This window comes from Chenopodium quinoa, unplaced genomic scaffold (genome assembly GCF_001683475.1).
Source record: "Chenopodium quinoa cultivar QQ74 unplaced genomic scaffold, ASM168347v1, whole genome shotgun sequence".
NCBI lineage: Eukaryota > Viridiplantae > Streptophyta > Magnoliopsida > Caryophyllales > Amaranthaceae > Chenopodium > Chenopodium quinoa.
The window spans coordinates 1,214,971-1,345,080 of record NW_018744151.1 but is presented as its reverse complement, the minus strand read 5'-3'; the positions used below and the strand labels follow the sequence as shown (position 1 = coordinate 1,345,080).

The following is a 130,110-nucleotide window of genomic DNA, read 5'->3' as shown; positions in this document are numbered from 1 at the left end:
ATAAGCACGATGACTAACAAAAGCTGTCTAAAATTTTACCGAAAACACTAGGCAATTATGCATGCCTCTAGGGAAGCAGGGGAGGCTAGGATTTTAAACAGTGACTGTATTATTCTGTGTTAAATGCAGAAAGGACCATCTTATAAAAACCCTGTCATTGAGATGTGTAACATGTGTTTTTCTAGGATCACAGAGCCTTTGCCTATTATCCCCCCCCCCCCCCCCCACACACACACACAGTCACACAGAGGATTCTAGGTTCTTACTGGCAATACCTCACTTGAATGCTGTATGCATATCTTTAATTAATAAGATTAGTAGTACCCTTTCATACTCTTAAAGTACAGGATGAAAGATGAAATATATTACTGTATTAGAATCTGAAAGGTGATAGTGTGCAATATTTAAGGTGTCAAGACTGTCAACAACATAGTTTATGTGGAGTAGACAACCAAGTCTGATTTTATAGCATGTGGTGACAGTAGACATTAAACAAAAAATATGTATAATCATCTCTCTGTACTCTTGAGCTTTTGTTGTCCAATTTCTCCCAACTTTTGTTGTCACCTTGGTCTGGGAGTAAATAATGGTACTCGTATATGTTAGCTTGAAAATTTGTATTTTGTGAACTTTGGGAAAATATATCTGCATCTAAGACTGACGTCTCATTTGCTGATTGTCCTGTGATAAAGCTCGCTCATAATCATAATTCATAAATTGGCCAATAATTAGTAAATTATAGGTATCCTGCATTAAACACCGATGATTGCAGTAGCCTGTTTTTGATATGTGAATAAATTATTTTACATCGGTATCTTTTTGGAAAGCTTACAAATGAGGCCACAATGTCTTAATTAGTTAAATAAATATTCCTGCTCTAAGATTGAGATGGTTGAATAATTGTATAATGACAGTGATGAGAAGACACTAACCAGTTTTTTGTTAAAAAAAAAAGGTATATGTCATCTAATTGTACCTGTTTTTCAAGTGAGATCTGTTTCACGACTCTCTATTATAAGCTTTCATCAACTGAGATACTCCATTTTCAGCCAGTAATTTTAAGTTACATAATTCTTGTTTGTAAATCTGCCATTTGGCTTTTGTATACAAAAAAATAATATTAGAAGCTCGCAGGTTCAACTGTTTGACGTTCAGAGATTGATCTTCTGTCATCATCACTCTGACCACAATGACCCTCCTATTAATCAATTCCATGTGTCTTAAAGTGCTTACGTGGGCGAATGAGTGGCCTTCAAGTATTCAATTTCGGGAAAGTTCTTCTCAACGGTCAGTAGATTCTCTTGTCCCCTTGCAAGTTTAATTTATTAGCAAGCCTCTATTACTTGTTTAATACAAGTAATAATTATCAGTTCATTGGACTAGATTTCTGACTACATACTAATAAACAATTTGCATGTATTGCTTTACATAGTATGAGCTTGCACAACATCCACAAATCCTTTGGATCTCATACCCTAAAATAGCTCTCAAATCATAATTTAAAACCATTTTAATAATTCATCTTAAGCAAACAATTACCAATCCCAAAAAAATATTCAACATTTGTTGAAGCTGCTGATCCAGCTCATAACAGAACAAAACTTTTAACATCATTTTTAATAGTATATCTAATCTTTATACATCAGCCAGTCAATATAATTAACCTGTTAAGGTGAAATGTACATAAGCAATCTCTAATATAAAGACAAAACTATTGCCGAATCAGGTATGAGAGAGATGTAAGCCTGGTATTATTATTCCCCTTAATCCTGCCGTTATCTTGGGTATAATATTAAACTCTCTGGTGTCTCCCTAATTGCAAGCATAGAAGCATCTCGCTACTCTTGATTATATACATTATTTAGTGTAAGCTGATAAATTTATTGGCGCTAAAAATTTATAATTATTATTTTCATTCCAAACCTTTAAAGGTAACTTTTTACACACACTAAGAGAAAATGAGAGCTTATTGAGAAGTAATTGTATTATGCAAAGCTCAAGAAGCCAAGTAATATGAAATTGTGGGGTTAACCATCATATAATATTAATAACAATAAAAGCCATATACACAAATCTCAGTAGATAATTAAAAAATTATTTGACCGTGGCGGTGTCTTATCTTGGGATAGAAAGTTGGATTGAGACACTTTTGCACATGATATTTGATGCCATGAACACTGTTCACATGTCTTCGCTCAAAACATTATTTACAAAATATTGTATTTTTTGTAGATAATAACAAAATTGTAGTCCATCGAGCCTGTTACTGCTTGTGAATTTATGGTGCTTATTTTTTATAAAAAAAAAATATTATCTACTACTGTGTCCCTGACACCTGTTCAAGCAGATTCAATAATGTTAGTTCTAGGTGACAAATCATTGCTTGTCATTTTACTAAGTTGCTGTTTGATCACCCAAATTCCTCCCTGTGGACTTTTGGGAATTTAAAGGAGTTGAAAGATACATTGTGTTGTAGTTGATTCCCTTTGATGGGAATTGGGAGGTGAATAAAATGGAATTAACAGTGATAAATGCATGCATGTTGTGTTTCTGGGACTTGGATTTTAGTCCTATCAAATTTGGCTATTGAATGAATTTTTTCCATGTTTTTGGCTTTAAATGAGTATTGGTTGTGAAGTAAAGTGTTCAAGTGACAGTTCACAATTGTATGGTATTGAGAATGTTCTAAGACATCAGTTGTTTACATATGTTGAAACCCTTCCTCATTTCATACACCCCCTTTAAATCCTATAGAGGGTCTAAATTTAATTTCTGGATTATGAACAGAGGCTAAAGAACTCGATTTTATTTTTATCTTACATAGTCTGCAGGTCCAGGATAGTTGAGCACCTCTTCCTACAGTTTGATTATAAAATCACTTATCGTCTTTTCTCTTGTGTTACCTTTATTAGTAGAATTATAATCAGAGAACTTAAGCATCTTTGAGGATTTTTTATATTCATATTGGTAAGAATGAACTTTAAATCGTTTACTTAATCTACAGATTATTACTACAGAATACTGACTCCTAAAAATGCATGTACTCCTATTAGCTCTTTTCTTGTCTTTAGTTCCTTAAACCAATTATCCTAAACGCCTTTTGAAATAATTATGGTATTTACATTTACATGTATAGTTGAATCACTTGAATGGATCAGACTTCATGTCTTCATCCATCCATATCTTGTGCTACCTTAAGTTATTCTGCTAACTAAACTCCAATTTGAAATTTATGCAAATTAAGAGCTTCTTTAGGCACTTGAAGTTTAGTTTGTAAAAGATGTTTTGAGTGAAGACATGTGAACAGTGTAGAAGCTGTTCTTTAAATTTAATTTCTATTTTCTTTTTACTTTTTATCCCAAAGTAAAAAAGAACTCTCATTTCCTTGGTTTCTGTTATACTAATCAACAAGATAAGCAAGAACACAAGAATAATAAGTTATAGTAAAACATCCAAAATTACCCTTTACTTTAAAATAAGAATTCACGCCTAAAACTATACACAATGACACCATGTTATACGAGAATTTACCCTTTTATTTTTCAAAAGAAATGAGACTTAATATAAGCCTTATAGGTTATACAAACACTTATGAATTATGTCAGTTCAATAAATTTAATTCTTAAAGATCATGGTTTGTTTTGGAGGTAAGTACTCTTACCTCCTTTGCAAAAGTTATTGGATCTAATAGTAATCTTTCAGATTAACATAATCAATACTAAGTTACAAACTACTGCAGCACTTTCCAGCCTTTGTCTTATTTGAACTATCCTCAGATTTCCAAACATACATGAAAAGTGGCAGAGTAAAAAGTGTCATGTGCACCCTACATAACATAATTTAGTCTGTCACTTGATTGATGCCACGTATACTCATGCAAACTCATTTGTACAAACTAATAAATGAAGGTACAATAATCCATGCTAGTTTTGTTGGGTGTACATGAAAGATTCTTATGCACACTGTTGCATTACTTTGCTTAAGGAGTAATACTAGTCTTACTAGATATCATTTGTTGTTAACTATAAGTTGCAGTAAGAATATTCTGGGAGAGTTTTAAAGGATGCTTGTAACGTGGAAACATATAATTGGACAAAGTGTTATCTTTGCTCCTTAAATAAAGTGTTTAGAGAAGTAAATAATATATAAATTAAACTAGTTCACATTCTAATTGGTTTGGTTTCCAGCAATCATGTCAACTAAAGTTTCTCATTTTGTTGTTTCTTCCTACATCTTATGCGCTGGAGTGGGTGGATGACTTTTTACATTGTTTTTTTCCATCAGGTTAAACAGATAATTTTAGACTGTTTTGTTTATATTAGTGACAGAATTTTACTTCTATTAAATTGGTAGTACTCCTTGTGAAAAGTAACCAATTATTTATTTTTCTGTATTCTTAAATTCTCCATAACAAAAACTAATGTCATAAATACAATAGAAGTGTCTAAATTTTTTTTGGGAAAACGCCAAAAGAAGAGTCTGGAGAATATTTAGGGAAAAAGGGAGTATAAAATTTAAATTACATAAAGTTGAAAAGTTTTTCTATTAGCTAACAATTGAAGAAATTAATAAATTTATCAACTCTTCTTTATGGTGACTATGTGATTAATTGTATAACCAAAATGATTAAGTGGTCCTAATCTTTTTACTTGTCTGTCATTTTGCAGTTAATTATTTGATTTGTTTGCAAAACCAACTTCCCACTAAAGTAGGAAAATTTGGGGGTATGGGGTTGCATTTCAAATTAAAAGATGTTTAGACTTTTGATTTCCTTTTTGGTAAATGAATTCATTAATTGGTGTGTTTATTAGCAACAATTTTCACTAGATCTTTCCCAAAATTGATGTGCCACCTTTAAAACATGATTTCTTATTTGCACTCTACGTGTCCCTATTAAATTACTTGCATTTTTATATTTAGTTCATATTGACTTTTTTGGTAAAGGCAAGGCTTTGAGGGTTAACTGTAGAGGTTAATACATGCCTTCTATCATTGGTTGCTTAATGACTATTCGTCGCATTGGCTTTTATCTGATCTTCTTTGGGACAAAATTTTAGGGCAGGATCATCCAGAAGAAATTTATATGGTTCAATGTTACCTAATTTGCTAGTTTAAGATTTGCATTCGCAATCTATTTTTGTTAAATTGGGCTTACAGTTGTGATTCACTTGCCTTTTATCATCTCAAATGCTACAATGGTTACATGAATTGATGCATAAATAAACATCTTGCAGTAGAAGAGCACCACTGCAGAAATGTTGGTCAGAACTTCTTGACTTAACATTCTTGGATCCTGAAAACAGCTAGATACAGGAGTATAATGTTGTTAATGCTGTTACTAGCTTACTATGCATGAACAATCATGTAATTATGTACAATCTTAAACTGAATTTTGTGTTAGTACTTAGCAGTTACTATGATGAGGGATAGGCCTAGCACGGTTGTGGATCTGTGGTGTTATCATGTCGAACCATTGTAACTTAACACCTCCCACCCCGCGGGAAATCGAATTATAATGCCAGTCCATATACTAGTGAACTAACACTGTTAAAGTAAACTGGAAAGTAGTGTCTTGTTCCTGCTAGTTTTAACCTCTTTTCCTTATGACTTGGTTCATTTTTCTGTACAAGGTTAGTATTTATTTATTATTTACTTGAGTTTCTTGTGCTATATAGGTAAAAACGACCTTGTCAATTGGAAATCTAAACTTTCGGCTAGGAGATTGCTTTATGTTTCATCCAAGTTTTTTTGGATCTCGGAGTTTTTGTCACCATTGCAATCTCAATCATGAGATGATTGAGATCCTTGCTTAAGGTAAGGCGCCAGTTTTGTTTAATATCAACTTTTACTTCATCCATATATTCAATGTGTGCCACCAAGTTACCTATGTTTCAATCATGACTGAAATTGAACATTATAAAAATATTTAAAAATAAGATATGAGGTTGTTTTTTTTTTTTTTTTGATAGAATATAAAAATGAGGTACTTGGTATCTCTTTTATTTGATCTCGTGTTTTGTCCTATACAATATCTTAGACGTCTAGACAAGAATTCACTTTTTAATCCAAGGTCATAACTTGGGTTTGATTCCTAAAAGCCGATGTTCTTAGGGGTAGGATTCCCCTGTCTTTTTCACCTCACTCCCAATGGTTTGGTATGTTAAGACTAAACTGATTCCCAATATCATGATTTACAGGTCAAGTCTAGTTGGATCCTTCGTCGTCCTATATCTAGCTCTATAGTAATTTCTTCCAATGTATAAATTAACCATTAAGGTTGGGGTACTAGGTAGAATGTAGAACTGGTGGTTTCTTACCTACCTTACAAAAGTGGTTAAAAACAAAGTTATATACCGTAAAAAGAAAAGTTATGGAGAGTTACTTCATGACTTCCCTCAAACCAATTAAATGCTTTCAATTCTTTGCATGATAGACCTCTATTATTGATTGCTCAAATAAATTACTGCTATTATATGTACTCCAATACATGTTATATATCATTATAATAAAGAAACCCAATGAAAAGCACACAACAAATCCACTTTAAGCCAATCTTATACTAACTAATGACAATTATTATTAGTTTGTTCTATGGTTTGTGATTGGTAGCGGCATACCTTGGCTCGGCCCAACATTGGCTATTCATTAGGGGCTAAGCATTGAGATTTGAGGTCAAGGATAATTTTTTTTAAGGGGTCAATTTTCTATACAGGTACATGAACTTCTAATTCATCATCATTAATAAATTTTGGGAACCTTTCTTGAAAGGTGAAATTTCAATTCATTGGTCTGTTTCCTTTGGATGGATCTCTTCTCTCATAAAGTTTTAAGTTTTTTAAAAAATTATTTTAGCTGTTTTTTTTGTCACTATTATTTTTTCTATGAAACCAATCACATCAAGGTAGAATGTGGTAGCGTAAAAAGTAAAATTACCTTTGCTTCGTTAATCTAGTCAACTAATGCACAAGATATATAAGGCAGTTTAGTTAAACTTACTCTGTTTTTATTGTTATATATTGACTTTTACATTGATCCTATTGTAATTTAGCCTAATTTCTACTAAAATGTGAAAGCAATTGTTATACATATGTAAACTATTGTTGATTTGGGGCCTGTTCTCATTTACTAAGCTGAACTGCTTATGAGAAAATGAAATTAGGAATTGAACTGAGCTGGATTGAACTGAACTGAACTAAAATTATATTGAACTGAAGAGAACAAACCCTTGTATCACTATATATATTTTCAAAATATCAACATTTAATTTTTTACTTGTAATTATATAGATATAAAAGTCAATGTTGTGCATTAACAAATGTGGAATGATAAACTTTGTTATATTTGCATTTCTTAATTATAAGAAATTATCATATGAAAAATAAGGCCAGAAGAAGGAATTAACCGTGGAGATCAAATAATAACATGAAATTAGACCAAATAATGGCAAGTGACTCAAGTTGGCTGATTAGGATAAATTGAAAAAACCATTGTGATTATGAAACATGGTAGAACTGTACAAAGTAATGAAAAAAGGAATAGGATTATAAATTGAAAAGTTAAAAATAAATAAATAAATAAATAAAATAAATGTAGTTTGAAACAATTAATAAAATTGATGGATTACACAAAGTATTCTGTATGTAATAGGAGTATAATTTATAACTCCGTTGTAACGATTGCTGACTTAATTATAAAAAATTCAACGATTCATATGTAATTAGAATACAGAGTACCTAACTTTTAATTTTAGGAAATGATCCGCAGTTTATTATTTTTACTACGGGTACATAATATTGTTTGGATGAGCATTTACTAACTGCTACTACTAATTACTTGTATAATTAAAATTATTCATTCACCTAAGAATTGCCTTTTGCTTTTCAATTAGAATTTGCAAATATTCTTGTTAACATGCAAAAAAGAAATCTTGAAGTCAAAAGCTCACCCTAATTTTTTTTATTTTTTTTAACTTAAATTATTCGAATCACTCCCAAATCTGAATTTGCATTCAAATCGATTTTTTCTTATAGCCCACTCGGCCACTCCGTAACTCAGTCAAATGTTGAATACAATTTTCAATGTCCTCTTCCCCCTACCATTTTGATGTCCTTGTCAATGCCTTTTTAATTGTGAACATGATACGGAGTACTTCTTTTACTATCCATAGTCCGTATCATATGGTAAAGTGAGAAATAGTGAAATTTTTATAAATTTAAATGTCCTCTTCCCTCTATCTTTTGTGACCTTTACCAAACTTACGAGTCTACTTAATAATGATATACTACTTCGGTTTTATATTATTTGCAACAATTTGACGTAAAATAGAGAGAAAAAATGTCTAATCGTTGTTAATAATATGAAATGGAGATAGTATAATTTTCGAAAATAAAATTACCACTCCTTCCCAATCCCGTAATTAATGCAAGACTGCAAGTACATAGAAATCTATATAAAGTGTTATTGTGATGTTTTTTCAAGCTAATACCGTATTTTGTGATAGTATAATATTACTTCTAAATGTTTTTTTTTGGGGTGTGTGTGGGGGAGGGGGGGTAGAGAGCCGCATGCAACAACAATAAGGTAGGCTAATTTAATTTAACCAACTAACCTAGTTAAACTCAATACTCCTCAATGCCCTCATTTTTTTACTTTGATTGTGGCAGATACATAGTACTCTGTAGTAAACACTATCTCCGTTTTATATTATTTGCAATAAAGAAATATTTTGTATCTTATTAGGAGTACCTTTTACTACATATAATACAAAACAAAGGGATTATGTTCAAAATATCTCTGACCAACGGATAACCTAGATTAAGCCCTTGTAAATAAGATAAGCATAAATCACGTAAGAATAATAAATAGGGAGGGGGAGAGAGAGTAGGGTCTACAGTTGTAGTAAAGCAATAGGAGGAAGATCTTACCCGTCTTGAAAGCCATGTACGAGTAATAATGTAACGCAAAAGGTCTTTAGAAAAGCGTCATTTGACGCTGAGCGGGATAGGGGTTACGTGGCAATTATAGCGTTGATGACAGCTAATATGAATCCTCAAAGCAAGCACAGAGTCTCTGCCGGAAAATGATAGTACTCCTTTTCTTTGTGTATGCATATGATGCGTATCAATTTCATACAACTCAACTCATTATTAATCTTTATTATTATATTATTATTTTTGATGAATCAGAATATTTAAACAAAATACTACCTCCGTTAACAGTTATTTGCAACAAAGGGAGGTAGCACGGACTCCTAGGCAAAACTTTTAGACGATGATTATTAAAAACTAAGGGCACTTGATTAAGTACTAATCCTACCTAAAAAAAAAAAAACAAAAACCTATAACCACATAAACCCAGAACTAGAACAATCAGCGATAACCACCAGACCACCGCCGACAACCATCAGACCCCCGTCGACAACTAGAGACACCAAAACCCAACCACGAACCCAACAAACCACCCACGAACCCATCAAACCACCACGAACACATAAAAACCCATAAAACCTCCACGAAGAAATTTTCGAAAACCACCAGACCACCGCCGACAACCACCAGACCACTGCCGAAAACCATAGTGTGTGGGAAGAGATCGTCAATTTTCGAAGAAATTCCATCGCCATCTTCGAAGCGAATTCGGTTTTCTTCTTCTTCTCCGGTTCGATAACCACCACAACCCAAAAAAACCACCACGAAATCTGATTAAATCGAAACCACCACGAATTGAATTTACTCCCAGTTAAGCCACCAACATGAAACCAGATCTAAAACCAACCACACGAAACTCACGCCACCCCTACAAACCAGATCTGAAACCCATCCCCATGAAACTCACGCCACCCCCACGAACTAGAACTGAAACCCCTAAAAACCACCCCCACGAACCAGACGAACGCAATTCCATGAATTTGAACCCACGACCACACGAACCTAAATCGCAAGAGAAGATGAGATGAATGATTTTGATGAAATTGATTTTGATGAGAAATTAAAGAAGGGTGAGGGAGATGAATGATTTTGATGAGAAATTAAAGAAGGGTGAGGGAGATGAATGATTCTGATGGATATGAACGGTGAGGCAGATAATGATTTTGATGAAGATGAATGATTTTTGGTGAAAATGATTACAATAATCAGATTCATTAGGTAAAGAGTTAAATTAAGTTAGTGATTTAATTAGATGTTTAAGTTGTTTAAGTAAGGGTAATATGTTCATTTAATTGGCAAAAAGTTACTAAAAGTGGAAAGAAAAAAAAAATGTTGCACATAATAGATAGCAACCGAAAATGGCAAATGTTGCAAATAACCGTTAACGAAGGTAGTATAAATCTTATTATCTACTAAGTGATATAATGATTTGTTTTTTCTTACAAATTTTTAGTTTTAGTTTTTGATCTATTCTTCCCTCCGACTTATGTTATGTTATGCTTTTGACTTTGGTGTTTGATGCGAATTATAATTTATAGAATTGTAAGCTACAAGTATGTTGCTTTAACTCTTCATTTCACATCGAGTATAGTGATCGTGTTAGATTATTGGCATTTTGACACTACTAGTGTAAAACTTCATTTTGGACAAAAATTACTAATGTTTCTTTCTAGAATAATGGTTGTTGAGTCAGACTCACAATCGTACTGGACACGAGTACTCGAGTTCGAATAACATAGATAATAGGTCAATATCAAAAATGTATTGAGATGGATAGATGTGCAAATAATTTGAGACACACAAGCAAGTAATTAGTGAATAGAGTCTAAGAATGCGAGGTAATATGAGATGATTGAATTATTATATTATACTCCGTAGTTTTTAATAGTACAAATAAAAAATTGTTACTCATTAGATTTTGGAAGGATAAGGTATTGAAGAAAATGTGACTCATTAGTCTTCAATTTATTAATATCCTATTGATCCCATTTTTGTGGTACGGAATTAGTATTATAATTGTGATTAATTATAGAACTTTGTATGTCATTAGGACAATTATAGTATAATTATGACAAAGAGAGATTATGTGATCTTTGAGGCTTAAATTTCTCCAAAGAGAAGGGACACGTCGCCTATGTTATAAACTGAGGACGGCACCGAATCCTGTTGACTTCCGCTTTATGTCAGCCTCATTTCCTTTATATAACCCCCTTGTACTCCTCATACGGACCCTACAACACTTTTGCTTCATCTTTAACATACATTTTTTTTTCTCTCAAAAACTGAAAAAAAAAACTCCCTACTATTTTCTCTCTCTACAAAAAAGTTCTTAATCTTTAGGACACTTCAAAACTATAATCTTAAATTTTAAAGGACATACTCTTAAATCTTAATCTCTCATCATGGGTAGAGCACCTTGTTGTGATAAAAATGGTTTGAAGAAAGGTCCTTGGACTCCTGAAGAAGACCAAAAACTTATTGATTACATTCAAAAACATGGTTATGGCAATTGGCGAACTCTTCCTAAGAATGCTGGTAAGTTTCATTTGTTCATTTCTTCCATGTATCCATTGTAATTCCACAGAATTAATAAATGAATCATCGCTATCCCGGTTCTTGGGGTTGTTAGCTCCCTTCTTGGGATGCAGACATTGTATAGATGATGTTGAAAACTAAAATATGTGTCAACAAGTTTTTAGGTATGTGTGTTGATGCATATGAACTAAAATGGACTTTTGTTCGTATTGTGTAGGACTTCAAAGATGTGGGAAGAGCTGTCGTCTACGGTGGACAAACTATCTCCGACCAGACATCAAGAGAGGAAGATTTTCCTTTGAAGAAGAGGAGACCATAATTCAGCTCCATAGCATTTTGGGGAACAAGTATGTCTTTTTTTTCTTATCTTACTAAAAAACATAAATGAGTGTACTAAAAGTTTTTACAAAAAAAATGTCCAATATTTCTTCTTTGGACCACTGTAGAGATGTAGATATAAGATTCATGCACGGAAAAATCTATACTAAGGTCACAATCATCACAATGAAACTTTTGATTTTCTTAGCTTGTGTCTAATCTTGCTTCTTTCTTTGACTGTCAACAGATGGTCGGCTATCGCAGCTCGCTTACCAGGACGAACTGATAATGAAATCAAGAATTATTGGAACACCCACATCAGGAAGAGGCTTCTAAGGATGGGAATCGACCCCGTGACCCACAGCCCTCGCCTCGACCTCTTAGACCTCTCTTCATTGTTGAATAACTCATCCTTTTACAACAACACTTCACAATCATCCCAAATGAACATGTCTAGGTTACTTGGAATGCAACCTATGGTGAACCCTGACCTCCTAAAACTAGCTACCTCACTTCTCTCAAATCAACGCCAAAACCTACAAGATTACCAAGGAAACAATGATTTTACTAGCAATGCCCAAATGCAAAATAACTTTAACCCAATGGTACAAACTAGTCAAATTCAAACCCCAATTCAAAATCCTCTCCCAACTTGTACTACTATGACGACTACTGCTGCTACTACTGCTAATACCGCGATTACAACAATAGATGCTACTCGTCCTTGTGTACCATACTTCGACGAAGCTCAATTGATGGAGCCTAATTTTGAACAATATCCTACAAGTATTTCGAACTTTGATGCACAAAACTTTGATCAGTGGCAAAGTAGTGGTTTGCCTATGTCGGATGGCTTGGTTAATATTCAACCTACAAATTTCGGCTATTATGGTTCTGATCAAACTTTCATGGACCCTTCACTGTCTGATAATTCGACTTTTCAATCAAACATAAGTTCACATTCAAACTTCATGAGCTATGCACCATCAGTTATGTCAACTCCATCTTCAAGTCCTACACATTTGAATTCGGGTTCGAATTCAACTACATATGTCAACAGCAGCGGGACAGAAGATGAACCAGAAAGCTATTCCAGTGACATGATTAAGTTTGAAATCCCTGATTTTCTTGATGTAAATCAGTTTTTGTTAGCTCAAACCAACTGATCATGTAATATATTTTTCTTTTAAATAGGATTTTTTTTTAAAAATAGATTTTCTTTCATTTAGTTTAACAAGTTTATTTTAATTGTATACATACTGTATAATTTTATACTTTATGTAATTTTCAGCTGATGAATGCATAAAAATTCAGTATATCCATCATATCTCACTTTGTTTTTGCCTTCATTGGAAGGTTCCCATGATTGGATTTATAGCAATTGATATCGATGGTTTCTTCTCTTAATTTACTTTGTGGCTTTATTTTTCCACAACTCAAGTACCATTTTCTTGAAATTAGATACTGAATTAACATATATGATGTTGATTAATTACTCACAACATGTGAGATGTGTCATCTTTCCCAGTCTTTTTTGTGTCAATAATCCTTAATTAATTAATTAAAACTCCGTATGAATATTTTGTACTAATTATAAACTATAAATGACTATGATGTAGTCGAGATTACTACAATCTCAAGTTCTCAACTAATAATGATATAATCGGGACTTAATACGATCTCATATCTTAGATACTACTCATACTTAAGAAATTACAAACCCATCTGGCATCATAAAATATACAGAGTACGTGTATATTGTTACTCTAGGCATGCATTATTAATACGCAATGTTCCATGCGATTAATTAAGTAATTATTATATTAAACAAAGTTAATGGATTCCGTAAATCAATGTCGTCTTATTCCCAGCTGGCAAACCTAATATGGTATTCTTTAACGGCAAACAACCTATAAAAAGCAAGAACATATCTAAGATTCATATTTTAAATAATCATACACTTCCATAATAGTGTATATGATGTCTTTATAATTATTGGAAACACCGCTGCCAGAATGAAAAAGGGTCACTTTTTTTTCATTTATTTTGTTGAAAATTTTCTTTTTTTTCCTATTTAAATCTGCCTTAATTCAGTGTAGAATAATGAATAATATCCGTGTAATAATTAATTAATCATAGCGAATTATTGTTGTTGTAATCAAGTGTTAAGTCCATATCATTTTTGGTCATCTTTCTTCTTGTATCTATAATCTATATAATAATTGAGGCCTTTAATTTAAATTGTATAAGACTTTTTTCCTTTAATTTTTTTTTTTGGAAAAATCGAGTTCAAACATAATAATAAAAAAAATAATAATAAAATAAAAAAGATATACTTCATGTATGTGTTAGAGGACCAACTCAACCAAAAGCTTAAGCTGATGGTTGAGGCCCAGGAATATGTTATATACTCTATCAGTATGTACCAAATTTTTGAAAAAACAAATTACTCCATGAATATATATTCTACAAAGACTAACAATATAATAGTAAAAAAATAATTCAAATAATGACTATTTAACTTCAAATCAACTTACACTTTAGGCCAATAATGTAGCCAACCCAAAACCACAAGTTCACAACTATAAAGAATCAAGTTCCACAACTCACATTTCTTCATTAATTAAATTAGCTAGTAAAACAAGCTTATGGTTATTTTGTTTTAGCTAGCAAGTATCACAATAACTAATTTTGTCCACATATATTAGCTAAATAAGTAATAGTCTAGAAGAGTCATATTTCAATGCATTTTCTTGCTTCGTTTATTATTTTTTAAGAAAGTAGTGAAATAAACTCTTTTTTTTTTTTTTTTTGAGTGACATAAACAATTCTAGCTAGGGAGTAATATTGAAGAAAAGAATCATTAATAATGACCATTGACTATTTTTACCGTTTGAATTTCTTGACTTGATTGAAATGAATAATAGTGATCGTGTTAGTTAACATTTGCTCCCTTATTTGTTTTTGTTGTTCTCATTATCTTTTCACACAATTCTTAATGTACTTATTTGAATATTACTATCATAAAAGATATTAAAAGAAAATTAAACAAATATGCTCTATTTGTGTTTTGATAAGTGATATAGTTTGACTTTTTTTTACTATTCATATAATTTAATGATTTTGACTTAATTATTTCACTAATTTAAATAAATAAATGTTATTGTATTATATATTGTTGGATTCTTCATAATGTATACTTTCATAATATTATATTTTTTTAAAATAACTTTAATAACATATAATTAGGTTAATTAATAGTCAAAGTTGTGTCTCGACATGCGTGTTTAGTTAAATTGTAACACTTAAAAAAAACATTGAGAGAGTAGAAACAGATCTACAATACAAGATTATGTGCAGACAATATATTTTTTTATACATATATGAAGGATATATATACCAATGAATATTCATGGTAAAAAAATTTCTCTTTTCAAATAAATTTTTTCTTATAGGGCTAAAAATATCTAGGTGGTATAACTTTATTAATTAAAGAATACAAGTATACTACTAGTGAGAACTAGTAAGAAGTCATTGCTCCATATGTATTAAGTCACAAGTCAAAAGTAATTCCTTTGTACACCTTGCTATATAAGTGAATTATAATAGTAATAAAATACGACAGGTTTCACGGACACCGGCAGTGAGTCCCCGGCGACCTCGCCGGAGACAGCACGTGATTAGGACACGTGTCCGACCACCTATGAAATTACTGCCTAATCACGCTTATGCATTAAATTAAAATATAATACTCCTAATTAGTTTATAATATATGGTTTAAAATAATATAATTTTTGTACTACAATAATTTGTCTGTTGTCCCTTTGAAAAAAGATTATCTCAATTGGAGGTGAATTATTTGACTAATGCAATGGCACGTGTATTATGTTAAGAGGTGACAAATTATTATTATTGGACCACTTTTTCTTAATTGTTAAAGGGGCAAAAAAAAAAATTTAAAAAAAAAAGTTTTTGACTTTATTGAGATTTAAAGATGTGGCGTGTGTCTTGTGCTGGAGTTTTAAGGCTCTTTTTTTGCTGTTTTTAATTTATTTATTTATTTATTTTTGTAGAAAACTAGCCATTTAATAATATTCACGGGTTAATTACAGTACTACCGAGTACTTTTAAAATTGTAGGAGTTAATTACAAATTTACAATAGCAAAACATATACCGTACTATTAATTAGTGAATTACAGGAGTAATACGATAACTCACTGTAATTTACTTTATGTATTAATTTTGGATTTAAAATATAATTTGATGAAATGTTATTTTAATAGCTACTATATGTATTTCATTATAATACAAAGTATACCATAAAGTTGTCAAAACTATCCTTAGCTTCATTGTTTACTAGCTACATACTTGCATTACATAAAGTTATCAAAATTACTACGTATATAATTCATCATTTCACTTCTACTATCATTGTTTGATAACATTGTTAAGCGTATTTTAGATTGTATTTTGTTTTTAAAATTGTCACTTAATCAACCATAAATCACTTTTACAATTGAAAGTTCTTTGTATGCATCTGATCAGAATATGCTTTCTTTCTTAAATTTCTACTTAGATACACCACATAGATTTATTATTTGCATGCATTTAATCAATACAAATAATTAAGTACTAGTTAAATTTAAACTACCTTTTAATCTTACAGAAAAATCAAACTTGCGTCCAGCTTACTCTATTCAATGTAATCTCAACTCATTCCACTAAGATTACTTAATAAAACTCTTAGCTTCACAAAAAGATCATACTAAAATCCAAATAAAACAAGAAAAATGATAAACATAGCTCTTAGGGCTATGTATAATAAACTAAAATAGGTTACACCAATCTGCGTGATTTTGTCATGAATTCCCAACTTAATTCCATTTTAGGAAAGATATTTAATGCTTATATATAACCCTAATGGCTACTTATATCATTATCCATAAAACAATTCGAATTATACAAGAGTCAAATATATGCTACGTAAAATTTCACCAAAAATGCCAAATACTAATTAGTCTTTCTAAAATTTACTTATGAGTTATGTCTAAATAATATACTTTGTTTTATTGGTTAAAGACCTTAAAAGTCTACATATAAAAGATTGGACTCTCTTCATTTGTTGTATAGTTGAAATAATAAGCGGAAGATTGTTATTGAATTTTGACTTTGTAATTGTACGGATACAATACGTGGCTGCGCTAATCCAACTTTCTTGGCTTATTGGCTGCAAAGACATACACACTTTCTAATTACTAAATTACCGTAACATAATTTAGTTCTTAGAACAATTTTAAGTTATAATTTTGCTCAATTCGGATCCATAAAAAATCATAGTATGTAGAAAAAAAAGATTTGAACGAATGATAAAATTTACTCAATATCTTTTGGTATATTTCGGCTGGATAAATAAGGAGGCCGAATGAATGTCTTGCTTACATAATTTATTTTTCTAGTGTTACTTGCTTACTTATATAATTGTGATTATTAAATTGCATTATTTATAAATTTGTATAATACAGACTGTATGATCATTTGCACGCATGACACAAAAAATTATCACCATTGAATAATCCCTTGTAATTATGGGGTCATTTTATAAAGAAGGGTATTATACGTTGTCATCGTATACATATATGTTACGGAGTATGCTTAATAGGTTTTTTTTTTTTTTTTTTTTGATGTTTAGAGCTGAGAGTCACAAAAGCACATGATGAGAATTAATTCGAGGATCATCATAATCGGGAGGGATGTTTTAATTATTTGAGCTATCTCTCACTCTCTGTTATGCTTAACAGTTAATAGTATGAGTCCCTTTCTAAGAATGAATAGTCAGTTTGAACTTTAAGTTTATTTTTCTATGTGAGAAGTCATCACTAAGGTGCTACCTAATGATAGGTTATGGCCTAACCTAATTTTATAATTAATGCAACATAATATAGGGTAATTAACTTTCATAATTAAATTGACTCGTACATTATGAAATGATTTATGTAGGAAAATGAGGGGACATTACTATCACACGCATATCATAAATTGTCTTAATCTTAATCTATTACTATTACACGTGCCATTTGTACTTAATTAACTACTGTATTTATATGTACCATACACATTTTCTCTATTGACTCAAAGTATCAAAGAACTTCTAGTAGATCTTTAGATCGATATATATTTGTTGATTTTAAAGTTATAAAGATATGGATAGATATATGTAAATCAAATTTTACTACATACTTCATATCAAAGTGTTACATATTTTACAACACTTTACCAACAAAATTTATATCATTGGATTCCAACTCATAATTTAATTTCATACAGTATAATTTGTTATTTGCGTTGCACAGTTTATATTGAAAGCTGTATTTGACCCACAAACGTGCTACCTCTAAAATAAAGTGGCAACTATTTTACCCATGCTGCCATATACAGTACAAGAAACCATACATAAAATTACCAAATTGACCTTCTTGATTTTGGATTAATCAATCATCTTTGCAATCATGACTCAATAAAAGCATGTGGGCCCATTAATCCTAGTTTGACCTGAAATTTTTGTTACAAAGTTCTAAATTAACAATTAAATTTGTTCAATGTTATTATAAGGGGGCCCAATTGGCCCGCTATGTAAAGCTGTCGACTTCATTTACGTGTTTTGATTGCATATTGGATCACATTGACCCGAATTTTGGCCCTATAGCAATTTCTACATCCATTAAATTTTATTAATAATGATATTATATTGAATATAATATATGAAATTAATAATCATTCATGGACTAATAACAATAAGATTGATACAAAAAGAACATTATTCCATTTCCACTCTTATGCTTTTCTTGGATCATAAATGCGGAAGTGGGAAGTTGATGATGGGTTGAAAATGGATGGTGAAATAATGGAAGAAAATTATTGGTAGTAGTGTGAGACTAGTGACAAAACAAGCAACTCATTAATGCAAGTAGAGTTGACAAATAAATATATTAATTTATAAAAATATCAAAATCAAAGTATAAAAGCTAAGAAACGATTAAAATAATGTGGATGAATTTTAAGGAAAATATAACAATTATATAGATGAGAAGTTTAAATACGATTTTATATATATAACAATTTATAGAAATATGAGGAGTTTAATAAAATTAGATTATTTTCCTTGATTTTTTTCTTTTTTTTTTAATATAGATGAGTTTTAAGAAAAAATATAACAATTATATACTTGTATAATAATAATAATAATTTAATTCAAATATTTATAATTGAAAACGGTTGCTAGGTTTCATTCTATTTGGGTAAAAAGTTATTCAATTTATGTTTGGATTGGGAAAATTAAATATAGTTTAATATAGATTTGTTTAATTTCACTTGATTATATAATGTTCTTTAATTTAAGGGCATGTTCTAATAGATTGAAATCAGCTAAACTGAACTGAACTGAAATGAACTGAGTTGAACTGAACTGAACTAACATTTTATAAGAGAAGAAAATTAGGAACTGAACTGAACTGAAATGAAAATAAACATATGAGAACAGACCCTAGTATACAAAACACATTTTGGGTTAAACTTTATTTCATTCACTTTATATTCACTTATTTAGAGAGAGAAAATAAAATAAAGCCTATAATTTATGTAAATTCAACTAAATTTACCTAAAATCATACACTTAAAATTCAAATTGAATAAATATTATTGCATAGTAATATGGAAATAATGTCCTATGTCTTCCAAGGGCTCCTACCGAGTCCTACGAGTGGTGTTGGAGAAAATGATAATGGATGCTTGATAATAATTGTACGTAAGGCATACGACATACGCACGTCAAGAAAAGACAGCAAAGAAGCTAAAGTTAAATAAAAAGTGGATAAAATTGAAAATCCTTGTGATTTTCTTTTCTTAATAAAATGAGTCACGAACTTCAAACAAATACCTCCGCAAGTCTTTTGACTATTAACCGACCATTCAAGAATAACACAAACACTCTTTCCCCTTTCATTTGAGTTCCTTCACTTTATTGACATCTAAAGTGCTATAGTAGTATTTATTCATTTATATTGGTCCCGCCAAAATTGCATTTATAATGATTAAATAAAAAGGCTACTACTTGGTGTTATTATGTTTCTATTTTTCATGTTTCTAATAGTGCTTCCCTTTTTTATGTTTCTATTTTACTTTCTAGAAAATGTTTCTATAAGGAGAAATAATTGCCAATCTTGATAAGATTTGGTTTTATGTTGTGAACACAATCATAAGTTACAACCCTTTTTTTACTACAACCCTAAATATTATCAATTTGCCTTTTGAATAAATTTTTCTAGAAAGTAGAAATCAATATTAACTCCATTCATATGAAAAAGATAAAATTAAATTTATAATGTGATGATACATCATTTAAAATATTATAAGTAGGGGTGAGCATGGATCGGATATCCGATCCGAAATTGGATTTCGGATCGGATATCCGTATCCGAAAATTCTAGTATTTGATATCCGTATCCGATCCGAAATTGGTCGGATATCCGATATTCGGGTATCCGAAAATTTCAAATCGGATAAGTCGGATATCTAATATCCGAGCATTTTTAATAATAATAATATATATATATATATATTGTTAAATTACTATTATGATAGCAAAATATATTTGTTGTAAAAGGCAAATTGACACGCAAAACTGGAAAATAATTTCAAGAAAAACAAAACTAGGATACATTTCACATTTTTCATGAATGCAAATTCAATTTCATCATTACAACGTTAACAAACCTAGAAAATTGTAACACTTATATACAGAAGTACAAAACAAATCCTTTAAAACTTCAGATCAAATGAGAAAAAAAATCAGAAAATGTGCAGATAGAGCCGCCACTGAGAAGCCATTGTTGGTGTAGCCGTGGAGCATCTGTGAGGAAGCCGCCGCAGTCGAAGGGGACTATTACCAAAACTTAAGTATGGGATTTGATGATTTCTAGAATTATAGAGTGAGATTAGGTTGCAGTTTTGAGTTTGGGCCTGCGAGTGTTTGGGCTTGGGATGATAAAATAAACATTTACGTTAATACGTAGTAATAAAGTACTCCTTAAGTGTTTTTTTTCGGATATCGGATATCCGAAATTCAACTTTTCGATATCCGATATCCGATTTTTTCGGATCGGATATCCGATCCGAAATCAATTTCGGATCAGTTATCCATAATTTTCGGATCGGATGCAGATCGGATTATCAGATTTTCAGATAGTTTTGCTCAGCCCTAATTATAAGACATTGTTTAGATTTAATATGCAAGTTTAATGGAAGATTAACCTCCTAAGTACATACATTATACTGGGTTCGATTTTTATTTTATAGGTATTGTGACAGTCATTTTCTTTTTATAAAATTTTAAATTTCCTAATTAGTATATATGCATGTAGACCGATTTTCTTGATTTTTACTAGTTGTCATGTATTTTGTGTTAATACTAATTAACAGTAAAAAATATACATATAAATAATGTACGAGTAGCAACTTGCTACGCGCCTTACAGTTGAAAAAATACACCCCCGTAATGAAACGAATAGATCGACTTCAAATGTATTCAAGATACTCAACTAGCTAGCTAGTGGTACTAGTTTCAATAGTATGCCCCCAATATGTAGTGTATGTGTGTGTGAGTGTGTCCCTATCTTGAACATCAACAAAGTTTCTCTTTCGACCGCCCAATTTTGAAATGTGACCAAAAAGGTTATTAATGTCGTTGCTCGTTACGCACTAAATTGCTACATTTTACTTCCAAAATTCCCATCTTTTTTTCATGCATACAATATTTTTGTTGGCTTATTACTCACATTTTAATTTATGTGAGCTGGAATATCTTACTTGGCTAAAAAAAGCACCACCAAATAATAATAATTAAAATAAATAAAATAAATAAAGGTCATCAAAGAGTAACTATCTCTCTTTGTTCAGTTTGTTGGCTAGCAGCGTCTCATTTTGACCATATTTTGCAAAGTCGAATATGATCTCTTAGCTTTAGATTAGCTTTGCTTAGCCTCCTTTTCTTGCGTTTATTAGATGTCATTTTCATTAAAAAGAAGGTCAAGGTGTCACTAGGATAGTGTACACAGCTAAGGATTCATTACTCTTTTCTTATCAACTTATCTTATTTACTCAGTATTGTAATTATTAATTAATGTTACATTTCAACCAAGTAACGAAGTACTACATCCGTTAATTATTATGTGCAACTTTGGAATATTTTATATTTCACAAATAATGTTCTAAAGTTGCACATAATAACTAACGGAGGTAGTATAATTTTAGACAATTTAATTGAGATAGTTAGAGTATTAAAAAATTGTAACAGAACGATAGTGTAGTTAATAGTTTATTAAAAAGTACGAGTACTCCGTAATGAATGTGAGAGAAATGAAATAATAATAATAAAAAAAAAAGTAGTAATGAGTTTAGGTGAGGACCATGAGAAGAGAGAGATATAATATTAAAATATTCTTTTACAAAAAAAAAAAAGTGTAACATTTAATATAATACGACCGGATTTGGTAAGCGTAACACTTATTAAAACACGGAGAGAATAATTACTCTAGTATACTCTCGTGTCTGGCATAAAAAACCGTTTTTGTTTTACGTCTTATGATATGGTTTGATCGAACACACTTGCTGAGTTGCTGACATACAACTTGACTAATCCATATTAAATATTACTCCGTAATAGATAAAAATTTATATTGGTAAAATTTCTAAATATTTATATTATCTATTACCTCCGTTTCTTATTATGTGTAACAAAGGGGTATTATTTATGAGACATAAAATATTCCTTTGTTGCACATAATAAGAAACGGAGGTAGTATTTAAATTTATATCATTACTCTATTATCTCAGTTTACTTCCTTAAAAGTAACTAAACACATTTATCAATGAAAGACTTTGGCGTAAAATATCTATCAGAATTAATAATCTAAAACGAAGTACTCGTAGTAAATATTAATTATAATACTAGTATAAGTTATAATTTGCAATTATATACATAAAGTTTATAAATTAAAAAAGATTAAGTTTGAGGTATGAATAATATAAAAGGTCAAAATAAAAAATAAAAAAATAAAAACTATTTTTTATCTGACCTTATAACACTTACTTAAATATGATAGCAAATCATATCATATTAAGATTTTTAACACTTTCCATACACAGATTAAATTGTTCAAATTTACTACTTTGTCTATTTAAGTTTGGCAATTGCTCCCAATGTCTTGTTTTCTCTATCCAAAATTGACCATTGGTAAGTACAATATACTTCATATAATTAAGTGATTTAATCTTTACAGAGTATAATATACTATAAAATAAGTTTCAATGAATATTAAAAACTTATAGGTTAGCTAGCTTAGCTAACCGATTACATCGTCAATGAATGTGTATGTGTATGTGCATGTGTGAACTAATTAATTAATTAAATCAAGAAATAAAATTCCGTAATTTCTAATAATAAAAGTAAAATTTTCATCAAAATACTAGTTCAAATTTTCAACAACTACGTACATACGTAAGGGTCCAAATTTTCTTGTGGAAGCAACTCCTATATTTCAAGCCTAAGTTCATAAATGAAATTTAGGGGTGACTTCGAGGGCAAGTTCCCACCCTTGCTTCATCATCTATTATCTTTTCTGGAAATATAGTCATTGATTAATTTCTTAAAACGCACGCAATCGCAAAACAAATCATAATTTCACAATAATATTATGCTAGCTACTATATGTTCATGTTCTTGGTCATCTAATTTATTAGCTATGGTCCTATATATGTCACAAAAGTTAGTATTAGCCCTATACTCATAGTGATTGGTGCGCGGTTTTGAATTAATTGTAGTGTGAAAGTTAATGTACTCCGTAATAAGTATATTCATAAAGTGGTTAGGTAATTTTATCTAATAAAAGTAACTTTTTGACGTAATAATGTTTGGCCATTTTAGCACAAGTTTTTCTCAATATGTTTAATTAACATAATAACTAGTAGCTAGTACGGAGTACTTGTAGCATGCTCCATACGACCGTACTACATCGATTCTTTTATGTTTCTTGTCAATTCGATATTTGTCTTAAGCAGTCCACGAGTATTTAATTTAGAGGTCAAAATTCATTAAATTCGATTTTAATCGTGTAAGAATTTGTAATTTTGTACTCAAGACTTATTCTACACTAATAATGTCATTACATAGTTTTAATTGCCATAAAATTATGTACGAGTAATAAATTAGTGATCAAACTAAAGTTGATAAATTTTATCATCAATCTCAAATATGATAGTGCAGAGGTTTGAGTAAATTGAGTCAAAGAGAAGTTACACACGTTAAGCAAATTAGAGTCCATAACCTTACCCAATTTCTTCAATTCGTAATAAACCCAAACAGAAAATTGGGAGTGGGCCAATAATGAACTCGGCCCAATGGCTTAACTTACGTCTTTTGGACAAATTGAGGCCTTACAATTTACAAATTCCTAAAAAATATATGAAAAATAAAAAACAACAACAAAAGCTTTTATTCGATAGTTGCCTCCTTTGAACATTGAGCTTATGGTTATGGATGGGTTATGGCTTATGGCTTATGGCTTATGGGTTATGGCTTTTCATTCATTACCTCCGTATCTTATTAGTTGTAACACAATGATTTTTTAATCTCACAAATAATAAAAACTCCTTTGTTATAACTACAGTAATTAATAAGAAAATGAGATAGTATTGATTTAGGTTGTTGGTACTAGGCTACCAGCTAACTTGCGTAGTTAGTAGGCTATGATATACAAAACCCGGGGGTCGAATCTCTTTTGCACCCTACATGTACTGATGTACATAGGGCCTTTGTCCTCATAAAAAAATGCTAAGGTAGCATGACATGGTTAATTGAGTTTCGTATTGCATGCATTTGTCCCCTAACAAACGTTTGGCTCTTATACCATAAGCTACAATTGCATGCTCACCTTAACTCTCACATTACTATGAAATTGTCAGTTTTATTGGACTAACCTGCATAGATTGGTGTTTGTGGGTGAGCTTTGAAACTTCGAGGGTTTGAGATGGCTTGTAGAGTTGTAGTGTACAACTTGTATGCATGGTTGAATCTCATATTATTGTTGTGTAAGATGTCTATACTTATAAATAAATAGGGTTTTCAACTGTAAAATTTAAGTTCGTAGTTACATTTATTCATTATGGCTAACTTGGAAGGGGTTTCCTAACTAATAATAAATTTATGCTAGTTACTTCATTAATAGTTTTATATATTGTTATATTTGGGCATCATGAAAAATTATAACAATTTGTATTGTATTATTGTTACTTCGAAATTATACCTCGAAGAATGAATATAATTTATCATTAATAATAATTCATGACTACTAATATAGTGAAAAACCTAGGCTCTGATACCATGAAAGAATATGAGAGATGAGAGAATATTTGCCGTGCCTTCTCATTACTGTGAAGTGAGTATATATACATCAAGAATACTAGGTTAGGCTAAAGCTAACTAAGGAAAGATATACATAAATATTCACAAGATAATTACAATAGATTATTAACATAATCTATCATATAGTCTATAAATTATAGCCGGTAGTAGAATTTTTAAAATAAAAACCACTATTAAGAACTTGTGTCATCCTCTCTAAACTCTCATCTCCCCTCCCTTTAATCCTTTTTCAAAGATTTTTTTATTTTTTATTTTTTATGAATATATTGTGGTTTTAATTTGTTGTGAAGTTGTGTACAAAAAGTTTGCTTTGTTTTCATCCTACGTACAATTTAAAGTAAGACCGTTAAACATTAACAATTTATCAAAAATGATTAAGCCATTCATATAAGTACTTTAAATTATTTTTGGTACTACCTCTGTTACAGGTTATGCGCAACGACTATTGCAGGTTATGTGCAACAATTAGACATTTTCCCTCTCTGCTTTATGTCAAATCGTTGCACATAACTTGTAATGGAGGTAGTATTTTTATTCAACCATGCGTCGAACAGGCCAATAATCTATACTAAATATTAAAAGATATTTCTTTTAAAGAAACAGTTGAGTTAGATTCGAATCCGTAACTTCTAACACAAAAATGTCATACATCTACCATCTCAACCAATTTTTATTATTATTTTAAATTATACATAATTTTATATATTCCTTTCATTTATTATTAAGTTAATTAGAGGTTAACTAATTTATTTAATTTTCTATAAAAATAATAAAATAAATACATATGAGGTAAAAAAAAAAAGTAACACTCCAGCAACCCACGAAGAACCACACACTAACTATATAATAAGTCGAGCATTATTATTATCAGGTTAAAAAAGTATAAACTAGCAAAGCGGAGCATCCCTAAACCATATACTAGTAAACTAATTATATTTAGTGATCTTATGTGGCCCTTAGTGGTACCTCATACTGCCATTTGGCGTACGTGGAACTTCCACTTATCGCTTATGACTTGATGATGATGCATACATGCATTCATTAAGTGATTATGAGTAAAACGAGTAATTTCCTTTGACGGAAGTTTCATAACAAGTCATAAGTTCTAATTAAGTAATTAGTGTCCAAACCAATGAAAGAATAACAGTATTTATCTTCGAAATCATTGTATTTTTTATATTATTCTTTTCCATTTATCATTATCCTTATGCTAATCTTAGTATTAAGTTATGTACATGTGAATTATGTGACAAAGGAAGTCAATCAATAACCAGCATTAAAGTAGAGGCATAGAGCCAGCTCCAATAATAGATTTTATTTTACATTTCAATTTGGGACTTTTTGACCTAAATTGATATACTTCGTATGTAATATATGTTAGTGGATGAAATGATTACATATTCACAACTTTATGAACTTTATATTTGGTGGAAATAATTTTTTTTAATTTTTTTTTATTTTAGGGCCTATTCACATTTACTAAATTGAACTGAACCGAATTGTTTAAAATAGAAGGAAATTAGGAGCTAAACTGAATTGAAATTAAGCTGAAGTGAATAGGCTCATACTACCTTAAGTTAGCGTGTTAATGTGATATAATATGTACGATGTTTTAACTTTATAATCTTAGTAATTGTATTAGTTGTATATATGTATAATTTTAGCAGAAGTAGAATAACTATGTATATACATGTGTTAATGTGCAGGAGATGTTGATTATGTCACTTATGTGTGTGTATATTGGTAGTTTTTAACTTGTTTTAGATTATTTTGTAATTGATTTGGTAGATTACTAGATTGAATGAGATAATATATAGTATTATAGTGTTATGTGTGAGATACTAGCCTAGCTACGACAAGCAACAGTACAGCATGCTCCGTATATATAGTTAAATTTTAGGGTTATCTAGATCAAAATTAAATAAACCTTATTATATAATAGATGTAAAGTTTAAATTAGAGTTGAATATTTTAGGAAATGGCTCAATTTTTCTGTATCAAAACACATTATTTAAAATATGATTCCACCATCTCTATATGGCATATATTTGTACTATATAATCATCACACCGTATGACCAGTTGACACACATCAACTAATTCTTGACGGAAAAGTAATTTTTGATCGAGTAACTCAGAACCGACCGATTAACCTCTAGCCGACTAAGTAACCCTTGACCAAGTAACCCCTGTTCGACTGAGTAACCCCTGACTGAGTGAGTAACCCATGTTAACTCCTAACCGAGTAACCTCTAATCATAACCCCTGACTGAGTTATATCAATAAAAAAGTGACCTTCATAATGGTTGTTCATACGCATGAAAATTTGTGCTATACAATATCTTTATAATGTTAGATTATCCTTATACATACTCTCCTATGTGTTTCCAATACATAAGAAGTATGTGACTATGTGGCCTGATGCACTCTGATATCCAGACTTCCAAAGTACTTGTACCAAACAAGCACTATAAATATTTTATACGAGTTTATTATTCATAATAATAAGTAATAACGACCTGATGCATATAATTTGCGTTACATCATAAAGACGGCAGGTGCGCACTGTTACTATGATACAGTTTAAAGAGACAGAACATCCTCGGATATCCCACACGTGTCCAACTCAACTTTCAGTAGAACTCAGTTTACTACGTGTCACCCACTTAGCTCCACTGCTACGTGTCACTCATTTGAAGCCACTTAGCAAAGTCCACTCAGCGACATGTATACATATAGTGATATAACATATTATATATACTACTTATATGCTATCACCATGTCTAAAAATATCTGGTAACTTACAATTTTAGGTAAACCAAAAAAAAAAAAAAGAGTTCATAATTTTTAGCTTGAAATGACAACAATGGTTAGACGTACAGTCGATCCTTTGGTTGTAGGAAGAGTAATTGGTGATGTGCTTGATATGTTTGTTCCAATGGTCGATTTTCGAGTTCAATACGGTACAAAACACATTTTCAATGGTTGCGAAATCAAACCTTCACTTGCCTTTGAAAGGCCTCTTGCTCAAATTTCGGGTCACCCTTCAACAGATAATTTTTATACCATAGTACGTATATTTCATCCATATAACTTTTATTTTTGTTGTCCTAAACCTAAGATGAGAATATTCTCTATCAGTGTTTGATTTTATTATTTTTTTTTAAAATGTAGCATATTAAATTGTTGCATGCATGGTTTCGAACTATTGATTTCTTCTCTTATAATATGTATAAAATTGAATATATATATCCGATATACAATAATTATTCGTATATCATATTGGGTCGTACTTTACATTATACCGAGTAATGAACTTTGTGCAATATTAATGTGCACATTTAATATTGATATGAATTTGTTTTCTTGTAGATCATGATTGATCCGGATGCTCCAAGTCCTAGTGAGCCCAAAATGAAAGAATGGCTTCATTGGTTAGACACATAACACATGCATGTTTATTTATGCACTTTTGTAGTGTGTTATTGACGGAGAACTTTGATAAGAGATTGATTTCTTTATTTCTACTAATAATTAATTGATAAAAATAATAAATCGAGGTTGTTTTGACTGATTCATCAGGATTATTGTTGATATTCCTCAAGGAATGGATGCTTCCAAAGGTTAGTCCTCCTTCAATTTCATTTTCGCTATACTACTTTATGCGGAGTATTTCTCATATTTAACTACAGAAGGTATATATTGTATTATTCCATAAAAAAAAAAGTATTATTCCATGAGCTGTACCCAATTGATTCCCCTGATAAACAAATAAATCGTCTTTTTAAGTAACAGTGGAGGGGTACATGCGTCTTTTCATGTACTAGTTGAGAGGTACATGTGTAATTTCCTCACCAAACAGTAAAAGCAAGTTGCAATCAGTGATTGAACAACTTGCCAAAAGTACTGAATAAATAATCACACTTTTTTAATATATTTACAAAAAGTGCCATCAGATTAATTTGTTTAATTTGTTTATCTGACAGATAAACTTGTATTTGCCCTTATTCCACACTCCACACTCATTTTCATAAATAGCATACTCTCTTTTGATCAATTTCTATAATGGAAAAAATTGGCACATAAATTTGTAGACTTTAACATATCAACTTATATTTTAATAATAAAAAAAATGAACAACTTTTTATATAAGTTGTACATATATATAGACTTTACATATGTCATTTGGTGCCATTTTGGGTCAAGTATAGGGACATTATTTTTTCTTCTTTAAGATGAATAATTTCTTGTTCAAGTTTTGAGTTTAGCTTTTACTTTACTAATAAAATATTGGTTTATAACAAATATACCATCCTTCTTGCTTTTTGTATGCAAGAAGTGTCCCACGTTGGTTATTGAAGAAGAGATAGTAGTTAAACACTTTATATGGCTAAGGGGCTACTCCTCCTATTGTCATATGGTTTTGGGATGGAACCTTCTTGGACCTGTGAAGTGGACTCTCTCTCTTAGTTTGTGGGTGCGGCTAAACTCGCGTTTGACATGGTATCAGAGCCAGACCCACGATATGGGACCTTAATGGCTAAAGTTCACTGGCCAAGAGTAGGTCCGTGTGAGGGGGAGTGAAGAAGCACTCTAGCCCGAAAAATCACATGAGACAAAGTTAAAAGCTAAGGGACCTTACATGTGAGGGGGAGTGTTGAAGAATAAAACTCTCAAGAGTCACCACATGTAAGTGTCCCACATTGGTTGAAGAAGAGAGAGTTAAACACTTTATATGGCTAAGGGGCTACTCCTCTTATTGTCATATGATTTTGGATGGAACGTCCTTGGACTTGTGAGTGGACTCTCTCTCTTAGTTTGCGGGTGCGGCCCAGACCCGCGTTTGACACCATCCTAGCTAATATTAATTTAACTAAATAAACTAGTTGTAATCCACTAGTAATAATCGTATGCATACAAACACTATTTCGAAATTAAATTATTTTTTTTCCTTTTAGTTCACCCTTTGGGCTAATTCGAATTCAGGCTTATAAATTCTCAAGCAAAAGTATTTATTGATAATACTACATTCAGAACTTATCTAGAGATGTTGTATTCACCTACGTCATTTTATTCAATCTTTTTGTTCTGATAACTATGACTTGTAGTTGTAAATAATTTTATCAAACTGGAAATTAATAAGACAATACTCATCAATCCGTCTTAGAATCGTAGTATATACAACAAACAACAACAAAGAGTGAAGACAAGAAATTATTTGATACTCCATAACACTTAGCTTCCTCCATTCCAAAAATATAATATTGCATGCAATAAGGATGAAATTACGTATCTCAAAGAATATATTATATGTAAAATATCTATAATTACACATGAGTAAAAATTATTAAAAGTTGATATTGTGAGACGAATCTAACAAAATCCACATAATTATATTTTACTTAATTAACGTAACAATTAAATTATGGTCAGACAAAATTAATAAATAGTACAAAAGTCCATGTCACAATATTAATTATTAAAACGGAGGAAGTAAATAATTTATGGACCAACACATTGAAAAATACAAGGTATGGAATGTGCATGCAGGAAAAGAGCTGGTAGAGTACATGGGACCAAAACCGCCCACCAGAATACACCGATACGTGTTTGTATTGTTTAGACAGAAAGGACCAATCGCGAAGCAGTGGCAACTGCCACAAGCCCGTAGCAACTTCAGCACTCGGAATTTTGCTGCACAAAACGGACTTGGTTTACCGGTTGCTGCCGTCTACTTCAACTCTCAGAAAGAGGCTGCAAATAAAAAACGTTGATTCGAAGTTGGTTATGTTGTACGTGTTGATGGGGCGGGGTTACTACCTAAATGAGATAGGTTATTGTTTCTCATTTACTTGTTTTTCCTATGTGACCCTGTGTGGCTGTGTAGTGTGTCCAAAGCTTAATGCATTATGCTAGTAATAGTGTGGTTTATTATGATGTGTGAATATACATTATATTGTACCACGGAAGTTCTATAGTGTCAGTGATGATACCATGTAATCCTATCCTATAACATAATGTCGTTGGTGATGCATCTTTTATTATCTCATATAATGAAATGTACATCTACTTCTATATGTTTTGTCCTCTAAATTGAACGGGATTGAAAGATAACTAGATAAGTAAATGTTAAACACATTGGCAAAATAAACCAGCAAGGGTAGCCTTACACATGGAACAATGAAACTCTAGAAGAAGATTACAAAGGAAACATGTCTCTGCTACGAAGTTAGAATCAACTCTAGCTATATTCTATTTATATTAATGAATTAACTTAAAAATAAAAAAATTCCTTTTTTTTTTTGAAACCACGTAAAGGGTGCCTTATATTAAGAATTTGTCCATCAAAACATAAGAGAAACTGTACAAGGACAATAGTTTTCCCAAATTTATTCTATACCATATGGCAAAATACGGGCTAAATTATGGACAACAACATTCTTATCCCGAATAAAATAAAAAAAATTCCATAGTAAATTTAGTAAATAAACAAAGACAATGAAGTTACTCAAATTAGGTTATAACAATTTGGGCCCTTTCAATTTAGAGAAACTATGCAATAGGGCTATCTGCACACCTATTAAAGGGCTTGGTATTATAGGTTGGGCCAATTTTATAATAGAAGCCCATTTGATATTGCGTTGGATCTCTAAAGACTAAAATGGCAGGCTTTATCATAAACAAATGTTACAACTTACAAGTACATTACAATGGAAGACAAATCTTATATTAACCAACTATTTTCATAAAATATCCTTTCAGAAAGACATCTGTGATCTGTAAGTAAGTTCAAACAAAGATCTTGAAGTTCTTCATACTTTGTACATGTGTTCTAATGTATACATATATAGTAAAATATAGTAATAATTTTATTAATACTCTTATTTGTGTTTTATTGAGCTCAAATTATCTTAATTATAGCATTACTTTTGAAGTTGAAAAATGGTAAAAATGAAAAGTGGCAAACTTGCTAGCCACAAATCCGAAAGAACCTCAAATAAAAGTTAAAAAAAATGATACAACTCATACAAGGCATTTATCTAGAACATTTCAGAAATCCAAATGTCACCCATTTGATTACTACTATATTCTATAAGACTCTAACGTGTTACCCGTCAAATAAAAATAATCAAAAACCTAAAGTTTTGTAACATACATATATAGTACATATCTAATAACCCCAACATCATACATACCTAGCAATATTTAGTAAAAGACATGGCTGAAGCACCGGAGATCCTAGTAGCCGGAAAAGTGATCGGAGATGTTCTCGAGCCGTTTACTCCGGAAGCTGAGCTAACGGTTCAATACGGGTCCGAAACAGTCTCTAACGGGTGCGAAATCAAGCCTTTAGAAGCCAAAAATAGGCCTCGTCTTCAAGTCACGTCTCATAACCCTCGTCTTGATGATCTTTATACTCTAGTAAGTGTACTTTAATCAACTTGTTAATTATTTAATTTCTTATTATCTTATCAATCTTTTATCATTTTTATTTTATGATTATTGTATGTTTTTTTTTTTTGAAGGAAAAGTATTGTATGTTTAATACAAGTATGATCAATTTAATTTCGCTGATCAATTTTTTTTTTTACTTTTTATTAATTATATCAGATAATGGTTGATCCGGATGCTCCTAATCCTACTCATCCAACCTTAAGGGAATGGCTTCATTGGTGAGTTAACTTTTCTACGATTATTTTTCATATTATTATCTTTTATTTCTTCATATAAATTTATCGATTAGCGTAAAATAATTTGTTAATTAAATTTCTTTCTGAAAGAATATATGCGCCAAATCAAATTAGGATGAGTAAATGATTGCGCCTAGGAAGTTTAATTGTTTTGATGAATAGAAGTTTTTGCAAAACTTAATTTGGAGGCATATGTAAATTTGATCATTAATGTCACTTAAATTTTTTGTAGGATTGTTGTGGATATTCCTCAAGGAATGGATGCTTCTAAAGGTATGTTTTCATCTATTACTACGTATAATATAAATTATTGTTGGTTCTATGATCGACATACATACTGACATACATATGATGTATCGCATATAAAGGATATAAATGTACGTATACAATATATAGTACATAATATATAGAGCATAAAGTGTTCGATATTTTGTGTTGTGTTGATGTGTTTAATTGGTTCGTTTGTAGGAAGAACGTTGGTTGAGTACATGGGCCCGCAACCATCGACAGGGAAGCATCGTTATGTGTTTGCTTTGTACAAACAGAAGGGGCCTCTAGTGAAGCCTAGGCCGCTTCCACCGGAATACGCCCGTGGCAATTTCAACACCCGCCATTTCGCTGCCCATAATGACCTCGGACAGCCGGTTGCCGCCCTCTTTTTTAACTCCCGGAAGGAAGCTAACATAGCTTACGACAATTGATGAGATGATCAAATTACTAGCTAAGTTATAATTAGGCTTTACTAGTTTCTAGTTAAGCTTAGTTGATCCGTGTATAATATCAGTAAAAGACAATGTTATCATTGTTATGGAATAAAGGAAGTTTGTACTTGTAGTTAATGACGTTATTTAATTTGGACTTGTAGTTGAATGTTGGTTATCTTAGACAACTAGTATTATTAGTACTCGTAGTAATGTACTAGTCTTATGTAATTTATGTGATTTTATCTGAGGTTGTCATGTTGATGTATTAGTATTTTGGCCACCAAAATTAATTAGATCAGACTAGTTGATAATGCTAATGTGAGCTGACTAATTGAATGTTTGACTATGTCAAAAATATTGTTTATTTTGTTTGTATATGAAATTGGTAAAAGTATATATTTAAATTTGACATAACACGACTTAATATGACATATTTTGCCTAATTGTATTCATAATAACTTCCTGTCCAAGTATATATTTAAATAATTATTGGTTGGTGCACCCGGGTGCACCATGCGCATAGTGCACCCGATCAAAACGACATACGCTAAAACATAAAACGCAGACCCCTAGCGAAGTTAAAAAGGCGGAAAGAACATTAAGAAGGATTGTAAAGAACATGGGTTAATAAAAGAACATAAAGAGTTGGTTAAAAAGAACGCGAGAAATGGAAAGGTGGGTTACTTTTTTTTCGGAAAATAATTGACACATGGCCCACCTTTTTTGGTATTATTGTGAGTAAAAATCATTTCACAAGTAATCTTTTCTCTCTCTAGATATTTTCTCTCTCTCTCTCTCTCTCTCTAGATCTTTTCTCTCTATCTTTTTTCTATTTTTCAAATTAAAACCGTAAAACCGTCATATTCAAAGTGAAAATCTAGGATTAATTGTTCTAATTTCAACAATTAAACTTTCAAATTTGAACAAATGGTGGATTCTAGTGAAGTGTAAGTAATAATTTTGTACATGCAATCAGTTTTTCGTCAATAATTTGGTGTTTAAAATGTTTAATTTTGTTCATTTTGGGTTTTTTTTTTAAATGATTAAAGCAAAGAAGTACAAGATGTTCCAAAAGAACAATTGGAGGAGAAAGAAGAACAACAATTGGAGGAGAAAGAAGAACAACAAATGGAGGAAAACCAAGAAAGGTTATTTTTTAACTTGTCAATTTTTCGATTTTTATATTGGTTTTGAAATTATTGAATTTTCAGTTGGTTTCATGTTGTTGTTTTGTAATTATTTTACAGTAAATTACAAGAACAAGATGAGGAATCTCTACCTCTTTGTGAATTGTTTAATGTAAAAGGAAATGTTAGTAAAAAGAAACATGATGATATGGAACCAATTGTGGACCCCCAAATCCTAAGATCCATAGAAACTATGGTACAGGATATTCCCAAGTAAGTTAAAGTATCATTATCTAGAATATTCATGTTGTTCTGGTCCTTTTTTGATTATTGAAGAATTCAATGGCATTTAAACTTTATTATAAATTGTAGATCTGGTTGGTAGGGTCACTAAAATTTTATATATTTTGATGTTCTTTTTGGTTAACATAATGTCAATAATGTTCTTTTTAAGATTTGGGTATGTTCTTGTTCTTTTATTATTTAAATTAATACATAATTTGAAAAAATAAATGAAGGGATGAAGAAGAAGAACCAAAAGAAGTCAAGACTGAAGATCCTTCACAACCCCAAGAATTGAAAGGCAAAGGAAAAAAGAAGAAAGATTATCGTTTCAAACAAATTGCTACCAAGAAAAAGTCTTGATGTTCTTTTTCAGTGTGCATGTTCTTTTTATGTTTCATGAATGTTCTTTTGTAGTTTGTATGTTCTTTTATATATTATGAATGATCTTTTTAGTGAAATGTTCTTTTTATGTATTATAAAATGCTCTTTTTCAGTGTGCATGTTCTTTTTATGTTTCATGAATGTTCTTTTTTAGTTTGCATGTTCTTTTACATATCATAGATGATTTTTTTAGTGAAATGTTCTTTTTATGTATCAAGAATGTTCTTTTTCAGTGTGCATGTTCTTTTATATATTATGGATGTTCTTTTTAGTGAAATGTTCTTTTTATGTATTATGGATGTTCTTTTTAGTTGTTGTTCTTTAGATATGTATCATGAATGTTTTTTTCAGTGTGCATGTTATAAATAAACTTTTAAGTGGGATGATCTTTTTAATAGTATTATTAAACTTTTCAGTAAGCATGTTCATTTTGATTGTGGTAAATGTTCTTTATAATTTATATTAAATGTTTTATTTTTTTGTATAAAAAATATCAGGAAGACTGCACCAGCTAAACCAACTAGGAAACCAGCTACTGATAAAGTTGTAGAAGAAGGTATAGTGGAGGAAGGTGGTGGAAGAAAAATTGTATTAAGGAAAAGGAGGGCACCATTGGGAGAGCTTATGTTCCCAGATATGGAGAAACATGAAGTTGGTGTTTCACAATCAATTTCACAATCAAAGGCTGAATCTACAATAGTAAGTGTGCCAAAACCAAAAAACAAGAGAATGAAAACAAAGGATGATAAGGAAGATGAACAAAAAGTGGCTATAGTACAAATAAAGGATTTAGAGTTGAAGCAAAGGCACACTGTTAAGCCTTTACAAAATTTGGTAAAAACTTTGCAGAGCACAAAACAGGAGGACAAGTTGCAAGCCATTGAAAATATGGGGTTTGGCGGTTTCTTGCATCTTGATATGCCAAAGGGCACCCCTAAGTATTCAGCCACACTTGTGGAGAACTTGGAAGTTGATGGTCTCTATTTCTTATGTGATAAAAATAAGAAAATTGATATACAACCCATTGATGCCCACCTGGTATATGGTTTACCAATTGGAGGTGAAGAGATAAAAGATGCTGCCCTTGAGGATGGAGTTTTACTTGAGGTGATGAAAGAAGTGAAAGCATATAGTGATGGGAGTATTCCAAACTTAACAGTTTTAGCTGGAAAGTTAGGTAATCCAGACACTCCCCTTGATGATAATTGGAAGAGGAGTTTCTTACTTATTGTAGTGAATTCCTGCATCAAGTCTGTGTCTAACACACAGCCTTTTTATAGGTAAAAATATAGTGTTCTTTTCTCTAATGTTAGTGTTCTTTTTCTCTAATGTTTATGTTCTTTTTCTATAAAGTTTGTGTTCTTTTTATACAATCATGTTCTTTATCTTATTAGTTGTTGCTTTTTTATGATAGGTTCATGTACACAGCAGCTGACACCAACAAAATATCAAAATTTGACTGGTCTTCCTATACAGTAGAGAGCTTGAAGGAGATGACTATTTACTGGAAGGGAGATAGAAAAAGATTCTTTCCTGGACCATTGCCATTTGTTACGGTAAATATTCTTAATGTACATATGTACTTTTTTGTACTTTCATATGTACTTTTTATTATTTATAATAAGTTTGTAGTTTATCATTTATTTCATTATTTATGTACTAGATGTTCTTTTAATAAATGTTGGATGTTCCTTTTTATATTTTCTTGATGTTCTTTTTAGTTTGATGATCTTTTTAAGTTATATTTTAAATGTTCTTTTTATATATTTTAGATGTTCTTTTTTAGTTTGATGTTCTTTTTAACTATCATTCTGGATGTTCTTTTTATATATTCTGAATGTTCTTTTTATAAATTCTGGATGTTCTTTTTTAGTTTAATGTTCTTTTTAACTCTCGTTATGGATGTTCTTTTTAACTCTCATTATAGATGTTCTCATTATGGATGTTCTTTTTAACTCACATTCTAGATGTTCTTTTTTAGTTTAATGTTCTTTTTAACTTTCATTACGGATGTCCTTTATATATATTTTGGATGATCGTTTTTAGTTTGATGTTCTTTTTAACTCTCATTATGGATGTTCTTTTTTAGATTGATGTTCTATTTAACTTTCATTATGGATGTCTTTTTATATATTTGGATGTTCTTTTTATAAATTGTGGATGTTCTTTTTAATTTGATGTTCTTTTTAATTATTATGAATGTATTTATAGATTATCATTTGTTTCATTCTTTAATTATGTAGATTTGCTACTTTGACCGCCTTAAACGGGGTACATCAAGCTTTCCAAGATAAATTCCTCTTGTCAAAGAGTGGAATGGTGATATGATCAAGGAAAGGGTTAATCTTGAGGTAACAAATGGCTTTGGGATTGACACAGTTTTGGATAGAATCAAAGCCCCAGAAATTAGCCAAGTCTTAGCCATTGAAGATGTTGAAGGACATCAACAACAGCAACAGCAACAGCAACAACAACAACAACAGAAGCAGCAACAACAACAACAGCAGCAGGAACAATAACAACAACAAAAACCACAGCAGCAGCAACAACCACAAGAAGAGCAACAACATGAACAACAACAGCAACAACATGAGCATCAAGAGCAACAACAACATCAACATCAACCTACAAATTTGCAGGTACAATATAAACTTTTCTTTTTCATCGCATGTTCTATACTTTGTTGAATATATTCAATATATTCTTCTGCTAATGTATGCATGATATACTTCTTCATCGTTTAGAAATATACTCTATTGCTTCGTCAGGCAACAGAGAGAATTGTTGAAGGGTTTGTGAACCTCTCAAATGTTTTAAAATTAGGGGAGAGGTTCCATGGTAACACACTTGATGTAGACACCACATTATTAAATGTGAGTACAATGTGGGCAAAATGTTCTGGAATCAAATTGTCCCAAGAAAATCAGAAAAATATACCTACACAGCGAGAAGAAGGGACTTCTATTCTTAGTCAGGACACTGATTTCTTTGCCTCTGACTGGTTTGGTGAAATGGTAGATAATGTTATCAAGATGGCTGGTTTTGAGGAAAACACCAAGGAATTTGGTGACAATATGAGTGTTGAAGATACTGGAGTTCAGGAGGAGATAACTCAATCATCCACACTTGAACCAATTGTATTTAATGTCATTACTCCAACCACCACATTGCCTGAATCATCATGTGACCTAAGGATTACACTTGGGTTAAGCATGTCAAGTACAATCAATATAGGTGATCAGGCTTTTGATGACATTTCTCAATATGATTCACACTTCACCGAGCAACAATTGGAGTCCAATGCAATGGACCAAGTCATGAGTAATCAAACGATGGGGTAACTAATTGACTCAAATACTGACTTTTAATTATGCAATTTGTTTATTCAGAAATGTATTATTTGAATTATTAATGTGTAATATTATTATGATGAACAGGTTTATGTTCTTTATTTGACTTTTGTATGTTCTTTTCACTTGTGAAAGAACATTCATGTTCCTTTATTTATAAGTATGTTCTTTTTGTTTAATAAATATGTTCTTTAGTTTGATATTGTTTGTTCTTTGACTATTTAAAGAATATGTTATTTAGTTTGACTTTATATGTTGTTTTTGTTTAATAAAAATGTTCTTTAGTTTGGTATTGTTTGTTCTTTGACTCTTGAAAGAATATGTTTTTTATTTAACTTTTGTATGTTCTTTTCACTTTTGAAAGAACATTCATGTTCTTTTATTTATATGCATGTTCTTTTTGTTTGGTATTGTTTGTTCTTTGACTCTTGTGAAAGTACATTCATGTTCTTTTATTTATAAGCATGTTCTTTTTTTTTTTTATTAATTATGTTCTTTTATCTATTAAATTATGTTTTTTATTTGAGTATGTATTGTATGTTCTTTTATTTACTTTATATATGTTCTTATATTCTTTTTGAGTGTTATAAGGGTGAATGACAAAAGCATGGAAGAAGGACAAAATGAACAAAGGGAAGAAAAGGCAGAGAAAACAATTGCAAAAGAAAGGGTTGAAACACAAATTCTGGAAAAAGATGAAGAAAAAGAGAAGAAGAAAATTGAGTCAATGGAGATAACTGAGAAGAATTTGAAAAAAGGAAAAGAAACTCTGGTTGAAGATTGGTAAATATTTTTGTTGTATGATGAACTTTTATGTATTATGAAATGTTCTTTTTCAGTGTGCATGTTCTTTTTATGTTTCATGAATGTTCTTCTGTAGTTTGCATATTCTTTTATATATTATAGATGATTTTTTTAGTGAAATGTTCTTTTTATGTATCATGAATGTTCTTTTTCAGTGTGCATGTTCTTTTATATACTATGGATGTTCTTTTTAGTGAAATGTTCTTTTTATGTATTATGAATGTTCTTTTTAGTTGTTGTTCTTTTTCAATGTTATAAATGTTCTTTAGATATGTATCATGAATGTTTTTTTCAGTATGCATGTTATAAATAAACTTTTAAGTGGGATGATCTTTTTAATAGTATTATTAAACTTTTCAGTAAGCATGTTCATTTTGATTGTGGCAAATGTTCTTTATAATTTATATTAAATGTTTTTTTTTTGTATAAAAAATATTAAATGTTCTTTTTTTTTGTTAATATATATGAATGTTCTTTAACTTATGATAGTTTGCAATTTATTTATTTATTTATTTATTTTATAGTGGATCCCCTAAAGCTGCCAAAAGGGTTAGAAAGGAGGCATATATTTACAAGTCACCTTACCTTGTAAAATATTCTCATATGATAGAAGGAACAGAAGAGTTTGAGCATGCTATATTAGAGTATGCATATGCCCCAGAACTTGATGACGAGTAAGTTTGGTACATATTAAAGAGCAGTATATACTATCATTTTCTCTTGTTTATATTTAACTTATACAATTTCATATTGTTTTCCTAGTGAATGGATGTATGATGATGGGCATACAAATTTGACAAGAGAAATGTTCAGAACACTTGGGGGACAATGTGTATTTATACACTGATATTATTGATGCTTGGGCATTAATCCTCAATTCAAGGAATTCTGTTGATGATAAAAAAAAAAGGATTTTCTTTGCAAACAATGCCTTTGTGAGTAACATAATTCCTGATGTTCTTTTAGTGAGATATGTTCTTTTTAGTGAAATATGTTCTTTTTATTCCTTTATTTTAATTATTGTGTTCAAATATTTTTTACATGATTTTTTTTTTAAAGAATCAACTATGCATGAATGAGTCATATGCTGATGATAGTCAATCACCAACACCTGGATATAGGATTGACAAATTTTTTGAGACTATGCATTTTTGGCTCAATGAAAGTAACAAAATAGAATCTGCAGAAGGATATCAATTGGTAAGTTGAAATTTTTTTATTCATATGCTATAGTATGCTATTTTTTTAAGTAACATGTTCTTTATTTACCACTTATGTTCATTTTAGTTTGTTGTAGCTTGTTCTTTTTGTTTATAAATAACATGTTCTTTATTTACTAGTTATGTTCTTTTGTAGTCAATGACATGTTTTTTATTTAATACTTATGTTCTTTTGACTAAAGAACATGTTCTTTTTAATCACATGTTCTTTTATATATTCTGGATGTTCTTTTTATGTATCATGAACGTTCTTTTTCAGTGTGCATGATCTTTTATATATTATGGATGTTCTTTTTAGTGAAATGTTCTTTATTGTACCATGAATGTTCTTTTTCTTCAGATGGATATCAATTGGTAAGTTGAATTTTTTTTCTTCATAAGCTATAGTATGTTATTTCTTTTAGGTAACATGTTCTTTATTTACCACTTATGTTCATTTTAATTTGTTGTAGTTTGTTCTTTTTGTTTATAAATAACATGTTCTTTATTTACTAGTTATGTTCTTTTGTAGACAATAACATGTTCTTTATTTAATACTTATGTTCTTTTTCTTCGATGACATGTTCTTTTTAAATGTTTCAGTTCTTCTTCCCTATGTACGTATCTGTACATTTCTATGTTGTTGTCATCAGCACTAGGACAAAGACAATAGATATACTTGACAACAGACCACTTGCAGATGGAATCCCAATGGAGAATAAATATTTTGACTATCCTGAAAAATTAGTAAGAATTCAGTGTCGTATGTTCTTTTTAGTCAACCGTTATGTTTTTTTTTATGTTCTTTATGATAATAACTTATAATCTTTTTTAACAGAGAGATGCTCTTGGGTTATACTTGCAAAGCAAAGATATTAAAATAGGGGAGAACATGTCCAATTACCCTGTGAAGTTAGTTCAAATGCCATGGAGGACTGAGAAAAACAATATTGATTGTGGTGTGTATGCAATGAGACACATGGAAACATATTTTGGGAAGAAAAAATGGACTTGTGGTCTCAAAGCTAATAATGTAAGATTTGTCTATCTATAAATGAATTTGTGCTTTGTTTTTATTGATTGAGTTGTAATTTATTCATTCACTTTTTACAGTTTGATGCATTGAAGAAGCTAAGATTGAGGTACACATATGAGCTTATCACCACTGATCTCAACATGAAGAAACCAGAAATGTGTGCTCGTGCCAAAAAACATTTCAAAGAATTAGGGAACATTTAAAATTTCAGGTTTATTTGGATGTTGAAACATTAACGTAATAGCAGCAGTTTATTATTTTTTCAATTATTTATATGTATTTATATGACTTGGTTCTTTTTTTTGCAAAAAACATATTCCTATTATATAAGTAATGTTCTTTTACAATTTATGATATGTTCTTTTGACTAAAGAACAAGTTCTTTTTAATCAATGACATGTTCTTTTTAATGAATGACTATTGTTTATTTGATTTGAAATGAATACAAGTGTGCATAATATGCTATATAAGAAATCATATAAGTTCAAAAAACCTTTAATATGCTGAATCTACTACAAAATATATATATAAAAAAAAAGTAAAACTAACATTAAATCTAAATTTTCTTACTAATGACAAGGTTCAAAAGGAAGTACATGAACTCCAAAATACTCATCAGGTTCAAAATACTCTAATGATCCTCCAAACTCATTTGAATGTGCCAATATGTTTCCTTTTGGTACAACCATAAATTCCTATAACACAACAAATGAAAAAAAAAAATAAAAAAAAATAAGTTAAGCAGTATATATATTAATGGAAAAAGAAAGTTAAGATATGTAAAGAACATATATATTAAAAGAACATATATTAATGTGAAATGAAAATATAAACTTTTAATTTTGTAAAAAAGAACATAGAGTAAGGTAAAAAGAACATATATATAAAAAGAACATATATTAATGTGAAATAAACATATAAACTTTTAATTTTGTGAAAAAGAACATAAAGTAAGGTAAAAAGAACATATATTTAAAAAGAACATATATTAATTTGAAATGAACATATAAACTTTTAATTTTGTAAAAAAGAACATAAAGTAAGGTAAAAAGAACATATATTTAAAAAGAACATATATTAATGTGAAATGAACATATAAACTTTTAATTTTGTAAAAAAGAACATAAAGTAAAGTAAAAAGAACATATATATAAAAGAACATAAAATAAAGTAAAAAGAACATATATATAAAAGAACATAAAGTAAAGTAAAAAGAACATATATATAAAAGAACATAAAGTAAAGTAAAAAGAACATGGTATTGTGAGTTCTCAAATCTGTACCTTAATCGTAGTTTGAGCTTTTTGTTTCAATTTTGAAACACCTCTTGTTGTTTTCCTTTTCCATGACTTGATTTTTTGACCCTTTAGCTTGTTGGTTATCTTTTCTTGTGTACTCTTAGGTCTAGTGTTTCTTTGCCCATTCTTTCTTCTCTTGATAGGATCTTTAATTTCTACTTGAACTACAGCTTTTTGTTTACCATTCACATCTTCAGTTTGAGGAACACATTCTTCATTTACTCCTTGTGGTTCCAACAAATTACCATCTCCTTGATCTTGTGTTACAGTTGACCTACAATCAGTATTTGAAGACTCTTGATTTTCACTTTCATCTTTCCTTAGAAGAATATCAATTTTGTTGGTGTACTCATCAATAGCTTCCTCAATGACAGTTCGCGACTTTAAATCAATTTGTGCACGATCAGCAAGCCTTATAAAAGTCCTAATAATATGTAATCTCCACACATTTGAAGGTGTAACTCCCGATTCAGCTACAACATTATCATCAACCCGAGTACACATTGCAGCCTTTGTCCATCTCTTCATAATATACCTCTTTGGGATGTAGGTGATGTTGTTCAAATGAAGAACACGCAATGAATGCTTACATAGTAGTCCAACCTCACTAAAATATTTGCATGTACAATCAACTGAAACCAATGATTCATCAAAAGAAACAGTGTGCATGATCAAATCCCTCTTTGGACGCCCAACATGATACTCATAAAGAGGATGTTGAATTCCTATTATCTTTGCTGTGCAAGGAACACCACTCACAAAATTATCCTCAAATTGTATATACACTTGAATTGTGTAAATGTTTCGAGCATGCTCTAACAAACCAACATCTGCCCACACTAAATGACGATTGCCAGTCATGCTGTCATAATCATTTCTGCTTTCTTTAGTCCTCCATTCATCAACAACCTCAATGAAAGAATTGTAAAACTCACAAAGCCCATGAGTGATATGAAGTCTACGAGAAACAGACCTGTTTGTAGTTTCACTTCTCTGAGAAGATAAAATACCACCACTAAAATAGTCCTTACAGTATGCAGTGATGTTATACAAGTTGTTGATCCAACTATTATTCTTGCAATCATATTTTGTAAGCATGCTGAAATTTGGAAAAACATTAATGAACATAATTCTTACTAAAAAGAACATACTGTAAAGATATAATGAACAACAGTAATTGCCAAAAAAAAACATATTAAACAGTACATTGTACATTACATTATACAAAAAAGAGCATGTGAACATCAATATTTCTGAAAAAGAACATCAGGATCAATTGTGAAAATATAATGAACATCACTATTTCTGAAAAAGAACATTAAAATTATTAAAAAGAACATACTATAAATGCATAATGAACATTACATTATACAAAAAAGAACATGTGAAAATATAAATCATAAAATCAAAATAAAATCATAACATCAAAAGAATATTACCTAGACCAATAGTGCTCAAACTCCTGAATAGTATCTGTGTATTTTAGGACTATGTCAAACAATTCATTAAACCCTTCTTTTGCCCTCAGTCCTTTGATATTTTTCTTTGAATTCTCTTTGATATGCCAAGTACATAATCGATGCCGAGAATTTGGGAAGACAATTCTAATAGCCTTGGCCATAGCTTGGGCCTGATCAGTCATGATTGTAACGGGATGTTTACCACCCATCGATTTCAAAAAGGTAGTGAACAACCACACAAATGACTCCCACTTCTCATTAATCAAAAATCCAATGTCAAACATAACATTTTTATTGTGATGATTCATACCAACAAATGGACCACAAATCATAGCATATTTATTTGTACGATATGTTGTATCATGAACCAATAAATCCCCAAAAGCATCATAATCAACCTTCATCCTATTGTCTCGAAAGAAGAAAGATTGTAAATGACCTTTATCATCAACATCAAAATCATAGTAGAAGTCATACTCATTTGATTTGCGTTCTTTAAAATAACTGAGTAGTTGCTTAGTATCACAACCATCAAACTTTTTCCTCTTCTCTGAAGCTAAAGCATCATAAGCATCGCTGCAAAGAAATCCCAAATTTTTCTCACCACCAGCTTGATTTTTTAAAACTCGAACAGCATCAGCAACACGTATACCATTCTCAGTTAAACTATTAAGCATACCAAACTGTTCTTGACTGATCTATAAATAGTTAAGAAAAAAAGAACATGTTAACATCAATATTTCAGAAAAGAACATCAGTATCAATATAAACATTAATAAACATGATGCAAACTAAAAAGAACAATTATGAAAATAAATTGAACATCACTGTTACTGAAAAAGAACAATAAAATTATTAAAAAGAACACACTGAAAATGCATAAAGAACATTACATTATACGAAAAAGAACATTAATGAACATAATGTTTTCACAAAGAGCATACTTATATATAATAAAGAACATCCTAAAATATTAAAGAACATGTATCATAAAAAGATCATACCTTCCTATGAGACCTAATCAAATGTCTTTTTGAAACTGGAACTCTACTATGATTATGATCCATGAGATGTTTGACAACAACAAACAAACCAGAATCTAATTCAACATCAAATTGAATCATTGCTTTGCATCCTGTGCGAAAGTTTCTCTTCTGATACACTTTTGGTTCATCACCTGGCTTTCTTTCTTTCTTAAAACCAGCATAAGAACAAACACAAAATCGTTGGCGAATAGTAGCCTTATCTTCTCTAAAATTCTTTTTCGCCTTACGTGTACCAAATCCATGTTTAAATGCATAATTATTGTACAACTCATATGCCTCATCATCAGACTTGACTTTTTTGAGATAAAGTTTAGATTTCTTTGCCTCAGTAAAGCCTAAAATAATAAAAAGAACATGAATATTAAAAAAAGAACATAACTCATATAAAAAGAACATCTGCATACAAAAGAACATGAATATTAAAAAAATAACATATATCATAAAAAGAACATAACTCATATGAAAAAGAACATGTATCATAAAAAAAGAACATGTATTATGAAAAGAACATGAAAAAAAAAACATGTATCATAAAAAGAACATAACTCATATGAAAAAGAACATGTATCATAAAAAAACATATACACTGTGAACATGAACAAATAAATAAAATAAAGAACATGACAAAATATAAAAAGAACCTCATATTCAACGTCCAGCAATTATATCACCAAAAAAAAAAGAACATGAATATTAAAAAAAAGAACATGTATCATAAAAAAGAACATAACTCATATGAAAAAGAACATGTATCATAAAAAGAACATGTATCATAAAAAAAGAACATGTATCATGAAAAGAACATGTATCATGTAAAGAACATGAAAAAAAAGAACATGTATCATAAAAAGAACATGAATATTAAAAAAAAGAACATGTATCATAAAAAAGAACACAACTCATATGAAAAAGAACATGTATCATAAAAAAAGAACATGTATCATGAAAAGAACATGAAAAAAAAAACATGTCTCACAAAAAGAACATAAATCATATGAAAAAGAACATGTATCATAAAAAGAACATATACACTATGAACATAACAAATCAATAAAATAAAGAACATGTCCAAATATAAAAAGAACTTCATCTTCAACGTCCAGCAATTATATATATTTACAAAAAAAAAACCTATATTAAAAAAAAATTACAATCAATTGAACAATCAATCATCTAAATCTAAAATCAAATTCAACCTAATTTTTAATAATTTCACAATTCATATATCCACAAATAAATAATCAAAACAAAAATTCAACAAAAATTACCTTCGTCTCTGTTTACGATATCTTCAAATTCACCTCCATTATCATCATCAATATCATCACCATAGTTATCATCAACAAATCTAGCATCAGAATCATGTCGAAATTCTGATTGATACGCCATTAAAATTGAGAAAATTGCTCTGAAATTCTCTGTAAATCGCTGATAATTTCTCTCTCTAAACTTCTCTCTAATTTTCTCTCTCTAAAATATTTGAAAATAATGGAAGAATGTAGATGGAGTAATTTTGGAAACAAATAATATGGAATGTTCTTCACAATCCCTTAAATTACGGAAACACATGTTTTTTTTTTAAAAACAGATCACGCATGTCACGCAGCAACAATTTCACCCAGGTGCACCATGTGCATGGTGCACCCGGGTGTATAGTACTAATTTCATATTTAAATCCGAATTTGGTTATTAGTCAACCAATTAAGCCTTTGGAGACAATTAAAGAGCAAACTCCCAAAAACAATAAAGGAAAGGTCAATGATGAAAGAGTGAAGACATAATCGAGTCTCAAGTCAAAACTTAAAAAAGGGTTGCCATTATTGACAAGAAAAATGTTAAAAAAAAAAATAATCGTAAGTATATAGTATATCTTTTTAAAAAGGTAAGAAAAAAGAAAACATTAGGAATCCCTCCTCACGAGGAAAATTTCTAATGTATCAGAGGAGATAATAGAGTACAAAGATGAGAAACTGATGCTTTTTTTCTTGTCTGTAAATATGGTTAATATCCCATTACTGAAACCTTTGAAGAAGATTGAGGATGTTGGCGATGATGTGATCGATTTGCCATGGAATGGACCAAACTCCTTTGACTGCGTTGATTACTAGGAGATTATCCGCTTCAGTGAATAAATGTTAAATCCCGTGTTGAAGAGCGAGAAGGATGCCTTTTTGGAGAGCTGGAGCTTCTGCAACAAATGCTAAGGTTGAAGGTGTGAGCTGTGATAAGGGAACCGGTGCTGTCTCTAATGATGACACATGTTGCTGCTGAGTTGTTTTTTAGTGAACCGTCAAAGTTGAGTTTGAAAGAGTTTAAGGGGGTTGTTTCCCAAGAAACCTTGCTGGCGCGGAATGGAATGGATGATTAGTGGTGGGTATGGGTTTGGGATCTCTGCATAGGTGATCTCGAGCTTAATAGTAAGTATATTATATACGAAGTACATCATAATATCGTATGGAGTATAAGATTTTGAAGTGTTATGTGTCTACGTAAAATATCTATAACGTTATTAATTCTATTTTACTCTTTTAAAATATAATATCTACAACCTCAAATAACTATGATGTATACCCCTATACAAATTACAAAATGCAATCAAATGAGTGCGTGAATAGCGTCAAAAATGCATATGAGAACAGAGATATGTTAGGAGTAAAAGTTTAAAACCCTTATTACTTTATTAGAGTAATTAGATACTGAAAATTTTACCCTACACCCTAGTGTAGGGTGTGTTCCCTACACCCCCCCTATGCTACGTCGTTTTGTAGCTGGTATTGAGTTCCCTTTTGCGATTCTTTCCTTTTTTTTTTTTTTTTTTTTTTCCTTTTTTTCTTTTTTTCTTTTCTTCCTCTTTTTTCCTTTTTCCTTTGATTCTTATTATTCAATTTATGTATATATATGATTTTAAACCCTATTTTTTCTCTCTCTTCAATTGATCAACCAACCTCCATTTTTGATCTACATTTTTCTCTCGCTAATTCATCTTCTTCATTTGATTTTTTGAACGAATTCGTTAATTGTTACCGATCATCAATGGCGAATTCTGCATCTGGAGATTGCGTTGATTTTGATCGCGATTGCGAGCGTGTGTTTCCTTCTGGACTTCGTTTCGTTGATTCGTTTGTGCAACAATGTGAGTAATTGTGATCATAATTTTTCAATTTTTAATTATCCCTAATTTGTTCTGTTATAATGCTCTGTTAATTTGAACTTAATTGATGTATTATTATTCACTTTCGATTTTTGAATTTACTACTTTGATTGCAGCGGGTATAAGAAACATTTTTCCTTCAACTGTTCATCATCGTTTATGTGTATGGCATCTTGAACAAAATTCTAAGAAACACATTGGAGCATTGAGAGCTTTGGAAGGCTTTACAGATTTGTTTGGATATCTTTTGAAGTATTGTGAAACTCCTGCTGAATTTGAATATTTCTGGAAAAGGTAAATTATTGTTTTTTGTATTTATTTTTTATTTTTATTATGTGATATATTTGATTATTATGTGATATATATATGAACATTTAGTGTTTTACATATGATCATACAATTTACTTTGTTATGTATGTTATCATAATATTATTAGTGTCCATATTGTTTATGATCATTATTCTTTACACAAATGTACATATTTTAATTTATATTTTGTTCATTTTTAAATTAATATATGATCATTTCTGTTATACAGGATGTGTGATAAATACAAATGTGAAAATGATGATTGGTTATGTGATTTGTATAAAATAAAGGAAATGTGGTGTCCTGCTTATTCTAAGAAGTATTGGTCTGGTGGTATATTGTCTTCTCAACGTAGTGAAACTACTAATAAGTCAGTTTCACAACGTCTTAATAAGACTCAAGGTTTATGTGATTTTTATCATGTTTTTCTTGATGTCATTTCTGAGTGGAGAAGTAAGGAAGGTGCAAGAGATTACAATACTCTGAGGGGTAATAGGCACCTAGCTTTTGCTAATATTGGTATATTAGATCATGCAAGATCATTGTACACTATTCAAGCTTATGTTCTTTTTGAAGAGGAGTTCATTAGGGGGACAGCTTATGATCATGTTGATAATGGTTTGCGTTTTCCAGAATATTCATATCTTCTTTGGAGGCCTGGGAAGGATATAATTAAGCATGAAGTTGTTTTTAATAAGGAAACACATGCAATTTGTTGCACATGCATGTACTTTAGTGAGACTGGTTTACTTTGTTCTCATTCTCTTCGAGTATATCATTTGCATTGTGTGCGTAATATTCCACAAGAGTATATAATGAAACGATGGACAAAGGCTTCCATGTGTAGTCATGGTATTGAAGAACCTACTTTGAGGACAAATGTTGTGGCTACTAGTGTTTGGAGGTCACAAACAATCAGAAAGTTTGTTAAGTTGATAACAAGTTGTCAGAATTCTTTGAATGCAAGGGCAGAGGTTGAGTGTTATTTCAATCTGTTAAAAGAAAAGGTTGAGAGTGTATCAGGTGTAATTGACTTTAGTGAACCTGTTAAAGAGGTTGAAATTGTTGATCTTGAGATCAAGAATCCTCCAAAAGCTAGGCCTAAAGGTGAGAGGAATGTAAGGCCTAAGAGTACCTTGGAGAAGCAGTGTAACAAGGCAAAGGGTAATTTCAAGAGGAAAAAGTCTCTGTACACTCCTTACAAAAGGGGTATAGGGCAAGCAGTTGTACAGGTATATGATCATTTCATATTTTCAAATTGATCATTTCAGTTTTCGTAAATGATCATTTATGTTTTTTTTTTTAAATAGGAACTTGATGAGAACGGTTGTGCTGTTACTTATGCTAATTCTATTAGTGATCCCATTGAATTGATTGTTTTGAGCAATAAACGGGCTCAGGTAAATTCAAATGTGCCAAAAAAAACATTTTATTTATATTTTATTAATATTGATTTTTATAATTTAAAAATATAGGTCGGCTTAAAATCAGCTGTTGTAGAAGAAATTCCTTCTAGTTCTAAGGAATCAAATCATAGTATTTCCAATGATTTTGATCAGGTATATGAACATTTATGATCTATATTATAATTTTTTTTTTATTTAATTTTTTATTTTTTATATTTTTTTTTGGTTTTTTTGTAGGCTACTGGTGAAAGCTCTCTTTCATCTATCATATCTATTGATGTTGATATTTCATCTATTGCTAAGGTTTTTTTTTTCCATATTTGTTTGTATAAGTGTTTGTAACTGATCATATACTGGTTTATTAATGATCAATTTAATTTTTTTTAAAGGCGAAGGATTTAAATCTTGAAGGTGTTTCTGCTGTTCAACCTTGTTCTAATTTTGGTGCAAATAAAGGTGCTTCTGGTGTTAAAACTTACTCTCAAATTAATCCAAGAGTTCCAATTCATACTAGTGCGTCAACAAAATCTCCTGTTGTTATTCAACCTACTGTTCCCAGGAATGTTCAAAATCAAACTCAGAATTGTTCAAACACCAATCCAGAAATGATCATATCCAACTCCAGGAATGTTCAATCAACAAATGTTCAAGTTATTTCTCCTACGGTTCAAATAAATGATCAAGGATTTCCTGTTCAGAATGTTCAAGTTACTCCTCCCACAGTTCAAAGAAATGATCAAGGTGCTCGTGTTCCAATTCTTCAATCAAGAAATGTTCAATTAGGTTCTAAAAAGATTTCTTCTAAATATGATAAGTTGTTAGCCTTTTTTGATACAAGTGTAGCTAAACGTTTGGCTAATAAAGATAAATAATTAGTATTCCAGAACTTTATAAACATTAGACTTTTTTGTAATGTTGATTTAATTACTATTTTGTAATTTTGAATTTTCGATCTATTATATAAAAAACTTTCATTCAAAGATTAAAATGAAATATCAATTACAATAATATTAAAATAAAATCCATAAGTCTACTTCTAAAAAAAAAAAAAAATAGTCATATATAAGAAATGAACATATACATAGTTGTAAATGAACATTTGAAACTACAAAGTTGCAAATTTTCTAGCTTTCCTTCTATTTGCTCTTGATTCAGTGTTTTCTTCAAATAACATCAGTTCTGCTGTGTATTGGAGCCTTAGATTTCTAATTTGTTCCACCTGTTGAACAAAATGAATTGTCAAATTTTAATTAAACAATCTTTACTGTTTCATAAATGAATATTATATCTTAAATAATTGATCATTTATAACTCTTACATTGTTTGGTTTTAAATCACAAATCCAGCTCTCATTAGGATCAGCAGTGAAGGTTTCCATATGCTTCATAATGTAAACTCCACAGTTTGTATAGTCATTGTTGCTACGCCATTTCATCTTTTCCAAAACAACTGTGTAGTCTTCAATTCTTTTTGCATCTTGATATCCAAGGTGTTTCATGTACTCTGCCAATCCTTTTAACTGATAGAAAAAAGAGTAAAAATTGTTTAGAAGTTTGTATTGTGATGAAGACATGAACAATTAATAAAATATAATTGATCATGTAGTCAACTATAAATGAACATATTATCTCACCATCATTTTTGGTTGTTCTTCATATTTTGCTTGGACTGATACCTTTTTTGGTAGTTTTCTATTGTCAATTATATGAATTTTGTCTTCTATATGATTGACGCACAACAGAAAAAAATGTTGAGAAGTTGATACTGGGAAGAAGACCTGAACAAATTATATAATGTTATTGGACAATATATTGAAGGTAATTGAACATTTGTATTAAACAAGAATTAATACCTGTTTATATCCAACAATGCTGTCAATTTTATTCAACTTCAGTTCATTGTCAATTCTTTCTATGAAGGCATTAATTCTTGTCTTCATTGATGATCCTTCTTGACAAACTCTATTTGTGCACATAATGTGCTGTTGAAATACAAACAAACATATAGAAGTTAAATGAATTTTTAGCAATTATTTATCATAGGAAAATAGAATCAATAATATAAAAAAAGAAGAAAGACTAACATGAAGCACTGTTGAGAAATAAATCTTGTTTCTCGGCTTTTTATGATTAAGAAACCTTGCCCATCCATCTATGACACAATTTGTCACTTCAACATCATCTCCAAGAGTTTTCATTTCATTTCTATTGATGAGATTCAAGCCATCATAGTATAAGAGTGCACTGCATTATGAACATTTAATAATATGAATGTGAACATATTTTTATAAAAGATATTAAACCTTAAGTTTAATTAGTGTAAGTAATTACCTTTCATCTTTTCCACCAAGAGCAAAGTCTACTGCAATTTGGTTCATGGCTTTCTCATCTTTAAACAGATCCTTGTACTTGACCAAGTAAGGAGATCGGAAAGCAGGAGGAATTGTTTTCTTTTCGCGTTTTGGTCTTGTTGTTCAATATAAAATATTGTTAAATTAAGAAAATTATGAGGAACATAAATGAACATTTGAGTGTATATAAATAAATTTGAAATTATACCTTTCAACCTTTTCCTTTTCAGTTTTTTTCTTCTTTTCTGCAATTGACTTTTTCTTATCATCATTCCTGGTCATATTACATAACACAAATGTACATTTAGGTATATGAAAATGTTCATTATTATTTTTGAACATTTACTTAATATAAATAATGTACCTTTTTGTGACTTTTGAGGATGAAGCAACAATCTTCTTGTTTTCACTGAAAAGTGAAACAATGTCAGTACATATTAATAAAATAAAAGCTTCTTATGTAACACCCTGAATCATTTTCAATTCATAAAATGAAAGATATTGATTTAACATAAACCTATTGATTTAACATAAACCATACATTCATATTACATATTCAACAAAATAATGTTCACACATACAATAGTTTGAGAAACACCAGTTTCAAGTTACAACACGATAGTAACATAAGTTAAATCGTTCCATCTAGATATTTTATCCTACACCATTACATAACCCTAATAGTAAGACATGTCTTCAGGATTTTACCCCTCCACTTTTTCATCATTTTTTGTTTTTTCAAAAACATCTTCCTTGTTTTGTTTTCCACCTCCAACTGTGTTTTTTGGATCATCACTTTTTTCACCACCATCTGACCTAGGGTCAGCATCAACCACTGAACCAGATCCTGCATCTAAGAAAAAATTTAATTAGATATAATATAATTTCTTTGTAAATGAACATTTGAGTATTTATAATTGAACATTATACCTGTTCTAGGCAATCCTTCATTATCTGACCTAGTGTCAGCATCAAATTTTGAACCAGTTGCTGCGTCTAACAAAATAATACAATTAATAATGAATATTTCTTGTTTGTAAATGAACATTTTACACTTTTTAATTGAACATTATACCAGTTCTAGAAAATTCTTCAATTCTTTGTTCTGAAGCTGCTGAAGTTTTACCCACATCCTTTTCTCCAGCTGTATTATAAATCATCATTTTGGAGATACACTAAGTTAATAGTATTTACACATAATAATTAGAAATGAACATTTCTACTTAAGTTTATGTACATTATTATTAAATATATGAACATATTACCATTTGTTGAAATTATTGGTTGTTCAATTATATCACCAAGTGTTGAAAAGGTGGGCCCTGTTTCTGTTTAGGACAATTTAGACCACAAATTTAGAATTTTTCATATAAAAATTAGGATATATAGTCTCTTTTAGTTAGAATTTACCAATGGCTGGAGAAGGTGGAGTCAACCCCAAGCTGAAAGCTTTTCTGATGTCATATTCTTGTTCTTTTTCCTTTCCCTTTTTGGTTAATTTCTTCCCAGTCATTTGCTTCTCAGTTGTTTGCTTTTCAGACCCTTGCATCAGATTCTTCTCAGCTTGTGCAAGTGCATTTAGGAAATCCTCACTGCCAAAGAATTCTTCATCTTGGCTTAGAATTGATGGTTCCCTAGCTACCACCTTTCCTAAAACTTCATCAACTTTTTTCACCAAGTCATTTCCAGGGAAGATATCCTTTGCCTTCACCAATTTTGAAGAAAGCTTTGACAGGTTTGAACAAGTTGTTTTTACCAGGGAAACAAAATCATCCATAAAAACCTATATGAATGAATATTAAAAATTATGCAGTTGAACATTTCAGATTATACAAATGAACATTTATGTTAACAAAAGTGATCATTTTATAACCTTAGGACTTTCTTCAACTTCTGCAGCAATCCTTGGTAGAATTTTCCCTCTCCCAAATCCCAATTCTAATTCAATCTTCAACCTCTCAAGAACCATGTCTCTATTCCATGCAGATATGATAGGAATTGTTCTTGGAGGCCTTTTGTCTAACCTCTGAACTCTATCAAAATAGAACAACTACAAGAAAAAAGAAAACATGGAACAGAACATAAACAATAAAAAAAAGTGCATTTATTTAAATTTAAATAAACATCTTGTATCTAAGAATATACCATCAGAAATTGAAGAGGGCCTTTGTAGAACCCCTTGCCTTGCTGCTTTCTCCAATCAACATGACATTTGATAAGTGAGTCATATACAAACTGACACCAGTTCAAATTTTTTATGTTTTCTTTGTCCATCATAGAATAAAGAAATTTGAAATGGCATTGATTGTTTGATACACATTTCATCAAGCAGTTCACAGCCACTGCTAAAAAGTTAGTAATGAAATGTTCACTTGGTGGTCTGTTGTTGGTGAATTTATCATTTATGTATCCATTCACAATCTGCAAACAAAATGAACAAAACATTTATACTTTTGATCATTTAATGTATTCATTTATACCATATTCATTTTGTTCTATAACCTTCTTTAGAGTTAATGTTTCAGATTTCCCATCTCTAAATTGAAGCAAGTGTATCACTCTAAATGGCACATCACTACATTATAAATTAATTACATGACATTAGTTTGAATGCATATCACTGAAATGATTATTATCATATTTATATATGTGCATGATGATTTAATGAAATGTATATTTGTTATTTAAATCTCAATGACTACTCAAATGAACAAATATACATATATGATCATAATTATATCTATAAATGAACATTATGAGTATCAAATATGATCATATACAATGATGTTTCAATGAAATGTACTTTTGTTTTTAAATCTCAATAAATACTCATATGAACAAATATAAATATATGATCATAACTATATCTATAAATGAACATTATGAGTATCAAATATGATCATATACAAATAACATATTAAACAAAGATAAAACCAATTTTATCAAATACAACTAGCATATTAGACATGAACATAATATATTCTGTAAATGACTAATTACCTTGGTAGTGGAGACATTGTTAAATCCGTACCAATTGACTTGTCAATATCTTTTAAAAGTTCCGGATCTACAATTGGATCATTTTGGCGGTTTTTTTTCAATTTGTCTACTCTTGACTGAAGAGGTACATCATCATCATCGTCTCTGTTTTATTTAATAAATTGTTAATGTTTTAGTTATTTTCAGTAAAATCTTAGAACAATTACTACAATCGCAAAAAATTTTAACAAAAATTAGGTTTTACAAATAAATTCGCTCTATAATTTTCATCGCAAGAATATGAACAAATTAGGTTTTACAAAAGTTAGGGTTCATACATTTCTTCAGAAATTTTCAACAAATTACTCGTCTGTGAAGTATTTTTCTCCAAAATCATACTACAATTGCAAAAAATTGAACAAAAATTAGGTTTCACACATAAAATCGCACTATAATTGTCATCGAAAGAAAATGAACAAAATTACTTACTCTTTAGATACATTTTGCTCCGATTTTGCAGTTTCTTCTTTCATGTTCTTCTCTGTAGTGGTTTTTTGCAAAATCGCACTACAATCGCAACAAAATGAACAAAATTAAGGTTTCACACATAAAATTGCACTACAATCTCAAAAAATGAACAAAACTAACGAAATTACTTACTCTTTTTGTTGTGATTGTTTAATTTCTTCTCGAATATCAGACATTTGAAGCAATTTTGGAGTATTTTGAAGCAATTTTTCAGTGATTTAAATTGAAATTTGTTCCGATTCGTTGGGTTTGATGAGAGAGAAACTCTAGAGAAATGAAGAAGATGGTGTTTAGAGAGAGAGAATGATTTGAAATTGATTTTTTTTTTTATTTTTTTTATGTATATATATGTGGGGTAGGGGAAGTTAGTTATGCAGTTACTGTGGTTATTGTGGGGAGTGGGTAATTATTGTGGGTTAGTGGAGGGGGTGTGGGTAGTAACTCTAAACGCTGCGTTTAGAGGGAGTGTAGGTTGGGCTACCTACACTAGGGTCTAGTGTATACCAACTAATTAGATACACATTGCATAAGTTGCGACTTGTTGCGGCCCACGCTTCAAACAAAATAACCATACAAGCCCACCTTCGTCGCCCAACACACAACAACACCCGCAACGCCTCGCACCGTGCGCACCGACCTCTTCTCTCTCCTCTTTCGCTTTCGCCGTCGACCTGCTTAACACGGGCCGTGCTTGAATCCTGTGATTTCCCCTTCAACAAGCTAATCGACATGACAAAATGCTCTTTCCTCAAATTTCCCTCCATTTTTTTCTTCTAGTTTCTTCACCCATCTTCCTTATTTTGCTCCTCCAATGTCAAGGTCAATTCTTTTCTCCTCTTTCCCATTATTATGTTTGCAATTTTATTGATTTGTTTTTTCTTTTTGTATTGTAGATTTTGTGCCCTTATTTCTGATTTGGGTTTGGGGAATTGGTGTAGCATAAGTAACAAATTCGAGATTTTTGTGGGGTTTTGTTTTTTGGGTAGTGGGAAGATTTTGTTGTTCATTGTGATTAAAATGTTAGACACCTTGTTTAATCAAGATTTGATGTGTTTGCATGATAAAAAAAAAATTGTATCTAATTTCACATTACATCTTATATTTGAGCTGCTATTATAAGATACTAGCTCTAATTTAGCTTGATTGATTTGTATATGCTGGGAATTAGCAATATAGTCAGCTATCTTTATGTTTGAGGAATCGAAAAAGGTGATGGGAAATAGAAATGCAATGCATTAATGAAGAAAAAAAGATGTGGATTTGGTAGTTTCTGGCATGATGTTCATTTGGCTTTTTTACTACAGCTTTATGTGTTAGCTAGGTTGTCTTGAATGAGTGACCATTGTCGTTTTTAAGTTTTACCAGACAAACTTTGTGCATATATCTACTGCTCGAATGAGGGTTTTGACTGTTCTGCTCTAGTTAACTAATTATGACAAACACCAGTGTGTGCCTGTTAGGTTGATCTGTTTGAACACCAAGTATTATAGTCCTTGCTCTTTAGTTTAGTTTACAAAAAGTTTGATCTCGAAGGTGGGTACCTTTAAAGTTTACATAGACAACATAGTCGTTGACATAGTCGTGTTTGTGCTAGGAGTGGCGTTTATTTGTAACTAGCTGACGTTGTCTGATTGCCTTTCTGCTTCATCATATGATTTTGAATAATGGAATGGCAGTGTTGGTCCTCCACTCCTCACCGACATTCTGTTTGTTCGAAACAAGATGGAATGCCAATGAAGTTTTTCCACATTTGGGGAGATTGAGATTAATATGCTATTCTTGCAATATAGGGGCATTGGACATTTTGATTTCCTCTCCTCTTTCCACCTTTTGGCACATTTCTTCTTTTCTATCATTTGGAGATTTATGTTTCTTCTTCATTATTGCTCTGTTGACATTGAACTGCATGCTCTACTGGTGTAGGCCAAGCTATAGAATGTTTTTATGATGCTAATTTGAAAACAATTTATATGGTCATGCTTAACTGGTTGAACTCGTTGTTTGGTTGCAGACTTTTGATGTTTGGAAACATTAGGAGGGCCACAAATTCCTTGTTAAAAACCCGTGGCAGCAGCAATCTTGGATTGAAAAGGGATGGAACATACCCCCTCTTCCAGCCATGTTTACCACAATATAGATTGTATTCACAGTTCAGACATAATCATTCAGGATTTATGCCTAATACTTCGTATAAACATCCGCAATTCCTTTACAAGAATGGCTCTCCTAGGAACTATTCTTCAATGTATGCAAGTAACACTGTGGCACATCATGCTCAAATTGCTTGGAAAAGGATTACAAAGATGCGTTCTTCTTACACTTCAACAATTCCTACCATAAGCAGGGCTGCTGGAGTATTCAGCATAGCCTTAACCAAATCCCACCTTTTGGTGCCGGGCATTTTCACTTTAATATTTGGAGAGTTAGCTCTAACCCAAAGATCACATGCTGAATCAGACTATTTTTCCCCTAGTAACACTGTTTATACGCGGGCTCAAGATGGACATATGTACATGAGCAGGTTGATTTCAAACGTACTAGAGGTTCTTATTTTGTTGCTAAGAGTTGTTTATCTGGCATTATTATTTTCACCCAGCATAGCCATGGCTCCATTTGCAGATAGTTGTGGACCTCAATTCAGAAGCTTTTGGCTTCATGTTGTGCATCGTACCCTGGAAAGAGCTGGCCCTGCATTTATAAAATGGGGGCAGTGGGCAGCTACACGACCTGATTTATTCCCAAGAGATTTATGTTCTGAGCTTGCAAAGCTTCATTCTAAAGCTCCAGAGCACAGCTATGCTTATACAAAAAAAACTGTGGAACAAGCCTTTGGTCGTAAAATTACCGAGATTTTTGAGAGTTTTGATGAGAAGCCTGTTGCATCCGGAAGTATTGCACAGGTGCATCGGGCTGTTTTGCGCTTCCGACACCCTGGTCAAAAGACCAAACCCACTGAAGTTGCAGTGAAAGTTAGGCATCCAGGAGTTGGTGATTCTATCAGAAGGGACTTTGTTATAATAAACACAGTGGCAAGAATATCCACACTTATCCCTACACTGAAGTGGTTGAGACTAGATGAAAGTGTCCAGCAATTTGCAACTTTTATGATGTCACAGGTTGATCTTTCCAGGGAAGCTGCAAATCTTAATCGGTTTATATACAACTTCCGGAGATGGAGAGATGTATCCTTCCCAAAACCTCTCTATCCGTTAGTGCATCCTGCAGTTTTGGTTGAAACCTTTGAGCATGGGGAAAGTGTGTCACATTATGTTGATGGGTTTGATGGGCATGAACGTTTTAAAACTTCTCTGGCTCACATCGGCACCCATGCTCTTCTGAAGATGCTATTGGTAAACAAAACTATGTATTATGTTTGTCTTCACGAAGCTATCAACATTTTCAATTATCTTATGTCTTCTTTAGTTGGTTTGCAGTGTTATGTGTCTGTTACTTCAAGAATCTGTCTATTTGATTGGTAATTTTAAGATACGTTTTGAGGGTGATTTATAGGCTAAGTTGTGTGTACCTCCATACGGTCAGCCATTTTTATTTGCAACTTTTGTGTTTTTTTTTTTTTTTTTTTTTTTTTTTTTTCCCCCGTTAGTATTTACTAGTTACTACTCGAGTCTTTTGACATGCAGTGGAGATTCTTGTTTACAGACTTACAGTGTCTGTTAGACACTTAGACTGGTGGCCTTATTCCTTTTGGTTATTCAGGGAAGTCTTGTAAGCCAAATGTTCCTTGTTGCAGGTGGATAACTTCATCCATGCAGACATGCATCCTGGAAATATTCTTGTTCGGTTGAAACATGGCAAGCGTAAAGCAGGGGCAAAATCGAAGCCTCACGTCATATTTATTGATGTAGGCATGACTGCCGAGCTTTCAAAAAATGACCGTGTAATACTGTTGGAGTTTTTTAAGGCTGTTGCTCGTCGGGATGGCCGCACTGTAGCTGAGCGCGCCCTTCAACTATCAAAACGACAGAGTTGTCCGAATCCAGAGGCGTTCATACAGGTTCTTTGTTTACTTCTTTAATTCTTACTTCCGTAACGCAGCTAAGGTTCAAATTATGATTTTATTTGGTTACTCCTAGAAACTCACGTCTTTCTGCTATAGTACTATAGTTTGCTTTTGTGTGAAGAACTGAAGACTTATATCATTGGTCTTGAAACTTTAATCACTTATATACCCTCTGCAACACTTACTAAAGGGAATGAAATCTTTTGGTTCTTGATAATGTTCAAGTAGAAAAGTCAATTTTGTTCTTTCAATTGATGAAAGATATGTTTCCTTGTGCTTCATTGCTCAATTTCAGGGTAAGTTGATCAACTTTAGCTAGTTTCCACTCACCCATGTTTAGAGAAGAAGCAAATTATATTTTATTAAAAAAGAAAAAAAAAAAACGAATTTTCTAAGACCCTTCCCTCTCCAACTAATGCTATACAGTTTAAGTATAATTAGTTTTGATCATTAAAAATGAATTTTGATAAGCAAATCTAGTTTCAATCTGTGAAAATTGGTTCAGCTATGATTAGAGCACTGGTGAAGCAATTACAAGTCTGTTTTGATAAGCAAAAAATAGTTTTGGTTAAACAAAAAGTCATCTCTGTCTGCAAATTTCAATTCACATCAGGAAAAAAAAAAAGGTTATAATGCGTAGTAATAATAATAATAATATTTCTCTTCACCTTGGCAAGTACGTTGCCTTTCTTTGTGGCTTTTTCTTTTACAAAGTGTCTCTTTCCTTGAACTGTATTGTAGTTCCCTGTTTCATTACCTGGACTGGTGTATAGCTTATAATATTTCAGGTTTTATAAATAGCTCTTAATCCTCTAATTAGAATCTTCTAATTTGGGTAAGGCTAATAGTTGTGTAATCTGAGTCCTTCTGACTATATGGTGATGATATGCTTTAGATTTTCCCTGCATGTTCTATCTAAATGTGTCTTTCTTTCTCCCTTTCTTGGAATGGGGTTGTAAACAGCTACAAATACATCCTTGTCTTGCCTGGATATCATTTTCAGCAAATGCAGCAAAATTGAAACTTTAGTTTGCATTTTTACAGGAGGTAACAAAGTCTTTCGATTTCTGGGCTACTCCAGAAGGTGACCTGGTTCATCCAGCGGATGCCATGCAACAATTACTTGAGCAAGTTAGACATCACAAGGTGAACATTGATGGTGATGTATGCACTGTAATTGTGACTACTTTGGTCCTTGAGGTAACCACTTTATCCTGGCTACTTGTATAGAATAAACAGGGAATCTGTCTACTTTGACTTATCTTTATTTTGGCATTCATACTTTGCTACATTTCAAACACAAGTAGTACATCTGTGGCTTAAAATTATTATATTTGCCCTTGTACAAATTATTTACTATGTATTATGTTTGAATTGAACCTTCCAATTAAAACCAATCCCCATGATCCTGCACCGTTATCATTTGAATAAATTGTTGAAACTTTGTTTGGTCTATCCTTTGTTTTTAAAATTAGGTTATTTACTCTAAAATACTTCATTCTGGGAATGTAGGGGAGCAGTTTCTCCTTTATATTCTACAAGTCAAAGTTGTTAGTTTCTATTTCATTTCGACCAAAGAGTTGTTACATGTAATCTGTTATTGTGTATGTCCCACAAAGATTGCACTAGAGTAGCAATGATGTAGAACAGTGTTTAGGAAGTTTGAACAAATAAATGAGGAAACACGTACAAATGTTGTTGCTAAATGGCGCATTCAAGTCATCAACAAATGGATGAAAGTGTGTATAAAAGTAGCTGATTTATGGGTTTCTGTTAGGATGTGTTTTCAGGAATCTTGTGGTCAAAAGGCCTATATCAGGTTGTATCAGGACATGAAGTGAGAAAGGAGCTGCTACATGGCCTAAGGGGAAGGAGTGGGTGAGAGGTGTCTTATATTGTTGCTATCTTATTGGCAATCAACTAGGTGTTCATGCTATACAGCTTTAGTTTTTTATGTGAAAACTATCTGCATCTTCAGACTCTATTAGGAATCAGAACAACACATTCTTCTCTCTTTCCTGTTAGGGGTTTGTGTGTGGGCTTAGGGGATGATAATTCCATCATATAAATGGGTAATATCGTAATAAAGATCCAATCTAGGGGGCATTTTGGGTTTCCTTGACTAAATAAGGTTACTTCAAAAGAAAACCCCTTAAGATTGGATGATTTTACCTTAGATGGTTTCTAATGAATCAGTGAAGGAAGAGGATGGGCTAACTATGACTACTGCATTTTTATTTGAAATAGCTCGTTACTCTTATATCTTTTAATGTTATAATGTCTGCATTGTGTGTCTTCTCTCTTCATTGTAGGGTTGGCAGCGGAAGCTCGATCCAGATTATAATGTGATGCACACGCTTCAAACTTTGTTGTTCAAAGCAGATTGGGCAAAATCTCTTTCATACACTATTGAGGGGCTTATGGCCCCATAGAAATTTGCTTCTTGCTACTACTAGCTGCTGCTAAAAATTTTGATGGATCATATACTATACATAGTTTCCAAAAGAAATAAGCTTTATTTAGTTTAGGTCACGTCCGATCATCTTTCTTCTCTCCTCTCCAGTCTTAGTCCCATATATATTCTTTTTGTTTCAACTTTTATTTGAAATTTGATCAAGTGATATAGAGTAGCAACCTGTAATAGTTTCCCGGGAAAAGGGTTTCTTGTTTTACATTTAATTGGCCTGTACATATTCAGATACATTCTGTATTCATTTTGACCCCCTCTGTAGCCGAGCTTTTAACATTAAGTTGTCGATTAAAGCTTTGAATTCTTGGTTTATTTTCAGTTAAGAAAATATAAAAACATTTTGTGAATTTCGAGCACAGCTTTTAAGTAATTTATAGCTACTTTATGTATGTGTTACATAGAGTGCAGGTAAACAAATAAGTCCTAAAAGTATTGGAGATGCAGCAAAATTCGTACAATTTATTTCCTTGGCAGTTGGGCACTTCAACTAGCCCAAATGGAGGGAGAGGATCTTATTTGTGCCTATATGGTGCACACCTTAAAAGATAAGATGCAACATTGGTATAGGAACAGTAAATATTGGTTGTGTTCGGAGTGTCTGAACTGGATCATCATATCTAGAGCTGTCAATTCGGATAAACGGGTCGAGTAAGAGTGGGTCTGGTCAACTCGGATTAATTCCATAACTTATGCGGGTTGGGTTTGGGTTGGGTCATGCTTGAGTCGGGTCACGTCGGGTCATACTTTTTATCGGGTTTGGGTTGGGTTTAGGTTGGGTTAACAACAGGTCGGGTTACATTCGGGTCGGGTGAACAATAGGTCGTGTTAAAACAGGTTAGGGTAATTCTCGAGTTTGAGTCGAGTTCGGTACAAGTCAATAATTAGTGGGTTAGAATCAGGTCAGGTCATTCTCAGGCTTGAGTCGGGTTCGGTTCAAGTCAATAATTTGTGGATTATAATCAGATCAGGTCATTTTCAAGTCGGGTCATTCTTGGGTTCAAGTCGGGTTCGATTCAAGTCAATAATTTGCGGGTTGTGATCAGGTTGGGTCATTTTTAAGTGGGGTCATTCTCGGATTCAAGTCGGGTTATGTTCAAGTCAATAATTTGCAAGTTACAATCAGGCCGGGTCATTTCCAAGTCAGGTCATATTCGAGTTTAACTAACTATAAATAGATAATTATCATTTTTATCAAGCTAATTATTTCCTTTGACTATAATATATATGGCAATATACTAGGGAACTATAGTCTATAATTTAGGAAGATAATTATCTCCTTTGACCATACAACAAATGTATTCAAGTACTATATTTAACTCTTAAATTTGAGGATGATGCTCCTTTCTTTTGCTGGCCTGGACCGACTTGGTCTTCCTAGACAAAATGCTTTGATCAACAATAATAAGGTGGTCTAAATTGCATTAAAGGTGATTTGAAATCGGTTCAGTAATAATTTGGGTTGAATTTAGGTCGGTTCAATAACAAGTCGTGTTAATTTCGAGTCGAGTTAGTAACAGATCGGGTAAAATTTTTGGGTCGGGTAAGTAATAGGTTGGTAAAATTCGGGTCGGGTCAATAAAAATTCGGGTTTAATTTGGGTAAGGTCAATAACAAGTCGGGTTGATTTCGGGTCGGGTTTGTAACAAGTTGGGTTAAATTCGGGTCGGGTTAGGAACGGGTCGGGTTGAATACAGGTCAAGTTAGTAACAAGTCGGGTTAAATACGATTTTTGACGAGTTAAAACGGATTTGGGTAAATTTCGGTTCAAGTCGGGTTCAGTGCAACTTAATGAAATTGGTCGTTGTAAACCAGTAAATCGGTGCAAGTTGTAAACTGGTAAATTGGCCGTTTAAAGACAAATTGGATGGTTTCACTCACCCAATTGGACTCTCGGAGGGTATTTGGGACCATGATGAACATTTCGGCAATTTTTATTTTGGGCGAAAACAAGTCAAAAATTTCCAAAATTGAAGGCTAATGTCCATGGTTTTTGAAATTTTTTGGAGGTTTCGAGGCCTGGTGTCGCAAAGTCTTTAAAATTTAGGGAATACTTCTGGGGTTCATATAATGCCGATTGGAAACATTTTTATCATTATATGTTGTCATAGATTTTCGTGGTATGTTTGAGTTAATGAAATTGATGCAAGTTGTAAACCAGCAAATTGGTCGTTTAAAAGAAAATTGGATGGTTTCACCCACCAAATTGGACTCCCAAAGGGTATTAGGGACTATGGTAAACATTTTGGAAATTTTTATTTTCGGAAGATAAAAAGTCAAAAAATACCAAAATTAAAGGTTAAGATCCACGTTTTTTGAGTAATTTTGGAGGTTTCAGGTTGTCAAAAAGTCTTGAGATTTTAGGGGATAAATCTCGTGGTCATATAATTCCGTTTGGAACCATATATGATCATTATATGTTGTCATAAATGTTCCTCGTAGGCTTGAGTCAAAGAATTCAGTGTAAGTTCTAAACTGGTAAATTGGTCGTTTAAAAGCAAATTGGATGGTTCCACCCAACCAATTGGACTACCAAAGGGTATTAGGGACCATGGTAAATATTTCGACAATTTTTATTTTCGAGAGAAAAAAGTCAAAAAATTCCAAAATTGAAGGCTAATTATCCACGATTTTTGAGAAATTTTGAAGGTTTCGGGTCCCGGCGTCAAATAATCTTGAGATTTTAGGGGATACATCTCGGGGGTCATATAATGTCGTTTGGAACTATATATGATCATTATATGTTGTTATAAATGTTCATGGTAGGCTTAAGTTAATGAAATCGATGAAGTTGTAAACCGGTAAATTGGTCGTCTTAAGGCAAATTGAATGATTCCACCCACCCAATTGGACTCCCGGAGGATATTAGGGACCATGGTAAACATTTTGGCAATTTTTATTTCCGAGTAAAAAAAAAGTCAAAAAATTCCAAGATTGAAGACTAATATCCATATATTTTGGGAAATTTTAAAGGATTCAGGGCTCGGTGTCAAAAAGTATTGAAATTTAAGGGAACACATATCGGGGTCATGTAATGCCGTTTGGAACCATATATGATCACTATATATTGTTATAAATTTTCATGGTAGGCTTCAGTTAATGAAATCGATGAAGTTGTAAACCGGTAAATTGGTCGTCTTAAGGAAAATTGAATGATTCCACCCACCCAATTGGACTCCCGGAGGATATTAGGGACCATGGTAAACATTTTGACAATTTTTATTTCCGAGTAAAAAAAAGTCAAAAAATTCCAAGATTGAAGACTAATATCCACGTATTTTGCGAATTTTTAAAGGATTCAGGGCTCGGTGTCAAAAAGTATTGAAATTTTAGGGAACACATCTCGGGGTCATATAAGGCTGTTTGGAACCATTTATGATCACTATGTGTTGTCATAAATGTTAATGGTTGGCTTGATTTAATGAAATTGGTGCAAGTTGAAAATCGGTAAATTTGTCGTGTAAAGGCAAGTTGGATGGTTCCACCCACCCAATGGGACTCCCGGAAGGTATTAGGGACCATGATAAAAATTTCGGCAATTTTTATTTACGGGCGAAAAAAAGTCACAAAAATTCCAAAATTGAAGACTAATATATCCACGCTTTTGAGTAATTTTGGAGGTTTCGGGTCCCGTTGTCAAATAGTCTTTAGATTTTAGGGGGATAAATTACGGGGGTCATATAATGCCTTTTGGAACCATATATGATCATTTTATGTTGTCATAGATATTCCTGGTAGGTTTGAGTTAAAGTAATCGGTGTAAGTTGTAAACTGGTAAATTGGCCGTTTAAAAGCAAATTGGATGATTCCACCCAACCAATTGGACTACCGGAGGGTATTAGGGACCATGGTAAACATTTCGACAATTTTTATTTTCGAGCGAAAAAAAGTAAAAAAATTCCAAAATTTAATCCACGCATTTTGCAAAATTTTTAAGGTTTCGGGGATCGGTGTCGAAAAGTATTGAATTTTAGGGAATACAAATCGTGGTCATATAATGCCGTTTGGATATGATCATTATATGTAGTCATAAATGTTTGTGGTAGGCTTGATTTAAGGAAATCAGTGCAAGTTGTAAATCGGTAAATTTGTCGTTTAATGGCAAATTGGATGGTTCCACCCATCCAATGGGACTCCCGGAGGGTATTAGGGACCATGATAAACATTTTGACAATTTTTATTTACGAGGCGAAAAAAAAGTCAAAAAAATCAAAAATTGATGGCTTAAGTTCATGAATTATATTTGACTATTTATAACATTTTTTTTGACTATTTGACACCGAGCCCCAATAAAAATTGCCATCATGGTAAATAAAAATTGAGATCTCATGACTATTTATAACAACATATAATATTTGACCCCGAGCCCCGATGCTTCAAAAATTATATGTTGTTATAAATGTTCGTGGTAGACTTAAGTTAATGAAATCGATGAAGTTGTAAACCGGTAAATTGGTCGTCTTAAGGAAAATTGGATTGTTCCACTCACCCAATTGGACTCCCGGAGGATATTAGGGACTATGGTAAACATTTTGGCAATTTTTATTTCCGAGCTAAAAAAGTCAAATAATTCCAAAATTGAAGACTAATATCCAAGTATTTTTCGAAATTTGGAAGAATTCGGGGCTCGGCGTCAAAAAGTATTGAAATTTTAGATAATACATCTCGGGGTCATATAATGTCGTTTGGAGCCATATACGATCATTATATATTGTCATAAATGTTTGTGGTAGACTTGAGTTAATGTAATCGGTGCAAGTTGTAAATCGGTAAATTTGCCGTTTAAAGTCAAATTGAATGGTTCCACCCACCCAATGGGACTCCCGGAGGGTATTTGGGACCATGGTAAATATTTCGGCAATTTTTATTTACAGGCGAGAAAAAAAAGTCAAAAAATTCCAAAATTAAAGGCTAATATCCACACTTTTTGAGTAATTTTGGAGGTTTCCGGTCCCGTTGTCAAAAAGTCTAGAGATTTTAGGGGATACATCTCGGTTTCATATAATGCCGTTGTGAATCATATATGATCATTAAATGTTGTGGCTTGAGTTAAAGAAATCAATGTAAGTTGTTAACTGGAAAATTGGCCGTTTAAAAGCAAATTGGATGGTTTCATCCAACCAATTGGTCTACTAAAGGGAATTAGGCCCCATGGTAAATAGTTCGATAATTTTTATTTTCGAGCGAAAAAAAGTTAAAAAAAATTCAAAACTGAAGGCTTATATCAACGCATTTTGCGAAGTTTTTAAGGTTTTGGGGATCGGTGTCGAAAAGCCTTGAAACTTTAGGGGATAAATTTCGGGTCATATAATGCTATTTGGAAATATATATGATCATTATATGTTGTTATAAATGTTCGTGGTGGGCTTGAGTTAATGAAATCGATGAAGTTGTAAACCGGTAAATTGGTCGTCTTAAGGCAAATTGGATAGTTTCACCTACCCAATTGGATTCCCGGAGGATATTAGGGATCATGGTAAACATTTAGGCAATTATAATTTTCGAGCGAAAAATAGTCAAAAAATTTCAAAATTAAAGACTAATATCCACGTATTTTGCGTAATTTTGAAGGATTCAGGGCTCGGTGTCAAAAAGTATTGAAATTTTAGGGAATACATCTCGGGGTCATATAATGTCGTTTGTAACCATATATGATCATTATATGTTGTCATAAATGTTTGTGGTAGGCTTGAGTTAATGAATTCGATGCAAGTTGTAAATTGGTAAATTTGTCGTTTAAAGTCAAATTGAATGGTTCCACCCACCCAACGGGACTCCCGGAGGGTATTTGGGGCTGGGCACCGTGTCGGGCCGTGCCTGGCGGGCCACGGGCTGGTTCGTGCCGTGCCGGTCGTGCCGGCGGGCCCAGGATTTCGTGTCGTGCCGTGCCGGCCATTTTCACAGGCCAGCCCACGGCACGGCACGACCCTCGTGCCTGGCGGGCTCGTGCCGTGCCGGCCACGTGCCGGCCTGCGGGCTGGCAGCGGGCTGGTGCAGTTTTCATATAATTTATTTATTTATTTATTTATTTATTTTTATATATGACAACATTATAAATTAATAAGTTTATAATGTATATAAGTTATAAAATTATAATTATAAGTTTTATAAGGTTATAACTTATAAGTTTATAACTTATAAGTTATAAGTTATTAAGTTATGAATTTTATAATTATAAGTTGAATATTTATGTTTTATAATTTGTATATTCAATATTTATATTTATATATTTACTTTATACTATTACTTTAAAATTTAATGTTTATGATTTATTAGTAATTGGTATAATTTTATTTTTTTTTAATATGAATTTACAAATTGTAACAAAACGGGGAAAAAAGGCAAATTGGACTTTGGATGTGAATAATGCGTACTTTATATTATTATTACTTGAGTTGAGAAAATTGTAACAATGATAAAAATCATACAATTATGGTATTAAACAAAAATTGGAAAATGATAAAATTGATATTTTTAAAATCGTACAATATACAATAATTGTCTATTCTTCTTCTCCTTCTTCTTGCTCGTCTTCGTCTTCGTCTTCGTCTTCGCCTTCGCCTTCAAGGTCATCGGCTAGTTGCATAAATTGGGAACTAGCCGAACCCGAACCGGAAGCGGAGGTTCCTTCTTCGTTGTCGTTGTGGTCGTAAGAACGGTCTTGTGAGCGATTTTCCGCATCCAACCAATCTTTGAAACACACGCACATTTCTAGTGTTTCGGGTTTTAGACTTGTTCTTCTATCGTCTAAAACCTTTCCGGATGCGCTGAAAGCTCGTTCGGAGGCGACGGAGGAAACTTGGATAGCAAGAATGTATCGTGCCATTGCCGCCAAAGTTGGATGCTTCGAGCTTTGTTGTTTCCACCATGCAAGGAGGTCGAGGCTGCTTATCTCATCGTCGTCCATGCCTTTGGTGAAGTCGTAACTCAGGTACATCTGCAACTCCGAGACGTCGCTTTGCGTTCTCCTGATTGATGAATCACCTGAAAACCTTGAAATCAAGTTAGTAGCTTGTGAAAATAAATGTTTGGCCTTCTTACTTACGTTTTTGGATGGTTGGGAAGGCCCTGAGCGAGGAACGGTGCCATATTTGGCTTCATAGACTCTATATAAAGCAAAAAACTGATCTTTCACATTAGTCTTATAGTTTTCTACATCATCGTCAAGAAACATGCATTGAAAGTAAATGTCAACTAACATAAATGTGTTTTCATACTTTTGCCTAGGATCTAATATGGAAGCAAAAATATAAATCAAAGGAATCTCACTATAATATTTACGCCACTTTTTTTCCATTGCTGGAAGATACTGATCATAATCACTTTGATGGCGATGATCAGCGAAAAGTTGGGCGAGTAAGCATGCATTAGAAAGAAAGTTTTGAGCACAAGGATTGTAAACAGTAGAAAAACAATACGTCATGTTATATAATAACTGTAAAAATTGCATATATCTTTCACAGTTATTCCAATCATCATCATACAAAGCATTTTGTGGAAATTTTTGGTTGTAAAATAATGTTAACGGGCCCTTGTACTCAATTGCCTTTGTTAACATGTCATAGGTGGAATTCCACCTAACTGGGCAATCGGTTCTAATTTTTATTACCCTTATCTTTTGTTGTTTTAGAAAACTCTTCCATTCTTGGTATCTCATGTTAGAGCTATTAATAGACATAATAGCATCTCTGATTTTGCTGTAGTATGGGCCAATTGCCCGAACTCCATCCTGTACACATAAGTTAAGTACATGGCAAACTCATCTAGTATGAAGAGCTTCACCGTCTAATAGTACATCGGTTAAGTTTTGTTTGATAAGATTAGCTGTGTATGTCATAGAGGTTGCATTATCAAAAGTCATAGACATCATTTTATCTCGAAGTTTGTATATGTCTATTGCTTGCATTAAATGGTGAGCAATGTTAATGCCGGTGTGTGGGTATTCCAGCATTTTGAAATGTATTATTCTTTTTTGTAACATCCATTGATCATCTACCCAATGGCAAGTCACACATAAATAGTGATATTTATAACCACTATCCCAAGAATCGGCTGTTAAAGATACTCTACAGTTAAGGTTACTCAATTCGGCTTGTAACCGGACTTTGTACTCTAGGAAATTTTTCATTGCGGCGGAACGAACGGTTTTCCTAGAGATTCTTTTATGTTGGGGTTGTAGTGCTTTGTTAATGTAGGTGTTGAATACGTCACTTTCCGAGAAAATAAAAGGTTGTTCGGCGTGTACTATCATTTTTCCTAGTTCATCCCTATCCCTCTCATAGTTGTATGTAAAGCCGTATGGATGGAATTGGGAAATTTTGGGCTGGGTTGGATCACTAGCTGGTTTTGCACAAGCTTTCATGTGTCTAGATAAGTGTCCCGTCCCGTTTTTGGTAACTGCCGTGAATACACTATTACATGTTTTACATTTTGCCCATTGTTCACCATCTTTACTTAGGACAAAATAACGCCATACCTCACTCCTTCGGTTTTTCAAAAGTAGCATCTCAGTTTCGGTTAACCATTCATGATGTGTGTGATGGTTAGTAGTGGGACTAGTGGGAGTGGCAGTAGAAGGGGTAGAACCGGAGGGAATTCGGGTACTTTCTTGGCTACCTTGGCTAGAACAATAGTTTTGTTGATCACCGATATAATTAGGTGGAAATTGGTATGGTGGTAGTGGAAATTGGTTTAGTGGTGGTGCTGGAAATCCCGACGTATTATATGGCTCATAGCCCGGGGGGAAGTAAATGGGGTCATTGGTTTGACTCGTAATTTGGGGGCTCGTTGTATTTGGTGGTTCCCTAGAACTACTACTACGGATAAGTCGGCCTTTCCCCTAGACCTAGATGATGGGTTGTTCGATGCCATAATTAACAATTAATTTTTTTAATAAAAAGTGGTTAACTATAATAATAATAATTAATAACAACAATTTTAACAATAAAAATATCAATAATAATAATTAATAACAACAACTATAACAATAACAATAACAACAAAAATAAATAATAACAACAATTGTAACAATAATAATAATAATTAATAACAACAATTATAACAACAACAATAACAATTAACAACAATAATAATTAAACAAGATTATTCTAATAATAACAATAAAACAATAATAAATTTAAGATTAGTTTAGATCTTACAACCGTGCTTCAACGCTCCACTAATTACGATTACGAACTTTTTAATTTTTTCCGATATTAGGAAAATAATTAGAGAATTTAAGAGAATAATTAGAGAATTTAAGAAAATAAGGATTATTAGAGATTTAGAGAATATAAGAGATAAGAAGAAGAGATTGTGATTTTGTGATTTGGGAATGAAATGGAGGTGAGTATTTATAGAATTTTTGGGGAGCAAATTGGCAAAAAACTAGCCGTTTTTAGCCGTTTTTTTGGCTTATTAAGGAGCTAGAATAAACGGTAACATTACCGTTGGCCCGCGGGCCGTGCCTGCGGGCCGGCACGACGGGCCAGCACGGCGGGCCATGGCCGTGCTCGTGCCGGGCCGTGCCTGGGAATTCTTAACCCTGTCCCATGCACGGCCCGTGGCACGGGAGTTGAACTTCGTGCCGTGCCGTGCTTGAATTCGGGCCGTGCCGAACGGCGGGCCGTGTCGGGTTAAAGAAAAAGTCAAAAAAGTCATATATGGTCCATGGTAAATATTTCCGCAATTTTTATTTACGGGCGAGAAAAAGTCAAAAAATTTCAAAATTGAAGGCTAATATCCACGCTTTTTGAATAATTTTGGAGGTTTTCGGTCACGTTGTCAAAAAGTGTTGATATTTTAGGGGATACATCTCGAGGTCAAATAATGCCGTTGTGAACCATATATGAACATTATTTGTTGTCATAAATGTTCCTTATAGGCTTGAGTTAAAGAAATCGGTGTAAGTTGTAAACTGGAAAATTGGCCGTTTAAAAGAAAATTTGATGGTTCCACCCAACCAATTGGTCTACCAAGGGGTATTAGGGAACATGGTAAACAGTTCGACATTTTATTCTCGAGCGAAAAAAAGTCAAAAATTTTCAAAATTGAAGGCTAATATCCACGCATTTTGCGAAATTTTTAAGGTTTCGGGTATCGATGTCAAAAAGCCTTGAAACTTTAGGGGATACATTTCGGGATCATATAATGCCGTTTGGAAATATATATGATCATTATATGTTGTTATAAATGATCGTGGTAGGCTTTTGTAAATAAAATCGATAAAGTTGTAAACCGGTAAAAGGCAAATTGGATGGTTCCACCCTTCTAATCGAACTCTCGGAGGGTATTAGGGACCATGGTAAAATTCCGAGCGAGAAAAAGTCGAAAAAATAAAAAATTGAAGACTAATATCAACGCATTTTGCGAAATTTTTATGGTTTCGAGGATCGGTGCTGAAAAGTATTGAAATTTTAGAGAATACATGTCGTGGTCATATAATGCCGTTTGGAACCATATATGATCATTATATGTTGTCTTAAATGTTTGTGGTAGGCTTGAGTTAATGAAATCGGTGCAAGTTGTAAATCGATAAATTTGTCGTTTAAAAGCAAATTGGATGGTTCCAGCCACCCAATGGGACTCCCGAAGGGTATTAGGGAACATGGTAAACATTTCGGCAATTTTTTATTTACGGGCGAAAAATAGTAAAAAAAATCAAAAATTAAAGGCTAATATCCATGATTTTTGAGAAATTTTGGAGGTTTCGGGGCCTGTTGCCTAAAAGTCTTGAGATTTTTTTTAGGAGATACATCTCGGGGTCATATAATGCCATTTGGAACCATATATGATCATTATATGTTTTTATAAATGTTCGTGGTAGGCTTGAATTAATGAAATCGGTGAGAGTTGTAAATCGTTAAATTGGTTGTTTAAAAGCAAATTGGATGATTCCACCTACCAAATTGGACTCCCGGAGGGTATTAATGACCATGGTAAAAATTTCGGCAATTTTTATTTTTGGGCGAAAAAAAGTCAAAAATTCAAAAATTGAAGGCTTATATCTACGGTTTTTAAGAAATTTTGGAGTATTCGGGGCCCTTAGTTTTAAAGTCTTGAAATTCTAGGGAATATATCTCGGGGTGATATTATGTCGTTTGGAACCATATATGATTATTATTTGTTGTCATATATGTTCGTGTAGGCTTGAGTTAATGAAATCGGTGCAAGTTGGAAACCGGTAAATTAATTGTTTAAAGGCAAATTGGATGGTTTCACTCGCCCAATTAGACTTTCTAGGAGTATTAGGGAACATGGTAAACATTTTTTATTTCGTGCAAAAAAGAGTAAAAAATTTTCCAATAATGAAGGCTAATATCCATCCTTTTTGAGAAATTTCGAAGGTTTCGAGGCCCGGTGTCGACAAGAAATGAGATTTTAGGGCATACATTGTGGTGTCATATAATGCCGTTTGGAACCATAAATGATCATTATATGTTATCTTAAATGTTCGTTTTAGGCATTAGTTAATGTAATCGGTGCAAGTTTAAACCGGTAAATTTGTCGTGTAAAGGCAATTGGATGGTTCCACCCACCCAATTGAACTCCCGTATGGTATTAGGGAACAGGGTAAAAATTTCGGCAATTTTTATTTCCTGGAGAAAAAAAAAATAAAAAAATTCCAAAATTGAAGACTAATATCCACGCTTTTTGAGTAATTATTTTGGAGGTTTCGGAGCTCGGTGTCTTAAAGTATTGAAATTCTAGGGGATATATCTCATGGTCATAAAATGCCGTTTGGAACCATATATGATCATTATTTGTTGTCATAAATGTTCATGGTAGGCTTTAGGTAATGAAATTAATACAAGTTGTAAACCGGTAAATTAGACGTTTAATGGCAAATTGGATGGTTCCACCCACCCAATTGGACTCTCGGAGGATATTAGGGACCACGGTAAACATTGCGGCAATTTTTATTTTCGGGTGAAAAAAAGTTAAAAATTTCCAAAATTAGGCTAATTATCCACGAATTTTATGAAATTTAGGAGGTTTCGGGACCCGTTGTCGAAAAGCCTTAACATTTTAAGGGATACATATCGGGGTCTTATAATGTCGCTTGGAACCATTTATGATCATTATATGTTGTCGTAAATGTTTGTAGTAGGCTTGAGTTAATTAACTCGGTGCAAGTTGTAAACCGGTAAATTGGCCGTTTGAAGGCAAAAAGGATGGTTCCACCCATGTAATTGGACTCTCGGAAGGTATTAGGGACCGTGGTAAACATTTCGGCAATTTTTATTTTGCGGGCGAAAAAAAGTACAAAAAAAATCTCAAAATTGAAGGCTAATATCCACGCTTTTTGAGAAATTTTGTAGTTTTCCTGGGTCGAAAAAGATTTAGATTTTAGGTGATATATCTCGGGTTCATATAATGTCGTTTGGAACCATATATGATCATTATATGTTGTCATAAATGTTCGTTTTAGGTATTAGTTAATGAAATCGGTGCAAGTTTAAACCGGTAAATTTGTCGATTTAAGGCAAATTGGATGGTTCCACCCACCCAATTGGAATCCCGGATGGTATTAGGGATCAGGGTAAACATTTCGGAAATTTTTATTTCCGGGTGAAAAAAGTAAAAAAATTCCAAAATTGAAGGCAAATATCCACGCTTTTTGAGTATTTTGGAGGTTTTGGAGCCCGGTGTCGAAAAGTATTGAAATTCTAGGGGATATATTTCAGGGTCATAAAATGCCGTTTGAAACCATATATGATCATTATTTGTTGTCATAAATGTTCGTGGTAGGCTTCAGGTAATGAAATTAGTGTAAGTTGTAAACTGATAAATTGGATGTTTAATGGCATATTGGATGGTGCCACCCTCCAAATTGGACTCCCGGAGGATATTAGGGACCATGGTAAACATTTCGGCAATTTTTATTTTCGGGTGAAAAAAAGTTAAAAATTTCCAAAATTAAAGGCTAATTATCCATGCATTTTATGAAATTTTGGAGGTTTCGGGGCCCGTTGTCGAAAAGCCTTAAGATATTAAGGGATACATACCGGGGTCATATAATGTCGTTTGGAACCATTTATGATATTATATGTTGGCGTAAATGTTCGTAGTAGGCTTGAGTTTATTAAATCGGTGCAAGTTGTAAATCGGTAAATTGGTCGTTTGAAGGCAAATAGGATGGTTCTACCCACCTAATTGGACTCTAAGAAGGTATTAGGGACCGTGGTAAACATTCGGCAATTTTTATAGTAAAAAAAAAATCCCAAAATTGATGGCTAATATCCACGCTTTTTGAGAAATTTTGGAGGTTTCAGAGCTCGGGGTCGAAAAACCTTTAGATTTTAGGTGATACATCTCGGGTTCATGTAATGCCGTTTGGAACCATATATGATCATTATATGTTGTCATATATGTTTGTGTTAGGTTTGATTTTATTAAATCGACGCTAGTTGTAAACCGGAAAATTGGCAGTTTAAAGGCAAATTGGATGCTTTCACCCACCCAATTGGAATCTCGGAAGGTATTAGCGAACATGGTAAACATTTCAGCAATTTTTATTTTCTGGCGAAAAAAAACAAAAAATTCAAAAATTAAAGGCTATATCCACACTTTTTGAAAATTTTTGGAGTATTCGGGGTCCGGTGTCGAAAAGTCTTGAAATTCTAGTGAATACAATTCGGGGTCATATAATGTCATTTGCAACCATATATGATCATTATTTGTGGTCATAAATGTTCGTGGTAGGCTTGAATGAAATCAGTGCAAGTTGTAAACCGGTAAATTGGTAGTTTAAAGGCAAATTGGATGGTTCCACCCACCCAATTAGACTCCCGGAAGGTATTAGGGACCATGGTAAACATTTCGACAATTTTTATATCCGGGCGAAAAAAAGTCAAAAAATTCCAAAATTGAAGGCTAATATTCACCCTTTTTGAGAAATTTCGATGTTTTGGGGTTAGGTGTCGAAAAACATTGAGATTTTAGGGGATTCATCTCGGGGTCATGTAATGCCGTTTGGAACCATATATGATCAAAATATGTTGTCATAAATGTTCTTGGCAGACTTGAGTTAATAAAGTCGGTGCAAGTTGTAAACTGGATAATTGGTAGTTTAAAAGCAAATTGGAGGTTCCACCTAGCCAACTAGACTCCCGGAGGGTATTAGGGACCATCATAAACATTTCGGCAATTTTTATTTCCGGGTGAAAAAAGAATTCTGAAATTGAAGGCTAATATCCACGTTTTTTGAAAATTTTTGGAGGTTTCGGGTTGAGCTGTCATTTCGGGTAAACGGGTCGGGTTTGGGTCAGTAAGAGTGGGTCGATCAATTCGGATATATTCCATAACCTATGTGGGTTGGGTTTGGGTTGGGTCATGCTTGAGTCGTTCACGTCGGGTCATACTTCTTGTCGGGTTTAGGTCGGTTAATAATAGGTCAGGTTACACTCGGGTTGTGTGAACAATAGGTTGGGTTTAATTCGGGTTAAAACGGGTTTAGGGTAATTCTTGAATTGGAGTCGGATTCGGTTCAAGTCAATATTTTGTGGGTTAGAATAAGGTCGGGTCATTCTCGGGTTTGAGTCGGGTTCAGTTCATGTCAATAATTTTTGGGTTATAATTAGGTCGGGTCATTTTCAAGTCGGGTCATTCTCGGGTTCAAGTCGGGTTCGGTTCAAGTCAATAATTTGTGGGTTATAATCAGGTTGGGTCATTTCCAAGTCGGGTCATTCTCGGATGCTAGTCGGGTTATGTTCAAGTCAATAATTTGCAGGTTACAATCAGGTCGGGTCATTTCCAAGTCAGGTGATATTCGGGTTCAACTAATTATAACTAGATAATTATCATTTTTATCAAGTTAATTATTTCTTTTGACTATAATATATATGGCAATATATTAGGGAACTATAGTCTATAATTTAGGAAGATGATTATCTCCTTTGACCATACAACAATTATATACTACATTTAACTCTTAAATTTGAGGATGATGCTTCTTTCTTTTGCTGGCCTGGACCGACTTGGTCTCCCTTGACAAAATGCTTAGATCAACAATAATTAGGTGGTCTAAATTGCATTTACGGTGATTTGAAATCGGGTCAGGAACAATTTGGGTTGAATTTAGGTCGGGTCAATAACAAGTCGTGTTGATTTCGAGTCAGGTTAGTAATAGGTTGGGTTGAATATTTTGGTTAGGTTAGTAATAGGTCTGGTAAAATTTTGGTCGGGTTAGTAACAAGTCAGGTTGAATTTGGGTCAGGTTAATAACAAGTCGGGTTGAATTCAGGTTAGGTTAGTAACAAGTCGGGTTAAATTCGGGTTTTGACGGGTTAAAACGGGTTTGGTTCAATTTCAGTTCCAGTTGGGTTCGGTTCAGGTCAATAATTTACGGGTTACATTCGGGTCGGGTCATCTCCAGGTCAGTTCATGTTCGAGTCCGGGTCTTACATACTCAGGTCAACTCAGGTCTAGGTTTGGTTTCAGGTCGGGTTTGGGTCACCATTTTTTCGAGTTCAGATTGTTTGGTTAATGATCGGGTTTGAGTCTGTATTTCGGGTCGAATCAACTTTTGACAGCTCTAATCATATCTTTGTAAGTGGCATCTAATTTAGCTATGTTACATGGATATTTCACCTTGTACTCATGTTGGATCCTCAACAATTGGACTAAATATGACACTTCACTTTCAGTTCAAAATAATGGAATTTTTTTTCACAAAATTGTCACTTGAACACGTATACGTGTTTAATATGGGTACATGAGTGCTGAGTCCATGTAACATAGAGATTTAGCACAACATTTTTGTGAAAGAATCTCATTTCTTGCTTAAATAAGAAATCCACAAGTATGCAAATCATCAATGCTTAATTCCAGAACCCAATGTCATGAAAGCAGCTTTCTAAACCATAACTTCAATTTGTATATTTCATATTACATCCTCTGTTTATGTCCAGAATCCTTAAACAACATTAGACTGTAATGTTCATGTTAAATAGTCATACGAAAACTCGATTTAAAATGCCCTACATCTACTGGTTGCAATTTCTTACAGAACATTTTGGACATCAACTTACTTGATAGCCAAAATTTTGAGAATAACTTGGATACAATGGATCTACAATAAACCAGGAGCACAAAAGTACCCAAATGAGCGCTAAAATGAACACCTAGCAATTATTTACACTACTAAAAGAAGAATGATACACCCTGCTAAATCAATCTCAACAATTTGAATTGAACCTGCTGTAACAAGCAGGTTAATAGCACCCTTCCCGAGCACAGTACCTCAATTAACAAGATGCCACTTCTTCTAATCATTAGATCAATAGCCTAAATAGCAAAACCTACTACTAACTACACACAAAGAAAACAACCTACATTCCTTGCTTTTCCACCCAATTAAGTTCTACCTCATTTATATATTGACATCAGCGGCTTCCTTCTTCACTCCGCAATCTGTATATTTCTTTTATTGCTTCATCTATACTGCATATCGTCATTTTCTCCACCTGATCCAACACTCAAAATGAGTAACTAAAGCACTCACTCAAAAGAAAAAGACATTAAAAAGGAATACTTAAAAAAACAGTTACCTCTAAGTTCCCTTGTTTTGCCCTGTGATTATTAGGAAGAACACGGATTTCATTTATCAACTTGATGCACTCTGATGCATTTTCAGGTGATACAAATCCGACAACGATGTTGACACAGGACTTCAAGGACAAAATCACAACAAAATTAATAAATCAAAACAAAGAAGGCAAGGAAAAAAGGTCAAATGGGACATTTCAAACAAAACACGTGATTATGCAAACACTACACAACTATGCAGTCTAACTAGAAGTTTCAACAGTCACAATGAGCTCTTTACAAAAGTTCTGCAATCTACAATCAGTAACACCTTGAAGCACGAATTCTTGCACGTTGCTAACTAATAATAATTACTCTCAGGCCTACAAAAGCAGCTTACCATGGCATTTTTTATTTGATAAGGACATCCAACAGGAATAAACACTGCTTCGCCAAGGCGTTGATTGAAGGACCAAGGTTCAATCTCTGAAATTAAAAAAAAAACATAATGATGTAAAGTCAACAAAGAAAGAAAATGGAAACAAAATGGCTGTAAAGTGAAAATTTACCAAACTCCTCTTTGAGCTGCATTTTATGATCTGCATCAAGATAGAAACTTCCATCAAAAATTGGATGAACTACCTGCAAGAAAGTTCCAAAGATCAGAATCAGCAGGGAAAAGAGGAGGGGGAGGGATGGAAGCAGAATAGCAGATTAATCACTTGAACTAAACAAAAAGAGCATATATTCTAAGCAGGCTTCACGCACATTATCTGAAACGCCATAGCTGAATTTCAATTCATCTACATGCTTTGTAATGTATTCTAGGAGCTTTGGGATGTCTTGTCGGCGAAAGACATCCCACTGGGCCCCAGAAGGCCCTGGAGGGGGACTTTTATCTGTCACACTGAGATTCCCCAAACTATCCAACTGAGGTATCTGATCTACTGCTTTTTCAGGACTTTGACTCGTCCTGGAGCAAATCATTGAAGCATCAGAATCAGTATCAGAACTGTTAACTAGCTTCGTAGGCGAAGATTTATTATCCTGGAGACGGTTGACAACAGAAGCACCATTTGTAGCTGCTGAGCAACAAGAAGCACCAGCTACTCTATGCAAATCTCCTGCTTCAACTGAAATCTCACTATTTATTACTCTGGTCTCATCATCCAGATCTTTATCAGAAGCCTGACTACCTTTATCCTTCGTGTTACTATTCCGTTTTATTAGCTTCTTAATCTTATTGAACTGCTCCGAGGAGCACGGTACATCACCCACATGTACTAGGATGTTCACCTGCAAAAGAATACCAAGGAAAATAAGTTCAAAGGTGAAATTATTTAAATGCATGTTGTTGGTATTACAAGAAATTAACTTAAGTACTACAATTCTCTAGATGCTCACCCTCAGTTTTAGATATAAAATAAAAATGTCCTACCCAAACATAATTCCCTGAAGGATAAAAGTAAAAAACAAATAAAATTTTAAAAAAAGTCCTACCCAACCATAATTCCCTGAAGGATAAAAGTAAAAAAAAAAAATAAAAAAAAAAAAACACTCGCGTAGTCAAATGAACCAGGACTAATAAGTTTAGGCCATCAAAATTTTCAAATAGTAAGCAATTTTGACAAGAACTGACAGGCATATAGGGAAAAAAAAAAAACCCACCAGGTCATAAGAGCTACAACACAGCTTAGTCACCAATTCCCCCCGTGCAACTTCCTCCCTGCTCCCACATGAGATGCATACATGTGGACCAAGTTTAGAATCTGGAAAATCCTCTGGCAGTTTCCCAGCAATATTCAGAAGTCCCATTCCAGGGTTTGTGTACTCTTGAAGAGGTAGGGCAAGAATAATCTCACTATAATATCCTTCTAGAAGTTTCCGGGAAAAGTATGAGGAAATCTTTGCCTTCACTGTAAGTGTTTCACGACGTTTGAGCATATATCCTTCCTCAACGGATCCGGTGAATGACTCCTTCGTACCAATTTCGACATCATATGAGTCTGAGCAATTTGTAGCTTCACTACGACCTTTCAAGTTTTTACAATTACTAAAGCCATTTTCTAGATAACCACAAAACATAGCTAGTGGGTCCCAATTCAAGCCCCATACACACTGAAGCACATTACGGACCTTTATAGGATGTCCTTTTTGCCAATGTTTCTGGAAGTGAGAAAGCAGACAGTCATGATCATCAGACGTACTAGGGCAGTAAAGGAGGTTGTCATCAGATTCTTTCCGGCTAGAAGCTGCCAATTCCTTACTTTTATCGCTTCCTTGAGAAATGCTGATACACGATGAACAATGCACAACACCATTTGTATGTTGTAGGAAGTCATGTTCAGAAGCTGTTTCTTTTGCACTAATTTCCAGTTCCTTGGTCCAATTTAATGGGAATATACATCTCAAGTCAAGGAGGCTATTATCACAACCACCAAGCTCCATAGGTGGACATGACATATGGACAGAAGAAGTTGAGTCCAGTAAAGGGCCAGAAGCAGCAAGGTCTGCTACATTATCTGAGCACTTCTTCGAACAAGGAGAAAGAGTTTTTGCTCTGTTAGGGTATGTGCCCCCAAGAGATCCACCCTGAGAGTATTCTCGACAGCAACTGAAGCAAAGGTTGTATGAGCATTTCGGGCAGCTTCTGTGGATATCCAATATTGGGCTTTTGCAGTTATTGCTGATCCAGGGATAAGACAGTGAACCAGCAATCAAAGACTGAATTACAAATTATTTACAAAATATTCATTCTAATTTCTAATCAAACCTGGATCAATAAATTACATACCAGCAGCATTGATCCCTGCAGCCAACATCAGCTTGTCGAATCTCAACATCAGAGGGATTCTGCCCTGTCAAAATTTATTGCTTCAGAAAGGAGAAACCCTCATGAAGGAACTTTAGATTTGAGAAGCATAAACCAAAATTTAACATTCATGACCTACCATACCTTTGACCTTTGCCTCCATCTCCACTTCAGCACTCTGCTCCTCATTGATTTGTACAAGAATAGGAAGAAGGAAATTTATCAAATACTGCAAGTGTTGAAATTTGCTTCGCTTACATTTCACCTTCAAAACTACCTACAACAGTTTGTGATTAAATGTCAACGCTCAGCACACTTATAATCAAACAGTATTATAAACACCCCCTCCTAAGCATCCCAAATGAAACAGAAAAGAGTTTGCAGTCACCTTGCCACCCGTGTCTTTTGATTTAGAAGAGCTACAGGCCTTACAATTGCAGCTTCCACGACAAACTGGGCATCTCAATTTAACCTCTTCAGTATCATCAGACCTGAAGCATAAAGCAAGATGAAATAGATGCTGATTGATCAATCATGGTATAGCTGATTTTTTTGATAGCATGTATTGTGTAAGTACTAAACACGGATAAATGCCCTAATCACATATTTATGTTGATGGGAAATATTAAAAGTTGCATTACAAGATGTCATACAATTACAGTTTCAGAGTACATCAAGTCATCAACAATTCGATTGTCCAAATACAGTAGATCCATCATAATGTTTTCCCTCCTAACTTCTAATATTGAGTAGTTCCTGGTTGTTCCTTTCCAATCATCACCAACTTAGCAGATTTTTAACATAAATGACTCAAGAATATATCCATGGTCTATTGAATTTGCAACGATGCTGGCAGTATAAGCATGGAAAGTACTTGCAGAAAAGATTTATTCTAGTACTAAGGTTGAAAGACACATTCAAGCCTCTGTTTATAGAAATTTTGAGTTATTGCAATATGGAAATTCAGATACAAAACTTATCAGGGCACTGCCATAATGGCTCAAAAAAAAAAAACATTCTATAACAAAATTGTAGATTCTGAAATAAATCAAGTGACATAACTCTCCCCAATCCATAGGTTATGTCTCCATTTAACCAACTTTTCTTATACCATATCACCACCATTATCACCTAAACTTTAGAACGCACTATCAAGGCTATCAATTACATTGCTAGTCAGTTCCAAATATTAAACACAGACTAACTAACTTATGCTACTTATTTTGGAAGAGATGAATCAACAACCTAAGCTGAAATTGCACTTCATTCTATCTGAAAAGGAGTAAAATCAACAGAATGTACCTCTCTTTAATGCAATCAGAACAAAAAAACCGCTTCTTACAGCTTGAACACTTGATTAAACACAAATTATCAAACTTCCGACACCAATGGCATTTCTTCCTTCCACTATTCCTTACTTTCTCAACATTCCCAGGATAAGGCACAACCTAATAAATAAATAAAAGCACATAACAACCAAAACTCAACACTATATATCAAACAAAAACTAACAAAAAGCAGAACAAAAATTTAAAACCAAAAGTAACAACCTTCAAAGAGCTAATAGGAGGAGGCTCAATGTTCTTAGACCGAAAACGCCTGTTAACCAAAGAATTCGAACAATGTGCACCGATCTTGATCCCCAGAGAGCCAGCATTGTCAAGAAACTGAGCATTGGGAGCAGGAGTAATTGCCATTAATCCATAAGGCAAGTCCCTAGTAACTTCCCCTGATTCCTCAGGACGTTTTTCACTCTTCTTCTTACTCTCAAGAATCTCCCTCCTCAAGAACACCCTAATCAATTCGGCTTTCATTCGTTTCATCCCTTTATCCGAATTATTCTCCAGCGTTTCCAATTCCCTTTTCCTCTTCAATTTCTTCTCAATTTTCTCCCCACCATCACCCCTCTGAAGCTTCAGTTCTTCAGGAACTGTAATTCTCATCTGCCTCAACCTCCCTTGCTCATAATGTATCTCACACAATGTCTTCCCTTCCAACACCGTCCTCTTACACCGCCATCCTCGCCCATCGGTCCGCTTACACCTCAGCTCCTCCTCCTCCACGACTCGTTTCGAATTCTCTTTCTCCACTCCCACCACCTTCTCACCAACCACATTCCCCTTCTCCACCTCCATTCCAACTCCCACCCCCAAATCATCCTCCTTCTCCACTTTGATCACCACCTTCTTACTCGCCACCGGTACCGCCCCTCGCTCCACACCATCACCACCCTTAGCCTTCTTCTTCCTCTTATTACCCTTCTTACTCTTCTCCTCCTCAACCAAATCCTTCAATTGAATTTTACTACAATGCGCCTCACAGAAATCCTTCCCTTCCACCACCTTATTCTTACACCGCCAATCCCGGCCATCACTTCGAGCACACTGTAAACTCTCCGGCACCGCCATTGCCACCACAACCCCACCTGCTTTCCCCTTCGCTTTCGAATTCCCCTGTTTCTTCCCACCCCTAACTTTCACTTCCGGCACCGGCCCAAGCCCATTTTCTCTCAACTCCGGCATCGGGCCCGGCCCATCTTCTCTCTCCACCTCCTTCTTCTTCCTCCGCATTGGCCGTCTCTGATTCTGGGCCTTAGCCTTATTAAAGTGAACCTCACAAAGAGTCTGCCCTTCCAAAACCTGCTTCTTACACCGCCAACTCCGCCCATCATTCCTATGACACCGCAAATGGTCCGGCACCGACACCGTACCCATCACCGGCGGCGGAGGAACCGGGTCAATTTCCGGCGGGGGAGCTTGGTTAAGCGGTGGTGGGTTGTAAACGACGTCGTCAATGGGTTCGGGTTTGACAGGAAGGCGGATCCGAATCCGAGGCTTGGGTTTGGGTTTGGGGTCGGGTTTAAGGTTGGGAGTAGAAGAGGGATTGCGTTGCTTTTGGCCGCGGTAGATGTGAGAGAGGCAGAAGGATTTGCCGTCAACAACAGGGCGTTTGCAGCGCCAATCACGGCCGTCGGTTCTCTTGCATCGTAGATCGTCCGGTGGTAAAGGCTCCTCCAAAACCCCTTCCATTGTTATTCCCGAGATAGAGAGAGAAAGTGAGAATTGTGGAGTGAAGAGGAGAGAGAAAACGGTGGAATACAGTGATTTGGTGAAGATGCTTGCTTGATTGGTTTATGAAATACAGGTTATTGGATTTTTTGGTTTTTTATTTTTTTGGTTTTGGTTTTGGTTTTGGTTTTTTATTTTCAGAGGGTTTCTGTTTGGGAAGCAGAGATTGAGAGGAGTGAAATGTAGTACAGGGGTATCTGATGAGACTCATACAGATATGTTTATGCTTACTGGACCGTAACACATTCGTGTTTTCAGGGTGTCATCTGGCCGAGTCTTGTTTTTTGAGTTTAAACGCTAAAATAAATTGAAAGAATATGAAAGCCCATGAATCATGAAATTTAGATTTTTGACATCAAAAAAAAAAATTGGTTTTATATTTCCTGTGGGTTATTGCTAAAAAATTGGTTTTTATTTTGGTAATGAATTTGTGATGTAGATTTATGATTCTGTATCCATACATTGATATACATTTGCTGCAACAAAGCAAGTGCTGCAGCCTGCAAGGCTGAAAGTGAACTGTATGAACAGTGTGGGTATGCACTACGCTGCAATAGTGCAATGTTACATTATTTGGTACGAATACAAATTTCATTTCATCAAAACTGGTAATTTTTTTTTTTTGGAAGGAAAAACTTGTAAACATTGTGACACTGTGTATTGGTAATTTGGTACTATCTTGTCCATCGGTCAACATGTTTGAGAACCAGAAATTAAGAGGAGTGAAATTTTCATGGATGTCTTACACACATACAACTAGTCAACTACGGTATTCTCCCTAGTTTTTATTTTAAGTACTTCACTTTAATTTTTGCACTATTTATTTCATAACTTCAACTAATTACTTTCTTTCCCTCAAAAAAAGAGAAAAAAACAAAAAAAAAAAAAATACTACTTTCTCGGTTTGTTTTTACTTAAGGAACTTTAAGTTTTAGACTACTCACCATCTGGCCATCCCTCCTTTTGACCGTTTGTTGTGAATTACTGAATTATATCATTATATGCAAGGAAAATATTCAATAAAAAAATTATTTCAATTTAGTAAAAATAATCCGAAAATTAATCATGTAGGATCTTATTAGAATGATCTTTTTATATTTTTGGTTTTTCTTTGAGAGGTCTCTATGTGAGATGCAGAGATTGAGAGGAGTGAAATGTGAAATCACAAATGTATATCGGTATCTAAGACTCATACATATTTGCTTATGCATAAAGGATATAAATGAATGAAGCCATTCATTTGGGGGTTGCAATAGGTCAAAAATGTAGTAATGCAATAAACTATTCGGTTCGAGCTCGATTGAAACTCGTTCATATTTATTTATTTTATTTTATTTTTTGACACAAACCGAAAGTCCAGCATATTATTAAACCATCAAGTTTGCAACATCATTACACAACGCCTCTTGAATTTTAAGAGGGTACTCTTCAAGCCAAACACGAAACTCACTAAAGTTGCAACTTAACTTAGCTAGACAATGCGCTACCTCATTACCCGATCTTCTAACAAAAGAAAAAAATATCCTTCGACAATCTTTCGAGAGCTTCAAGATATCCTTGATCACCATACCAAACTCATTCGGGGGAGTAATACCCTCCTTCAAGTGGTGAAAAAGTTTGATGTTATCAGTCTCTAAAACAAGATCTCTAAAGCCTTCTTCCATTGCAAAAATAAAGCTTTGCCTCATTGCCAAAGCTCCGCCCACATCAACTCCATGTTCCCCCTGGGAACACACACAACAGGCCATCAACACATCGCCCTCCCTGTCACGAAGCACACCCCCAAACCCAACCTTCTGTTGTCCAGGGAATGCAGCATCAGCATTGAGCTTATAAAGGCCACTGCTAGGGGCTTTCCACGCAGACTCCAGCAGGATAGCTGGTTGCTTCACCACCATCTTCTCCAACACGTCGGCATACTCACCAACAATGCTGACAGCCTTATGTATCACCTCCACCTCATGCTTCCATTTTCCCTCAAAAACTCGCCCATTACGCCTCAACCAAACACCCCAAGCTATGCACAAGAACATATCCCACCATCGAGAATCAGAAAATTTCTCCCTCATAGCAATGCACCAATCTCTAAAGCCACACTCTCCACCCACCTTAACATCTAACCTCAGAGCATGCATAATATTTCCATATTGCTTCAACATTCGAGCACAATAGAAGCATGTGCTCAACAGATTCATCCCCTTCCCCACACATTGGGCAACGCGTATCTACATCTAAACCTCTATCGGCAAGACCATTTTTAGTAGGCAGGCTATCCATCACACACCTCCACGCAAAGAATTTTACCTTTGGTGGAATGTTAGCATGCCAAATATTTTTCCACTTGAACTCAGTCCTGTTAACAGAATTAGATGCCCTTTCCAGCTCCACCTCCTCGATCATAAGAGTATAAGCACTTTTAACACTATAATTCCCATCCTTCGAGTAGTGCCACGTCCACCCATCCCTTTCATCAAAAATAGGAATCGGAATGCTACTAATACTCGTACCTTCCCTTTGATTAAATAGCTCACTTAGCAACTCCAAGTTCCACTTCTTATCAATCCACAATTCATTGACAAAAGTCGGAGTGCTTTCTCCTTCAACCCGCTGTGACATAATACGAAAATCAGGCAGCATTGGTAACCACGGGTCCTTCCATATCTGAATACTGCTCCCCGAACCAACACTCATCCTTGCACCTTTAACAATCACATTTTTCACGCTCATAATTGACCTCCACGTGAAGCTCGAATTAGAGGTTACTTTTGCTTCTAAGAAAGATGAATGTGGGAAATACTTGCCCTTCAGCACCCGAGACATGAGAGAAGTCTCATTTGTCAAAATTCGCCAAGCCTGTTTTGCTAGCATAGCCTTGTTAAACATTTGCATATTCCGGAAACCCATTCCACCATTATTTTTCGCCCGGTACAGCTTATTCCACGCAACCCAACAAATTTTCCTTTCTTCACCTTTTTGCCCCCAGAAGAAATTCCTACACATTCTTTCAACCACTTTAAGAATGCTAATCGGAATTGAAAAGCATTGCATTGCATAAGTAGGGATGGCTTGAGCCACCGCTTTGATGAGAATTTCCCTCCCTGCTTGAGACAAAAAAATTTCCTTCCAACCTTAAAGTTTCTTCCAAACCCGATCCTGAATACTCTGAAAAACGATTTTTTTACCCCCCAATGTAAGTTGGGAGACCAAGGTATTTGTCATGTCCCTCGACAGCCTTAAAAGCTAACTTCATCTGAAGCATATCTTTCTTCTCACGATCAATGTTTCGGCTAAAAGACACTTCCGATTTTTCCATATTCAGTTTCTGGCCCGACGCCACTTCATAGGTTGAAAGGATATCTAGGACTTTATCATTTTCATCCTCATTCGCTCTAACAAAAAGGAGGCTATCATCTGCAAAAAACAAGTGAGAGATAGGCTCAACATGCCTACCAACTTTTAGCCCATGAATCAACTTCCTTTTTTCCGCGTCCCTCAAAAGAGCTGATAAACCCTCCGCACAGATAATAAACAGAAAAGGGGATAGCGAATCGCCTTGACGAAGCCCTCTACTAGTCTTGAAAACCCGAGACGGATGGCCATTCACTAACACATCAACAGAAACCGATGAAACACAGTTCATAATATTTTTCACAAACGCCTCCGGAAAGCCAAATTTTTTCATCGTTTTTTCCAAAAAATCCCACTCTACTCTGTCATACGCTTTGCTCATATCAAGCTTCAGCCCCAGAAAGCCTTTTTTCCCTGCCTTCTTTTTCCGCAGATAATGGAAACATTCATAAGCCACCAAAATGTTGTCTGTAATTAATCTACCCGGCACAAAGCCGCTCTGGGATTCACTGATAATAGTAGGTAGTACTTTTTTCAGTCTGTTTGCTAGAACTTTTGAAACTATCTTATACAAGACATTGCACAGACTAATAGGCCTAAAATCAACAGGAGACTCACATTTTTTTTTCGGAATTAAAACAACATGAGTCTGATTAATAGAACCTATTTCACCTACATTATTCAGAATATTCAAAGAATTTTTTATCACATCATCACCAACAATATCCCAGAATTTTTGATAGAAAATTGCAAACATACCATCAGGGCCCGGGGCTTTTGTGGGATGCATTTGGAAGAGCGCTTCACGCACTTCCTCACCATCGAAAGGGGCCGCAAGATCAGCAAATTGTTCCTCTGTTATATTTTTATCAACCTTCTCAATAACTGCCTCCGCTTCACCATGCCCACCAGATGAAAATAAATCTTCAAAGTGGCTTGCTAGAACCTCCGAAATTTGCTCTTCTTCCTTGTAAAGATTACCAGCAACATCTTTTATCTCCCGAATATGGTTTCTAGCCCTTCTCTGGCTTGCTTTCTGATGGAAAAAAGATGTATTTTTATCCCCATTCCGAAGCCAATCCTGTCTACTTCTCTGTCTCCAGAACAAATCTTCCCTTCGTCTAACTCATCCATCCTATCATCCAAAGCTCTCATATGAGATATAATGTCTCGAGCTTGACAAATTTTGACTCGAGCTTTTATTTATTTTATTAAATGACTCGAGCTTGACAAATTTTGAAATAATATTTTTGCACATTAGGCTACATTAACTCTAAATTACAATAAGTAATTAAATTTGAGGTTCTAAATGTAGCCATATTTAGATTTCAAGAAAGTACAACAATCTTAGTTAATTTCAATTCAATACTCCCTCCATTCCTAAATAATTGACATGTTTAAATTTTATAACTAGAAAATTTAGAACGATTTCCCTAAACATTGTTGAAATAAAAATAAATTCCCATTATGCTTCATTTTGAAAACAAACTCCCAAATTACCGTCCACGTAGGATTAGTTTTCGGTTCAGTTTAAAAACTCTAACGATGTTAGCGGCTTTGCAAGTATTTTTCAATAAAGTCAAAGAGACCTGTTTTTATTGTAAGACGGTCTCTTTGAATTTGTCAGTCAGCGCTCCCTTTTCTACCTTTTGGCTAAGACTTGCGATTTTGTGAATTAACCAAGGACACAAAGAGACCATCTATTAGTTATGTGCAGTCTTTTTTCTTAAACCGGTGTTAAAACTACAATTGTTATTGCCATTAGCAGTTTTAGAAAAGAGAACGTGACTAACTAATAGCTAGTCTCTTTGTGTCCTCTTTTCTTGCTTTAGCTAAGAGTACTTTTGGGTTATCTTTTAATAAACTAACCTTTACCCCCCATTTATTATTTCTAATGCACCTTTTTTTATTTGAAATCGACTAAATGTGTAAATATATGTTTGTGACATGACGATATGGAAAATATATAATCAATTTTTATTAATTAAAATTTAACTTTATGACTAGTAGCATAAAAAAATACAAACATTGTACGAGTAATGTTTAAATAAAGAACAGAGAAAGTATGAGTTGTTGACAAAAACAAAAGGAAAGGTTCACTAATGAATGAGTGAAGACATAATCAAGTCTTAAGTCAAAGCCCAAAAAAGGATGACATCTATACTATCTACTAAAAGACGTTCCTAAACAAGTTTAGCCGCCACTTGGCACTCTCCTTAATCTATACTATCTATTAAAAGACGTTCCTAAACAAGTTTAGGCGCCACTTGGCACTCTCCTTAATTTTTTAAAAATATACTTCCTCCGTTATGTATTATCTGCAACAATTTCCAAAAATGGATGTTACACATTATGTGCAACAAACTAAAACTTTCCTCTTTTGGTAAATTTTTTTATGCATAATTACCAATTTACCCTTATTTAACTTCAATAAACACATCAAATCACATGTTATTAATCTATTAACCTAAATTAGTTCATCCATTATTTAAACCTAACCCACATTCTCTCTCCTCTCACAACCACATCTACCACCAACACCACCACCACGTTGTCTCTCTCCTCCCTCTCAGCCACCACCACCACTTCTCTCTCTCTTCTTTTAGATTTCACACCCACCACACCACAACCACGCACCACTCTGTTTGATCGCCGCCCCTTTTCCTCGGGAAGTTCACCGCCACTTTCTCCTCCCCTCATCAGAGCCGCCGTTTTCATCTCCTCCCCTCGTCAGAGCCGCTGCCACCTTTTCTACCCTTTTCAAAGTTGCTCAGAAAAAAGGATCGTGGTGGGTAATTGATTAGGAAAAAGGAGAATTTGAGCTTGAAATCTCAGATCTAAAGCAAATTTGGTGAAAGATGATCGATCGTGAAAGATCGTGGTGCGTAAGATAGGTGAGGGTGGTGGTGGGGTTCCACGATTTCTCTTAGGTGGTGGGTTTTCGCGATTTCGCTCAGGTGGTGGGGTTCGACGATTTCGCTCGGGTGGTGGATTGTTGATGCGATTTGTCTGGAGTGGTTTTTGGGTGGTTATGGTGATGAGACGGGATGGGATGGTGGTGGTGAGATGGTGATTACGGGATGAGGTGGTGGTGGTGGTGGTGGTTTTGGGCTGTGGGTGGTGGTGGATGTTGCTACTGGTGGGCGGTGGGTGTGGTGGATGTTGCTGCTGGTGGGTGGTAGTGGTGGTTGATTAATTTTCCCCCTTTATCTCTCCTACCCTTAATCACAGTCTTTACTTTGTTAATCACATATTAACAAATTTTGTCTTGAGAAACGTGCAACAAGGTTTGTTGCACATAATGTGTAACAGAGGAAGTAGTTTTTATAAGATTTGAACCTACGATCTTAAGTTTCAACTATAAGGTATTAGCCAATAAGCTATTACCATATTACATGGTATTTAATAATGATTAAATATTAATATAAATTTTTATCATAGAAATAATATAGTAACTTAGGGCATCGTCCGGACCTAAATACTAGTTATTAACAAAAAAAAGAGTAAAGAAATTTCAAGAAAAAAGTAATACATCACTGGCATATCCTTCAAGAGGATGGCGTTTTTTCCTTAAAAAAAAAAGAGGATGGCGTTTTATTTTATTTTATTATTATTCTCATTGTCATAAGAGTCAACACAAAAGGTTGACCAACATTGATCTCCACGAATCTTTTGGCCAACTTCTTCCTTTTTTAGGGTTTCAATACAAGTTCCACCACCCATTACGGTGGTATCACCTGACTCAATAAGCAACACTAAATATGTCTCTCAACATATTAGAGAAATAATTGTGATCACCGTAACAACTTTGAACCTTAGAAGCTTAATTTGAAACTCATATAACTACTGTGTATATTTTTCTCCTATATAAATCACAAGATGTGGTCTAATCAGTACGTGAATAGCATAAAAATTGCAAACATTGTAAGAGTAATGTTTAAATAAGAACGAAGAAAGTACGAGTTATCGTTTAAAGGTCTAACCTAAAAAAAAAAAAAAGAGTAATGACTTCTTGCGGCACACACTTCAAATGAACCAAATAGCCATACAAGCCCATCCTTCACCAACACACAAGTACACAACAACACCACCACCGATCTCTTTACACTCTCTCATCTGAGATTTCCCCCCTTCAACAAGTTAATCGACATGAAAAAAAATACTCTTTTCTCAAATTCCCCTCCATTTTTTTATTCTAGTATCTTCGCCCATATTTTTTTTCTTCTAGTTTCTTCGCGCATCTTCCTTACGTTTTTCTTCTAGTTTTTTATTTTTGCTCCCATCAATGGCGGCGGCGGCTCGATGTGAAGCTCCTGAACATTACGCTTCTCTCCTCACGGACATTTTTTGCCTGAAAACGACCAACCGTCAAGTAGCGAATGATTGCACCTCTCCGGGCAAGAACATTTATATGCCTGATGAACTTGAATACTCTATAACTCATCTAAAATCTCAAATGGTGTAGGCCCTTGATCCGCTTCTCATTGACAGAGTGATGATCAATCCTCCGATCACCAGCTCCAAAGCCGGCTTCGACATGCTAGTTCACCTTTGTGGAAGGGATTTTGGGGGGTGATGTCGTGTATATGCCTCTTTCTTTGCCTCCCGACCTGTTTGTTTATCGATCTCTCAACCTTAATCACTCGTAATAGGATTCTTCGCAATCCCCAGATTCCCCAGTTAGACTTGGTTAAGAATTTTCTTCCATTATCTAATCTTACTAGTAATTTCAATTTTTCAATTAATTATTTGTAGTTTTGAAATTTGTTATGATTTGTGTTGTTGGATAATGTTGGTGTTATTGTATTATTGATAGATAATGTTGTTGAATTATTGATAATGTTGGTGCATATGCCTTTGTCCTTTCCTCGTGATCAATTCGTTTATAATAAAGTCACGAGTCTAAACGGATGAGTCAATTGCTCTTAGGGTCTGTTCTCTTATGTTGAAATTCAGTTCAGTTTCGTTCAGTTCAGTTCAGTTCAGTTCAGCTCCTAATTTCCTTCTCTTATAAAATATTCACTTCAGTTCAGTTCAGCTCCTAATTTCCTTCTCTTATAAAATATTCAATTCAGTTCAGTTCAGTTCAGCCGAGTTCAGTCAATGAGAACATACCCTTAGGTTCATCTCCTATATTACATGTGAAGTAGAGTTAATTTATAAAAAAAATTTACGTTAATTAAAAATTTTACAGTTTTTTGTTCTTCTACCTACCCCACTACCTTTTCCTCAAAAAAAAAAAAAACCCACTATCTTCCTATTTCATTATTTTCTCCAATTTCTCTATCATACTACTGTATTACATATATTTAAAATTTTTAAAAAAAATTAGTCATGTTAGTGTAATCGAATGATCTGATTTTGTATTGAAGTAATTAGTTATGGTCTTTGAATAAGAGTTTTGAGTAAATAGATTAAAATGAGCAATTGAATGGGTTGCATTTGTTTATCATCCATGAACAAGCTTTTATGTGAATAGTAGCTATGTAATTTTAAAGTGTATCATTCATCTTCAAGGCTACTAAATGTAGTTTTGTATAAGTAAAGACAACAATTTTGAGTCTTTGTCATGACTTGAAGATTTTAAAACCGAAGCAAAAAACAATTTTGCTATTGCAACAATAAAGTTATTCTATCGATGAAAAATATAAAACAAGTAGTAGAATTGTTGTGTTATTAAAAATAAACAAGAACTTACCTGAGAAAAAATTCTTAGATACTACAAAGCTAATCCGAGATGCCAAAAACATAATTGAATGCAGCGTTGATAAAAATCGATTCAAACTTAAGTAAGATCTACTTGAAATCAAGTAATTAAGATCGACTCGAAATCGTTTTTCATCAATGCTGCACTCAATGATGTTTTCACAAATCGGTTGATAGATCATAGATGAGTGCCTAAGCTAATTTAGTCATTTGGTACTTGAATTGACTACTTCATGTTGATGAGCATTGAGCAATATATATGAAGCGCATAAAGTAGTTTTTAAGTCTTTTATGTAGTACGAGTACTAGTTGCTTTATGTTCATTTGTCAAGTACAAGCACTTACACTCTAATTTGTACTGCTAATTGCTAATGCATGTTACACCCAATAGTCAAGTACTACGTTGAGGAGTTGTTAACGGTTGGTACTGCAAATTTGCAACATTGTACTACAGTACTACACATCCATAAGCAACCACTCTAACTGACCTCCTACCTCCAGCTCTTTTGGTAAAGTTTCGCAATAAAATATGAAGTACTACATAGATTATTTTCTTCAATAGTTTTTGGAAAATGGCATATACTTTCGGACTTTGTCACGAAATAATTTTCCGTAGTTTCATTAGAGTGTAGAGTAGAGTATATATACAACCTAACAAATAGATTAGGGCTCATGAGATAGGCCCGATAACTATACACTATACACAATAATAGGCCCTAACACCCCCCCTCAAGTTGGAGCATGCAAATCACAAATGCCCAACTTGCCAAGTAAATACATGAATTGACTTTTACTCAAAGCCTTAGTGAATATATCCGCTAATTGGTCCGTTGTCTTCACATAAGACGGACTAATGATACCATCCTGAATCGCATCACGAAGATAATAACAATCCACCTCAATGTGCTTGGTACGCTCATGAAAAACCGGATTCTTCGCAATATACAAAGCAGATTGATTATCACAAAACAAACTCATAGCACGGGGATGCGAGACACCCAAACTCAGAAGAAGGGCCTTTAACCATTTCAACTCATCGGTAGTTTTAGACATTGAGCGGAATTCGGCCTCTGAAGAAGACTTGGCCACAGTGTCCTGTTTCTTAGTCTTCCAAGATATAGGAAAAGCACCAAGAAACACCAACCAGCCAGAGATAGAACGGCGCGACAAGGGACAACCTTCCCAATCTGAATCACACCAACCTGTAATATGTAAATCACAATCTGAACTCAAAAGGATTCCCTGACCCGGACATCCCTTCAAGTACCGCACTGTACGAAGAACCGCTTCCCAATGGTCCTGTCGCGGGTGTTGCATAAATTGAGACAAAATATGCACCGCGTATGCCAAATCCGGTCTAGTAAAAGACAAATAAATCAGACAACCCACAAGCCGTCGATACTGCTCTGGATCAGAAAAGAAAGAGGACTCTGATTTCGCCAGAGTATGATTCTGCTCAATAGGAGTACCTGCCGGTCGAGCACCTAGCAAACCAGACTCTGCAATAATGTCAAGTGTATATTTCCGTTGACATAAAAATATGCCTTCCGGACTACGAGCAACCTCAACACCAAGAAAATGCTTCAAAACACCCAAATCCTTCATATGAAAACAGTCACTCAAATATGTCTTGAATGTTGAAATCGCAGAAGAATCATTACCAGAAATTATCAAATCATCAACATACACCAGAACACTAAGTTGAATAGACCCAGATTGCAGAGTAAAAAGAGAATAGTCAGAGTACGATTGCACAAATCCGTACCTTTTCAGAGAGGCGGCCAATTTAGAATACCAACAGCGAGGTGCTTGGCGAAGACCATACAACGACTTCAGAAGACGACACACCATACCAGGCTGAGAGCCATGAAACCCAGGGGGAAGCTTCATATAAACTTCCTCATCAAGATCACCATGTAGAAATGCATTGTGGACATCCATCTGATGTAATTCCCAATTCTTTGCAGCAGCGACAGCCAGAAAAGCACGAACAGTGACCATTTTAGCAACGGGAGCAAAAGTCTCATTGTAATCAATACCCTCAACCCGATGATTACCAAAGATAACAAGACGAGCCTTCAATCTCTCGAGTGTGCCATCAGAATTAAGTTTGATCTTGTAAACCAATCGACACCCAAGAGCTTTCTTACCCGGAGGCAATTTTTCCATTACCCATGTGCCATTTTTTTTCTAATGCATCAATTTCTGTTTGCATAGCCGCTTTCCACCCCTCATCTTGCATTGCCTCCTTGAAATTACGAGGCTCAACCATCATATCAATAGCTGCAATAAATACACGGTGTCGCACAGAAAATTTATCACAATTCACAAAATGTGCTAAAGGATAGGGAGTACCTGAGGAGCTTGGAGTGGTCGATGAACTGGGAGAGATAGATGGACTCGGAACAGAAATAGTATGTGCAACATAATCCCGATGCCAACCCGGGGGATGTCTATGTCGTTGACCACGACCAAGATCAAGAGATGATTCAGAGGAGAGGCTCGGATCAGCAGCCTCCAAGGCAGAAGCAGTAGCAGAGGGCACAGAAGGTGCAGTAGTGTGAGGAGCATGGGGGGTAGTACAAGTAGTGGCAGCGGCATCACAAGCAGTGGCAGGGCTGCTCGTTGCTTGTGGTGAACCGGGGTCAATAGAGGATTCACCAACCTCCAAAATATTTTCCAAATCATCCAAAAAATCATGATCAACTACCACATTTTCTGGTGATACACCCTCGGTTCCCACATTAGCATTAAGTGAGTCACTAGTAGGCACAAATGGGAATTCATTCTCATAGAACTTGACATCACGCGAGACAAAAATTTCACCAGTTTCAAAATCATATAACTTCCAACCCTTCTTGCCATGAGGATAACCCACAAACACACATTTCCTACTCCTAGGAGCAAATTTGTCACCCTTAGCTTTTTGATTATGAGCGAAGCAAAGACACCCAAATACACGTAATGTATCAAAGTCAGGTTGTTTGCCAAAAAGCATTTCATATGGAGTTTTCTTATCAAGTAAAAGAGAAGGAGTGCGATTAATCACAAAGACCGCCCCAAGAATACACTCTCCCCACAAATCAATTGACAAATTGCCTTGAAACATCAATGCTCTACCGACATTTAATATATGTTGGTGTTTACGCTCAACCCGACCATTTTGTTGAGGAGTACCGACACAAGAGGTTTGAAAGAGAATGCCATGTTCATCAAAATAAGGAAGCATGTGTTTGAATTCAGTTCCATTATCACTTCGTACACACTTAACAGTAACATCAAATTGATTTTTAACCATAGCAAAGAAAGAGCAAAAAGAAGAATAAACTTCAGTTTTATCATTCAGCAAATAAACCCAAACACCTCTTGAAAAATCATCCACTATAGTAAAAAAATAATGAGCACCACAAGTAGAAGCCGTCTTATACGGTCCCCACAAATCACAATGTATCATTTCAAGAATACGGCTAGCACGACTATCACTATCAGGAAAACTAGCTCGGGTTTGTTTAGCGAGAGGGCAAATTTCACATGCTTTATGTAAACACTTAGTACCAGAACTACCTTGAATAGCAGGAAGTAGTTTGACAATTTTCTCCGACGGATGCCCCATACGACGATGCCACAACTCAAATGTAGTTATCTCCGGACCTGTGATTGCACATACTTTTGGGATACGCCGGAAATAGTATAGTCCATCTATCCGTTCACCGCCTCCAAGTAAGCTCCCCGAGGATTGATCCTGTATAGCACAAAGAGAGTTAGTGAATCGGACAAAACACTTAGAATCATCAATCAACTTAGACACCGAAATCAAATTGCAAGTCAATTGCGGAACAAATAGAACATGTTCAAGAGTAATGCCATCCGTCAAGACAACACGACCCTCCTTAGTAGCCATGGACTTAGCACCATCGGGAAGACCAACGGGACAAGTAATAATTGAGTGAGCATCTTGTAGAAAAGCCTCATTGCCAGTAACATGGTGAGATGCACCAGTGTCAATAATCCACGACAAAGAAAAATAATCATCATTAATAGAATATGTAGGAGGATCGAACACACCACCCAAAATTGGAGTAGTGTAGGAAGTAGAAAGCTTTGGCAAAGTAGAAGGAGAAGTAGTAGTATCAAACCGAGGAAGAACACCGCCAGAAGAACTAGTAGATTGCTGGGCAGTCCACTCCGCGGCTTGGCTGCGGCTGGGAGGGCTTTCCCGCGGCTGGGCCGCGGAGTACTCTGTTTGCTGGGTTGGTAGAACTTGCGAGAGGGCAGCAGCAGTCTCAGAACAAGAAGCGGCAGCAACGCACATCGGGGGTTCAATAGACGAAGAAGAAGATCGGCCTTTATGCCCATACTTTTCCAGCCACCAATTAGGCAGCCCGTGGACAAGGAAGCACCCACCGTTATCGTGACCCGATCGATTGCAGTGGGTACAAAATAACTCCGACTTTTGACGTCGCTTAGTCAGAAAAATTTCAGTGGGCAAAGTTTCATTCACCATTGTTAATCAAGTAGCAGTAGAGTTGAAGAACAATAGAACAATATAGTTCAAGTAGTAGGAGCGTGATATTGAATTAGAAGAAAGTTAATTGGGAAATATCCCAAATTAGAAGAAGTTGTACAGTAGTGCGCACACCCCTAATGACGATTGACGAAGCAACCAAAAAATAAATTAGAAGAAATTGAATTGGGGATTATCCCAAATTCGAACCAATAAATAAAAAAAATTGGTAAATTGATGGTATAAATTGATTGTAGGGATTAGAATGTAGGATGTAGAAATTGTTTTAGAGATTAGAATGATTTTGGCTCTGATACCATGTCACGAAATAATTTTCCGTAGTTTCATTAGAGTGTAGAGTAGAGTATATATACAACCTAGCAAATAGATTAGGGCTCATGAGATAGGCCCGATAACTATACACTATACACAATAATAGGCCCTAACAGACTTGTTCTCTTCAACTTATTTCAGATACTTATTACTTATTTCTTAATAAATTCAGATCAGATCAGAAAGATTCAGATCAGAGCTTTTGATTATCATTTACTTATTGCTAAATATCGTTAATTGTATATTAATTTTTTTTATAAAAATTACATATTTAAAAAGTTCATAATGAGAAAAATCTAACAAGATCCATTTTGATAATGTTTCTTTATAGATAAGTATTAAAATGCGATCAAAGTTTAGTCAAATTGTTAAATCAGATCAGAACAGACCAGATCAGATAAATTCAGATCAGACCTTAAAAAATTCAGACCATATCTACTTGTTTCAGATGAAGAGAACAAGTCCTTCATCAAGTTAAAGTAGACACCAACTAAAGTTAAACTGAGTACCAGTATGTATTGAGAGAAGACATGTTTAACTTCTGTGGTTAATTTACTTTTTGTCAATTTTTTTAAAAACACCTAGCTTAACTTAATATAGAGTAAAGAGTTATAATTATTTTATGTTCAGAAAAAAACCCTTCTAGACCGGTAACAACCGATGGTACCATTATCCAGTTAAAGGGACATAAAACCTCAAAAAAATAAAAATAAAATAGAACTAGGAAGCCTTATATTGAGCAGCATCTACAAAATAACATACTTAGGGCCTGTTCACTTCAGCTCAGTTCAGTTCAGTTCTAATCAGTTTAGTCCAATTCATCTCAACTCAGCTCATCTCATAATTTCCTTTTCTCATAAAATATTCATAACATTTCTGTTAAGTTCAGTTCAGCTCCAATCAATTCAGTAAATGTGAACAGGCCCTTAACATTACGTGCAACAAGCTGTCCAAGCTTATGAGTATGACTCTTAAAATTTGGAGTTAGCTCTTCTTAATCACGTTCCGGTTCCAAAAGGTGACATGTAAAAGTTTCGAGCGCGGTGGCATTATCCAGAATGTGAAGTACCAAAATTACATATGTTCAAATCCAATGAATCCAACATATTCAAGCACCCTTAGACTTGGAAATGCCTTGTTGCCCTTGTATTCTATCTGCTGCTGAGTTGCTCCACCTATGTATACTCTTGATAAAGATACCTCCTACTCCAACTCTTGAACGGCAAGGGTTCTAATCCTTGTAATACCATAGCCAGGTGGCGGATCCAGGATTTTCGAACTGGTGAATCACTATCAATAACTGATCACTTGTTTCAATCCAAAAATTATATATATGTATAAATAAAAAATATATTTCACCAAAATGATTTCAATCCAAAAATAGGACATAAAAATCCATACTACAATAGTACTTAAAAATTCAATCTTACAAGTCGAAAGTACGTACTCCAAATAAATAACATGTTACAAACAAATAGTACTATAAAATTATTACATTAAATTAACTTTATTGTACAAGAATTATTAACAAATTATACGCAGTACACAAAAAATAAAATAAAAAAAATAAAAGTGAGATAACTTAAGAGACCTGTTATTAAATATAACAGGTCTCTTTAATGAAAAAAAAAGCAGCGCACCAAATATAATATTCATATACAATGTCAGCAGAAAAGAGACCTGTTATCTAAATAACCCGTCTCTTTGTTATTTAAAAAAAACTGACAGCGTTAGGCAGCAGTAGCATCAAAGAGACCGCCTATTTGTAATAGGAGGTCTCTTTGATATTTTTTTTTTAAAAAAAAAAATCAATTTTTTTTTGCTGGTGAGTCACGTGACTCACCATGCACCTACATAGTTCCGCCCCTGTCCATAGCCTCCTCTTTCACTCTTGAAATCGACATTTGCATAACCCGTATGTTTGAAATAGCTAAGATTCAAAGCATCTATTTCAGTTTCATCTATGTCAGCTTGAAAGATGCGACCTTCAGGCTACGAATACCACACGATTGCCTCACAAAGAGCATGAAACAAATGCAAATGCCTCTAAAAAAAAGAAATTCTAGAAACTCTCAAGTAACTTGGAACATGAAACAAATGCAAATGCCTGAGAGATTTGAGGCCAATTTATGGTTTTATGATATCGAATCCTAGAGAGTACACTCCCATGGCACGATAAGATGTTATATCCAACTCGTTTTGACAATGCAAAAATAACCCATCTATCGATATGATATGCAACACTTGCAGAATAGGCAAATTGAACTCTCAATTTGTTAATATAGTCACCACTATGCACCCTTGTTATATGATTAACCCAATCAAAATACCATATTACCAAATTTTACCTTCTGTGTTGATGAAAAGATGGAGATATCATTGGCAGTGGAAGCTGTCCCTATAATCTTCCTAACCATGTTTGAAAATACCTGTAATTGAATCATGTGAATTAGGTTTGGGTTAATTCATGATTTATTCGAGTGTCCAACGAAAAATAATACGTAATAAAAATTAAACCTTACTTTAGCTCGAAGGTTTAATTGTATAGCTTATTAGCTTGCCAATATTATTGAATAAATCAACTAAGTATTTATATAAAAGATTACTTACATATTCTCACACTCTCAGTAGTTATTAGTAAAATAATCTTAACCCCTTAATTACAACTTTCAATAATGTAAGACTAAAAAATATCCTATAGACTAATCACTAAGGTTATGTTCAGTTTAGCTTAATTTCAGTTCAATTCAGCTCCAATCAGTTCAGTTTACTTCAGCTCTTAATTTCCTTCTCTCATAAAATATTCAGTTTAGTTCAGTTCAGCTCCAACCAGTTCAGTGCAACTCCAATTAGTTTAGTTCCGTTCAGTTCAGTTCAGTTCAGCTCCTAAATTCCTTCTCTCATAAAATATTCAGTTTAGCTTAGTTCAGCCTCCAACCAGTTCGGTTCAATTCAGTTCAGCTCAGTTCAGTAAATATAAACATGCCCTAAATCATATCTTAACATATTCAATGCTCCCACATCAGAAGTTGAGGAGAACGTTTTGGACCTAACCCAAGTCTTTCAACTTTGCTTATTATTAACGTTGTATAAGTCTCGCAAATAATACCGCTTTGTTGCAACTAAAAAAAACGAAAGTGCTTCATATTAAACATGTAATTGGCTAGTTCTCCAAAGTCCACATCCATAATACATCACCTCTACATATTAAACATCTCTAGATAATTCAATTGTTATTCTCCTTAATAGTAGAGCTGTCAAAAGCTGACCCGACCCGAAATACCGACCCTAACCCTAACCCGTCTGAACCCGAAAAAAATGGTGACCCGAACCCGACCTAACCCGATCTGAAACCAACCCTAGACCCAAGTTGACCCGAGTATTTGAGACCCGAACCCGACCATGACCCGAACTAGAGAGGACCCGACCCGAATGTGACCCGTAAATTATTGACCTGAACCGAACCCGACTCGAACCCGAGAATGACCCAAACCCGATTTAACCCGTCAAAACCCGAATTCAACCCGACCTGTTACTAACCCGACCCGAGGTCAACCCAACCCGTTCCTAACCCAACCTGTTACAATCCCGACCCGAAATCAACCCGACTTGTTATTGACCCGACCCAAATTCAACCTGACTTCTTATTGACCTGACCCGAATTTAAACTCGACCTATTACTAACCCGAATTTTAGGATTTAGGAGTTTTTAGGATAAAAAGAGTACTCCGTATTGACTATTGAGTTTCAGGCTTTTTTTCAATTTATTAACATGGATTCCAATTGTAAAACAAAAGTGACCTTTCTCATCTTACTTGACTTATCTCTTACATAATCCTCGTCAAAGGAAAACTGAACTGGACAACAGCCACAAAAAAAAAAAAACAAAAAAAAAAAATGATTGAATCTTAGTATATTAAGGAAGGTTGCACTTTAATGGCGAGATTGTTGAAATTTTCCACCATGAAATCTCTATTGTAATTGATTTTATTTTTTCTAATTATCTTCAACTTCCTATATGAGCAATGATCTATACGAGGACATGAGGTGATAGAGTATTAGAGTAGAGTTGTGACTCTCTGAGCTGTCAATGTTTTTTAAACGTATTTGAGGCAATATGAGGTGAGTGAGGTGAATCGGTGATAGTGATTTTGTCTAATTAAATCAGCCAAATGTATATATTTTTTTTTCTAAATTTATCTTATAAATAAACTTTTTTTTTGAATAGCAAAAACATTTCATTAATTAAAAGTCATATGACATCTAAAATAGAGATTCGACGTTAACAAATACATAAGATTATAACCCGTAAATAAACTTCCATATAACTACTTATATTTTTTTTTTCAAATTTTAGAATTCACTTGTTTATTTTAATATTTTTAAAAATGTTTTAAATTATGCAATTTGATTTGGAGCTTTAAAAAAAAAAATTAAAAATTTTTATTGACTTGAACCGAACCCGACTCGAACCCGAGAATGACCCGACTTGAAAATGACCCGACTTGATTATAACCCGCAAATTATTGACTTGAACCGAATCCGACTCGAACTCGATAATGACCCAACCTGATTATAACCCGTAATAATTGACTTGAACCGAACCCGACTCGAACCCGAACATGACCCTAACTCGTTTAAACCCGTAAAAACCCGAATGTAAACCGACCTGTTTTTCACCCATCCCGAATATAACCCGACCTTTTATTGACCCGACCTAAACCCGACCCAAACCCGATAAGATGTATGACCCGACGTGACCCAACTCAAGCATGACCCAACCCGAACCCGACCCGCATAGGTCCCGACAATAACCCGTACTGACCCGACCCGAGATGACCCGACCTACACTAACCCGACTCAAACCCGACCCATTTACCCGAATTGACAGCTCTACTTAATAGAGTTGTCACAAGTCAATGGATTTAAAATTGAGTATGTTTGCTCCACTTTCCTTTTTAAGGTGTCCCCAAAAGATTGCCCCATACTATTTTGGCATATTTTTCCACTTGCACTCTCTCTATCTCTCTCCTCATTGATATTTGTGTCAACCCATGTGCACCATTTTTTGCCCAAAGCCTTAATAAAGTAGATTTATAATTTAGGGTAAATAATTGGGGACAAAGGGGGTATTAGTGTATTACCATATCAAACTTGAAGAGTACTCCAAACTTGAATTATGTAGGTTTTTTTTTTCCCCTTTTTATATAGTGTTACAAGGATACGGTGAGAATCAAATTCATGATCTCATAAGATCAGAAAAGAAGTTCTAATGACTTGATGATATCCTTCGATTTTCACTTTTTAGCTCATAGTTTTCTTTTGGTCCAATTAACCCTTTCCTAATTAGAAATAACACACCCCATCCATCCAAAGTCGGTTCGCAGTTGGCAGACTTGGCACCCTTTAAAAACCCAGAAAAGACCATCTCTTTCTCGATAACAATGGCGTCTTCAGAATCAATGGAAGACAAAGCATTTTCAGAGAGAGTGAAGAAAACATTTGGTTCCCTTTTCGCAACTCTAGAACCTTCTCCTAAATCTCTTTCAAACCCACTTTGGTCTCTCACTGATTCCCAGGTTGAGAAGAAAGAATGGCGTCGTGAAATCGACACTTCTAGAGATTCCAACCCTTGTTCTTCTTCCTTCGATGATTTTCTCTCTCATGCCCGTAAAAATTCCCGCAAAAATCTCCAGAATTATCGCAAGGAGCTTCAGGATGGTGATCTTCGAGATCTTGATGGTGATGGTGATGATGAAGAAGATGGTGGTGAGAAGGTTGATTTGAATGATTTGGATGTTAAAGCTTCTATTGGCATGGATTCTACTCTTGATAATGAGGTAATTTTACTTTCCAATTTTTGATTTGGTAAAAAAGTTGTATTGATGATTTTTTAGGGTTTATATTTGATTGAATTGAATTGGGGAGTGTGTGGTTTTGATTGTTTTTAGTGAATGATTGTTTTATTTTAAATTACAATGTTGGTTCTGCACTGTTGAATTTTAATTTTGTTTTTGGGTATTTAATTTGGAATGTTGAATTTAGGGTTTATATTTGATTTACTGAATTGGGGAAAGTGGTAGTTTGCTTGGTAATTTGAAAAAGTTTAGTTCTTATTTGGCAATGTTTTGTATTGGAAGTATGATGAGTTGTTTGGAATACAGTTAGTGTATCAATTGAGTTGTTTGGAATATACAGTTAGTGTATCAATTAAGTTTTGTTGGGTTTAGTACGGAGCTCGGAGGACATGGATTAACACTTAACGGTTCCGAAGGCGAAGGAGAAGGGTAAGAACGCTTTTTTTTTTTTGGGGGGGGGGGTTTCCTGTCAATGTAGAATATGTTATTAGGTCCTTTTGCTGAGTGTTTAGGAGTGTGATTATGCGTAAAATGGTGTTAGTCCTCGTATTGTTTCTGGTTAGGCAGTAGGAATTTGCACCGATCACTTGCCCCTACTTCAATTGAAGTTTGAGGTAGTTAGGAACTATCCTGTAATTGCAGCCTTTTTTAGTTCCCTCAAGCTGTTGATAGTTGGAATTTGCACCTATCATTTGCCCCTACTTTAATTGAAGTTTGAGTCAGTTCGGAACTATCCTATAATTGCAGCCTTTTTTAGTTCCTTCAAGCTGTTGATAGTTGGAATTTGCATCGATCATTTGCCCCTACTTCAATTGAAGTTTAGGCAGTTAGGAACTATCCTATAATTGCAACCTTTTTTAGTTCCCTCAAGCTGTTGATAGTTGGAATTTGCACCGATCATTTGCCCCTACTTCGATTGGAATTTGAGGCGGTAAGTAAACAATAATTGCAGGCTGTTTCATTTGCCTCGTGCTATCAATTCATTTCTTAGCTCAGTGGTGGTAGGAAATTATAGAGTTTAATTCTGTTGATAGTAGTTAATCTTCTAGGGGGTTTTTATATTGTTGTTTGCTTGATTCTATTTTCGGCTGCTTTTCAGAAGAGATTGTTGAATTATGGCTCTTACAAGATCATTGCTGGACAATTTCATAAATAACATATTTTGAATTTATGCTAGTCTAATCACTTATGGGTTTTTGATCTTGCAGGATGAAGAAGATACTTTTGACAAAGTTGCCTTAGGAAGGGAGAATGCTGGTGATCGGTTGTATATGAGGGATGTTACTGGTGGTCATGATTCCCATTTCAGCGCTTTGGATGACCTCCCTGGTGCAGTTGGGATTCTTGGGACCAAGGGGAAGGATCCTCGTGCTAATCGCCAGGCTGCAAGGATTAGACTGAAAGAAGATGATGCAGAAGCTGCTGCACAGGGAGAACATAAACCGGAGCAGTCTCCTTCAACTGCTGAAAGAGATTCTTCTGTCTCAACTGCAGGTCTTGACAAACTGAAGCCTATATTAAAAAGGAAGGAGCGTGAATCAACTTCAAAGCCGTCGAAACGTGTCAGGTTTGACCCTCTTTGTATAAGCAATGATGAGAGAGCTAGTGAAATTCCAAGTAATAAGACTGAAACTATGGTCCAAGTTAATGGGGCAGAGTTGAATCAGAATGTTTCTCGAGTTCCAGATCATGTTCAAAATCCTTCCAAATACACATGCTATACTCTTGATTCCACTGAGGAAATGGGCAATAAGTCAAATACGGGTGCATACTTGGAGTTTGTTGAGATGATGAAGGCAAAGAATTCTGTGTCAGGATCTGACTCGGATGTTCCTACTGATCTCCCCAAATCAGTGACCTTTGTTCCTAAGAAAAAGTCTGATACTTCGAAAGGTGTTCATAATGATGCGAGTCAAGTGAAAGGAAGTGATGCAAAGTGCACCCCATTGCAATCAACCTTTCTTGATATGGCAGCTGAGGACCAGGAGACTGAAGCTGGTGACATGGACATTGATGAACCTGAAACAAGTGCAGAGTCCGACAAAGGCATCGTGTTTAGGAAGCAGGGTCGTCAGTATCGAAAGCCCCAGGCAGATGAGCCTGCGTAGATGGGGTGTGGCTTGTAGTTGCCAGTTGAACTATTATTTTGCACGACTGCTCCTTTTGGCGAAGATTGGCTCATGTGTGAAAAGTTATGTTTAAAAAATATGAAAAGCCGCGCTGTGGATGGATTTTGTTACTTGCATAGTCTCAATATATTAACTTGTACTTATAAGTTCAGTTTCCCTTTGGTGAAATGTTGGATTGAGGCTTATGCTTGCTAGTATTTGTGTTGCTTTCATGAGGACAGGGAGCAGTGTCCTGTTTTATGCTGTAATTGTTATTTGCAATGCTCAAAGCGTGTTTAGTTGCTTTGACGGGGCAATGTTATGCCTTACTTTCCCACCCTAACTGGTGCCACTGCCGCCTCCCCTGCAGTAGAAGGCTAATCTATGTGGATGCTGTATTCTGAAAGTTTGTTTTATTAATATTGATACAATGACAGTATAGTCGTAATGTGGTTTATCGTTAACTTTTTACAATATTCTTTATGGATCCTTATTTTTTTTCCCAACATATTTGTGTTGCATTACCCAAATTATTTACGTTTCCTAAATATTTATATGGCTCTTAACATACAGTATTGAAGATTCTGACTTCTGTAGTGTAGGAAGTCCTGTATCATCTGGTTGAGCTGAATTCTTTTGCTATGGTCCCAGGCCAGGTCAGTCAAGAAAGATGCCCGATATTTTCTCATGCCTAACATCAAGATATCCCCTGTTTTGCTCTGTCATTGTGAAGAAATTGTAGCGCTGATTCCATATCAGGTAAGCAAAGTTCCAGCATCTCGCAAATTTTGGTCTGATTTTCTATCTTCATTGATGTATAATGTTCAATGGATTCAAATCATACGATTATATATTTGCTCCCTTTTCCTAGCATGGACGCATGGTAAAATAAAAGCTTCGGAGATTATAAGACTCCACAAGAACCTCTTTTTTTTTTTGTTTTGTTTTGTTTTTTTTTTTTTTTTTTTTTCGATTCTGGTTGGGCTGACATCTTTGGCTTAGGTTCCGAGCCATGGTAGAACGAACCATCTCATTCTCATGCCTAACGAGTAATTTCTAAAGGCCCCCCTTTTGCTCTGCATATCTTGTTCACAAAGCCACATCCGACTCTTGAGTTTTTACCAGAGAGCTGATATTATATATTTACTGCATCTGATCTGAAATGTTTTACTCTGTACTGAGGTATAGTGCAGCAAAGCTAACCCATATAATGCCCTTTTTACTCTTTATTGCAGACTTTGATCTGAATTTCTGAGTTGACGTATGTTTTCCAGTACCTTATGGTATTATCATTTTCAAAGCTAAGTTATCTAATGAAATGAACAATGTATAGCTAGAAAAGTGTCATTCAAGGTAGGAAAAATGACAGCATCGCAACAAAATTTACATGCATCATTACATCTGCTTGATTAATGTACATTTTATAATCACCTAGTTAAATCCATCATATTCGCCGAAGAACAATTTTTCCCTTAGCATCATCCTGCGGTAAAACCTCATTCGGCGGAGCATGTCTCCAAATACGAGGCTTCTCTAAATTATGACCAATCTCAGCAAACTTATCAGCAGCTCGATTACCCTCTCTATAAATATGTGTCATAGTGCAGTTGTTTATCTTAGGTATGATTGTGTTTATACGACTGACATACCTTTGAGCTTTTGATGACTTTATAGTGCGTCTCTGAACAATCATGTTCACCAATGCCTCGGCGTTACCCTCAAGCCACACATTGGTCCACCCATTCTCTACTATAAGCTCAAGGCCTCTGAGGAGGGCTGCCAATTCTGCAATGGTGTTATCTGAACTTTCAATGGATTCCGCATAGCCAAGTACGAACTTAGCATTATGATCTCAGAAAACTCCTCCGATGCTTGCTTTGCCACACACGCCCTTAAAAGATCCATCAAAGTTCAACTTCGTGCACCCTACCTTAGGCTTCTCCCAAGAAACGGGTATAGACAACTTATGTTGGTTCCTGACTAGCAATAGTCCAACAGCTGATGGATATTGTGCATTTATCCTAAGACAACTAAACAATCTTGTGATGAATGTCAACATATTTTCAAATTATACATCAAATGGAAAGAGTTTTTATTATTTTGGTATATACGTGATTGTTAGATACATTTCATCTGTAAATGAACTATATATACTAACGAACTAACAATTCGAGGAAGGCCTTGTTTATCACCTTGGTACTCCTTCATGGCTCTTCTGCTTCATTCATTCACCCAAGCTTATTTAGTTTCCAAATTCCAACTGATGTTTACAACTTTCCAAAAACACAAAACTGAAATGTTTACCTAGTTCCAATAAACATTTGTGTACTTTTGTTCATTTCCTTGTTTCTAATCGTCACTACTACTACTTTACTAGTCTACTAATAAAGACATATAGACTATAAGGTCCAATAAACATTTGTGTGTGTGTGCGCGTTGTTTTTTTTTTTTTTTTTTTTTTTTTTTTTTTTGTGATTTTCACTTGTGTTTGAGCTCTAAGGCATTTTTATGATTAATTTTAAAATAAGAAATGTGTACAATAAACTGTGTGATTTATGTGTAACGGTGTTTTAAAATCAACTAGAGATGCCTATATTGAGATGGATGTATGTAAGCACCTTTATAGATAAAAAAAAATTAAATTAAGATACTACATTTCAAAAAAGTTAGGTTGGAATAAATTGAGGATATTGTAAAAATTGCATTGTTGGTTTGGGCATGTCAAACAAAGATCAAAATACAGATCCTTAAAGAAAGAAGAGGATTAGGATCAAGGAGAGCTTAGAAGAGATAGAAAAAGACCAATAAAGACTTAGATAGGAGTTAAGAAAGACATGAAGAAATAGAATTTAATTTGGAAGAGACAAAATGAAATGGAAGCTAAGGATGGAGAGAATCATGGTTGGCGATTAAACGTGATAAACCTTGGTTCATATATCCGACACCTTTCTTTTGGGATTTAGGCTTTAATTGATTAACTTATAAATTGCTTTATTTAAAATGATCACAAGTTAACTTGATATATACTACAAGGTGCTTGATTTATATTGATACTTAAAATTTACCATGCATGAAAAAAAAAAAAAAAACACTACCTTTTCTTGGTCATTTTACTCTATTGCAAACTTTGATCTGAATTTTCTCCAAATATAATGTAAGTTTTCATGTTTTGCACGCTATTTACATTTTTAAAGCTAAAGTTATCTAATGAAATGAACCATGTACAGCTAGAATATTGTCATTCAAAATAGGAAAAAAAAATGACGATGCATTGCAAAATTTACATTAATGCATCAATTGCTTAATTAATCAATTATGTACATGTTTTCGACACCTAGTTTAATCAATCAATCTTTATCTTCTCCGAAGAACAATTTTTCCCAGAGCATCTTCGTGCATAATGGGCAAAACCTCATCCGGTGGAGCATGTCTCCAAATACGAGGCTTCTCCAATTGATGACCAATCTTAGCAAACTTATCAGCTGCTCGATTACCCTCTCTATAAATATGTGTCACAGTACAATTGTTTATCTCAGGTATGATTGTGTTTATATGACTAACATACCTTTGAGCTTCCAACGACTTCATAGAGCGTCTCTTAACAATTATGTTAACCAATGCCTTGGCGTCTCCCTCAAGCCACACGTCGGTCCACCCATTCTCTAGTACAAGCTCAAGGCCTCTAAGGAGGGCTGCCAATTCTGCAATGGTACTATCGGAATTTTTAATGGATTGTGCATAGCCAAGTACGAACTTAGCATTATGGTCTCGGAAAACCCCTCCGATGCTTGCTTTACCACACTTGCCCTTAGAAGACCCATCAAAGTTTAATTTCGTACACCCTACCTTAGGCTTCTCCCATGCTACGGGTATAGCCAAATTATGTTTTTTCCTAACTAGCAATAATCCAACGGATGATGGATTTTGTGCAATTATTCGATGATAATTAAAGAATCTTGTTATGGATGTCAACATATTTATAAATTATACACAATGGATCACAACTTCCCTAAACTCGGGGTACGTAGTATATACAAGAGATACACAATTAGTCAAGTATCTACATGAAACAAAGAAGGATAAAAAAGAAGAGGAGAGGAATAAAAATACAATGTCTTAAATGGATCAATAAGATGCCCAAAAATAAGGATTATATCAATGGATTAAGAAATTTTTATACGCCAAATACTAAGTAATATAGAGGTTCCTTGGGTGAAACGCATTGAATTGTTAGAGTAGTATATGATGATCAAAGCAAAGAATATTCAAGGTTTCATGCACTATGTATACGGCAACATAATGCAAATTATTATTAATAGATAGATTATATTGTCTTAAGACAAATTCTTCATTATTTTATTAATTAATTACCTATTAATCTATTCAATGTACATTTTAACGCAACATATATATATATTGTAAGAACTAAGAACGAATTGAAGTTTGCGTGGATTTATGAGTTTACATAAAATTGCCATTTTTTTTACGCTTTATAACCATAAACATAAACAAGAGTGGATGATCTTTTTGTTTAATCAAAATCAAATTTGACATTTTTGTAGCCATATTAAACGTAGTAATTGATAAAGGCATACCATAAATTCCATACAAATAGAAATAAACAAAAAAATAGAAATAAAATAAAAACAAAATTCAAAGACATATTACAGTTACGCTCTAATAGAGCATATAACTATAACATATTCCTGTTTCCTCAAAAAAAAAAAAAAAAAAAAAAAAACTATAACATATTCCTGGGCCTCAAGTACGAGTTTCCAATTTTCACCCATTTAAGCTTTAGGTTGACTTAATCTTCAAACTCATACATATATTTAACCAAGTTTGTTCTCAATGGTTGTATTCAATTCCTTAATGAAGCTATCAATATTTTTCTCCGAAGATCCATTTATCATCATTGCATTTTGTAATTCATGCTTGATCTCTTTAATCCTATCACGGAGCTCATTCCCTAAAGATCCACCAATTAAATCCTTTACCTTTAGTAACACCTCTTCTCTTGTAACATACTTCTCTTCGCAAAGATTGCACCCGATTTTCCAATCATCCACCATTAGTTTACGATTTGTAAATTGATCCGTCAATAAAGGAAAACATAGTAAAGGAACTTCACACCATATACTCTCTAATGCCGAGTTCCAACCACAATGTGTTATAAACCCTCCTATAGCACGATGAGATAACACCGCTTTCTGACAAGTCCATGTCACGATCATCCCACGACCACGAACCTCATCCCTAAACCCAACCGGGAGCGGGTCCACATCATTAGAACTCACCATATCCGGTCTAATCACCCAAAGGAAGTTCACCCCACTAAGCTTGATTCCATTAGCTATCTCCTCAATATCCTCCTTACTAAGATGTGCATAGCTACCAAATGAAACATACAAAACTGACCCAAGAGGTTTAGAGTCTAACCAAAGGGTGCAATCTGACTCGGCCCATAAACTAGTGGCTACTGGGCTTTTGGTAAATCCAGGTGAAAATATAGGCCCAATTGTATAGAATGGAACATGGGCCTGAATGGCTGAAATTGTATGGGCCTCTAACTCTTGGATTGTATTACCAAGTATAAATTGGGCTCGTTTTGTGTCGTCTACTGATGATAAATTGTATTGAGGATGCATAGTTGTCAAGTCTTCTTCTTGAAGATATGATGTCAAATCTGACCGTTTTAGTGAACTTATTCCTGGTATGTAGTCAATGATATCATCTCGCAAACTTGATCCTAATAAAAAAAATAAAGCAAATATTAATTACTCGTGTTTATCTATTTAACCATTCACTATTTATGTGGTAAAACTTATAACACTTTGACAGTATGTTGTAATTACTAAAGTATTGGGAAAAAAAAAGTTGATGTTACAATTCTTTTTTTGTCCCCTATTGCAAAAAGAAGAGAGGGTAAAGATCCCTAACTACCCTAAGCACCCTCACTTGGAAAGGATTCGAACCCACAATTCCAGGATATAAGGTAAGAAACTTACTAAATGAACCAATATGTACTTCATTGATACCATATGTAATAATGCATTTTTGTATTTTGATTAGACTTGTTTTTATTATAATAATGATAAAAATCCAAGTGTTGAATTGATTTATTTTCAAGTGGGTTGTGATAAGGAAGGCTAAGTTTTTTTTTTTTTTTTTTTTTTTGCTTGCATTTATTGGGAGAGGGAATTATATAGCAGCCGCATTGGACATGTTAAACCATCATTAGAGGTGAGAAATCAGGTCATTTAATTTATTTAATGGAATTATGATTCATACAACTAAGAGACATTTAGTCTAGGTAAGGAAAGGGTCCATTAAAATATTGCTAATTAACTTATTATGAAAAACATATCAATTTAAGCTACAGTATATTGGAGTTTACATCATCTAGTTTTGGATTTTGTTACTGTATACTATGATATAAGTCAATTCCGGTTTGGATCATTTAGTTTCAAGTCGGTAGGTTTTGTACTAATCAAATCGTTAATTTTATAATTACAGTATTATTATTATTGACCCGAGATCCATAAGCGCTCAATCAACTTTAAATTAAACATAATGACCCTTATTTTAATATGGTAATCTTAATTAAAACTTATGTGACCATTAAAATTATTGCGAACATAAAGTATAATTTTATGTTGAACACAATAACCCTATTTATAACATAGTGACCTTTAATATTTTTATAAGCTTTATAATAAGACAATACCTTTATTTTAACATAGAGACCCTTTTTTATAATTTATTGATAAAACGACAATAATGTCTCTAATATTAGTGGTTCACAATAAATTAATGTGAATCGGGTCTATTTAAGAGGTTTAACCATTAAATCTAGAGGTGAGTAATAGATATAGATATTTAAAAAATAGAGCTAAGACAACAATAATTACCAGGTCCAATATGGCCATTTTGCTGAAGCAAGTGACGGTGAAAATAAATATCAAGCACCATAGCAGGCTCAGTCCAAAACGATACATGAATCATTCCAAACTTGCTAGCCAACTTCGACGCCCAAACAAAGTAACTATCAGCAACCAAGCAACAACCAACCGACGGCCGAGATCTCACGATCTTATCCACAGCCACTTCCAAATGAGCTCGGAAGGTGTAAGTATTTGCCCCAACCCACTCGTCATGATTCAATGACCTATCGAACTCTAAAGGTAACCCGTCCGAAACCGTTACATATTCGATGTCGAGGCCAGAAGTGTTCCTGGCCTCGACAAAGATATCGCCACCGCTTTGTTGTAAAGCGGTGGCGTTGGAAAGAGTGATTTGGTGGTGGATGTGGTTGGTGTTGATGAAAGAGATGGAGAAACCTTTGGAAGCTAGTTTGATGGCTAGCTCAACGAATGGGATTACATGGCCTTGTAGTGGAAGTGGTACTAGTATGGCATGAGGCTTATTTTTGTAGTTTGAGTTTGAGCTATTCATATTTTTAGGAACTGTTAAGATAATTGCAAACTTTTGAAGTGATTTATTATTCCTTTGGAGAGTAGTAAGAGGATGAATGATTGGGGGATATGTGCTAGCTTCTAAGGATGTTCAATCCCTTTGGTAGCTAGCTAAAAGCTTAGAAAAGTCGTCATTTGTTTAAGTCCATTTTAAATAAAGAATGAGTTTAATAATTTATTTTAACTTATCTTTGCTTTATTTTAATATATATATATATATATATATATATATATATATATATATATATATATATATATATATATATATATATATTTAACATAGTACTTTTATAGGCTGGGCGGCATCGATTTATACATACTCCATAATAGTTATTAGTTAATCGTTTTGGATTTAAAGAATGACAAAAAATAATAAGATTAACTAGAATTAGGGCCTGTTCAAATTTACTGAAATGAGTTGAACTGAACTAAACTGATTGGAGTTGAACTGAACTAATTGGAGCTGAATTGAACTGATTGGAGCTGAACTGAACTGATTGGAGCTGAATTGAATTAAACTGAGCTGAAATGAATATTTTATGAATGAAGGAAATTAAGAGCTGAACTGAACTAAACGGATTGGAGCTAAACTGAACTGTACTGAACTAAATTTAAGCTGAAGTGAACAAACCCTTAGGTCCTATTATTTTGGACTGAAATTTATTGAATTGAACTTAAACAATTCTAAATGTAATGACTTGAGTTTACCTATATTAAATTAAAAAGTTTTGCTGGGAAGTCCAAAATAACTAAACATTATTCTTGCTAAATAGACCATATAGGTCAAATAGTTGGAAATCAAACATTGTATTACAAGATTCCCAAACAAATTGGAAGACACCAAATGACAAACAAGTAATCTTGGTTGTAATCTTGTTTTCTTGCAATAACTTGTTATCTAAAAACAAAAAACTTTAACCGTACGTAGTACAATAATTATTCTAACCCTTTTTTTTTAAAAAAAAATGAAAGCAACCAAATTTGTTCTTAGTTAGCTCCACTTATTAATTTCTCAATGAATTTCTCAACACCTTTCTCGGAAGATCCATTTGTCGTTATTGCATTTTGAAGTACACGTTTGGTCTCCTTGATCTTAACATTGAGCTCATACCTCTTAGACCCACTTATTAAACCCTTTATTTTTCGTACCACCTCCTCCCTTTTTACGGGATTTTCATCATCACAAAGGTTGCAACCGATTTTCCATTCATCCACAATTAATTTACGGTTGGTAAATTGATCGGTCAATAATGGAAAACACAATAACGGAACTTCACACCATATACTCTCTAGTGTCGAGTTCCATCCACAATGTGTTAAGAATCCTCCTATTGCACGATGAGATAAGACCGCTATCTGACAAGTCCATGTCACGATCATCCCTCGATCACAAACCATATCTTTAAATCCGATAGGAAGTGGATCCGTATCATCGGAACTCACCATATCGGGTCGGATAACCCAAAGGAAGTTAACCCCACTTAGCCTAATTCCATGAGCTATCTCCTCTAGCTCCTCCCTAGTGAGATGTGCATAGCTACCAAATGAAACATATAAAACCGAGCCATTAGGTTTTGAGTCTAACCATTGGATGCAATCTGACTCGGCCCATAAATTAGTGGCCACTGGGCCTTTTGTGAACCCAGGTGCAAATAATGGGCCAATTGCAAAAAATGGAGTATGGGCCTCAATGGCTTTGATGCAATGGGCTTCGAGATCTTGGACCGTGTTACCAAGTATATAATCAGCCCGTTTAGTATCTTCTAGTGATGGCAAGATGCATTGATGTGGGATTGTTGTCAAGTCTTCTTCTTGAAGATATGATGTCAGATCTGATCTATTGATTGATCTTATCCCTGGTATGTAGTCGATTGGATCGTTTCGTGAACTTGTTCCTAATACAATAAAATAAAAAAGGGTTTGTGAATTATGAGATAAAGAAAAAAGATTGATGTGATGGAATAATTTTTGTCCCACATATATAAATGTTATTATAATATTAATTTGTTCGAGTACAAGTCATTTTAACAACGAAACATTTAGATTTAGAGTTGTTTAAATTAGGGGTATCAATTTGGTATATGGAGAATATCTCAAAGCCAAATCAAACCTAATTTGCAAAAGCTAGGATTTTTTTTTCCTCTCAAAAGTTCTACTTTGAGTTGTTTATTTTTTAGTTTAAAATGTGGAAGAAAAAATTAATCGGTTATGAGATCAAATCAAAATTGTTGAAGAACAGGGGACTAGGGGAGGTCGGGAGTTGGGACTTGAGATGTGTGTAGATATGTTATAAACTTTTACAGATAAGCATAAATTAATAAGATCTACCTTACCGAAAAAAAAAAATTGGATTTTATGAGTTGTAAGTCATATGATGAACATGTGATGTATTGATTTTTACTATTATTAAAATAGGAGAAATAAATCGGACTAGTTTGACCGATTTTATTTTGCATTACTTGCATCACTTTTAATGTCCTACGTGCTTATCAATGTACAACTTATACTAGTATGTTAAGTTGTTTTTGTTGTACCTTTTATATTTGTATTACAAAATACTAAAATGATGGTCAAATATATAATGCAAAAGTCAATATGATGTAAATAATCTAAATCACAAGAGTACGGAATGATAGTCATGTAGATTGACAAAGAATAAAGATAGAGGAGAGTAAAGTACCAGGACCAACATGGCCATTTATCTTGAGCAAGTGAAGATGAAAGTATAAATCAAGCACCATAGCAGACTCAGTCCAAAACGATACATGTAACAAATCAAACTTCTTAGCCAACTTTGATCCCCAAACCGAGTAACTATCAACGATCAAGCAACAAGTAGCCGGCCTCGAACTCATGATCTTCGCTACGGCTACCTCCAAGTGAGCTGGGAAGCAGTGGATTGTAGCCCCAACCCATTGATCATGGTTCAATGAACGGTCAAACTCTAATGGTAACCCGTCGGATACAGTCATGTAGTCGATGTCGAGGCCCGATGTGGTTCGGGCCTCGGTGAATAGGTCGTGACCATCACTAAGTGTGGTAGGGTTGGAGAGGGTTATTTGATGGTGAATGTTTTCGGTGTTTATGAAAGTTATTGATAGGCCTTTTGATGCTAGCTTCATTGCTAGATGTACGGTGGGGATTAGATGGCCTTGTAGGGGATGTGCTACTAGTATTGCATGAGGCTTTTTAGTTGAGTTGGAGTTGGAGTTCGAGTTTGAGTTTTCCATTTGTTTTACTAAAAACACTAAAAAGAATTGAGTTTGGAAGTGAAGGAAAAGGGAGGGGTCTTTGTTGGGAAATAATTGAAGATAAATGATTGGGATGGGGGACTTGTATATGGGAAGAAACCGAAGAATAATATGAATTAATTTTCAAATTAAATAGGAATTTTTTTTATGAAATAATCCGCTCTTTATTATACTATCTAACAGTTTTATATTTATTGTAATATATTAAATATATATTTTGAAAGTCGTGTAACAGAAAATCAGACAAACATGGGAGGTAATTTTTATCAATCTTAACAACTTATAAAAAGATATAGACTACTATAAGGACAAATGAAGCAAACACCATTAATTTTTTTTTTTTTTTTATTAATTTTTTTTTTTTTTTGAAAAAAATGGAGCTTGATTGTGGTCACCATAGTGGAGCCTCCGTCTCCCATGATTACTAAGGTGTAAAGTAAGGGGTACTAGTCAATTACTAATAGTAGAGTACACCGTAGTTGACTAGTACTCTTTAGTCATTAGTGGGAGGATCATTAGATGATCATATTTGTCGGATATATAAATTGAAATGTTACCAACATAAACTCAAATAATATTGGACCAAATAACCCAAATGAAGTTAACTATACTTAGCTAGTAAGCTTTGTTCTGATGTAAGTCACTAACAACTCCTCCTTCCCAATACGTACAATTGTCCTTGGCTACCAATCAAATTATTACCTTCGTTTCATATTAAATATAATATTTTATTAGCAATGATTATTTCATAAGGAAATTATAGTCATAATGAATTTGTTGAATTTGTCTCAATATATATACCTTCAATATATCAATTTTTTTATAGAATGATATTGAAAAATAATATTGATACAATAACAAGGGTAAAGCTTTAAATGGTACAATTACGTAGTAATAAAATTACTCCGTACATGAGGCCTTGTTTGACAAGTGGCTGTTGGCGGTTGGCTGGTTCACTTAGCTTGTTTGACCAGCTGGTATGTTTGACTGTTTATAATGCCTTTTGAAATTGGCCGTTAAAGCTGGCGTGCCAGCTGAAATAATTGTCAAACCTCCAAAAGTTTCAAAGAATAAAGGGACTGGAGTTCATGTATCAAATGAAGAGACATCAAAAAAGAAAGCGAGTGAGACTGATGTGTCAAATGTTGAAACAAGAGGTAGAAGTGCAAAAAGGCTTAAGGGAGAAAAAGAAAAGGCTGTAGAACAAAACCAAAAAAAGAAGAGATTATGTAGAGGTTGTGGTGAATTGAGTCATCATGATATTAGAAATTGTCCAAAAAAAGTGTAATGGTACTTTTATATACATATAAGATTTTGTTGAATTTTTATATTTAATAATATATTATTAATTTTGTACTAATCATAGTTTAATGCTTTGCAATATTGTTGAATTGAAAATAGAACATATTCAAATGAGTGACTAAATATTTGTTCATTTCTCAAATGAGCAATAATTCCTTGCTCAATAATCAAATGAGCAAATAATTATTTGCTCATTTGGTAAGTGAGCAAATTAGCTATTATATGAACTTGGAACAATTACACTCTTGTTTCATCTCCCAGTCCAAAATCAGCTCTCCTTGGGTCAAATGAGCAAACATATCTTTTCTCAATCATCAAATGAGCAAGTAATTCCTTGCTCACTTAGCAAATAATCAAAAAAGGTAAAAGCTCATTTCTTAAATGAGAAAAAATAGTTGCTCATTTGTGAAATGAGCAAACATTTCTTTATTCATTTATCAAATGAGCAAGAAATTCTTTGAACATTTCTCAAATGAGCAATAATTCCTTGCTCATTAATCAAAAGAGCAAATAGTTAACTACTCATTTTGTCAAATGAGCAAATAATTATTTGCTCATTTGGCAAGTGAGCAAATTAGCTATTATATGAACTTGGAACAATTGCACTCTTGTTTCATCTCCCAGTCCAAAATCAGCTCTCCTTGGGTCAAATGAGCAAACATATCTTTTCTTAATCATCAAATGAGCAAGTAATTCCTTGCTCACTTAGCAAATAATCAAAAAAGGTAAAAGCTCATTTCTTAAATGAGCAAAAATAGTTGCTCATTTGTGAAGTGAGCAAACATTTCTTTATTCATTTATCAAATGAGCAAGAAATTCTTTGAACATTTATCAAATGAGCAAGAATTCATTGATCTATCATTTAATGAGCAAACATCTGTTTGCTCATTTAACAAATGAACGAATATTTCAAATGAACACTGGTTGTATATAACAAGGTATGTGAAGTAAAAACAAATAAAAGATTGAATTTTAATTCAAATATAATCATCACTATAGTAAAAAAGGGTAGGCTTCTATTGAGAAAATCTGTTTATAAATCAGTTTTACATCATTCAAAGACTACTTAAAAGTAGATAAAATCTTAATTTACCCAATTCCCTAAACCAAAAAAGACAAATCATCACTACTAACTATTTAATTCCCTAACATTCAGCTTTCTTCAGTCTTTTGCTCTTTCTTCCTTGAACTTTTTCTTCTTCAGGCTCTTCTTTTTCAGCATTTTCTTCTTTGTCAGCAACAGAAACTTTACTTTGCTTTTTCTTCTTCTGAGCAATTTCTTTAACAGATTGAATAGTGTTCACTTCACTTGTAATTATTCCCAGGGTGTACTTTTCACGAAGTTTAGTCAAGATTATTAGCTGCAAAACAAATAACATAATCAAACCCTATACAATTAAGGAGATTTCAATAACATGAGCAAACATGTAAAAGTAACACCACAAGTTGCAGTTGTAACTTGTAAGGCAATGGCCTACGGTATTGCTAGATTAATGGACCATAGACCTCAAAATTAAAGTAAACATTTGATAGGAATCCTTGCTCATTTATGAAATGAACAAGTAAATCCTTGCTCATTTGTCAAATGAGCAAACATTTCTTTGCTCATTTGATAAATGAGCAAGTAATTTCTTGCTCATTTAGCAAATAATCAAAAAGTTAATTGCTCATTTCTTAAATGAGCAAAGAATTAGTTGCTCATTTGTTTAATGAGCAAACATTTCTTTGTTCATTTATGAAATGAACAAGTAAATCCTTGCTCATTTGTCAAATGAGCAAATAATTTCTTGCTCATTTAGCAAATAATCAAAAAGTTAATTGCTCATTTCTCAAATGAGCAAAGAATTAGTTGCTCATTTGTGAAATGAGCAAACATTTCTTTAAAGTAAGAAAATAGACCAAAACATCTTATTATTAATGAGACTAATCTAAAAAACTTACATTATTTTTCTTCAAACCAGGATCCCACTTTGCACAACCCATGTATGTTTCCATGAGTCTCATCACTGCAACTCCACAATGCAAATGATTTTTATCCGAAGACTTCCATGAACCATTAATCACAGAAATTTCCATCCGCTTGATATCATTTGCCAAAATAGAACTCTGTACATTTCCTTCACATTGAATAAAGTTTGAAAAAGCAGTTCTCTGAAAATTAAAACATCAAATAAGCAAACATAATAAAATCTGATCATTCAAGTAAAAGAAACAAACATAATGTGAATAAAGATTAACTTTTAAGCCATACCAAATGTTTTAAAAGCTGTTTATGATCTCCAGCATCTTCGTTATAATCAAAAAGCTCGATATTACCATTCAGTGTGGTAGTATTAAAACATACCAAATAGTAATGATCTTCTTCATAAACTGGGAAGAAAAAAAGCTGAATATCCTTGTGTGGTACAACTGATTTTATGTACAAATTCTTAGCAACCTCAAAAAACATCTTATTCCGATGGGCAACAGAATCTATCTCATAGTGAATAAGACAGTCCTACATGTTAAAGAAAAAAAAATTAATTACAACAAAAAAACAAAATAATTCAATAAAACAAAATAAATGAAAGAATTTGAACTTACGGTAGCACTAAGGTAAAAAAAGAAACGAGCAGGAGAATTTGAATCTCTAAACTGCTCATTATAATTCAGAATGCTACACCAAGCATTAATGATCTCTGTATCAACTTTATATTTATTATAAAGATTCTCAAGATGTACTCTCAAAATTTCAAGACCATTCTCTCCATTAAATATTGGTTCACTGCATAAAAAGAATAAAGAAAGTTAGTATGTCTAAAACAAATGGAAGTTAATGTACAAGATAATAAATTCTATAGATAAAAAAAATACTTACAAACGATTTTCATCATCAGCAAACATTGCCTTCAAGACGCTCATCTGAACTGGTGATAATGGATTGTAAATTATCATAATGCGGGACTTAAAAGGTGATCTAAGAAGCACTGATGGCTGAGGTTTGCGTTTCTTTGGAATAGAACTCTTCTTTTCAGTATCACCTTTTCTCTTATGCACAATTAAAGCTTCTTGAGCATCAGAAGTGAGATCTTGAGGATTAGCAATCAGAGCATCACCAACAGCTTGAGAAGCATCAGCAACAGAAACACCAACTTGTGCACTGACAGAAGCAACTACAGGTTCAGTAGGCGCATTGCTAGGGGGAGAATCAGTTTCTTGAGAAAAGACTCCTAAACTGAATGTAGGAGTTCCAGATTCTTTGGCAAGTGAACGTCCTGAAGCAGATTTGAAACTTGAATCTCCAATTTTTTTGAACACATTTTCAGCAGCCCTATCTGAACATCCAACATCAGGGATACAACTTGCTATCTGAACACTTTCAGAAGCAATCTTAGTAACATCAATGGGTTCCGATTCATTTGGATGAACAACCATTGCATTGATTGAAGATTCAGCATGCTTTTTGTTGCTTGAAATCTCAGAAAACCTATCCCAAGCTTCAATTACTACTGGATCTTGCCAATACCCTTCATCTTGGCTAAATGAAAGAGTATTATCTTCAGTCAAAGTTTTGGAGCTCATCTTATACTCATCACAAATGCCCATGGCATCTTCCTTCAACTTTTGTATCTTCTCGTTGTTTGGAAAATACTTGATGGCAGTTTCATGTTTTTTATAGAAATGCATGTATGCCAAGACCAGGTTTGTAGATGCTTTTGCAAGCTCTATAAGGCATTTCTGTAAAAAAAAAAATAAAAAAAAAATATATAAATAAGATAAATATAAATGAGAAGAGTAAATATGAAATGAGCAAAGTGGAAATGAAATGAGCAAAGTGGATATGGAATGAGAAAAGTCATATAAAAATGAGCAAATTGAACTTTATATGAGCATTGAAGTTTTTGCTCATTTGACAAATGAGCAAAAAATTAATTGCTCATTATTGCTCATTTGACAAATGAGCAAAAAATTAAGAACTATAATGCTCCTGCTCACAAGAAATATCCACATATTTATCATATATGAGTTTCACAAGATTGCAGTAACCAAAGACCAACATTTACATAAAATACTTTTTCTATATTCATGAGATGCATATGAGTAATGCAAAAGCACACATATGGCCACTTGCCTCTATGCATCATACTGAGAAGAACTCTAAAAATGAACAAAAAATTAATATTGGTTTCCAGAAAACTCATATAAATACCTTCTTTGGATCTTGTTCACTTTCTTCATTTTTTGTACGAATTGGATCAGATTGTTCCTAAAGACAAACAAACAAAAAAAGAAAGTTAGAACAAGTTTGAAAGCAAATATCTTAACAAATATAAACCAATCTTACTTATAACACATAACCAATTGCATAATTTGCTCATCTGTCAAATGAGCAAAAAATTATTTGCTCATTTCAAATATGAGCAAGTAATTGCTTACTCATTAGACAAATGAGCAAAAATTAGTTGGTCATTTCCAAAAAGAACATAGAATATTACAGTATATATGGTTACCTTATTGGCAATTACTTGAGTTTCCACTTCAAAAAGAATGAATTTTTCCTAAATAAAATACAAAAAAGTTAAAAAAAGTAGGATAAAAAGGAAAAGAATAAAACAGAAAAATATAGTTAAACATCATTTTAGGCTGTATCATGCTAGAAGAACCAGCATCAAGCTTTTTAGCACGAATATTTCCAAGCCTCCCTTTAAAGAGTTCCAATTTCTCACGTGTTGACAGCATAGCTGTTGTCCACCCTTTCAAGATTGGAATTTCATGTGCATCTCGAACTTCCTCAAGTACAAATTGATCAACATATAATAACTACAAACAAGTAAGAAAAGAAAAATTAGTAATTAAAAATAAAAAATAAGTAAGAAATACTACATTAAAAATACAAAAATTAAAGTAATACCATAAGAAACAATAAAGACCCAGGAAAAGAACGAGTTGGACGTTCTTCCCATAAAAGCTTGCCCTTCACGAGAGAATCAAGGATATACTTTGACCAATTCAAGTCCTTGATTTTATCAACATCAGAAAGAAATGTAAGAATATCAGAATTAATATTCATGTTTTGTTTCCCTGACAAAAAAATGAGCAAAACAAAAGAGAAATGAGCAGATAGAAATTTAAGTGAGAAAAATAAAATAGAAATGAGCAAACTAAATTGAAAATGAGCAAATTGAAAGTAAAATGAGCATAATAAAAATAAGAAGACTACCATCCATCAGTGTAGACACACAAAGAACTACAAAGTTCCGTTTGAACATAGCACCAGCTGACTTATGCTCCTTCAAAAACTCTTTAAGCTCCCCTATTTTGATAGAGAGTGAGTTGCTTTGGAATTGCTTTTTCCATTGCTGAATGACTTTTTTATTTCTGGAAAAATTATTTTTATCAATCTCTATGCCCCCTATTGGAAACCCGAGAACTTCATGCACATGGTCTTCAGTAATACGGAAAGGATCAGAATCAGGAATATTTAATGAGCACGTCTTAGCATCAAAGTGCTGCACCAACCATAAACCCAACCGCAAAGGCAGTTGGGTCACCTTCAAAAACTCCATCGACCCAAATCCTATATCACTAACTGCTTTCAACTGATTTTGTGAAACTAAAACTGATTCCATAACTTGAACAATGGATGAGGGTGACATCCGGCTATGCAATGTCCCATGAATGTGAGACTTCAAACCTTCCACTTCATTGCCTGACTTCAAACCTTGCAATTCATTGCTGGATTTCATCTCCACTACCTTAATCATCTGTTTTTCTTTCTTTAATGTGTCCTTTAAAACCCATTTTCCTTTGTCATTAGAAGATCCTGTCTTGAAACTCATTCCTTTATATTGTGGCTGTGTAGAATGACCAACAACTCCTAATTGTGCTGGCCCTGCTGCATCTTCGTCACCACCAACAACTCCTAACTGTGATGCCCCTAATGCATCTTGGTCACCACCAACTCTTAACTGTGCTGCCCCTGCTGCATCTTGGTCACCACCAATAACTCTTAACTGTCTTGCCCCTGCTGCATCTTGCTCACCAACATTAACAACAGAATTTGTCTCAACAGATGTCCTGCTCAACAAAATAGGTATCATTGATGTCAAATGAGCAAATACTTAGCTACTAATTTAACAAAATGAACAAAAACTTAAATGCTCATTTCTCAAATGAGCAAATAGTTAATTGCTCATTTCTCAAATGAGAAAATAGTTAAATGCTCATTTGTCAAATGAGCAGATACTTAGTGCTAAAATAAAAAACAAAACATAAAATGAACAAGTTATCAACTACTTTCAAAGCTGTGAAGAAGTTAGAGAACTTGTTTTTAAACTCAAATTCTTTCTCACTGATATCTAATTTAAGACCTGATGTGCAACATAATGAACTAACTTCTAGGCTTCTGATGTGAAAAGCCAAATAGTAAAATTCCTTCAAACTATCAGCTTCTTGGCTTCTAATGTGAAAAGCCGAACTAAGTACACGACGAAGTTGGTAGCTTTGTGGTGACAATAGTAATAACATTGCACAGGGAATTTTGATTGTGATAATTTCTAAGACAAACAAAAGAGATGAAAGCCCTGTACTCCCATCTTAAACTGTTTTTTTTTTCCTATTTGCTTTCACATACAAGTATTAACCAGTGGCAGTTTTAGATGTATTGAAAATTACTTCCCAACATAATCTACAACTTTTTATTGCTTGTAAATGTCAATTAAAAAGCTAATATTTCATAAATGAACAACAAAACATAAAATGAACAAGTTATCAACTAATCTACAAGAACTCCCATACAAGTAATACAACTAATCAACTAATCTACAACAACAAAAATAATAATAACTCAAATAATAAAAATAAAATGAGCAGAAACACATACATTGTATTTTCTTGAGGAACATTTGCAGAATCCATAGCAATTACTTCTAGGTTTCCAAAAAAAACAAAGAAAATGTAAGATAATTACTCATATGAAGCAAAATTAAAACTAAAATCAACTAATAATTACTCAAATAAAGCTATAATCAAACAAAAAATAAGATAAAACCAGAAAATAAAACATAATTGAGAACTAAAGTAAACCGAAAATCAAATTAAAATACACAAAATAATTAAAATACCTAAAATCAAGCTAAAATCAACATAATAGCACAAATTATCAGTGAATTCTAGGTTTCCAAAAAAAAACGAAAAAACTGGACAATAACAAAAATAAGCAAAATCAACTTGATAACTACTCAAAAAAACGAAAATAAAACTAAAATCAATGAAAAAAACAAAGTAAAACATTATCGACACAAATTGATAAACAATGTGAGCTGAAATCAGCGAAAATCAAACGAAAATCGAAATGAAAATCAACAAATGTAACTGAATGTGACCTAAAATTAATTGAAGAACACGAAGATATAAACATTAAACTCACCTTGAAAAAGAATTGATGAATATTGAAGGAGTAGTGATGAAAAATCAGAGAGAATAGCAGAGAGAAAGAGAGTAGAAAATAGAGAAATTGTGAGGAGAGAGAAAATAGCGCGTGAAAGAAGAAGGAGAAGAGGGAAAAAACGCAGGAGTTTTGTTTGACCGGGATTTAATTGTGGTCGTTGGATGTAATTGATCCAACGGTTATAATTAGTCCTCACATATAATAGGGTTCTCACATAAGGGATGTGGTCTCATATGATCCCATTTCTATATATATATATATATATATATATATATATATATATATATATATATATATATATATATATATATATATATATAAGGTGAGTATATATATGTTAATTTTTTTAAAGATGATGTAATAAACACGGAAAGGATCAAAACTCAAGGGAAAGTTTTATAACTTACTAAATATATAAATTTTGGCAGATATGATAGACTTTATTATTAATTACATAGTGAAATAATGAGTAAATAATTTATAGGATGATTTGATTTTATTATCTTTAATTTTTTTCATTAACTTGCTTTTTATTTGTATGCTATGATTGGATATATATTTTAAAATCAGTTAAATCACTATTAATAACTAATTTGTCTTCAAAATAGTTTCATAAAATTAATACTCCTATATATTTTCTATTTAGGAAATAAGTCATAAATTCTTTACTTTTGCAAATAAAATAAAAAGAAAGGAAGTTAAAATTATAAAAATTGTGGCCACTATAATGACAACATATTTAAAACAGCTTCTCCATTGTTGGGAGGTTGGAATTAATTTTCATACACATTAATATAGGCATTAGAAATTCAGATTGTATGACCAAATAGCATTAGATTGATTCAAAGTAGCACTAGTCTTTAAAGATAATGAATTCATGGTAAACAATGGAGTAGTATGAAAATCATGAGTATAAAGTGGAAGAGGATGATAAATTGATAATTCTTTTTTTCATTTAAAAGTAAAATAAAATATTTTTTTTCAAATCAACTCAATAGTCAATATGAATGATGTGGAACTATTATTGACAAATGTACCATCATGATTTAATAACTATAGTGGCCATAAAATTATTGTAGCCATTGCAAAATTATCCTAAGATTATAATTTTTGAAGTATTCCGTGAGAAAAAATTAATTCTCTAATTATTTTTAACAAAGAGCCTCATCCATCAATCCCACCACCATACCATATTACCGTTAACAAATACCCAAAAACACATTTTGGCTGGCTAAATTGTGTGGAGGAAAGGAAGCATATAAATTCTTCCTTATGCATCATCTAATATATAGACAAACAATTGTTTGAAATTCTTACTCCAATATCAAGAAAAAAAAAAAAAAAAAATTGAAACCTTTTTTTTAAAGATGAACCTATATTTTTGAGACTTTGAGAGTATATACTACGTACATTTGCAGTACGTGCAAACAATAGTACCAAACTACCTGCCTTAGCTTGGCGTAAGTATTTAGTCCAAAGTTACCCTAATTTCATGTGGTTTTCTTATACTCATATTTCTCTATGGCTTTATTAATTAAAATTCTTTATAACTTCAGCCCGGTCTATAAATAAATTTTGGATCCGCCCCTAATATAATGATGACAATGACTTGATTAGATTTTGAACTGAATTTGACTTGATTCTTCTCCATTTCTCTTTACTCTTAAGATCACTATATATTGCAATATGAGAATAATTAGTTATTTAACTCATTTTGTAAAGTACTCTGAGATATGATGTCAAATTTCTAATATAAAACTAATATAAGCTACCATAATTAATATGCTAGAGAATGCTACTTATACATGTTTGTTGTTAAAAAAAATGGAGCTTAGTAATAATCCTTCACCAAACCTAGATGATACTTTTATAAATACAATGTAATTGTTACAATAAATTATTGAAGTGATACTTTTACTAATTAATCAAATAAAATTAATATTTAAATATTTTTATCAATGCTATAAATTTTAACACTCGAATCATACATTAACAATTTATTAATAACTCAAAATTTATCAATTACAAATCATATATTTTTAAAATAATTTATATTATTTTTGTACATATATTGTACATGCATCGTAATACGTTATTTGCATGTAATACGTTATTTGCATCTATTGACTCATATAAGTTTAAATAAATTGAATTTGTAGATTAAACTTGCATATTTTTCCTTATGAAAATTAATTATTTAACTATTATATTTCAGTTGTATATATATAACAAGATTTTACAAGAGTTAAGTGAGGTCGATTAATTTTATTGCTTTAAACTTGACTTCGTTAAGATTATGTTATTTGTTAATAGTTCTTTGTTTACGAAATTATTTGTAAATATTTTTTTTTGTTTACGATATTATTTGTGTGTTGTATTGTAGTTTATGTTATTTGTGTTGTTCATGCTGTTATTTATGCGGGTAGTGTTTTAAAAGATTGGATAAAAGATTGTATAAATGAAATACCATAGTAGATCCATGTTAATGATCTCGCAGATGAAGGCTTGCTTGCTAGTTGCTACACCCACCCATCCTGAGAAAGGCTCTTCTGCCTTTTCAGCCCTTGAGGCTCCACCAAAACTTCTTTAACCTAATGTATGAGATCATGTACTCAATTGCGTTATGAGATTCAGAATGAACAATGACAATGATAGACAGCTCGTCCTTCTCAATAGTAAAAACACTTCGAAAATTAAATTAATCATGGCAGTGGTAACTTTAGCTACTAATTATCAATTCTCGATAAGCTTTAAAATTATTATTTTCTAGTTTAAAGCTCTTTTGTTGTTTTGACTGTGAGATTATGTGTTTTTAATAGGGAATGACATGTAAGACTGTAGAGGAATTCATTGGAAGCTTTCAACAAAGCCATTTTTGTAAGGTTAATGCGGATTCATGCCTTATAGCCTCTTAAGAAAAATCTACATCTGCTCACATAAATTTTTTTGGAAAAGGATGAGGGTATGAAAACTTTACAAAAATACAAAATGTAATAAGGTATCAATAGATTGATGATATTACGAACAGTGGCGAAGCCACCCTTGTGCACGGTGGGTCACATGACCCAGCAAAAAGAAAAAAGAGCCATTAACTATTAAACATTGCACTACATAACCACAAGTGCTTCATTAGTCTAGTGGTTAAGGCCTCACTCCTCTATATTGAGGTACGAGATCAATTTCCCGTTTAATATAATTTTGTCAAGTATAATATACTACCTATATGGCTATATATAGGTAGTATATGATATTTTTGAACACGTATTTTTTTGAATGCATATTCTCACTAGGTAACTGGTTGAAATTTATTTTTAAATTTATTACCTTCATCCCTCAAATTTTACATTCTTAGGTCCCATTAGGTAAGTTGTTAAATCTCACCATTCTAAATCTTTTTCGTAATTTTATTGGTGATTTGTCATTATCCGTCACAAATCCTCTTCCTCCCCACAAGATATTTTGACTAACTTTTAAATAAATCAGATGTACAATAAAATATTATACATCCGTTATAATAAAGTTACCCTAAAATAGTCAAAAGTT

At 33.4% G+C, this 130,110-nt stretch overlaps 12 protein-coding genes and 1 long non-coding RNA gene across 14 annotated transcripts in view; 7 read left to right on the top strand and 6 right to left on the bottom strand.

Annotated features, from left to right (window-relative positions):
• LOC110693511 overlaps positions 1–8,888 on the top strand; it is a 10,721-nt gene extending 1,833 nt beyond the window's left edge. The window contains exons 3-4 of the long non-coding RNA XR_002505610.1: positions 1,135–1,287; positions 5,676–8,888. This is a non-coding gene — a long non-coding RNA (uncharacterized LOC110693511). The remainder of the gene's footprint in view (positions 1–1,134; positions 1,288–5,675) is intronic.
• Positions 8,889–9,820: 932 nt separating this feature from the next.
• LOC110693510 (transcription factor MYB102-like) lies at positions 9,821–13,118 on the top strand. The gene is made up of 3 exons (XM_021870627.1): positions 9,821–11,462; positions 11,680–11,809; positions 12,028–13,118. Exons 1-3 carry the CDS (start codon positions 11,330–11,332, stop codon positions 12,944–12,946), a joined length of 1,182 nt encoding a protein of 393 aa, XP_021726319.1. The 5' UTR covers positions 9,821–11,329; the 3' UTR covers positions 12,947–13,118.
• A 14,886-nt stretch (positions 13,119–28,004) lies between these two features.
• Positions 28,005–31,331, top strand: LOC110693509 (protein MOTHER of FT and TFL1-like). The gene is made up of 4 exons (XM_021870626.1): positions 28,005–28,324; positions 28,627–28,688; positions 28,837–28,877; positions 30,805–31,331. The coding sequence occupies exons 1-4, from the start codon at positions 28,112–28,114 to the stop codon at positions 31,026–31,028; spliced, it is 540 nt and encodes a 179-aa protein (XP_021726318.1). The 5' UTR covers positions 28,005–28,111; the 3' UTR covers positions 31,029–31,331.
• An 879-nt stretch (positions 31,332–32,210) lies between these two features.
• Positions 32,211–33,966, top strand: LOC110693749 (protein MOTHER of FT and TFL1-like). Its single transcript, XM_021870920.1, has 4 exons — positions 32,211–32,676; positions 32,866–32,927; positions 33,178–33,218; positions 33,414–33,966. Exons 1-4 carry the CDS (start codon positions 32,473–32,475, stop codon positions 33,644–33,646), a joined length of 540 nt encoding a protein of 179 aa, XP_021726612.1. The 5' UTR covers positions 32,211–32,472; the 3' UTR covers positions 33,647–33,966.
• Positions 33,967–41,918: 7,952 nt separating this feature from the next.
• On the bottom strand, positions 41,919–44,011 carry LOC110693748 (protein FAR1-RELATED SEQUENCE 5-like). Its single transcript, XM_021870919.1, has 2 exons — positions 43,115–44,011; positions 41,919–42,526 (listed from the first exon to the last, which is right to left on the bottom strand). Exons 1-2 carry the CDS (start codon positions 43,988–43,990, stop codon positions 42,401–42,403), a joined length of 1,002 nt encoding a protein of 333 aa, XP_021726611.1. The 5' UTR covers positions 43,991–44,011; the 3' UTR covers positions 41,919–42,400.
• A 362-nt stretch (positions 44,012–44,373) lies between these two features.
• On the bottom strand, positions 44,374–47,024 carry LOC110693385 (protein FAR1-RELATED SEQUENCE 5-like). The gene is made up of 4 exons (XM_021870510.1): positions 46,904–47,024; positions 45,594–45,970; positions 44,569–45,287; positions 44,374–44,434 (listed from the first exon to the last, which is right to left on the bottom strand). The coding sequence occupies exons 1-4, from the start codon at positions 47,022–47,024 to the stop codon at positions 44,374–44,376; spliced, it is 1,278 nt and encodes a 425-aa protein (XP_021726202.1).
• Positions 47,025–48,853: 1,829 nt separating this feature from the next.
• Positions 48,854–51,396, top strand: LOC110693384 (protein FAR1-RELATED SEQUENCE 1-like). The gene is made up of 6 exons (XM_021870509.1): positions 48,854–49,080; positions 49,325–50,327; positions 50,406–50,495; positions 50,571–50,654; positions 50,739–50,804; positions 50,891–51,396. The coding sequence occupies exons 1-6, from the start codon at positions 48,854–48,856 to the stop codon at positions 51,371–51,373; spliced, it is 1,953 nt and encodes a 650-aa protein (XP_021726201.1). The 3' UTR covers positions 51,374–51,396.
• Positions 51,397–51,541: 145 nt separating this feature from the next.
• On the bottom strand, positions 51,542–53,189 carry LOC110693508. Its single transcript, XM_021870625.1, has 6 exons — positions 52,832–53,189; positions 52,585–52,744; positions 52,354–52,482; positions 52,135–52,278; positions 51,820–52,020; positions 51,542–51,720 (listed from the first exon to the last, which is right to left on the bottom strand). The coding sequence occupies exons 1-6, from the start codon at positions 52,876–52,878 to the stop codon at positions 51,607–51,609; spliced, it is 795 nt and encodes a 264-aa protein (XP_021726317.1). The 5' UTR covers positions 52,879–53,189; the 3' UTR covers positions 51,542–51,606.
• Positions 53,190–56,881: 3,692 nt separating this feature from the next.
• LOC110693507 (uncharacterized aarF domain-containing protein kinase 2-like) lies at positions 56,882–63,196 on the top strand. The gene is made up of 5 exons (XM_021870624.1): positions 56,882–57,177; positions 58,370–59,708; positions 60,110–60,373; positions 61,424–61,579; positions 62,692–63,196. Exons 1-5 carry the CDS (start codon positions 57,170–57,172, stop codon positions 62,809–62,811), a joined length of 1,887 nt encoding a protein of 628 aa, XP_021726316.1. The 5' UTR covers positions 56,882–57,169; the 3' UTR covers positions 62,812–63,196.
• Positions 63,197–78,785: 15,589 nt separating this feature from the next.
• On the bottom strand, positions 78,786–85,688 carry LOC110693506. 2 transcript variants are annotated; one of them, XM_021870623.1, is made up of 11 exons: positions 83,736–85,688; positions 83,488–83,633; positions 82,574–82,676; positions 82,325–82,462; positions 82,168–82,226; positions 81,042–82,059; positions 80,142–80,669; positions 79,943–80,015; positions 79,774–79,859; positions 79,397–79,516; positions 78,786–79,312 (listed from the first exon to the last, which is right to left on the bottom strand). In XM_021870623.1, exons 1-11 carry the CDS (start codon positions 85,212–85,214, stop codon positions 79,232–79,234), a joined length of 3,831 nt encoding a protein of 1,276 aa, XP_021726315.1. In that variant the 5' UTR covers positions 85,215–85,688; the 3' UTR covers positions 78,786–79,231. The 2 variants fall into 2 exon arrangements, with proteins under 2 accessions (XP_021726315.1, XP_021726314.1); XM_021870622.1 differs by having other exon boundaries at positions 82,168–82,231; positions 82,330–82,462; positions 83,736–85,686.
• An 18,576-nt stretch (positions 85,689–104,264) lies between these two features.
• Positions 104,265–107,618, top strand: LOC110693505. The gene is made up of 2 exons (XM_021870621.1): positions 104,265–104,984; positions 106,211–107,618. Exons 1-2 carry the CDS (start codon positions 104,589–104,591, stop codon positions 107,108–107,110), a joined length of 1,296 nt encoding a protein of 431 aa, XP_021726313.1. The 5' UTR covers positions 104,265–104,588; the 3' UTR covers positions 107,111–107,618.
• A 4,072-nt stretch (positions 107,619–111,690) lies between these two features.
• On the bottom strand, positions 111,691–114,735 carry LOC110693504 (UDP-glycosyltransferase 86A1-like). The gene is made up of 2 exons (XM_021870620.1): positions 114,022–114,735; positions 111,691–112,859 (listed from the first exon to the last, which is right to left on the bottom strand). The coding sequence occupies exons 1-2, from the start codon at positions 114,563–114,565 to the stop codon at positions 111,943–111,945; spliced, it is 1,461 nt and encodes a 486-aa protein (XP_021726312.1). The 5' UTR covers positions 114,566–114,735; the 3' UTR covers positions 111,691–111,942.
• Positions 114,736–115,324: 589 nt separating this feature from the next.
• LOC110693503 (UDP-glycosyltransferase 86A2-like) lies at positions 115,325–118,025 on the bottom strand. Its single transcript, XM_021870619.1, has 2 exons — positions 117,266–118,025; positions 115,325–116,480 (listed from the first exon to the last, which is right to left on the bottom strand). The coding sequence occupies exons 1-2, from the start codon at positions 117,813–117,815 to the stop codon at positions 115,573–115,575; spliced, it is 1,458 nt and encodes a 485-aa protein (XP_021726311.1). The 5' UTR covers positions 117,816–118,025; the 3' UTR covers positions 115,325–115,572.
• Between the last annotated feature and the right edge of the window lie 12,085 nt (positions 118,026–130,110).

What these genes read in the sequence shown, in the direction of transcription:
- LOC110693505 (XM_021870621.1), top strand. Translation starts at nt 104,589, where the DNA reads ATGGCGTCTTCAGAATCAATGGAAGACAAAGCATTTTCAGAGAGAGTG. An exon ending in ATTCTACTCTTGATAATGAG is followed by an intron (nt 104,985 to 106,210) that starts GTAATTTTACTT and finishes TTGATCTTGCAG; the next exon opens with GATGAAGAAGATACTTTTGA.
- LOC110693385 (XM_021870510.1), bottom strand. Translation starts at nt 47,024, where the DNA reads ATGGCGTATCAATCAGAATTTCGACATGATTCTGATGCTAGATTTGTT. An exon ending in TATCGTAAACAGAGACGAAG is followed by an intron (nt 45,971 to 46,903) that starts GTAATTTTTGTT and finishes TTATTATTTTAG; the next exon opens with GCTTTACTGAGGCAAAGAAA. An exon ending in TTTGAGCACTATTGGTCTAG is followed by an intron (nt 44,435 to 44,568) that starts GTAATATTCTTT and finishes GTTCTTTTTCAG; the next exon opens with AAATAGTGATGTTCATTATA.
- LOC110693507 (XM_021870624.1), top strand. An exon ending in CTCTTCTGAAGATGCTATTG is followed by an intron (nt 59,709 to 60,109) that starts GTAAACAAAACT and finishes TCCTTGTTGCAG; the next exon opens with GTGGATAACTTCATCCATGC. An exon ending in ATCCAGAGGCGTTCATACAG is followed by an intron (nt 60,374 to 61,423) that starts GTTCTTTGTTTA and finishes GCATTTTTACAG; the next exon opens with GAGGTAACAAAGTCTTTCGA.
- LOC110693509 (XM_021870626.1), top strand. Translation starts at nt 28,112, where the DNA reads ATGACAACAATGGTTAGACGTACAGTCGATCCTTTGGTTGTAGGAAGA. An exon ending in CAGATAATTTTTATACCATA is followed by an intron (nt 28,325 to 28,626) that starts GTACGTATATTT and finishes GTTTTCTTGTAG; the next exon opens with ATCATGATTGATCCGGATGC. An exon ending in ATGAAAGAATGGCTTCATTG is followed by an intron (nt 28,689 to 28,836) that starts GTTAGACACATA and finishes CTGATTCATCAG; the next exon opens with GATTATTGTTGATATTCCTC.
- LOC110693510 (XM_021870627.1), top strand. Translation starts at nt 11,330, where the DNA reads ATGGGTAGAGCACCTTGTTGTGATAAAAATGGTTTGAAGAAAGGTCCT. An exon ending in AACTCTTCCTAAGAATGCTG is followed by an intron (nt 11,463 to 11,679) that starts GTAAGTTTCATT and finishes CGTATTGTGTAG; the next exon opens with GACTTCAAAGATGTGGGAAG. An exon ending in CATAGCATTTTGGGGAACAA is followed by an intron (nt 11,810 to 12,027) that starts GTATGTCTTTTT and finishes GACTGTCAACAG; the next exon opens with ATGGTCGGCTATCGCAGCTC.
- LOC110693506 (XM_021870623.1), bottom strand. Translation starts at nt 85,214, where the DNA reads ATGGAAGGGGTTTTGGAGGAGCCTTTACCACCGGACGATCTACGATGC. An exon ending in CAAAAGACACGGGTGGCAAG is followed by an intron (nt 82,463 to 82,573) that starts GTGACTGCAAAC and finishes AAACTGTTGTAG; the next exon opens with GTAGTTTTGAAGGTGAAATG. An exon ending in GCAGCTCAAAGAGGAGTTTG is followed by an intron (nt 79,860 to 79,942) that starts GTAAATTTTCAC and finishes TTTTAATTTCAG; the next exon opens with AGATTGAACCTTGGTCCTTC.
- LOC110693504 (XM_021870620.1), bottom strand. Translation starts at nt 114,565, where the DNA reads ATGAATAGCTCAAACTCAAACTACAAAAATAAGCCTCATGCCATACTA. An exon ending in AAATGGCCATATTGGACCTG is followed by an intron (nt 112,860 to 114,021) that starts GTAATTATTGTT and finishes TTTTTTTATTAG; the next exon opens with GATCAAGTTTGCGAGATGAT.
- LOC110693384 (XM_021870509.1), top strand. Translation starts at nt 48,854, where the DNA reads ATGTATTATTATTCACTTTCGATTTTTGAATTTACTACTTTGATTGCA. An exon ending in TGAGCAATAAACGGGCTCAG is followed by an intron (nt 50,496 to 50,570) that starts GTAAATTCAAAT and finishes TTAAAAATATAG; the next exon opens with GTCGGCTTAAAATCAGCTGT. An exon ending in ATATTTCATCTATTGCTAAG is followed by an intron (nt 50,805 to 50,890) that starts GTTTTTTTTTTC and finishes TTTTTTTTAAAG; the next exon opens with GCGAAGGATTTAAATCTTGA.
- LOC110693749 (XM_021870920.1), top strand. Translation starts at nt 32,473, where the DNA reads ATGGCTGAAGCACCGGAGATCCTAGTAGCCGGAAAAGTGATCGGAGAT. An exon ending in TTGATGATCTTTATACTCTA is followed by an intron (nt 32,677 to 32,865) that starts GTAAGTGTACTT and finishes TAATTATATCAG; the next exon opens with ATAATGGTTGATCCGGATGC. An exon ending in TTAAGGGAATGGCTTCATTG is followed by an intron (nt 32,928 to 33,177) that starts GTGAGTTAACTT and finishes AATTTTTTGTAG; the next exon opens with GATTGTTGTGGATATTCCTC.
- LOC110693503 (XM_021870619.1), bottom strand. Translation starts at nt 117,815, where the DNA reads ATGGAAAACTCAAACTCGAACTCCAACTCCAACTCAACTAAAAAGCCT. An exon ending in AAATGGCCATGTTGGTCCTG is followed by an intron (nt 116,481 to 117,265) that starts GTACTTTACTCT and finishes TTATTGTATTAG; the next exon opens with GAACAAGTTCACGAAACGAT.
- LOC110693508 (XM_021870625.1), bottom strand. Translation starts at nt 52,878, where the DNA reads ATGAACCAAATTGCAGTAGACTTTGCTCTTGGTGGAAAAGATGAAAG. An exon ending in CTTGGTGGAAAAGATGAAAG is followed by an intron (nt 52,745 to 52,831) that starts GTAATTACTTAC and finishes TTCATAATGCAG; the next exon opens with TGCACTCTTATACTATGATG. An exon ending in GCATTGTTGGATATAAACAG is followed by an intron (nt 52,279 to 52,353) that starts GTATTAATTCTT and finishes TAATTTGTTCAG; the next exon opens with GTCTTCTTCCCAGTATCAAC.
- LOC110693748 (XM_021870919.1), bottom strand. Translation starts at nt 43,990, where the DNA reads ATGACTGGCAATCGTCATTTAGTGTGGGCAGATGTTGGTTTGTTAGAG. An exon ending in AAGCTCAAACTACGATTAAG is followed by an intron (nt 42,527 to 43,114) that starts GTACAGATTTGA and finishes GTTGTGTTATAG; the next exon opens with GAATTTATGGTTGTACCAAA.